Source organism: Solanum lycopersicum, chromosome 7, assembly GCF_036512215.1.
Source record: "Solanum lycopersicum chromosome 7, SLM_r2.1".
Taxonomy (NCBI): domain Eukaryota; kingdom Viridiplantae; phylum Streptophyta; class Magnoliopsida; order Solanales; family Solanaceae; genus Solanum; species Solanum lycopersicum.
Window position 1 is genome coordinate 3,236,051 of NC_090806.1, and position 101,202 is coordinate 3,337,252.

Below are 101,202 nucleotides of genomic sequence, written 5' to 3' on the forward strand. Positions count from 1 at the left end.
CCAGAAAACAGCCAGCCCAATTTACTAATATGTGGGTTGCGGGTTATTCGGTGTATTTTTATAAGGGAAAATTATGATTTTGAATGTTTTGCTTAAATCACGGGATTATGTAAATTTATTGTTAGCATCTTTTATGCTACTGTTACCATTTATTGAAAAATAATTTTTTTTTGTATAAATTTAATTAAAAACAACGTTTTATACAAATTTAGAGTCACCTAACAAACTAAACTATATCCATGGAATGTAATTATGTAAACTATACCCATGGAATGTAATTTCATAACATCTGTTTGCCATATCTGAAATTTTCCCTTTTTATAATCAAATTATAATTTAAAAATATTAACATAAATATGGACTAGGCATTATCATATTCTACCGTTTATATGCAATATATCAATTAGTTAAACATTAAAAATAATTAAATTTAAGGACTACGTATAGTATTTATGTTTACAAAAAAGATATACATCAATTTGAGAAAAATCATACCAGCAGTATCGACTAGCCACAAGTGTTTGAATATTTTCATAATAGATTCAACTTCTATACTTGTCGAGAACACGTACATCATGTTGAATAATGATTTGATATGGTAATAATATGAATATTAAGTAGATCATACTTTCTTTGAGTTCGAACTTTTGTTATTTTTAACGCTTTATTTTATTTTTAATTTTTTATTTATCCCACGGGCCGATCCAGCACATATTGCTTAAGGCCTATAGACCAACATTGCTTATTAGGATCGAGCTAAAAAATCATATTTTTTGGGCAAATGACAAAAACCACATACTTTTAAGGCAAAATTATCATTTGTCCCTTATAAGTCTATAATTACAGAAATTCCTCAAACCGATACAATCATATAAGCGTTGATACATAATTTGATGCGCAAGATACATTAATCGTTAAGTAAGATATATTACATTCTATACATGATACACTAATCTGATGTACATTTTATGCATGATACACTAATATGATGCGCGAGATACATTAATCTAATGCGCGAGATACATTAATCCGATGCGCGAGATACATTAATCTGATGCGCTGATACATTAGTCTGATGCGCAAAAATAAGGAATTTTAAAAATTTGTAAAACTATTAGGGGATAATGGTTATAAGAGAACTTAAACATGGAATTTCTGTCATTTAAAAAAAATGAACTCCAAATTTTTTAACCCTGGTTCATGTATATTATGGCAAAAGTGGATCATGTGGATCACAAGATTGAAGCAAGCAAGTTAGATAGTTCAAAAGATATTGAAGGCGTAAAAATATATTGAGGAGATAGATATAACGAAAATTGAGTTGTTATAGATACTGAGATACACATGATTCTCGATCAAAGTGATGTACTCGAAATTGATACGTGTTCATTTTATTGAGATAGTCATCTTATACAATTCAATCATAAAATGGGAAAATTGTATATAATGACAAACTAATAAATCAAATTAAATGCTATAACCATCATTTGACTTAATTGTGCCCCGTAGCGAACTGTTTGCCAGTCACCTCTCTCCCTCAAACTCTCGCTCGCCACTCTCCTCTCTTGCTCCATCTCCTGCTCGCTTCCTCTCACTTTTATACAAAATACAAGTGTATAAAATCTGTTTTTATTTATATAAAGCGAGAAAAATTGTATATATATAAATATTTTCGTTCCCCTCTCCCAGATATCGCTCGCCACCCTCGCCTTTATCGCTTATACAAACAGAAACGAATTGTATAAATTGTGTTTCTGTTTGTATAAAGCAAGAGAAAATTGTATATACACTTGCAAATACATATATCTTCGTCCTATACACTTATAACTATACGATAAAAAGACTCCCCCTTCCAATTTCTTTTGTTTTTCTCTCTTTCTCATTTTATACAATTCGATTCAATTGTATATTCCCTGCCCAAGTCTCTTTTGCCTTTCTCTCTTTCTCATTTTATACAAATTCAAATTGTACATAATCGTTTTATACACTTATAATTATACAATTCGTTTTATACACTTTGTTTTATACAATTCTGTGCCCAAGTCTCTTTCTCTTTCTCGTTTTATACAATTCGCTTCAATTGTACATGTATAGTGAATAATACACACACACACACACACATATATATATATATGTATGTATATATGTATATGTATGTATGTTTGCTATGGAACGCAATTATGTAAACTTTGCTATAACATACAAATATAAATTGTATTTGCTATATGTGAAAGTTGCCCTTATAAAATTAGGAAATATTTTTCTTTCTTTTTTACGATAAATAAATTTTACCTAATCAAATGATACTTTATTGAGTAAAATATTTAATATTTAATGTGATTTTTACATAAAGAGAAAAAGTGAAAAAATCATAGAAATAAAAATAAATATATTTCTTTTTATATCGACCCGTATATGAATCGGGTTAACGAAAGAACCCGTTTTGGCAAAACTCTGTTCTGCGCCCAAACCAAAAATTTCTTTAGAGCGAACAGAGATGGGAAGAGAAGGGAACGCAGTGAATCTGTATAAATAGATTGATTTACACCCAAAATCTCTTCTCAAATTCTTGTAAAGAACACTCTGTCGATGTTTCTGTTATCTTAACACCTTTTTTTTTTGTTGCTAAATTTCGAAAAAGAAACAAAGAAAAAGAGGAACTTTTCAGCTTTCTACGAATTGAAGTGTATGTTTTCTCATCTTTTTGTAGGTTTGATCATCTATTTTTTTCTAATTAAACAACCCCTTTTCGTTTTTTGGTGAAATTAATTATACCCCTTTTCGTTTCTTGGAATGAATTGGAGTATAACGATTTGAAACTATAGTTTGGTTTGTGTTTTTTGATGAGGGGAGGGAGTAAAGGAGATTCTTTTCTGAATTAGAATCGTTGGGTGTTTTTGGTTGGTTCATTACTAGTGTAAGAATAATAATCAAGTGTTTTTGTTGCAGAGTTGCTGACCTAAAAATGGGTTATGAACCTGGTGGCTCATCCCGGGATGAGCGTGATGAAGGTAATAGTTTTTCTTTTTTTTTTTTTTGGCTTTCTTTGATAGTTAGGAGTTAGTGGTAAGGCAGCATACACACCACCATTCCCAGAGACAACTTGTGGGATTACATTGGGTTAGGTTATTATTGAACTATCTGCTGGATGAAGAAAAGTCAGTAATTTTGTGAAGAATACTGAACTGTTGTTAAACAATTTAGTGAGGTGAAGCCTAGAGCGAAGCTCAAAGCTTATTTGAAGTAAAACTTAGTATTTAGAGGGTTAAAATTTACAAATTACAATGAAAATTAGTAATTTCAGTATCCTGTGGAAGATAATACGAAAATTGGAGTTCCAAAATTTTTTCTTTTTTTTTGATTCGATAATGCCTAGACTAATCTAGCTGTTTCAAAAGCTTTTCGCGAGGATGCAATTGTTTGAAGTATACTTTCCTAAAGTCTGTAGCTTGACCCACTGCCTAAAAAATCGATTCTAATTCTATTTGTTCTTTCTGATTTTGATGCCTTTATCTCAGCGAAAAGACTTCTCGCTTCAAGTTTCTTTCTGATATCCAACTTGCACCCCAATTTTTCTACCAAGTACTTGCATTTTCCTAACAAGGCTTTGGCAAATTGAAAGACATCACCTAGTTTTTTTTTTCCAAATTCAGACCCTGGAATCCCATAGTCTTAACTGTACCTACATCATTTAGATTACACCCTTGAGTGCTTTGGGAGGTGTTTTTTTTTGTGATTGTGTATCTAAAATGCTTATTTTTCTTAGTAAGAGGTATATATTATAAATCTTATGTTCCTATGTCTAGTTAAATTGGGCAGAAACCTTGTATCTGAAACAAGTGGGTTTTCTAGATTAATACTTGTTGATGAGTTTTCAAGTTAAATATGTAACATGGAGGTTTAGTAGTAGGCTTCCTTGTTGCTTCGGTTTTTTTTTTGAAACTGGTAACTTAAAGTTGCTTCGGTTTTTGTAACATTCTCTATAGAATTTTTCTATTACTTGGATCACCTGGTTGTATAACCTCAGTGACCTCATCACAAGAAGAACTACATCAAAATCTTGCATCTTTGAAACAATTACTAAGATTGTTGGAGGAGCTTCTGTATGATTGATGTCTCATTTCAACCTGAATGCTGAAGTCTGAACATATGTGGTGTCGTACTTCGTTACAGATGCTTGCTCCTGGATTGCCTACCAATAATTATAGTTGGTTTTGATATGAATTATGAGGACTTTTAGTTCTCCTTTATTCTGTAACTGTTAGGAAAGACAATTCTTGTATTCGCAAAGAGCTTTTGATATTATTGTTTATTTATTTATTTATCATTGTGATTAGTATTATCATCATCCTCATCAATATCATCTTTTTGCTGTTGATAGTTCTATATACTTCTTCTCTGCATATGACTGTGTTCTTCCCCCTTTAGTTGAGTGATAAGGGAAGCTTGGAATCCTGTCAGGATGTCACCTTTTCTTTAATTATTTCTTCATTTTTTTATTTCATGTGGTGTGGGTGGGATTTGAAGAATCCAAGCTTGAAATGCTATTGAAATAGTGGTTGGTTGGTTGGTCTGTCTAATTGATGTATTCCGTTTCATTTGAAGACTTGCTTTGCAATATTTGCTGTAAATAAATAATCTTATCATAAAAATATTTAAGAAGTTTGGTTGCTCGGTTAGTGCAATATGGTCCAAGGTTGATTTTCTGAAGTCCTAATATTGATGATATATTCAAAAGAGAACGAAGAAAGGTGGGCCAGAGAAATCTTGATCACGCATTGTTCTTCACTAGGTATGAAAACTTAAGTGGCTCATTCGACTAGTTTAGATATGAAATAGGAAATTGTGTATGTGTGTTGGGGTGTGCCGGGGGGGGGGGGGAGGGTAGTGTGAGGCATTGATCGTTTTATTGACAGAAATAAGAGTGGTTTTAGTGCCTACAAGTTGGAGAAAGAGAGCTGTGATCTGGTGGCTTAGAAGTTACTGCTTATCTTTCCAGAATAAGTGTAGTGTGTAAAATCATTTACCTGTCAAACAATAAATATGAAGTGTGGACAGAAGTAAAGGAAATTGTCAGAGTCTTGTGCTTGTATGTTTAGTTTTTATATCTTGACTTTCTTGGCCCGCATATGGTTGCAATGGATCTCATAATCAACAAGTTATATGGAATTTCAGTCTTGTGTTTTTGCGCATCCATGATTTTTTTTCAGAAAGGTAATATTCGTATTTATTGACAAAACCAGTACAAAACCATAATTACAACTTATCAACAAAACAAGATATCTGAATCTAAAATCTAAATAGAGTCAATGATCTCAATAATTGACTCAGTATCCTCTAGTTATATCTGTTTGCACCAGGAACAAAAAAGCTTGATTGATCTTCTGAAGATCACAACTTTTGCTCTCAAAATATCTAGCGTTTCTCTCTCTCCAGACTGTCCACCAGTTATAGGTTGGGACAATCCTCCATCTATCTCTGTCTGAAGGTCCCCCACCTACCTCTTTGCAACTGTAGAGGAGGTGGGTCATTCTGTTAGGCATAGTCTAAACAACACCCCAGTGGCTGATAAAAATCCTCCAAAGTTAGGTTGTCATCCTGCACTATAAAAACAGATGGCTAACTGTCTCAACCTCTTCTCTACACAAATAGCACCTCGAGCTCATAGAAAATATCCTCCTCTTGAAATTTTCTTGTGTCAGGACTGCCTCTCTTGCCAGTAACCAAGTAAAAGATGCCACCTTGAAGGGGTTTTTGTTTCCAGATCTGCTTCCATGGCCATTTTGATGGCTGTTGGCCACCTTTGTTCAAAAACTTGATGCTGAAGTCACCTTAAACATGCCTTTGCTATATTTGTTCCACCATAGTCTATCAACCTCTTTCTTTGTCCCTTTGAACTCTGCCAGAGCTCTGAAAAATTCTGTCACAGTTTCAATTTGCCAGTCATTAAAATTCCTTCTAAATTGGACTTTCCATCCTTGTTGTGTCCAGTTGTCAGCTACACTCATTTGTTGATGTACTGCCAAAATATACATCTCAGGGAAAAGATTTTTTTAACTAGCATGTTCCAACCATTTGTCCTCCCAAAAGTAGTATTGCAAAAAAACCTCTAAGGTCCATGGGGGCTTTAAGCGCAAAGAGAGAAAAGAATAAAATGTATGTTTTTAGTCCAAGGCTAATAATTATAAACATGAATAACAAATAAATGACCAAAGAAATTGTAAAAAATTTATGATAAAGTGAAATATCAATTGTTTAGTGTCGCTTCTTCATAAGAGGCTCATTGGCAAGGAAAACTTTGTCTTCGAACCTTGATGACGACACTGAAGCGCATAAAGCGAGAGAAAGCGTTCAGCACGTTTTGAGCCTCGCTTTAGGGCTTAAGCGCGCTTAAAGCGCGCCTTTGATAACTCTGCCCAAAAGGATGTCTTACTTCCATTTCCTACCCTCACAGTTGTGTTATTTCTCAAAAAACGCCAAAAGATTCTAATAGACCTCCATGGACTTACACCATAGGGTGTAGAACCTCATTTGTCATCCATTTGTTCTCCTCTCCATATTTAGCTTTAATTACTTTGCCCAGTGAACTTTTGAGACTCTTGTGAGTATGTCCAAAACCACTTCAGTCTAAGGGCCTTGCTTTGTATTTTGAAATTTCTTACTGCTAACTCCCTTGCTTCTTTCCCCAAAGAACCTCGTCCCGTTTGACCAAGTGTCGAATAGTAGAGACATTTTCCTCACTCCTTTTCCAAAGAAAATCTCTCCTAATATTGTCTAAACTTTTTATCATTCCATCAGGAATGGAAATATAGACATCATATAGGTTGGGAGCAGTGTCCTGAAAGCCGATGAGGCAAGGCGAGGCTCGTCGCCTTTTACTATTGACGTGGTGAGTTCAGAAAGGCGACAAAAGACGATAAAAAGGCGAATGGCGACGGCTTGGCAAGGCGTCGCCTTTTTATTCTTTTTTAGAAAGATCTGATTTAATAATTAAAAGGCAATATGAGGGTTTATTTGATGTTTTTGCAAATATGGGACTTCTTTTCTCCATTGCGACCCTCTTTTCTCCGGTTGTCCTCCCTCACACTACTTTGCGACTCTCTTCTCCTGTTCTCTTCCCTCACTACTTCGCGACTTGCTTCTTCTTTTCTTCTCCAGTTCTCCTCACTACTGACGAAGAGACCTCATCTGCTCAGCACCCAGCAAGTACGGTTTAAGATTTGTTTTTTCTTCTTCTTCTTCTGCTCTTCTTATGTCCTTCTCGTCTTCTTTCATATGCAGAAGAAGAAGTGCAGACTCTCTTTCTTATTTTGAAGCTACTGTTAACTGACAACATTGTTTTTTTTTTTTTAAATTCAATCCTTCTATATTTATTTCTACCCCACTCAATTTAGTTCCATGCTAATTAATATAGTATTTGCTAATAATATATGTTATTGCTATTGAGATTTTGGATATTTATATAAGCAATTAAATATTTTACGTTTTTGGTATTAATTGGCGCCTCATTCAAAAAGGTGAGCGCCTCGCCAGACCCTTGTCGCCTTTCGCCGTCTAACACTAGACTTAGGAGAGCATCCAAAACAGAATTGATGAGAGTGACTCTGCCGCCTAAGGAGATATATTGAGATTTCCATCTAGTTAACTTCTTCTCACACTTTTCAATCACTTAGTTCCAAATGCTCATGGCCTTTGACTTGGCACCTAGAGACATACGTAGGTACATAGTAGGCAGGGAACCTACTTCCCCTTCCAGAATTTCAGTCAAACCCAGGGACCTCATTGATTGGGAACAACTGGTTTTTCCTCCGGTTTATATGAAGTGCTGAAACTCCTTCAAAAAGCACTAAAATGAACCCTTTCTGTGGAAATCCACTATGACCAAAAGTTGTAATATAACCCCCAAGGCTCGGATCCAAGTGGTTTTAGATTTCAGATTCAAATTTTTGCATCCTTTTACTGGGTATTACCAATGTAAATAGATTTTGGTTTCGCCCCATCTCCATTCCTTCTGGATAATTTGTTCAGCCATGTTCCGGTTTGGAAACTCGAACAAAAACGAGTTGTTTGCCATCTCATATATGCTTATTCCAAATATTGCTTTATCAAATAAAATTGCACTCCATCTCCTGATGCCTGATAAAGAAGAGAGTTCTGTTTCGCCCTCTTTAAATGAAGCCACTATGCATCTCTTGAAAAGACCGGTGTCTCTCGCTCCATGGGGTTCTGTAATGTGGAGATCACCTTCATTGTAGGAGAGTGTCGTTTCACAATGAGTCTTTCCTAAATAGTCTGGATTGTTCGGCAAACTGTGGTTGGTGAGAACATTGAATGAACCTTTTACCTTCTTTCTATATTAAAAGCTATGTCATTCTTCCAATATGTATAGATGATTTTTTTTTTGTGGGAGCATATTTTTGGTAGCTTATCTACTTTTAAAAAGTTTTGTTCTTAGTGCTTCTATCCTTGGTCTTCCAGCTGAGTTCCTTTACATCGACATATGGTCTTTTTGAAGCCTTGTAGATCCACCAAATAGGCCTCATTATTCTTACTATTTTTTTTGAAATGGGCAAGTATTATTGATGTCCAAAACCAGCAGTAATGTGCCTGTGATTTCAAACAAGAATCCAGAACAGAGCACTGGTAAAGAGAAAAAGGAGCAAAGGAAACAATCCTGGCTATACTATACAAGAAACTCCATTAACTGTAATTGGGTTCATTATACACTATCCATTCCTTTTTACAGCGAAAGTGTATCAGCAAAGAACGATCTGATTTGGCCTACAGGACTGAGTTCTTCAGTCCATCATAGCGTCCCATTATTTCTACTTGTTTCTGCAAGTGAGGAAGCTGGCAATCTCAGTGTGATTTAACTGACAGTTATGTCTGATTTTTGCAGATGATGAGGAAGAATATGAGGAAGCTGGCGGTGGTAACCGACTTTTGGGATTTATGTTTGGAAATGTTGACTACTCTGGTGATCTCGATGTTGACTACCTTGACGAGGTGATTTGCTCCTTTCTCCCCATGTAATTTGACTGTCATACAATATGCTGTGAGCCCCAAATTAATATGTTAGCAAGTACTGAAGTGTCTCCAAGTAGCAGTGGAACTTAACCGGATAATCATTTGCTGGTATTTCAGCATAAGCAACTCCATTATACGAGTCCGGAGCCAAAAGGGTAACAAAAATTTACTTTGCAAAAGCAACTTTTAAGCTCTATATGGGAAAGCAATTTACTTAAAAAAATAAACTTAAAACAATATGCAAACACAATTTTAAAACTCTATATGGAAAAATAATTTACTTTAAAGAAGCCGCAAAACCAATGTGCCCTTGTAAGGCGCATGTCAGCCGGGCCTTACAAGGCTCAAGGCTGCTGCGTCTTACAAGGCGCATTGGTTCCGCGTTTTGCGGCGGATGACCTAATTTAAACGGTGTCTAAATTTGTTACCCTTTTGGTTTGATAACTAATTTTGTTGCCCTTCTGGAAATTTTGAAATTTTTTGTTGCCCTTTTGGCTTCGGACTCTCCATTATACCTTCACATGGGCCATCTTTTCTATTTTAATGTGGAAAGTGGTCAGCCTAGGTTGGGCATTGATTGAGGGTCATGAAGTGTTCAAGCTCCCTTTCACTTATTTTAGTTGTCGCTAGGAGCAAAACCTAAGGAGTACTCGCTTGGAATCCAGTACAAAATTTTGGGAGGACCATGAAGGTTAACAGTTTTTCCCAAGGGAAAATCTGATTCTAATTAAAAGCACACACTCCTGCTTCAAATATTTTGTGCCCATGCTGCCTACCCCAAAATTAAGTTGCAAATTTTACTGGGTCAAATGTTTTTGTGAAGCAAAACAGAGTGTGAATTAAGTTGCAAATTATAGGGTCAAATGCCCCAATGGCTATGTGTGAGAGGTTGACTATGGTGAGGCTGATGAGAGGTAGAGGTAGGCTGAGGAAGTATTGGGGGTAGGTGATTTGACTGGACATGACACACCTGCAGCTTACCGAGGATACTGACCCTAGTTAGGAGGTTATGGAGGTCGAGGACTAAGGTAGAAGATTAGCATGTAGTTGGGTGTTGTTTAGCTTCTTTATCAGTGTTATAATTATAACTGTTATGATTATTATTACGCTTATACTGTATTATCCTTTTTTATTGGTACATGTTATTTCATTTGCTTCAGTTATTGTAATACTAATGTTGGTACTGTTCTTCTCTCCATTATTTCCTTTTCGAACCCGCTTTGTTATGCTATGATGTGATTTACTTGAGTCGAGGGTCTGTTGGAAACAACCTGTCTACCTTTACAAGATAGGGGTAAGGTCTGTATACACACCACCCTTTTTCAGACCCCACTAGTGGGATTGCTCTGGGTATGTTGTAAAAGAATGCAATCAAACATGTTATTACTTATGCAGGAAGTTATATATGAATAATTACCTCCTAACCAGCTACCAAACGACTCCCAAGTGTAGTATTTCTTTCGATAAGTACAGTTGCAACAAGAGCCAGGTGTTTCCTGTAGTTAATATCTTAACAATCTCATCCAAGGGAGGATGCTAGCAGGGTTAACCACCTATTTGTGGAAGTATCACTCATTGCATTTTCATGCTCAGATCTCGCATGTTCCGTTGTTTGAGCTGTTCCTGGTGTCTTCTTTGCTTATGAAGAGGACAAAATCTTATAGAAATTATGTTTTTCAGGACGCCAAGGAGCATCTTGCTGCTTTAGCTGACAAGCTTGGTCCTTCTCTGACAGAGATAGATGTATGTAACAGAACTCTTTCGTCATTTGGAATTATATCTTCTGAGAAGTGTAGACCCAATCTTTTATCACTATGATTTTATTTGGAATTGTATTTCGGATGAGGTAGTACAAATATGAATGATTGTTACCCAAATTTCATCTGATTAGATTTGGTGCTAATATTTTCTCCATGTTTGTTCTTCTCGAATGTTCAGTTGTCGGTGAAGTCCCCACAAGAATCTGCAGATGCTGCTGAACAAGGTACATGTTTCTCCATGAATGCCGCCTGATGCAGTTTCTTTGATACTTCCATTGACAATTCTTTTGTCCTTCTCTTTCATCCTATAAAAGTTCTCTTTTACACTGATATTTAAAATAGTTCTACCAAATGGATCTCTAGTTACTTCATCAAAAAGTTCTACCAAATGGATCTCTTTAGCAATACTAACCTGCAGCTGAGATTCTTTTATTTAACAGACTTTTCTATGTCTTTTGCGTGCCAGACTGCCAGAAACTCTTATGTTTCTGCATTTTCGGTTTGTTTGGAAACCACCTGGTAATTGGAATTGGTGTAATTACTAGGTTAGTAATTACCAGCCTAGTAATTACACTGACCTGTTTGTTTGCTACAATTTAATCACAGTGCAATTAAAAATGTACTGTTTGGATGCACAATTGCAATGATAAGATTATATTATATTTTAAAAATAAAAGTTAATTTTTAAAAATTTATATCAAACAAATAAGTAGATTTATAATTATGTTAATTAAATATTTAAGACATATTGTCTTTTGAAAATATATCATGTAATTAATAAATATGTTCTTAACTAATATTATGGAAAAATAATTGATTTATATTTTTCAAATTAGTATATTTCAATTGAATTAAATATAAAAACTAAAAGTACAAGATTTCTATGAACATCATGAAATGCATGTTTGACAAAAAAATTAATATTATTAATAAAATGTCATTAATTGTTAAAATATTAGACAAAATGATAATCTATCAAGTCTAACTAAAAAATAAATGAATTGCATTGTGAAGTCTCAAGTCAATACTACTAAAGCAAATGTAACATAAGTTCTAAATTCAAAACAAAAAATTTAACATAATATTATTATGTCAAATTTCAACATAACATACATAAATATTATTTAAGAGAAAAATAAACTATAACCTTACTTAGCAATGAATTCTCTAGTTTAAAAGTTAGAATACTAACAAAATTATGCTAATGAAAAAAAAAACATTGTATAAGAAAATAGATAATATGTAAAATTGTATGGAATCACATGAAATAAAGGTTGAAAATGCGAAGGAAATGAAATATAAATAAAATAGAAAATAAATTATTAGGAGTTTTTAGAATAATAAAAATAAATTTTTTTTAAAGTATAAATTAAAGAAAATAAAACTAATAATAAAATAAAGAAATTAAAAAGTAATCAGCTTGTGGCTTGTAATTGCACCATGTAATTACCAACAATTCACAGTCCCTCCCTGGGAATTGGAGAGTATAATTACTCCTGCCAATTACACCCAATTACCTGCAAACCAAGTAATTACATGACCAACCAAACACATCAATAGTTGCACCAATTACACCAAATTCAATTACCAGGTGGCTTTCCAAATAGGCCCTTCTTTGTGTTATTATATCTGGACCTTGGTGTGTTCAAGCTCCAATGGGCTTCTAGGTCTTTATTCTGTTTTCTATTTTTTTTTTTTTGAAATTGGTAAATTGTATTCCTTCAGCATTAAGGCTATGCTGGCCACCTCCAAGTACTTTACAAAAAGAGAAGAGAGATACTCACAAAAAAGCCTATAAATTCCACTAATTGGATTTCCTCTTCTATACTCTGTTCTTTACACCAAAAACCTAGTAAAGTAATTACTTTCCACTTAATCTTCAAAATAGAGGATTCTTTTCCTTCAAAGATCCTCTGGTTCCTCTCCTTCCAAATGGTCCACCAGATGCAGGCTGGGACTGTCCTCCACCATATTTTTTGGCTTTTGCTTCCTCCTCTTCTGATAACAGCTAAGCAAGTCTGCAGTATGTTCAGGCATGATCCAATTGATCCCAGCAATGGCAGTGAACATAGCCCAAATTTGTGTTGTTACTTTGCAATGCATGAAAGGTGTTTGTTGGTTTCTAGTGTCTCCTTGCAGAGGAGGCATCTAGATGCTATGATGAACCCCCTTTTTTGCAATGCCTCATGTGTCAAGCATGCTTTCCTAGCTACTAGCCAAGTGAAGCATTTCACTTTATTAGGAGCCACACTTTCCCATATAGTATTCCAAGGTCCAGTTGACCTGCCTCCAGCAACACACAGTTCCCTTTTGTATACTCTGTTAACAGTGAGAATTCCATCATTGTGGTGTCTCCCAATGAGTTTGTCTGAATCTGTATTAATGCCCGGGAAGTTTCCTATTAGTTTTGGAAAATCTACTACCCATGGTATTTTCCAATCATTTAGGGGTCTTCTGAAAGTGAGGTTCCAGCCTTGAGGGGACCACATTTTCTGTATACTGCATCCAGTATTCAAGCTTATTGAGAATAGTCTAGGAAAAAGGGATTGAAGTGTGCCATGACCGCTCCAGTCCTCTTTCCAAAAAAGTATCTTGTCTCCCCTACCAACTCTAACTTTGGTGTTTAGCTTGAGAGTCGTCCATAGATTCCTGATAGATTTCCAAACCCCAACCCATATGTATTAGTCACTTTATTAGTGCACCATTGCCCCTCCGCACCATACTTATGAAGGATAATCTCCCTCCACAAGGCCTGATTTCTTGAGTAAATCTCCATAGCCATTTGGTAAGTGAACTCTTATTATGAAGCTTTAAGTTCCTCACTGCCAGACCTCCAAAACTCTTGCTTTGCTGAACTGCGCTCCATTTTACCAGGTTGAAACTTTTCTCAATCTTGCTTCCTTGCCATAAGAAATCCCTTCTCAACTTGTTTAAGATTTTCCTCACCACACCAGGGATGGGGGATAAAACATTACATATGTTGGCAGAGAATCTAGGACTACATGATCAAAACAACTCTACCTCCCAAGGAAAGGTATTTTGATTTCCAAAGAGCTAGTCTTTTTTTTGTTTTCTCTATTATTCCATCCCAAATATTCACAGCTTTGTGATTAGCACCCAATGGCATCCCCAGATAAATTGTGGGCAACTCCTCTATCCCGGACCTCAAAATACCTGCCAGAGATTGAATTTGTTGCACCTCTTTCACTGGAAAAATATTGCTATTCCCCCAGTTAATCTTCAACCCAGAGCAAGCTTCAAAGATCACCAGTATCACCCTTAGGTAGCAAATTTGTTCTTGTTTAGCTTCGCAGAAAATCAGTGTCATCAGCATATAATAAGTGTGTCACCTCCAAGATTTCATTGTTCCTGTTCTTAATGCTAAAGCCTTTTATCCAGTTGTTTGTTGCAGCCCTTCTCATCAGACTGCCTAGCCCTTCCATAGCTATGATAAACAAGAAAGGTGACGGGGGTCCCCTTGTCTCAGACCCCTTTCAGCTGGGAAAAAACCCAGGATGGAGAACCTGGTAGTTTTGATACAGAATTCTATCCACTTATTCCACCTTCTCCCGAATCCCATTTGCCTGAGAATGTTCAACAAGAAACTCCAGTTCAGGTGATCAAAGGCCTTTTCAATATCTAGCTTGCACATAACTCCAGGCACATCTCCTCTAATCCTGCTGTCAATGCATTCACTAGCAATAAGAGCAGCATCCATTATTTGTCTCCCTTTAATGAAAGCCATCTGGTGGTTTTTTACAACTCTGCTTATTACCTTCTTTAGTCTCTCAGCCAGCACCTTTGCTATGATTTTGTAAACCCCGGAGATTAAACTAATTGGGTCTGAAATCTCTTACACTGGGTTTTCATCATCATTCTGAAGCACACGGTTCAGTGTTTCATAGAGCTTACACTGGGTTTTCATCATCATTTTGAAGCCATTAGGCTTAATTCGACCCATCTTTTCTTTCAGAAGTCATTTCTCATTACTTTTCTTCCCTCTGTTTTATTAAAACAGATTATGATGAGAAGGCTGAAGATGCTGTAGATTATGAGGACATTGATGAGCAATATGAAGGACCTGAGGTACAAACTGTTACCGAAGAGGACCTATTGTTGCCGAAGAGGGATTACTTTTCAACAGAAATCTCTCTAACTACTTTGGAGAATCGTGATTCTGTTTTTGATGATGAAAACTATGATGAGGATGATAATGAAGAGAAGGAACAGGAGGTGGTAGAGAAAGCTGCTGAAGTTCAATCTACTCCTGTAAAAGGTTAGTTTAAAAGCATTTTTTTCTTGGGTACTGGTGTTTCGTAAATGCTTTTATGTTGTTACAAGTATTGATGACTGTGCAATATTTTGGAGTGTAAGTTTACCTTTTGATATTTTAATCTCTTCACTGATTTCCACTACTAGATTTAAAGGGCAGTTCCTCATGTTAGTTTGTTACAAACCTCAGTTCTATTACAGAAAGTGCTGCTCACCTATAAAATGAAATTGAAAGCCGACATAACCCAGAGTCCCATCTATAAGGGGGCATCAGAAAATAAAAGTAGAATTGTGAAAGCAAGATATTATCCTAGAAACAGGATAAAAAAAAGTTGATCCTTGAGATAAATCTTTGTGGTAGGTTTTTTTCGAACTCTTTTTCTGTTGCAGCTTTCTGTGCTAAATTTCATTTTTCTTCTAGCTTTTTGGTGAAATAAAATTGTTTGCAGCAGCTGTGAACAAGTCTATGAGACAATACTTTTTTTTTGGTGAGAGGGGGTCTTATGAGGGAAAGATCATGGGGGCGTTAGATGCCTTGACGCTACGGCAGGGCTCTGAATGAGCAGATAGATTTTGCAGTGGGAAGAGGTAGGGAGCTGCGGATAGGATGGACAGTATGTGAATTACAAGAGACATATTGCGTACTTTTATTCTATTTTGCTTCAGCTTTTATATTTAGGGAAAAGGGCCAAACTGCTCTTCAAGCTGATATCACATGGAACTAGTCGAGGCGAGCACAAGCTGGTCTGGACACCATGTTTTTTTTTTTAACAATCGCTCTCTGTTTGAATTTGGTCCCGAATTTGCCCTCATCGTTGAAGTACTTCCTCAGATTTTTGAGAAGAAATACTTGCTCAGATTTGCCTCTTAGAAAAAACGAAATTCACTCTTTCTTTTTCAATCATCTTTTTTTATTTTAGGGCCGAATATGTATTTAACTTCTGTCGCTGAAAAACAGACCCAAAAAAATATAAGAAAAAAAAGGAGATGTAACTTTTTTTCTTCCGAAATATACATCAAAACTAGGCACTTTGTGTTATGTATTGGATTAGTATCTGTTATCTTTGTTTTCCATCTCAAATATTCTGGACAACACTATCAAAGAACATTACTCCTGACCGTACCCTTCTATTCAATAAAAAAAAAGATCTTAAGATATGAAAATTTGATTGCTTTCCAAGATCTGTTGAGATATGAGGAATTAATTAACGACAGGGAGATTACTGTTGGAGGAAAAGGAATAAATCTTGGAGTTGCATTATTTCAGTTAAATATTTCTCTTTGCATCTTCACGTTAGACCTATTTGTCATGTTCTGTTTGTAGGAGAATACAACAATGAAGCTGAAGTCATTTCTCTTGGGAATAAGGTTCCAGAAGAAGTTATATCCATGGATGCTCCCGAATCTAGTGAAGATCTTCAAGAGGTTTGCCCTTTACAAATTAATAAGAAGAACTACTTATCATTTTGTGATCCTTTTATTCTGACTTGTAGCATGATGTGCATGTCATCTCTTTCTTTCTCACTTCTTGTCCTTTCCTTCTTGTGAAATAGGTCATCAAACAATTGATATCTTTGCGTCACTTTCTATTTATGATCAAGGTTTTCAATGGCTTCTTGAGATTTTCCTGAAATAGCTATTTGAGTAGTTCATAATCTTCCATGACGATAATTTCTTTTAATGCTCGAAGATTGATGATGCTAGTTAATGCATTTTATAAATACCTTGGATTATTGTATTTATAGTGGCTGAAGTACTCAGGGCATATGCATTTTTATGCAAGTTAAAATCCTATAATTTCTGGTGGACCTCTCAGTATACAAAACTTAGTTTTACTTCTGTTTTCTTTTCTTCACAGTTTATCACTATTGGGAAGTTGACAAGTATTAAAGCACTCTCCTTTTCCTTTTCTGCCTGTCTATTCCGCTGTAGATCAGCGTTTATTTGATAGGAGTTCTATTAATTGTTCGAAATATTGTTCTCCTCTATTATGTACTTCTACTCTATGCTTGGCATAAGCTAACAACTGCAGATACGTTCCCTTTATGGAGACTATAGTTGTCTAATTCAGTTGTCTGCTTTAGAATAACTCTTGTTTTCTAAACAGTGCTGCTTTTTATGGTGGTTCTCAGGAAGAACCTCTTGCTTTGGAAGAGCCAGTTGATAGTCAAAGCTCTCTGCCTCTACCTGTTCTTTGTGTCGAAGATGGGGAGGCAATTCTGAAGTTCTCTGAAATTTTCGCCCTTCATAAACCTCGGAAGAAAGCAGAGAAGAGGGAGCGACGTTGCTCTGTTCCCAAAGGTACCTTTTGCTAATAAGAAAATCTCTTTCTTCAGTTCTGTTTGGTAATATTAGTACAGTTGATGAGACTTTCCGAAGCACATTCTTGTATCAACAGACAAATACAAGGCCATGCACACACTGGATATTGTTGAAGAAGATGAAGTTAAATTACTGAGAGGGTCCTATGAAGAGTTTCCTTGGTTGAGGATGACCCATGTACATCATGATAGTGCTTTAACGTTGCTGGATAATGAACCAGGAACAGTTCAAGGGACTGATGACTTAAAGCCAAAAATCGAGAAAAAGGATCCCTGTTGTAGTGCTGAACCAATGAAAGAAAATCTATCAATGGATCTTTCTGCTGATTGGAGCTCACCCATTTGTCCTGAGTTCTATCCTTTTGACCAGCAAGACTGGGAGGATAGAATTATTTGGGATAATTCTCCTCCATTGAGTGATAATACTGCTGAGAGTTGTGAGATTTCTGAACCTGATTATGAAGCATTGACTGATAAACAACTGGATGTGGAGGCCGAGTCTCAAAGTTTACAGTCAGAAAAAGAAATTGAACCCCATGAAAAAGGTCACAGCTCCTTTTTTTCTTGCAGTGTTTCTGTGGAGCCTTTTGGTTCAAAACAACCTTCAGGACACCTGGGTATTTCATTATCAGAAGGAAGATATCACCCTCAGCTTTTGAGACTAGAGTCTCGCTTGAATTCAGACAAGCAAAAGAGTACAGATACTCCGATGGATGGAGACACTGATGAAATTCTTAGCAGTGATGCCTTAAAGCGTTTTACTAAGCTTACATTACAAAATAGAGATATACTGGAGGAATCTTGGGTGGACAACATTATTTGGGAACCAGATCAGCCCTTTCCAAAGCCAAAGCTCATATATGATCTTCAAGATGAACAAATGCTTTTTGAAGTTTTGGATAACAGGGACGGCCAACAGCTTATGCTTCATGCTGGAGCAATGATCACAACTGGTTTAGTGAAGCCCAGTAGTGGTGATTCTGCCGAGTTATATGGTCTCAGTGGTTTATCTGGGCGTTTCAATATTGCCAATGATAAATATTATTTGAACAGAAAGTCAACTCAGCAACTAAAGTCACATTCAAAGAAACGCACGGCACATGGTCTCAAAGTTCTGCACTCAATACCAGCTCTTAAGCTGCAGACAATGAAGGCTAAACTAAGCAAGTAAGTCTTGTGTACTTCTTTTGACCCTTTCTTATACAAATGGTTATTTCTTCTCTATTTTTTTTTGATATAGTAATAATTTCATTGATGTAAATGGTTTCGGATCTTTTGAGTTGCTGGATTAGGAGGGGAGGAAGTAAAAGTCAAAAGAGATGGTGGAGATTAATACCATCATGTATATGGTGGTCAATATGGAAGGAAAATAATGGGAGATGCTTTAAAGATAGGTCCAATTCCATAAATAAAGTAAAATGGAATTATATTGAAGCTTTACTTCTTTGGTGTAAACTGCTTCGAATAGAAGATGTAGACCAGATTGTAGATTTGAAAGGAAGCTTGTAACTGATCTCTTTTGGAGGTGGCTAGCATACCCTTAATGCTGATGAATACAATTTACCTATTTCAAAAAAAGAAAAAAGACCAAAGTTAACCCATTAAACAACCTAAACTTAACCCATCACTTTTCAGGCTTATTTGCGTGTTTTGTAGCCAGAAGTGACTTTGCTTTTGCAGTTCAATGAACAACTTTGGACTGTATTTTACTTATCAGTTGACTTAAGCTACCCAGGGGAAAAAACAGTTTTTTCTTGCATCAGTCTCTATGGACATAGGGATTAGCATCATAAGTGCCATACTGCTATTAGTGTTTTGTTAGACTATCTAATGACCTCTATTAACAAGATTTGGAGGTGTGTTTTCTTGGATATATCATATGTATTGGTTGATTGCTTCGTTTTTAATGTTTGTTGATGTGATTTGTTCCTCTTTGCAGTAAAGATATAGCAAATTTTCATCGGCCAAGAGCTTTATGGCATCCCCATGACAATGAGGTGGTACTTAAGGAACAGAGAAAGTTGCCTACACAAGGGCCAATGAAAATCATATTGAAAAGCTTGGGTGGCAAAGGAAGTAAACTTCATGTGGCAGCAGAGGAGACCATTTCTTCCCTCAAGTCAAAGGCATCCAAGAAGCTTGGTTTGTAATTTTTCCTAGGCCTTTAGTTCCTTAACTTCGCTTATATTAAATCTATTTAGTACCTTCATATCCCAGCTATTAGCCTATTACTAACTTTCACCATGTTATTTGTCTATAGATTTCAAACTGTCTGAGCCAGTGAAGATAATTTACTGTGGGAAGGAGCTTGAAGATGATAAATCTCTTTCTGCCCAAAATGTGCCACCAAACTCTGTGCTGCATCTTGTTCGTACCAGGATACATTTGTTGCCTAGGGCACAAAAGCTTCCTGGTGAGAACAAGTCCCTGCGTCCTCCTGGTGCATTTAAAAAAAAATCTGATCTTTCCGCAAAAGATGGCCATGTTTTCTTAATGGAGTAAGTAAACTCAAAGATTTATTGTGTATTTTCTATAGATATTCTGATGGCTGTTCTTCTTTGATTAGTTCACGCTCAAAGATGGTCATGTTTTCTCTTCTGGTGGATGCTCCATCTTTTTGTGGGTTGTGTAGCCTTGTGGCATTCACTTGACCATTGGGTTGTAGATACCTGGGGCACACTCATCTTGAAACATATTTGTGACAAGGATAGTGACACAATGGCAGGTGTTCACACAACCATCTGTATGTCAAAAATGTTGAAATTGCTACCCCTAGGATAATCTGTTTGTGCTGATTGTTGGTTGCTTAGGGACTAGGTAAAAATGCTTCGCACTTATGACTCTTTACCCGCTTATTTATAGATGTATATATGCTTCTCCAGCTTATTCACAGACTTAGGTTTGCTTTGGTGAAACCTGAATCTTAATGTGAGAATGATTGTTTAAGTTTATCGTTGAAGACATAAGAAGTAGAGTTTCAAGAAAAGAGTAGCTCATAGAGAGAAAGTTGAGGCTGGTGAGATAGACCAGTTGCATGGCTTGTGAATGCTACCCATATTCTCTTCCATTTCCTTTCAATAAGCTATACTTTTTGCTTTATTTTCAGTGTACAGATGTTAAGAGATGTGGTACCTCATTGTCCATCATTACTCTCTTTCCCTAAAATTGGATAGCTGTCAGTCATGTGAAAACATGCCATGAAATTTTAATAGTTGTAACAGGGCTGACCCGTTTATACAAAGAAACATTAAAACCAAAGAGTAGCAGTCCTATTTTGAAGCTTTCAAAGCAGATAAATATGGAGAAAAAGGAGCCTCCACGGCTCTGTACAACACTCACACATCTCGTATTGTTATATATGGTCCGGGTATCTTGAAGAAGATGTTCTGAGCAGGTGCCTAATAGGAAGTTTTGATGATGCCAAAGAGTTTCCTATTCTCTCAGACATTCGTACGTGGACCAGCAATAACTGGAACACGATACTAGGGATGCAAATGTATGAGATGCCTCTTTGATTTTTCTTCCAGGTAAATGGCAGAACACATCAAGATGGGAGAATGGAGGTAGAGAAGTAACTTGCTGAGTCTTCAATGGTAATCGCTGGAAGCTGGGTGTCTTCCTGCAACTGTGAAACTGGGTTGGGTTTGGGTAAGAATATTGGGAATAGCTTTAGTTATATAGTCTCAAAAAATTTCCAAAGCTATTGATGATAAATATGGTGGCTGGTTTGAAACAGATGAGGAGACAACCTCCTTCTAAAAAAAAAAAAACAGATGAGGAGACAACCTTGAAAAATCATCTAAAATGGGCTCTGATCAAAGTGAAGGGACCTTCTGATCAAATTTCGAAAACAGAAGTGGAGTAAAATGGAGTAATTTTCACCCTCCCTATACCACACTTGTGGGACCTCACTGGGTATGTAGTTGTTGTAGTGTGGAAATCAATAAGATGTTAGTGATCAGTTCTTATCAACAATACTTGCATCAAGTTTGGTGATGGAGCAAAGAACTCTTTCTGTAGTTATGATAGTATTGGCAATGGATCCCTTAAACAGATGTTTCCATTTATTTTTAATTTGGTGCTACAACCTCAAGCATCTGTAGCTGAGGTTTGCAGTCTACAAGGTTGAAATTTTGAACTTCAGAAGAATCTTAATGATTGGGAGGTTGTTAAAATGATTGACTTCTACAGACTCTTGGATGGTTTTAAAGGAAATGTGAAGGAAGTTGGAAAATTGACTTGGAAAGGGGGCAGCAGAGGTATCTTCACTGTGAAATCAGCATATGGTATACTAAAGAAGTCTGAACAACAACATTTTTGGGACATGGAACTGGAAGCACATTTTGAAGGTGAACATACCACTCATAATGGCATGTTTCTGTTGGCTGGCTTGTAAGGAGGCTGTGCTAACAACATGATATGCTAATAAGGGAGGGATGCAGTTGTGTTTTAGATGTTTTCTATGTGGGAAGAAATGAAACCACTAGCCATCTATTTATCCATTGCAGAGTTACCAGTACTTTGTGACAGGGTATGAAATGACTTAGATGGATAATGCCTAGGAAATCTGCTGAGTTGTTAGCATGATCGAAATGACACCGGCAATTTTGAGTGGCAGAAGAGATGATGGAGAGTTTTTTCTGCAGCCATCTGGTGGACAATATGGAGAGAATAGAATGCAAGTTGTTTTGAAGATGTAGGCATGTAGCTAACACAGAACAGAAAATTAAAAAATTGTATGTTTTTACTTTCATTTTTGGTGTAAAAAGGCCCTAATAGAAAATGTAGATTTTGTAGTTGACATTATTGGGTCATTATAACTAGTTCAGGAATTGGTCTTTTTTCTTTGAGGTTCCTGCTACTATGTTTCTCTTAACAGTCTGAGGGATACTCTTTTGATAATATAACATATGTTACCTTCATAAAAAGAAGAAGAGAATAGGGGTGGGAGCTGCAGATAGAGATAGATGGAGGATTGTCCCAGCCTGTATTTGGTGGACCGTTTGGAAAGAAAGAAATGCTAGATGTTTTGAGAGCAAGAATTGTGATCTCCAAAAGATCAAACTAAATTGTATCAGACTTTTTTGTTTCTGGTGCAAGCAAATGTATTTAGAGGACACCGACTCCATTTTAGATATCCTAGGTTCCTGTTAGGTTTGAGATTCAGTTTTCTTACTTTTTGACAAGCTGTTTATATGGTTTAGTGCAACCCAAGCACTGGTTTCAATGAATATACACAATTTTACCGTCTCGAAAAAAAGAAGAAAAAAAAGAAGAGAATAATGGTCCTTAATAAGTTTGTTGTGACAAATTAATATTATACAGGTGCCATTGCTACGGCAGGAGTTCTAATAGAGGCACTATCTTTGTAGTGGCATTGTAGATCAATGTAATTAACAATTATGCTGGTATTTGATTAGAGAGGATGGTCATATTGTGGATATTGAATGCAAGATTGATTGATTTTTATGGGGCTATAGTTTCATTCTTGTGGTAAAAGTGCAACACATAATGTGTTGAGTAGGCGCATGTCACTAAGTTCGAACCCTGTCGTAGAAAAGGTTTGTTATTTAAGTTAAGTGTGGAGGGACTGACCCATCATCTGCCAAGTTTAAAATTGTGCACTACCTGGTCCGTGGGGATTTCTCATTTATTAAATAGAAGTAACTGGTTGTCTGATTATCATCACTATCTAACTGTAGGAATTTTAATTTTTACCATGATAAGGATGATCTGATGAGACGCTAATTTTTGTCCTGATATACATCCAGCACTCTCTAGGTGCTGTGATAGATGAATAATATGCCTTTCTTTATAATAAGAAAGGTGATCTATGTCAAAGTTGACTAGTCTGTTGCATTGGTTAAGTGGAGATTTGTTTCGCACATAAGTAGTTTATTGGTATGAATTTTTGGAAGTACTTTTTCTTGTTTCTTGTTGTAATGGAAATTCAAAATATCCAAGTAGGATGCTGAAGAATTTTACTTTCTGAGATGTAACTGAAGCCAATTGTTTTCCCTGTGAATTGTGCAAATAACATCTTAAATGCTATCTGTCTAGAGGTGGATATATGAAGCATTAAAAGATCCTTTTTCTTTCATCTATATTTTTGGTGCAATGTGTACGGCCCCCTTTTGTATAGCAGCTGGATGTATTTGACAGAGGACTACTCTATAAAAATATCTATACATATTTTGTGACCACCTTTGTGTTATTGATGAATAAAGATTTTTTTGTTTCAATCTAAATTTTAGGTGTGAGGAATAGACCCCTTTTTGTATAACAATTGGATAGATTTTAAAACGTAGCACTATATTCAATCACATGGTACATATTTTCATCACCACCTTGTTGTGTTTCTGGTGAAACCTTTTGATTTAAAATATTGAAAGAGAATTTTATCACTTCTTTTCATGTATATAAAACTTTAAGATGTTTTTCCTTAGTCTGCTCAACATTTTTGTCTGCTCTTCTACTTGCAGATACTGTGAGGAGAGACCTTTGCTCCTTGGAAATGTTGGAATGGGTGCAAGATTGTGTACTTACTACCAAAAATTATCTCCAAATGATCAGCAAGGCACCTTGTTGCGCAATGGAAATACTGGATTGGGGAGTGTACTCACACTTGATCCTTCTGATAAATCCCCCTTCCTTGGGGATATAAAACCTGGTTGCAGCCAGTCATCTCTTGAAACAAATATGTATAGGGCACCGATTTTTCAGCAGAAGGTCTCATCAACTGATTATTTGTTGGTTCGCTCAACAAAGGGTAAGCTGTCCATAAGGCGGATAGACAGGATTGATGTTGTAGGGCAACAGGTTGTCTACTATCCTTAACTTGTCTCATTGGAGTAATTTCTTGATCACGCTATGCAAATTTTATGTTATCATTTTCTGATGAACTTTTTGCTAAAATATTGATTGTTTTAGTAGAATTTATCGAACCACGGCATCAAGAAAATTTCTGGGTTCATGTTATTATGCTTTTGCCAGTAATGAACCTAAAGCAATGAGCTGTTGCATAATAAGGTTGAATTTTGAAATTCAGAAGGCATATGAATTGGTCCTCCTGTGATGGGGTTGCCTTTGATTTTCTCATATTTTTGCATTGTCCACATGCATTCTTCTTGAAGCATTCAACTTGTTTTGCTAGATCTGGTTAGAACTTCTCTTGATGTTACATTGCCTTGCCTGATCTGTTCATTTGTGCGATGGAAAACTACCTTTGATGACCAGTTGCATATTCAAAATACACACCTTTACTATATCTTTTGATGATGATGTGAGGTGCGGGGCCTGAGTGTCAGGTCATGCCAATGAGTTGATACTATTCCAGGCCCTGGATGGTGGAGTATCTGATTGTAGTTTGACAGATCTGAAATAAATAATCTAAAATTGGATGATCCGGAATTCGTGAAGGAAATGGATTCGAAGCTACATAATTTATTCAATTCATATGCTTTTTTTTCATTTTTTATTCCTGGAGGAAGTAGAGTTTGCTTTGCATTAGTTGTGGTTAACTACATTATCTTTGGATTTTTCTACTTATTGGTCATGGAGGTATATTGGTGTGCATTCTCGCTATAAACCCAATTAACTTTCAACTATTGTTGCAAAATTTGCAATAGTGGACAATTCACTTTGTCCTCTAGATTTTGCTATCCTATTAAATATTGGATTTTTCTTTGTGCAGTATGCTAACACATGCTTCTGTAATGTGCAACATGCTATAGCTATGTCGATGCTTATACCTGAAGAGGATAACCAAGTTTCTTTAATGTGCAAGCATGCTATAGCTATTAGCATCTTATGCTTGAAGAGGATGATCTATCATGAATAATTTATGACTAATATCTGTTTGTTGTTGCTTCTGTATGAATATGTGATGGATCTATTTCCTTGTTTAATCTGCCTTTCCCTGTATTCTTGAAGGAGCCTCACATGGAGGTAATCTCTCCTGGATCAAAAGGTGTTCAGACCTACATAATGAACAGACTATTGGTGTATATGTATCGTGAATTTCGTGCTATTGAAAAGCGCGGTTCCCGTCCTTCCATCCGTGCGGATGAGCTGTCTGCACAGTTCCCTAGCTTGTCAGAGGCCTTTCTTAGGAAAAGACTCAAACATTGTGCTGATTTGCAGGTACTTTTGTGAACATCATTCAATTCCTGGGTAAATTCTTAGTACAGGCATTAGAGGGAAATAATTTATTCGAACTCGTCTTTGTCGCATTCTGTGTGCTCCTTCCCCTTATGTGTCTGTCGTAAGTTACTTGGGTGCTGACATGATGCAGAGAAGATCAAATGGACAGTTCCAATGGGTTATGAGGTTCAATTTTCGGATACCATCCGAGGAGGAATTGAGGAGACTAGTTTCGCCGGAAAGTGTGAGTTCTTTCAAAAGATCCTTGTTTTAAATTTCTCTTTCATCTCCTCCATCCCCCTGAAAAGATCTCCCTCCCTCCAATTTAAAAATATTCTTTAATTGATGAATTAAGAGATATTATGCGCTTGTCAAAATAACTTGGGATACAAATAACACTTTCTTAAAGCTTCATCTTTCGATTATGATGGAGTTTTCCACTTTAGCACATTTGGTATTGGGAGGAGGCTTAATCTTCAGATGTGCATTCAAATTTAGACGTCTTCATCTATAATATATAGTATATCTTTTGATGAAGTAATGTTTCAAAGGATGCAAAGTCACTGGAGGCTAGTTACCAAAGAATAAAAGAGTAGGAGAACACTGTTTGCCCCATATACAATGTCTCAATAAAGAACTAAAGTGCTAATAAAATCCAAAAGCTATGCTGAATTAGTTACTGGGAACAACGTTGTCCAACAAAAGAGATCTAAACATTTAGCTGAAGAGAATGGCTTGGAGTTGAGATGCCATCAAAAAATTTTCTGTTATTCTCTGTCCAAAGGCTCCAAAAATTAGCAGCAGACATCATCAACCAGGTCTTCTTGATGGTCTTATCAATTTTCCGAGGACTCCAACTCACATATGCCTCTCTCGGATTCTGAGGCATTACCCATATTAATCCAAAATGCTGAAAAACAAGCTCCAAAGGCCAAAAGCTTCTGGACAATGCAGGAAAAGTTGGTTGACTGTTTCCTTCTGACAATTGCAAAGATGGCATCGGTTTACCAGTAGTGATATCCTTCCCTTTTTAGGTGATCTATAGTACAGCTGGCGTTAATGGGGGCTAACCAACTGAAGCACATGATCTTAGTAGGTAGTGTCCTCCAAATCAATTTCCTGGGCCACGAGTCAATAACCTGATCTTGGTTTCCAAGTGTCTATAGCATTCTTTAACAGAATTATATTAAAAGCATGAAGGAACTTAGAAATGTTGATTGAACTTTTTGCCCTTCATTAAAAGACTCTACTATAGATAAAATTGTCATTACTATTTTCCTCAAATAATATTCGTTTAATTAAAATCCTAATGTTTAGGACTTCAAAATTAATTAAATTTATAGCTATTAAATGTTAACATATTTGTAATCAGTAAGAACTCCTAATATTTGGTACTTAAAAATTGACTAAAATTCTGGTTCTTAAATCTTTCCTTATTTGAACTATATTAAAAATTATTATTTAAATGTTACTTTAACAATAGTCACTAAGCTACACGGCAAAACAACGTACACTAAACTAGATTTAATATAATACATAAGACCTAAATCATGCTGCTCCCCGCTCAATTCATAGTCACAAGGGGCCAGAAGGACTTCTAGTCTATAAGAATGCTATATCTTTAGTTTATTTCATATATAACTAGGACTAGGTAATATCTAATATTACATATACATGTCTTTCTTCCATAACAAAAACCAAGCATTCATTAAAGACCTAGAAGATAATTCATCAAGAATGGTGTAAGTTGTTTTTCTTTTTGAGTAGTTCAAATTGCTGGACTCTGTTGCAATAAGAAATTTAAAATTTATCCCCTTTCATTTTCAAATCCATCAAAGTGGGTAGAGATTGTGACTTCTGAAAGTTTTTGACCTTGGTGCATACTGGGATTAATGTTATTTTCCGAGAATGTAGTAATGTTTTTCGCTATACTGATATTGCCCCAATATGGTCTCTTCTTCTCTACCGTTTCACGTTGACTATGTTATTTGGGTTTCAACCATTTATCAGAAATTCTTTGTTTCGTGCTTGTCATTTGATTCAGGTATGTGCATATGAAAGCATGCAAGCTGGCCTGTATAGGCTTAAGCGCCTAGGTATTACGCGACTTACTCATCCTACAGGTCTATCAGCTGCAATGAACCAGCTCCCAGATGAAGCAATTGCTTTAGCTGCTGCATCACATATTGAAAGGGAACTTCAAATCACACCTTGGAACTTGAGTAGCAACTTTGTTGCCTGTACAAACCAGGTAGATCATAGTTAAATATTATCTTTGTAATCTAGTTTCAACAAAATGTTCGTCTCTTTTTGTATTGTGTATTCCAGGAATGGGTGGTATTAGAAAGCACATTCCAATAAAATTCGGAATTCTGTAATATTTCTCAGAAACTAAGTTTGGTCATTCTTGTTCTTGTATGGCCACTTCTGTTACCTTCTTAACCTTTTATCTGGTCATCAGAGATGCATTGACATGGCAGCCTTGATGTCTTTAAGTAATTCAGAACTTTCTGTTGCCTTGATAGAGTACAAGGAACCTTCCTTTTATCATTAAAAAGTATAATAAGTATTCCTATTGTAACATCTACTGTTTCATCGAGTTAGTGCTGTGAGATAGGCATACATATTGTTTTCTGCAATTCATAACATTCTTGCTAGTCCTGAAACTTGATCTTTCTTGATACTTTTCTGTAGGACAGAGAAAATATTGAGCGTCTGGAAATTACTGGTGTCGGTGATCCATCTGGTCGGGGATTAGGGTTCAGTTATGTTCGCACCACTCCTAAGGCACCAATACCAAATGCTATCTCCAAGAAAAAAACAGTTGTTGCCAAGGGGTCAACAGTAACAGGCACTGATGCAGACCTACGAAGACTGAGCATGGAAGCTGCACGCGAGGTGAGTAGATCGGGATAGTATTAGGATTGGATTTTAAAAACTTCCAGCTTCTTGACTTACTTGGCATCAAAATGCGGTTAGTTAAAAGCTAAATTGGCTTTTATATCATACATATGTTTCCATTGCCATATATGTCAACTAAGTGTTATCAATCTGGACCGACTGTTTCTTCTTTTCTACTATTCTATGTTGTGGCAAGTTGCAAGGAAAAGAAATTCCCCTGATTTACATCTTGTAACCTGAATGAATATACCCCTTATGAAAGCTGATTCAGAACAAAATTGTTCTGTGGGAAATGTTTTTATTTAGTTTGCGCTTTACAGCCTAGTTGATGGGTGTGTGAGTAGTTGATTGTTTGTCCTATGCTCTGATGTGCTCATGTCCAGATTGAACCCCATTTCTCCTTCTCATTTTTTTATCTTGTGCCTAGTCGAATGTGGTTTATGGATGAGTAGCCCAATGGGTTTTATCCTATCAATTCACAAGTATGTGTTGCTCATTCAAAAGTGTATTTCCCTACATTTTAGGTTCTTCTCAAGTTTAATGTTCCAGAGGAGCAGATTGCTAAACTAACAAGGTGGCACCGAATTGCTATGATTCGCAAGCTTTCTAGCGAGCAAGCTGCATCCGGTGTGAAAGTTGATCCAACAACTATAAGCAAATATGCTCGTGGCCAGCGTATGTCCTTTTTGCAGCTGCAGCAGCAAACAAGAGAAAAATGTCAGGAAATCTGGGACCGACAAGTCCAAAATCTTAGTGCAGTTGATGGTGAAGAAAATGAGAGTGACTCTGAAGTGAACAGTGACCTGGACTCATTTGCCGGTGACTTGGAAAATCTTCTTGACGCAGAGGACTTCGAGGATGGTGAGGAGGGTAGTCATGAGCCCAAACATGATAATGCTGATGGAGTCAAAGGACTCAAGATGAGAAGACGCCCCTTTCAGGCTCAGGTGGAAGAGGAGATCGAGGATGAGGCAGCTGAAGCTGCAGAATTATGCCGCATGCTCATGGATGGTATAGAATATGTATATATGTATATATTTATTATATGTTGTTTCTAGTCCATCCTTGTTGTCTTGATGCTATAATTTGCAAGATTGAAAAAATTCAGAATTTGGTGCCACCTCAAGGTTACTTTCTATTTCTCCTGGAAAATGGAGATTTAGTTGGAGGAATTTTTGAGGAGAATAAAATATATTAGGGGAGTCCTTATGCTGCTACTGGTTGAGTAGGGTAAAGATGGTGGAGTATGATGTATCTCTTCATGCCTATGAGATGGAATTTGTATTGTCAAGAATTGGGTTCTTTGTTGATATGTCTCAGTATGGTCAATACTAAAATCCTTTTTCACGTGAAGTTCACAAATGAAGCAACAATGTTACTCCTGGCTTAGAGTTGAGTACTGTTTAAAATTTTGTAGAAGTCTTGACAAGTTAAGTTGCATCTTGTCCTTGAAACTCTCACCAACTCGGGATTAGCTTTGGTTAAGAAGATCGTAGGAAATATTACCAAATAGAGGTTGATATATAAATTGATCCAAAGTGCACATAAGAAAACTGCCTACTCCCTTTTATAGGTATAAGACAGCAAATTTTCTTTAAGGTGGATTGTAACTCTCTTTTTCAATAGAATAATCTTACACAACATCTTTCTTCATGGTAGAAACCATGTTATGTGTTGCCTGCCAGCAAGTGCAGCTTATTTTAAAATATGTTTTTATTTGATATTGTTTATATTCAACTACTATCTTGCAGATGATGAAGCTGATCGGAAGAAGAAAAAAAAGGACAAAGCCATGGGCGAACAAATTGGTTTCATGCCAGATATAAGATACAGGTTTAGTACTGAAAGCACTGATAGGGGCAAAAAACCTCAGATATTTGCCAAGCCAAGCATAAAGTCTGATGGGCTAAATGTGTTGGATTTCATTGGAGATCAGAAGGAGGTTGTTTCCCTTTCTTCCTCAGTAATTGTATTGTGCTTTATCAATAAAAATAGGACATTGTAGGCATGTAATTAATATGCTGACCAGGTGACACAGTTCTCTGATTTTCTTTTTAGCTGCAGGCTGAAGGGTTTGCTACTAAAAGAACCCCATCTAGCAAGGTGAAACCCAAGAAAAAGTTTGATATTCTGGACTCTGGATTGTTTAATAAGAAAGTTAAAATACTAGGGGAGGGAATAAAGGTAAATGTCCCTACATAGTTATCTACAGCATTTAGCTGCATATTTTGAATTAGAATCTATCCTTTCCCAGTGTTTCTTGGTTCTTATAAGATGCGTGACTGATGTGATACTCCTCCTTGGACACAGCCCATGAAAGAGAAGAAGTCAGCAAGAGACAGTTTTGTCTGTGGAGCCTGTGGTCAGGTTTGTGGTTATATTTGAAAAATCATCTTTTCTTTGCAAAAAAGTTATGAAGGTTAATCAATTGACTGGTCTTATCATACAGCTTGGTCACATGAGAACTAACAAGAATTGTCCCAAGTATGGGGAAGATGTGGAGGCACGAGCAGAAAGCACTGATCTGGAAAAGACTACAGGAAAATCTATGGGTTCTATTGATCTCTTGGATCAGTCCCAGATCTTCTCAAAGAAAGTCATCCAAAAAAGTGGAACCAAGAATCTGATGGTCGACGTTCATGAGGATGATAATTCCAGTTCAAAGGCCAAAGTTCTGAAGGTCAAATGTGCTTCAACCGACAAACTTCCTGATAAACCTACTCCTGCGACCTCACTTAATTCTGACATACCAGTGACTTCGGATGCTGAAATTGGAACTTTACCACCCCCCATAAAATTTAATAAAATTAAGTTTTCAAATAAGATGAGAGCCGAGGATGATTCCAATGAAGCTTACAAGCCTTCCATTCTGGTAAGGCCACCAATGGAGACTGCAGAGTCACATCGCAGCAAGAAAATTGTAATTAAGCAACTCAAGGACTCAACAAGTGTGGATGAAGGCTTCCTGGATGGAAGCAGTGGCATGGAGTACAGGAAGACAAAGAAAATCAACGAATTGTCGTACATGGGGCAGCAAGAGAGGGAATACTTATATGAAGAGACTTTAGGAAGGAAAAAAATGGATGATAAACGATTATGGGAAGAAGAGGAGAGGAGGAGAATTGCTGTCAGACAGAGAGAAGAAAGAGCCAAGATATATGAGCGACAGAAGGCATTAGAAGAACAAGAGAAATTAGCGGCGATTGAAAGCTATCAAGACGCCATAAGAAGAGAAAGGGAGGAAGAAGAACGTCTTAAAGAAAAAAAGAAGAAAAAGAAGAAGACTGAAATAAGAGATGATTACTTGGATGATTTTCTTCCCAGAAGAAACGACAGAAGGATACCAGATCGAGACAGATCGGTGAAGCGGAGACAAACTTTCGAGTCCGGAAGGCATGCTAAAGAGCATGCACCACCAACAAAGCGCCGAAGAGGGGGAGAGGTAACTAAATCTATTATGCTTGTTTTTGTCTCATCTTCTGCAGGTAATAATAGTGATAGTCAATTACTATGTCCACAGATGCCACAGATCTAGATCATCCGTTACTATAGCCACAGATGCCACAGATCTAGATCATATTATCCTTCTTGCATTTTGTGTTATGTCCAAATGGTCTAACTGACCTTTCTCTCATGTTCTTGTTGGCTAATTTGGTTGCATGGCGGTGTTCATAGAATTTTCCAATAAGAAGTGAATAGTACTGGGTAACAGAATACTCGTCTAGCTACCGTCATGGTGGGTGGAAGTTTCTAATTAGTTTTCTTTTTCGAAAAACTGAGACTCATGCCTCCTTGTATGTGAAATAGAAAGGTAATAAGATAAAGGTCTACTTACTCTATAGGAATATAGATCGCTACTCTAGTAAGTGTTGTTTGAACAATCATTTAGTCAAACAATAACATACTGGCTGGTCTGGTTTTTCTTATACGGCTGATTGTCACATCTTAAGCAATATACATTTTCTGTATGCATAATTCTGTCATTATTGGTCAATTAGCTGCAGTTAGAAGTAGAACTGCAAGTCTTAAGCAATATACATTTTCTGTATGCATAATTCTGTCATTATTGGTCAATTAGCTGCAGTTAGAAGTACAACTGCAAGATTTTAGCAAGAGAACCTCTGATCTTATTTGATCTGTTCATTCTAAGAGTTGCCTACTTCTTTTATAATACCAAGGGACAGTAGTACAGTAGTTTTTTCATTTAACTGAGATGTGGTTGAATTTGTTTGAAGGTTGGTTTGTCAAATATTTTAGAAGAAATTGTTGATACACTGAAGAACAATGTGAACGTATCATACCTCTTCTTGAAGCCAGTGACCCGAAAGGAAGCTCCAGATTATCACAAGTATGTAAAACGCCCTATGGACCTATCTACCATCAAAGAGAAAGCCAGAAAACTGGAATATAAAAACCGTGGGCAATTCAGGCATGATGTGGCACAGATCACTATCAATGCACATTTGTACAATGATGGGCGCAACCCAGGTATTCCTCCCCTTGCGGATCAGCTTCTAGAGATTTGTGACTACTTGCTGGAAGAGAATGAGTCCATCTTAGCTGAAGCTGAATCTGGTATTGAGTGATGATACTTCATATTTGAACCTTGTTTCTGTTCGATTTTAAGTTCAATTAAGCAAGCTTTCATTGGTTACTCACAATCTAGTGTCTATTGTTCAGCGATCTAAAGGATAGATCTTCTAGATGTGTCAGTTGCAGCCACCCCAACATATGTATCAGATAAACAAGACGCGACTGAAGGGATTATTGTATCCTAACTGTATAATGAGATTTAGTAGCTGATGATTCTGTGTACCGACCATGTTGTTTTAATCCATGGTCAAGGAAGGCAACGCGATGATGGGTGTGGAGGAGAGAATGATTAGTGTATCTTATTTGTAGAGTGGCAGCTCAATTATGTGAAATATATGTGCAGTTTATGCGAAATATTCTAGTTGTGTAGATCATAGCAATTATCGGTTATTTCTCTTAGTCCTCTGGGTTCTAGGTTGCCCCTTTCAGCTATGTGAATAGAATGGAATTTCAGCCAAGTAATTGGATTTTTTTTTCATAGTACATCTTGCTCTTTAATAGTCTGTTGTTCCTTGAATCAAGCCCCTTCTAATTCCCTTGATTTTCTTCTAGTTGAGGACTTCTCATTATTTCATCATGTACGCAAACCTTATCTCTCTACCTTTGTGGAGGTAGAGAAATTATTTTAAAAGATCATCGGCTCTTGTATTATGTGTTACTAATCATGTATCGATGATATTTATCTCGATGAGATTCTGATTTGTTTTACTTATTTCTCAACATGGAGTCGATGAAAACCAATAGAAGAAAATGAAAGCCTTATTTTTTTAATGCATATGGTTTCCAAAAAGTCATTTTATTTGAAGTTTTTTTAATTGTTGAAGTGATGGTTGTTAGAGAACTATTTCAAATAGTTACTTGTAATTACTGGAAACTTATGATATATCACTCTTAATATTGTTTTTCAAAGTGTCAAATCTTTAATTCTTACCTAACATAAGTACCTTTCACAAAGAAGCAACTGTTGTTATAATTTTAATTTATCTTTATAAACGAAAACTAACAATTTCATTCCAAAAAATTAAGTAATAAGGTTTGTTCTATCTATTCTGTAACCTGAAAAATAAGTTTGTTTTTTGGGATCTAGTTTGTAAGTTCGATTAAATTGTACAAGTCGTGTTTAGTTGGAGGAGGACGTTCCAATTTCATTAGATTTAATACCATACTTATTCCAAAAGTAGAGAATCATTCTACTTTAAATGTAAAACACGCTCTCTATTAAATGCGATATTATTTTCAAAGTTCGAATACGAAAAACCTTATTAGGAAAAAGTATAACTTATTATTCCACTATAATCTCTCATAGTATTCCTAAATTTGTTTTGAATTATCAATTTTTTTCCTAAATTATTGATAACCTTAAAAACACTTCTGAATTATAACTCAACTAATTAAACTTAAATACATCCTGAACTATTATTTATTTGAAGATTAAACTGATAATTTACGATCGAAAAAAAAACAAAAGTAAAAATTCTTTGACTATAAAATTTTAGAAAAGGACAAAAGATGACACCACCTAAAATTATGGTGATGTAAGATCAGGCAAAATGAATGGCCTAGATCTTGTGTACACTCATTCAATCTAATTGGTCTTCTTACCATTCTATCCAAAGCTAAGGCAGCCACCCAACATCATCAAAGCCATAAAGCAAACACCAAAAACATATCAAACTCTTCTTTTTCTCTCTAAAATAGTCTTGTAAGTGGGACCCTTTTATTACAAACCCCCACCCCCACTCCCACCCCACCACCCACAGATATTTCACCCACCCACCCATAGTAACCTATCCCACCATCAGCAGCACCTCAAAAGAGGCAAAAAGAAACAAACTGTTAAAACTAATAAAGACAGTGTTCAGTTCTTGAGAGAGAAAGAGAAATCTCTTAGGTTCAACTAAAGTTTCAAGAATTACCAATCAGGTGAATTTTACTGAAAACCCCACTTGTAAAGTTGTGATCTTTATGGATATTATGTGGATATTTTTTTTGTGTGTAAATAAATTAGGGTTTTGATGTGGGGATCTTGAATTTTGTGTATTTGGGTGTTGTGGGAAATTTTCTTGAATGAACTTAAAGATCTGTTGGATTGTTTTGTTGATTGTTGTTTGTTTTGTTATTTGTGGTGAATTTAGGGAAAAAAGAAGGTATTTGTCTAAATGCAGACTAGGTATATGGAGAGGACAAAATCTATGAAGAGGAGCTTGGAGGGTGATGATGAACAGCCTCCTGAGCGTAAAAGACCTGCTTTAGCTAGGTAAAGCTTTGTAACTTAATTTTTCTTGAATTTGAGTGATTTTTTTTGTTAATTTTGGTACATGAAGTTGGTCACTTGTGGGATTTCACTTAGGTATGTTGTTGTTGTTACATGAAGGGTTATTTGCTAGTTATTTAACTTGAATCTGTGCTAAGTCTATCACTTTGGATGTTTTATGCAGAAAATGAAATTTATCATTGTAATTGTTGAAAGGTTAATCCTGTTGAAGTAAAAGTTAGAATGTTTAATCCTGTTGAAGTAAAAATTTATCACAGTTTGACCAATGTGTATGGGTTAGTATATAGGAAACAATATACTAACAAGCAACATGTATTTTAACGATTCTCTTTCTGCTGTGTTTTCTTGTTATTTTGGGTTTCTTCTTCTTTTAATGGGGAAGGCTTTTAATGGGCGATGCTCTGTCAGTTAAAGCGATGGGCTCTGGAGACAACTAAGTACATACTTTTGTGGCGTTACTTACTTGTGGTTTTCCCTCACATTGCTAAAATAGTCAACTACAGAAGTTTACCTGTATGTTTTTTTTCTCTTCTTAAAAGAAATTTGAGATTATCAAATGATATTTTATGCAGTGTTATTGTGGAAGCTCTCAAGGTGGATAGTCTTCAAAAGCTCTGCTCATCTTTGGAACCGATTCTTCGGAGAGTTGTAAGATATATAACATTAGGATTTATTTATTTTCCTGTCATTCCTTTCATAATCTTCAATTGGTTGATAGTGTCATCCTGCTAGGAAATATGTTTCCACATTAAGTTTATCATCTATGTAAAAGAAAGTCTGTTTTGGAGGTCAGGTCTCCATGCTTTTTTGTTGCATCATAATTTTTTGCTCTTTTTGTTTTTATGTGGAATTTGAACTTGGGAATTCATCTTGACCAGTTGCCGATATTTTCTCTGATAAGGGTTATTTTTAGTGGGAAATCTATTTGTTCTTTCTTTTATGTTTAATATTGTACCTGTTGTATTATTCTATTATATGTTATATCACACTTTCCCTATTATTTGCTATTACTTGGTTGCTATGTCTTGTTTAATGTTGTCTTATCCTTTTCAAATTGCTTTGTTATGTGTTACTGAGCTGAGGGTCTTTCAGAAACAACCTCTCTATCTCTACGAGATAGGATAAGGTCTGTGTATACTCTACCCTCCCAGACCCCACTGTGGGAATACAGCGGATATGATGTTGTTGTTATTGTATAGTTGATTATGCTAGTAGGGTGAAAAGATGAATGGCCCTTCACATGTAACTACATATAGTGTGTACATGTATTTGTATAAAATCCAATATTCTAACATGTGGTGAGAATTATCTTTTGTGGTTTCAGTTACTTGATGTCTAGGCTTCTTATTGGATATTCACCATTTGATCTGAACAGGTTAGTGAAGAGGTGGAACGAGCATTGGCTAAGTTAGGCCCTGCCAGAATTGCTGGAAGGTTAGGCTATGAACTATGTTGTTTTGTATCCAAGTCTTGTTTTTTTCTTATGGACACCATTTGGAATTTTTTTTGCTTTTTTATGCTTCTAGGTGGAGAGAATTTCTTCCTATTTTATTGAAAAAGACAGAATAGCTAATTAGACACCCTTAAGTTGCACTAGATTGTGTTCCCGCCCCCCAGCTTTACAGGATTTCATTTAGGCAAGTATGTGTTCAATATTAGTGTTTTTAACCCTTTTGACCACCCTGTGTGGTCCTTGATCACTATCCACATGAGATAATATGCCAGACCATCATCTATATTTACAAAAGCAATTATCCATCCCCATTTTTTCGTTCCTTATCTTCCCCATCCCTCTAAGTCATTCCCATATCTCTTCCCCATCCACCATCACCTCACACCACTACCCACCTCTAGCAACTTCTTGAAATCAAAATACTTTTAGATCTTTGAATTTGATTCACTGTTGATAACAATGCATTGTGGGTCATAAAAAAGATTATTTGATGGATTAGAAATCAACAAGGTATGAGGAAATTTTGACTTGAATCCTTCTCTAGCTGAGAGAGATGAAGTCATGTAGATCATTTGGACCTTGTGGTTATATTGCATAGTATCTGTGCATTCATGTTATTGATTTATCAAAAAAGATTAAAGACAGATTCTTGTAGAATTTTCAAGGATCCTAAATAAGTTGGTTCAATCTTTGGTCTTAGCTTAGTACCTTTTTTCTACAAATACACAGTTCAGCTGCAGTGTGCATTATGTTGTGGTCCTTTTTCTGAACATGGAGTGATGCTTATTATCCAATTTAAAGAAGAGTATTCCAACTATGTGCTACAATAATCTATACAAAGTTGTGTGTTCTTTCCTAGTTGTGCACGTTGAATGGAATTTGGAGGATATTAAGCTTATAACTACATTAAAAAAAAAGATTTTGGAGGACATGTGTTCCTTTTGTCTACCTTGACTATTCCACTGGGCACTTGTATCCTCTTGGAAACTCTGTCCAGCGTGTTTAAGCACAATTGGAAGAAATTACCCTGTATATATGCCTCTGCTGGAACTGGAAGACATAGACATTGCGGTTCCAGTTTCATTGACCACCTGGAACCTGGCCATAAGTCAACCTCGGTGCTTACATGTGTTAAAATACCTTATTCTGATTTCACCATAATGGATGGATGTGATTCAACCACGTCACAAAAACTGTACCTGTTTGAAAACACCGAGTAAAGAAAATGTTAAAACTTGTATTTGGTTCTTTAGTATCTCATACCCTTTTTTAGTTTTACCCGGAGTGATTTTATTTTGAGTGCTTTTATGATGTTGGGTAAGGAACTGTTGGAGCCTCCATGCAAAAAGAAAACATAAATCCCTGCTTTCAAGCATGAACGCATCTACAAAGGGAAAAAGAAATGGAAAATAGAACATAGTCTGTATTTAGTTTTGTTTATGTTATCTCTTGGAAGGTCTATTAAACCTTGTTTAAGTTATATCTGTAAACATTTCATGAGTAAATGGCTTCCATTCTTGTCGAAACATAAGTTGGTAGGGCTGCTCAAAACATAAAACTAAAAAATAAACAATATTGGACAAGATGTATGTACTATGTGATTAAACTGGATATGTTGTTGGACAATATGTATAAAAAATATGTACATTATTTGAGTATTGCATATCAGCTAGTTGAGGAGATTGGGGTTCAAAATCCTAACTGAGACAGAAAATATCTGGTGATTTCTTTCATCTTCCTAGGCATTGGACAGGGTTACTCGGTATTTATGGTGGTGGAAGGTAGTGGGTACCTGGTGGAATAGTTGAGGTGGATGCAAGCTGGTATTTACATTATATAATATAAAAAGAGCACGTCTAATGAGGCAGTTTCAAATATGTGATTTCTGCATTGCATTGTCTTGTTTTTGTTCATTCTTCTTTTATGCTTACAAAAAGCAAACGAGGGAGTATGCTAAGCTTCTTTCTTTTGCGTGCATATTCACTTTCCAAGCAAATCCATGATATGAGAAACACAAATAGTTTATGCACCTCCGGGCTCTGGACATATATTTTTGTGCTACTACTATCTGAAGTTTCTTGGTAAATCTTAAGCATATCAAGGTTGGATCAAGAAGATGTAAGAATTTCTGGTCATATGCAATCAAAATAGGATGTACTGTATGATAATTTTAACCTTGTCAAAAAAGTATGTATACTACTAAATTTATTGATGTTTCACTGAATATGCAATGTAGTTTTTAGAAGATTCCAAAAAAGTATGTTTATTGCTAAATTTATTGATGTTTCACTGAATATGCAATGTAGTTTTTAGAAGATTCCAAAAAAGTATGTTTATTGCTAAATTTATTGATGTTTCACTGAATATGCAATGTAGTTTTCAGAAGATGCCATCCTAAAATCTTCAGGTTTCAGGTCATCTCCTAAGAGAATTGAAGGGCCCGATGGAAGTAACTTGCAGCTTCAGTTTAGGTCTAGGCTATCTTTGCCTCTGTTCACTGGAGGCAAAGTAGAAGGAGAGCATGGTGCTGCTATCCATGTTGTCTTAATTGACACAACTACTGGCCATCTTGTGACTGCTGGTCCTGAATCATGTATAAAACTGGACGTTGTTGTGCTAGAAGGTGATTTCAACAATGAAGAAGATGAAGGATGGACACAAGAAGAATTTGACGGTCATGTTGTTAAAGAGCGTGAAGGAAAGAGACCTCTTTTAACTGGTGACTTGCAAATTACACTCAAGGAAGGCGTTGGAACTTTGGGGGATCTCACATTTACAGACAATTCAAGTTGGATAAGGAGCAGGAAGTTCAGACTTGGCATGAAAGTTGCTTCTGGATATTGTGAAGGAGTACGCATACGAGAAGCCAAGACTGAGGCTTTCACTGTTAAAGATCACCGTGGAGAATGTAGGCTGCTTAGTCTAAACTTTTTGCTGTTACTCTTCTCTATTCTACTGTTATTGACTCTGTCTGAACTTCTTACTCCTGCAGTGTACAAGAAACATTATCCACCAGCTCTAAATGATGATGTCTGGAGATTGGAGAAGATTGGCAAGGATGGTTCTTTCCACAAGAGGCTAAACAAGGCCGGGATATTTACTGTTGAAGACTTCCTTAGGCTTGTGGTCCGAGACCCACAGAAACTAAGAAGTGTGAGTGTATAGTGAGATATAACAAGGAAAATGAAAAAATAGATATATTTTAACTTAACATTTCATTGCACTTTGTCTTCAATCTGACTTGTATTTCGGCAGATCCTTGGAAGCGGTATGTCAAATAAGATGTGGGAGGCTCTAATAGAGCATGCAAAGACCTGTGTCTTGAGTGGGAAGCTTTATGTCTATTATTCTGATGATTCGAGGAACGTTGGTGTTGTTTTCAACAATATTTATGAGCTGAATGGCCTTATAGCTGGTGAACAATACTATTCGGCAGATTCACTTTCAGACAGCCAGAAGGTTGTTTATTTTCTTTTATATACTGTTCCTTTGATTTTGAGTTCTCTTTGGGGTTGATATTATTGGATTTCTAACATACTGTGTTAACTCTCTAAGCTATCAGCCTGGTCATTCAACTGACTTTTTCAAAATCTAGAATTGCAATGGAATTTGAAGTGTATTTCATTTAATTGTGGTTCTTACCTTTTGATAAAGAATGTGCCAGCTCTTATATGGTCTTTAAATGTTCTTGTAGGTATACGTAGATTCTTTGGTCAAGAAGGCATATGATAATTGGAATCAAGTCGTTGAATATGATGGCAAGTCATTTCTGAACATCAAGCAAAATCAAAATCCAAGCTCTTCTAGGAACGAGCTTCCTGTTGGGCCAGTGGATTACCCCAACACCTTGGTTAATCAGCTTCCGCAGTCACGCCATCCTGTTCCAGTTCAATCCGAGCAATCTTCTATGGATCCCAACTTGCTAATTGGAGGTAACCTGTTAATTTCAAAATTTTTATACTTCTATTGGTGGTAATCAGGGAGTGGTTATCTTCTTTCTTGCGAATAGTTCTGTTTGTTTCATTGCTTTGCCTGGTCTATGAGTCATTGCTGGTATCCTTAGCTGTAATTTGGCTGCTACACATACCATCAATGACTCTTGTACTTTGGCCACTCCCCTCATTTTCATTTGTTTTTGCTTTACAAGCTACATTCGCCGATAGCATTTGTGGAAACGATGTTTCTTAATCGAGAATGTGCAGTGATTTGGAAGGTTGCAGAGTTGTGACAATGGATTGTAGACTAAAAGGAACTTGTCTAATGGATTGTTAAAATGTAATGAGGAAATATTGTTGTGATGTACCGAGACCTTACCCCGTGCCTTTTTGAGGTTGACAGACTGTTTTTAAGAGATCCTTGACTCAAAAGGAAAGTATACTCCACAAGAATAAAAGAAAAGAGACATCAAAGTAGCAAGATACAAACAAATGCTACGACCGCCAGTAATATGAATACTACAAAGAGGACAAGAGGAGACCAGCTCACTCCCTCTCACACAGAAAATGACAACACTCATCTACTTACTAATCTTCTACCCTAATCCTCAACCTCCACACTTTCCTATCTAAAGTCATGTCCTCAGTCAAATGAATTGTGTCATGTCCTATTTGATCGTGTCTGTAGTTTGGTTTCTTACACTCTTGGAGACCTTTTGTGGTTAAGCTCTCTCTTTCTCCCTTTCCAAACTTATCCTCTGCACTATAAATATCATAATACTGTCATCTTTTAATATTGGTGCAACAGGTTCAGGTTACAATGACAACATGGTTGCTAGGATGCCTACCCAAAGTCCTATGATGAATTCTAATTCCCGCTCACAGTTTGAGAGCACTCCATTTGCGCCTCAGCACCAAATAACCAGCAGTCATCAGCTCCAGAGTACGAGATATGACAACAATGTTGGCCTGGCTCTTGGTCCTCCACAATCATCTTCATTCCAGACAATTACCTCATCTCTCCCACAAACCAATCTTAATCCTTTTGATGATTGGTCGCACAACAGGGACAAGGGAGTTGACGAATTCTTGTCTGAGGAGGAAATTCGAATGAGAAGCAATGAAATTCTTGAGAATGATGATATGCAACATTTGCTAAGACTTTTCAGCATGGGAGGCCATGGTTCTGTAAATGTGCCTGAAGATGGATATGGTTTCCCATCTTTCATGCCTTCGCCATCTCCTAGTTTCAGTTATGATGAAGACCGCACACGGCCAGGAAAAGCTGTTGTTGGTTGGCTGAAAATTAAGGCTGCAATGAGGTGGGGGTTCTTTGTGCGGAAGAAGGCAGCTGAGAGGCGTGCACAGCTCGTGGAACTGGATGATGAATAAAATCTGGTGTGGAAACATTAGGGCATTTAGACTTAACCATCGACCATTTGAATAACTATTCACAAGGCCGTGGTCATGCAGGCCCGAGTAATTAGCTTTCGACTCTAGACGGTATATTTTCCGAGGGATTAGTCAATTCGATTGTTTTTCTTTTTTCATGTACAGAAGCCTGTACAGTAAATTCTCTTTTAACACTCTCATTGTTAACTCCATCGTGCTTACTCTCTTTATCTGTTTCAAGATGTAATGTAATGTATAAGTCCTGCAGACCCAAGGGAAATATGCTTTCAAGAACACCTGTGTGTTGAATTCTATATGAACTTTTATGGTAAAAATGATGCTGTTTGGCTTTGCATTTGAGTATTTAGTTAACTTACATTATGGTTTTTTGCTTTCTCCATTGCCATTTTAAGTGCCAAAAATGATTGTAGGTTACAAGATGATGATTTTCTAACCATTGATTCCTTAATCGACTTTGTTCTGATTCAACCTTGATGGGTCCATTTGAAATGACTTGAAGACCATATTCATAGTTTTGCTATGGTTGATGTCTTTTTTTTGGTGTTATACATGTCAATAAAAAAATGACGCTCGTCTTTGAGAAATAAAGAGTATCATTTATTAGGTTGTTATTGATGGATTTTATAAAATCGATATAACATTTTATAAATTTAGTGGACTAATATAAACAAAAAATTGAGATAATCTTGAATTCCTTTTTCTTGACTTCAAATAGAATTCATCACGCAAATCCAGAAAAATCAATGGACTAATCCTTTTTCCAAAACATAATTACTGTTGGTCCATAAACTTTTGGAAATTTTTCTGATTTTTTCATGGGTAATAGAATTCATGAACTTTTGAACATATTACTAATTGACTCTGTTTGGCACATCAAACCAACTACGGATTAGGTAAATTTTCTATTTTATCGATTTTCATGTGCTATAGTTTATAAATTTTTGGTGAATCAGAATTTCGACGTCTTTACTGTCAAAATTTTTTGTGGACATTCGTTAAGACGTTAGTTATGGATTTAGTTGAACCTGACGGCCAACACGATCAATTTTCAAGGTCAAACGAGCCCCGCAGCAAGTAAATCCCCCATTTTGTCGATTTTCATGTGCTATAGTTACACCATCTTTTTTAATGATACGAAATTCCAACATTATTTTTGTCAAAATTTTTTGTGGACGTCCGTTAAGACGTTATCTATGGAGTCAGTTGGTCGTGACGGCCAAGACAGCCCATTTTCAAGGTCAAACGAGCCTTGGAGCAAACAAACCCCTCATTTTGCCGATTTTTGTGTACTGTAGTCCATGGATTTTTGGTGATCCAAAATTTCGACGTCAATTTTGCTCAATTTTTTTGCAGACATCCTTTCAGGCGCTAGCTATGGAGCCAGTTAGCACTGACGGCTAAAACAATTCATTTTTTAAGGTCAAACAAGCCAAGAGAAGGTAAATATTTGTGTGCTATACTTCATGATTTTTTTGTGATTCAGAATTCCGACATCTTTTTTGCCAAAATTTTTCGTGGACATCGTTTAAGACGTTAGCTATGGAGCCAATAGGCCCTGACAGCCAAAACGATCCATTTTCAAGGTCAAACGAGATCCGGAGCAAGTAAACCCCCCATTTTATCGATTTTCATGTGTTATAGTTAACCTTCTTATGTAATGATGCAAAATTTCGACGTTATTTTTGCCAAAATTTTTGTGGACATCCGTTGAGACGTTAGATCTGGAGTCAGTTGGTCATGACTGTCAAAACAATCCATTTTCAAAGTCAAACGAGCCTCGGATCAGGTAAACCCTCATTTTGCCAATTTTCGTGTACTATAGTCTATGAATTTTTGGTGATCCAAAATTGCGACGTCAATTTTGTTAAATTTTTTTAGGGATATCCATTGAGACGTTAGCTATGGAGCCAGTTGGCTCTAACGGTCAAAACGATCCATTTACAAAGTCAAACAAGCCTCAGAGCAGGTAAATCCCCCATTTTGCAATTTTTGTGTACTATATAATACCATGGATTTTTGGTGACCCGAAATCCCACCGTCTTTTTTTACGAAAATATTTGTGGACGTCCATTAAGACGTTAGTTATGGAGCCAGTTGACCCCGACAACTAAAACGACCCATTTTCAAGGTCAAATGAGCCCCGGAGCTGGTAAATCCCCAAATTTTGTCAATTTTTGTGTGCTATAGAGCATGCATTTTTGGTGATCCAAAATTTCGACGTCTTTTTTGCTAAAATTTTCATTGATGTCCGTTAAAATGTTGGCTATCGAGCATGTAAACCTCTTATTTTTGGCAAAATTTTCCACGGACGTTCGTTAAGACCTTAGCTATGGAGTTAATTGTCCATGACACCCAAAACTGCCAATTTTAAAGGTCAAACAAGTCCAGGAGCAATTTAGTTATAGTTCTCAAATTTTTGGTGATCCTTGATTCCGACATCATTTTTGTCCAAATTTTTTGTGGATATCAATTAGGACGACAGTTATGGAGCCAGTTGGCCCTAGCGATATAACGACCCATTTTCAAGGTCAAACAAGCTTCAGAGCAAGTGGACCCCTCAATTTGCTATTTTCGTGTGCTATAGTCCATGAATTTTTTTGTGATTTAGAATTTCAATGTCATTTTAGCCAAAAAATTTTGTGGACATCCTTTATGATGTTAGCTATGGAGCTAGTTGGCCCTGACACACAAAACGATTCATTTTCAAGGTAAAACAAGATCCAAAGCAAGTAAACCCCCCAATCCCCCCCCCCCCCCCCCCCATTTTGCTGATATTGGTGTGCTATAGTTACCATCTATTTTGGTGATTCGAATATCGACATTATTTTGCTAAAAAATTTCGTGGACGTTCGTTAAGACATTAGCTACGAATTTTGTTGTCTCTGATGGCAAAATGACCCATTTACAAGGTTAAACAACCCAGGACCAAGTAAACTCTCATTTTGCCGAATTTCGTGTACTATAGTCCATGCATTTTTAGTGATCTAGTATTTTGAATTCATTTTTGTCAAAAAAATTTGTGGACATCCGTTAATACAGTTAGTTATGGAGCTAGTTGGCCCTTACGACTTAAACGACCCATTTTCAAAGTCAAAGGAGCGCAGAACAGGTAAATCCCCCATTTTGCCGATTTCATGTGCTATAGTCCATGTATTTTTGATAATCCAGAATTCTGACGTCGTTTTTGCCAAAAATTTTCTTGGACGTCCATTAAGACGTTAGCAAAGGATTTTATTGGCCCTGATAGTCAAAACAACTCATTTTCAAGGTCAAATGAGCCCAGAGCAGGTAAATCCCTCATTTTATCGATTTTCGTGTGCTATAGTACATCATTTTTTTGGTTATCCAAGTTCTGTCGTTATTTTTGCCAAAAATTTTCATGGACGTCCGTTAAGACATTAGTTATGAAGTCAGTTGACCCTGACAGCCAAAACGACACATTTTAAAGGTCAAACGAGCCTCAAAACAAGTAAACCCCCTATTTTATCAATTTTCATGTACTATAATCCATGAATTTTTTATGATCCGAAATTCTGATGTAATTTTTGCCCAATTTTTTTTGGACGTCCATTAAGATGTTAACTATGGTGTCAGTTAGCCCTGACGTCTAAAACAATCCATTTTCAAGGTCAAACAAGCCCCGAAGCATATAAACCTCCTCATTTTACCGATTTTCTTGTGCTATAGACCATAAATTTTTGGTGATCCAGAATTCCAACGTCTTTTTTGTGAAACTTTTCCGTAGACTTCCATTAAGACATTAGTTATGGAGCCAGGTGGCTCTGACGGTCAAAACGATCCATTTTCAAGATCAAACAAACCTCGGAGCAGGTGAATCCCCTATTTTGTCGATTTTCAAGTGTTATAGTTCACCATCTTTTTTGGTGATCCGAAATTTTGATGTTATTTTTGCCAAAAATTTTCGTGGATGTCTGTCAAGACTTTTGTTATGGAGTCAGTTGACCCTTACGACCGGAACGACCCATTTTAAAGGTCAAACGAGCCCCGAAGCAGGTAAACCTCCTATTTTGCCAATTTCATATACTATATTCTATGAATGTTTGGTGATCCGGAATTTCAACGTTATTTTTGCTCAAATTTTTGCGGACATCTGTTAAGATGTTAGTCATTGAGCTAGTTGGCGCTGACGGCTAAAACGACTCATTTAAAAGGTCAAACGAGCCCCTAAGCATGTAAATCTCTCATTTTGCTGATTTTCGTGTGTTATAGTCCATGAATTTTTTATGATCCAAAATTTCAATATTATTTTTGCTAAAATATTTCGTGAACGTCTGTTAAGACGTTAGCTATAGAGTCAGGTTGCCCTAACGACCAAAACAACCCATTTTCAAGGTCAAACAAGTTTTGGAGTAGGTAAATCCTCCAATTTCGTCAATTTTTGTGTTCTATAGTTCACCATCATTTTTTATGATTCGAAATTCCAACGTTATTTGTCAAAAAATTTCGTGGACGTTCGTTAAAACGTTAGTTATGGAGCCTGTTGGCCCTGATAGCCAAAAGACCCATTTTCAAGGTCAAACGAGCCCCAGAGCAAGTAAAACCCCCCATTTGCCGATTTTCGTGTACTATAGTCCTCAGATTTTCGGTGATCCAGAATTTCATCGTCATTTTTGCCGAAAAATTTCTCAAGTGATCGTTTAGACGTTAGCTATAGAGCCAGTTGACCCTGATGGCTAATACGACCGGTTTTCAAGGCCAAACGAGCTCCGGAGTAGGTAAACCCCTCATTTTGTCGATTTTTGTGTGCTATAGTCCATGAATTTTTTGTGATCCAGAATTTCGGCATCATTTTTTCCCACATTTTCGTGGACGTCCGTTAAGATGTTAGATATTGAGCCAATTCACCCTGACTTCTAAAACGACCCATTTTCAAAGTCAAACGAGCCCAGAACAGGTAAATCTCTCATTTTATCGATTTTTATATGCTATATATAGTTGACCATCTTTTTTAGTTTTTCGGAATTCTAACGTTATTTTTCGCAAAAAAAAAAATCGTGAACATCCGTTAAAATTTTAGCTATGATTCTCAATTTTTTCGTGTGCATAATGAACCATACTCGTATTAAAGTGTTTTTTCCCTTGGATCATATAATTTAATGCAACACTAAAAGTTTCGAATTGAAAAGGAATCTTATATCATTGGTACACATGTGAGTGATTATATTGCTTATTACCTTATTGGCATCTCAAAATATATTTAAATATAAAATTAGAAAAAGTAAAGTGTGAAATGACATTTTCAAAATATTGTGTTAGGAAAACATGTCGAAAAATAAGGCAAAAATACATAGCACCTGTCAATTTTAAAACAAATATTATATTCAAATAAACAACATAACAACCATTTTAACAAAAAAGTAAGAATTATAGTTGACGTTAATCTCACACCTTATCATTAGATAACAAAGTTTTTTTCCCAAATATTATTTTGATAAAGTCTCACATCATTAAATTTAAAAGATATATCTTAAAAAGTTATAAACAATATTTATACGTAAGATTGTAATAGAACGAGTTTTATTTAAATTATTAATCCACAAATATATAGTTTTTTAAATTAATTATCCAATCATATAAACTTATATTTCAGATTATATTTCATCCAATCAAAGTAGTTAAAAGTATCTTAGTAGGATTAGTAGTTATCTAAACTTAATACAACTCATATTAGTCAAATCCTTTTACCATATAATTCCTAAAACATTATTTTGATCATATAAAAACTCCTCTTCGTGTTAATTAGATTTATAATTGCTATTAACATCTTCCATCTAATTAGCCAAATTAAGTTTAATTAGGGTTTTTTTTAAGTTGCAGAGTCCATGGAAAACCATAACACATCTCTTACAAACAATGAGTCCAAAGATAATTTAATTAGTGCTAATCATATAAATGAGCTCCCAATTAGTGCTGTGTTTAGTAACAAGGATAGTAATGGTGATCAAATTATGTCACCTGAAGATGTTGAAGCTTTGATGAACAAATTTCCTCCAGGTTTTCGATTTCATCCTACGGATTATGAGCTAATTAAACATTATTTGGAGAGGAAGCTTGCTAATTTGCCTTTGCATCCCAATAAGATCTATGAGTTGAATATTTACAAGTATGAGCCCGACACGATTGCTGGTACGTATAAATTTTGAATCCGTCTCTTTGATTATATTCATGAGTTTTGTTTAGTAAGTTAACTAGGGTTTATGTGTGTGTTTTTTTCGATACAATCTTGTTTAGGGTTTGTGGTTACGATTTATGTGTTTTCTTCCATACAATCTTGAGTTAGGGTTTGTGTTTTCTTCCATACAATCTTGTTTAGGGTTTGTGTTAGGGTTTATGTGATTTTTTTTCTTCACGTGTTTTTTCGATACAATCTTGTTTAGGGTTTGTGTTTTTTTTTCTTCATGTGTTTTTTCGGTACAATCTTGTTTAGGGTTTGTGTTATGGTTTATGTGTTTTTTTTTCTTCATATGTTTTTCGATACAATCTTATTTAGGGTTTATGTGTTTTCTTTTTCTTCATGTATTTTTTCGATACAATCTTGTTTAGGTTATGTGTTAGGGTTTTATAAGTTTATTTATCCAAAAGATTTCAGGTTAATCTAAACATTGTTTAAGTTATTAATTTGAACCAATATTTTTTTTCCTTTAATAAGTCTTTGTTCAACAAATACTATATGTTTTCGTGTATTATTTTTCATAAATACGTTCAATCTTTGATCTAATTGTATAACGTATATAATTTTACACTAAAGTTTATATTACTGATGTCATGAGCTAGGTGTACCGTTTATAATAATATAACATGTTAAAATACATCGATAGTTATTACAATTTAAATTTTTTTTCGCAGCATATACTTATCTTGAGTCGACAACGATGTCGGTACGTATAATGTTGCATCGGCCTCTTGATTTTTGTTGAAGATAACTAACTAGGGTTTATGTATTTTATTTATTTTTTTTCTTCATGGAATTTTTCGATTCAATCTTGTTTAGGGTTTGTATTAGCGTTTCCAAGTAATTTAGTTTATTATCTAATCATGTTTAAGATAATAATTTTAACCTACATTTGTTTTCGTCTATTTCAACAAATTACTATATATCTGTCATGCTTATAACGTTCATAATACTATAACATGTTAAAATACATTAATATTTTTTTTTTCTTCGTGATTTTTCGATTCAATCTTTGTTTGGGGTTTGTATTAGCGTTTCCAAGTAATTTAGTTTATCATCAAATCATGTTTAAGATAATAACTTTTACCTACATTTTCAACATGTGTTTCATGCATGTAACGTTTATAATACTATAACATGTTAAAATACATTAATTTTTTTTCTTCATGATTTTTCGATTTAATCTTGTTTAGGGTTTGTATTAGTGTTTCCAATTAATTTAGTTTATTATCTAATCATGTTTAAGATAATGCTTCATGCATGTAACGTTTATAATACTATAACATGTTAAAATACATTGATAATATTTTTTTGGTCGCAGCACAACTTAAGCCTACGACAACGGAGAACATATGGTATGTTTTTACTCCAAGAGATCGCAAATACCCAAATGGAGAAAGGCCAGATAGATGTACTTGGAATGGGTACTGGAAAGCAACTGGAATAGATAAAATTATAGTTGATGATGATAACATTAGTAAAATTGGATCAAGAAGAGCTTTAGTTTACTATATTGGAAAGCCACCAAATGGGAAAAAAACTGATTGGATTATGCATGAATATATGATTCCTAAAATCACAATTCCAAATAGTTCGACACCAAGAAATCCAAAGGTAGGTTAGATTCACTTAAATATCGTATTACACTATTATTTATAGTTCGTTTTCTAATTTACTTTATTTCTTCTTGAAGTTGGATGAATGGGTTTTGTGTAAGTTTTACAATAGAAATGATGTGATTACTAGTGGTTCCACAAGAAGGAAGAGAAAGAGGGGAGATCATGATCCAATTATCGATGAAGTTCATCAAGACTCTGTCAGAAACAGCTTCACAAACTTCAATAACAACGACAATCATGCAGTTATGTTATCAGAGGGTACAAGTCTTGGAAACGACCCCACAAGCTACTTCAATTACAACTACAATCATGCAACGATGTTTTTTCAGGGTACAGATCAGGATTCTATGGGAAACGATCCCACAAACTATGATAACAACTACAATCATGCAATGACATTGCACCCTCAAGTTCACATGGAGGTTCCTACCTTACCTCAATGCCCTAACATGCCATTCTTGTCTAACTATCAAAATTATGTATCTGATCACTTCAATGATTATAGTATTGTCGATCCCCCTTTGCCTTTGAGGATTGAACCTACACCTACCAACAACTCAATCGAACATGATTACACCATGAACAATGAAGGTGTTGGAGGTGATTATGGTGAGTATTCTGAAGTACATGACCAATATTATGTATCTGATCAGTACATCGTGGATAATTATGAGTCACAATATGACACGAACAACTTTGTCAATGGTGAGACTACTACCTCAAACAACTTTGTCAATGGTGAGACTACTACTACCTCGAACAACTTTGTCAATGGTGAGACTACTACCTCAAACAACTTTGTCAATGGTGAGACTACTACTACCTCGAACAACTTTGTCAATGGTGAGACTACTAACTCAAACAACTTCGCCAATGGTGAGACTACTAACTCTGACAATTATGAGACTAATACCTCGAACAACTTTGTCAATGGTGAGACTAGTACGTCGAAGGAAGATAGCTAACATATGTGGTATTTTTATTACAATTGATTAGCTTTAAAGTTTTAGATCTTAGTTTTCACAATTATGATTTGATTTTCTTTGATGTAGTATGAAAGGATGATTTTCCTGAGGTAGCAAAGTAGTCTACCTCAGGAAAATCAATCCTATTTAGAATTAGCTATACATTTGTTATCTATATAATTGAGATAATGTGTTATATTATTGATTTATTTGTTGACTATGTAACACATTGTGATAATTAGCACTTAAATCATGATGCAAAACTCCGTCTAAATAGATAAAGATGAAGAACAAAGAAGGCTAATTTCATTAACAACCAAAGGAACTAATGATAACGTTGAGTTCTCACAGCATTTAGAATTACAAACCAAAATAGAGAAATCAACATATTTTTTAGTTGATGTTTTTTTTTTAATTAGTTTAATTAATATTTTATGATAGCTAATAGGATAGTAACACGTCATTAACAAATTTAGGTTATTAAAGATGAGGGAAAAATAGAGTTCAAAGATTGACGTCAAGGGCATGCATTTTAAGCCCGGAAGGTAGAAAAAGGATATTTTGTACCAATTCGTATAGTTGAATGATATTTTAAGCTCTTTTCTGTTGTATTAAACATGAATGCATACAAAACTTTGCATTAATTAATTATTATTTTTAAGTTGTACTCTGACTAATTATAGTATTATTTAGTTTAAATTGACTTTTGATAACCAAAATATAACAATAACTTTTTCAATTAACAAGTATATTAGATAGCAACCTTATGTTCTTTTTTCACCAAATTAAGGAAAAAACATTTAACATTTTTGGAATTATTTTTTTTCATGTGGGAACTAATATGAATTAAAGTCAAACATGATTAGAAAAATATTATTTATCTTATTAAAAAGTAAGAGGATGAGTCCCCACTAACCTACAACAACAAAAAATAAATAAATTAAAAATTAAGTGAAAGTAGTATTTTTTTTAATTTTGATTTCTCAATAGTTGATAATTTTTATCTTGTTTTGAATATATATGACTCAAAATATTTAATTTTAATTAATCAAAATAGTGCATTAGGTCTATGTAATAATTTTTTAATTTTTTCTAATTCTAAATAGAATTTTTTTATGGGGTGGCAAGTACTACACATAAATAAATTGATGATTAAATAAGCTTAGTCATATACTATAAAAGAGTGGAAACTAAAATTTATCAATAACGAAAAAGCAAAAAAATTGTTATTAACTCAATAATGAAAGAAAAATAAATAGAATTCTCCCTTCATTGTACATACAAAAAAATAATTAATGATTAAATTAGCTTAATCAAATATTACAAAAACGAAAATTAATATTTTATCAATAACCAAAAAAGCAAAATTTGTTATTATTAACTCAACAAATACATTTTTTTTTAAAAAGAGTTCTTGTCATGATGTAGACAACAAATAGCATATTCCATGTTGTAAAGAAAAGAATATTAAAATAATAATACTAATTAATTATTAAAAGTACAAAAAAAATATATGTAATATTATATTTAAATATGAACATTTGACCACAAAAAAAATTAGGTGATGATGATTGAAGCCAGCAAGAAAGAAGGAATGGACATAGTTGTTTACCAATATGTTCCCACTACCAAAGATGAAAAAAAATAATACAATAATATAGTAATTAATCAATGAACAAAAAAAATCCAATATTTTTTATAGATTATATTATGAGTAATACAAAAACAAGAATGCAAGAGTTTTCAAAGATCAAATTAGTAAAATGGCATTATTTTCATCAAGAAATTCATCAAGATCTAGGTCCTCTCTTCCATATTTGGTGTTTCTCTTAATTGCTGCCTTTTTTGTCTTCAAGGTACTCTTCTATTTCTTTAATTAATTAATTAATTATTCATCATCTCAAAAATTGAATATATATTTGTTGATTAATGTTCAATATTGAAAAGACATCAAGTTTTAATGAATAAATTTTGTAAGTAGTAATTGAAAATTGACTTGTCGGAAATATTTCTGTGAGTTATAATTGATGGTGTATTTCGATAGGAACTTTTGGAATACCCCTTAAATAGTGGTTAAACATGCAATGTTTAATGTTGAAAAAATATTAAGTTCTGATGAATAACTTTTGATAGAACAAATTGAAAATTTGACTTGTCGAAAATGTTTCTGATAGCTATTTGATGGTATTTCGATAAGAACTTTTGAACCCCTTTATAAATAGTGGTTGAAGAAGTATTGGCATGAATTTAAATTTTGTTATTCAATGCTTAATACTGAAAAAGAAAACCATTAAGTTTAATTTTAACGAATAACTTTCGATAGAACTAATCGAAAATTGACTTGTCAAAAATATTTCTTTCAAGCTATTTGATGGAATTTTGCTAGAAACTTTCCACTCCCCTTATAAATAGTGGTTAAACCTACATTGACATGAATTTGGATTTTGTTATTCAATGTTCAATATTGAAAAAATCATCAAAATTCAACGGATAACTTTTGATAGAACTAAAAAAAAATTGACTTGTCGAAAATATTTCTGCTAGCTATTTGACGGAATTTCGATAAGAACCTTCAGACCCCTTGAATAGTGGTTAAGCATACATTGACATGAATTTGAATTTTATCATATCATACAATGTTCAATATTGAAAAAACATCAAATTTTCAACGAATAACTTTCGATAGAATTATCCAATTAAAAAATTGACTAGTTTCGAAATATTTTTAATGATTTTTTTCGTTTTTTTTCGATTACATGAGCAGGTAGATATACTCATATCTCAGTCTTTTAGTTCAGCCCGTCGCAACCTGGAAAAAACTCCTAATCGTATCGTTGTGAACCCCCAAAAATCATCGGAAGAACGTGTTGTTGACAGGTACAAAAATATTTTTTTATTTTTCTTATAAAATGAATAAATAATATTTGTACAATTATAATTCATCTTATTAGGAGTAAAAAAATAAAATTTCAAGTTAGATTATATTTACGTATAAAAATAATATCATTTTTCACGACATAATATCAATAATAGTGACTAACAAATATAACATGAGAGAACTACTCACTTATGTGACATATATAATGAGCTTTGAAAGAGGGAAGTATTTGAAATATAAATTTGGCTTAAATTATTAATATCATTCTCGAATTATTAATAGTCTTAAAAACATCTTTTTACTTGATTAATTAAACTTAGATATACACCCGATCTTGCAGTAATATGAGTGAAATACATTCTTAAATTCTCGTCAAGTTTAGAGCTGCTTTCAGTACTTTTCTCGGCTTTTCATTAAGAGCCGACATGCTCCTACAAGAGTTTGAAACCACTTGATATGTCATGTTGTATATCGGGAGTATATCTAAGTTTAATTAGTCAAGTAGAACGGTATATATAAGACTGTCAATAGTTTGAAACGAAATTAATAATTTACATCAAACTCGAAGGTGTTTTCAATATTCATCTCACTTTAAAATAAAATAAATAAGAGAATTTAATTTATATATATCGATAAAGTTCAAAATATGAATTTTCTTCCTTTTTTTTTTAATGGCAAACAACTAATTTTTTTTTATTTTGAAAATTTGCTGCAGCCTCCCTGTAGTTTTAGTAAATGGTACATTTGACCAGCATATTATGATATCATGGGGAGATGACAGAGGAAAAATACTTGAAAATGGAGAGCTTTTAACACTCTCCTTAGACAAGAAGTCTGGATCAGGCTTTCAGTCTAAAAAAGAGTACCTCTTTGCTAAAATTGATATGCAAATTAAGCTCGTCCCTGGAAACTCTGCTGGCACTGTTACTACGTTTTACGTAAGCCTTCTTTACTAATCTTTGCATGAAAAAAAAATCGATTTTTCTTATGATATACTCTTGGTCCTTCAATTATTGATATATTATTTGACATGTGTCCTATCGGTCCATTTATATGAAAAATATGACATATTTAGAAAAAAAAAACAAATCATGTTATCATCAATTATAGAGTATCAGTATAAACTTAACATAACAGATGCTTAATAACATAGTGGAGCATTCAACAATTATGTTATACTTTTGGTCCTTCAATTATTGATGTATTATGATTTTGGTCCTTGTATTATCTGGTTAAGCATCTTTGACCTTCGATCAATGGAAATGTTTCTTATCGATCCATTTATGAGAGAATTATGATCTATTGAGAAAAATTTTCGAATAATGTTATCATCAATTATAGAGTATCAGTACAAACTTAACATAACATATCCTTAATTATATAGTGGAGCATTTAACAATTATTGATATATATGACTTTGGTCTTTGTGTTAGCTTATTAAGTACATTTGACCTTCAATCCACGGAAATGTGTCTTATCGATCAATTTATGTGAGAAGTATGACATATTTGAATAATTTTTCGAATTATACAATCATCAACTATATGAAGTAACAATACAAACTTTTTTTTTTCTTTTGTTTGTAGCTATCATCACAAGGGAACAAGCATGATGAAATAGATTTTGAATTCTTGGGGAATTCAACAGGGAACCCTTATACTCTTCATACAAATGTTTTTAGTCTAGGCAAAGGCAATAGGGAACAACAATTCTTCTTGTGGTTTGATCCAACTGCAGATTATCACACATATTCAATCCTATGGAATTCTAAATGTATTATGTAAGTACTTTTATTATACTTTGTCTCTGTTCATTTTTACTTATTCACTATACTAAACTTTCTTGCTTTACATTTCTCTTAGTATAACTCTCTTCGCCGGTCTCTACTTGTCACTAATTGTTCAACAATATTTGTTCAGTTTGAAAAATCAAAAGATAATTTATTGTTTTGTTTCTATTTTACCTTGTTGTTAAATGCTAGTCAATATCTAATTCGTGTCTTAAATTTAATATATTTAAAAGATAATATAGTAATATTACTTGTGTTACTTACTGTTTCTTGAGGTGCGTATCAAGTCAATATTAGATAATATTGTTGGACAGAGGGAGTATGTTTACTTTGCTTTAGAAAATTCAATTTCAAGTTTTTTTTCACTTAGAAGTTTACCTAAGCTAGTTAATTACATAATCCATTTTCATATCAATAAGTGAGATGACAATTTATCTCTTTATATAATCTTTATCAATAGTTATCTCATGAAATAGTTTTTGGGTTGAGTTATGCTCAGCATTCATTATTTTTCATGATTTCATAATCAGACCAATATAATTCTTGTTTTACCTAATGTTAGACCTTCATATCTTCTTGTTCACATTCTAGTTGTGAGACCTCGACGTCTTAATAGAGGGGAAGGGTGTAAGTAGTCCTACATTAATAAGTAGAATGTCAATTCATCTCCTTATATGATCTTCGATCCTTACCCGTTTGAGCTAGCTATTGAAATATTGATTGCAATATCAAAAGTATTACATTTTCTTATGAGATATTTCCTCATTTTTGTTAATGTAGATTCTATGTTGATGATATACCAATTAGAGAATACAAAAATCCAGAGAGACTTGGTCTTTCATATTTAAAATACCAACCAATGAGACTATACTCAAGTCTATGGAACGCAGATGATTGGGCTACACAAGGTGGTCGTATCAAAACCAATTGGGAACTAGCACCTTTTGTAGCGTCCTACAAAAATTTCACATATGAAGCTTGTATTTATTCAAGATTAACTAGCTCATCTTCATGTGATATCGACTCTCCAACTCCTATCAACAACGCTTGGTTAACATATGAGTTAGATCGAACAAGTCGTGTTAGAATGAAAGCTTTGCAGAAAAAACATATGATTTATGATTATTGCAACGATAAATGGAGATTTCCTAAAGGTCCTGCTCCTGAATGCAAGCTTCTTCAATAACATTATAGTTTTTTTTGTTTATTATGTATAATGTTTTATATATTTTGTATTTTTGAATTTTAGGTTTAAATTCCTAGGAGAAAAGAAAAAAAAAAGGAACATTTTAGTTCCTTTTTAGAAATTAAAAGTTACTTTTAGTTTGAGCCATTGGGCCTAGCTAGAACTTTGAGTATTTTTCAAAAAAATAGTTATATTTGCGAAATATAATTTATAAGTTATATTTATTCAGATACGCATTTATTTTAAAAAAAACATTTAAAAGTTATATCATTTATTTTGTGAAACATTTTGTTATTTTCATTGACCATTAATATTTTGTGAGATGAACATTGCATAAACTTTTAAATATCAATTTATTTGTTATTGATTTTCTAGCTGTCTCCATTGATTGACCCATTAAAAGATCTTTATAGTAAAAAATATAAAGTATATAATATATGGTTTTTCAACTAGCTAGAAAGTAACATATGAAAAGAAAATAGGAAATGTACTAGAAAATAAGGAAATATTACTCATTGGTTCTTAGAAATTTCTACATGAGCCAATAGAATATCCTAGAGTTTTCCCCTTCCCACTTGCCTATGTATTTCCGATATATTATTTTTTTTATCTGTTCTTCGATATTTATATTGAAATTTGATTTTTTAAATTTTAAATTTTTTATGTATAAATATTTTCCAAATAAATATTGGCATTATGAATTACTTTTTGTTTCTTAGATGAACTAATTATGTGAATATTTGTCTATATTATTGGTGTATACATATATATATTGCATAATATTAAAATTTTGCCACATCCAAAAGAAAAGTAGGTGAAGAGTTATATTAGCCATTAGATTAAGTCCTTTTATCTTGTTAGATAATAAGTACTTAATTAGTTTTACCAACCTATCTATTTAAAACCTCAAAAGTTAATGTTTTTAAGGGTCCCTACTATTCTACTTTTACGACTTAAATTTAAGATTTTTAATTAAAAATGAATTATATTATACAATTTTTGTAAAATGTATTGTTAAATTATAAAGACTTGCAATAATAATAACATATTCAGTGAAATTTTATAAAGTGAAAACCGTTATAACTCATTTTCAAAATCTATCAACTACCTCAAGGCAATATAAAAATGGTGAAGGTGTTTATCTTCTCCAAGAAAACTAAAAAGTCCAAAAAAAATCATGTCAACTTTATGAATAAGAAGAATTTGTAGTTTTGTTTACATGATGATGTGTAATGATGACTAAACTATTTTATAAACTTTGCTAAACCATCAAATTAAGCCACATCAGATATATTAGGGCCCACTCACTATTATAGTGGATGCCACCTGTCCTACTCAATTACCAAAATAGCCCCTCCAATTTCTATGAACTTTCTTTAGGTCCTAACAATTTTCACCCCTATATATAGTATATGGGATATACAAAGTTACATATATACAAACTTTTGACTTATTTTTGAAAAAACAAATCAAGAAATTTCACTAAAATTGAACCAATTATTTTCAATGGCTTCCTTAGTTCTTTGTTTGGTCATTTTGGCATTTTGCTCTTTACATTATAGTTTGGCTTCTAATAATTTCAATCAAGATTTTGATGTTACATGGGGAGATGGTAGGGCAAAAGTTTTAAACAATGGCAAACTTCTTACTCTTTCCCTTGACAAAGTTTCTGGCTCCGGTGTTAAATCCAAGAAAGAATATTTGTTTGGAAGGATTGATATGCAACTTAAGCTCGTACGTGGAAATTCAGCTGGTACAGTTACTACATATTATGTAAGTATTATCGTACTAGTGATGCATATCATTTGAACTATACTAAGAATTGAAGTCATATGACAATTTACTATTTTGAATATCATATGAATTTACTAAGAAATTGTTTTATATCAATTTTGTATGTACTATATAGTTATCATCACAAGGGTCAACACATGATGAGATAGATTTTGAATTCTTGGGAAACCTTAGTGGAGATCCTTATATTGTTCATACAAATGTGTATACTCAAGGCAAAGGTGATAAGGAACAACAATTCTACTTATGGTTTGATCCCACTGCTGATTTTCATACCTACTCCATTCTTTGGAATCCACAAACAATTATGTAAGTAAATAAAAATCGATCTCCGCTTACTTTTACTTATCCACTTTAAAAATTTTATATATCTGTTAAAAAAATTAGTATGTGATTGATATAAATATTTTATTATAATATTCATATTTATAGTCCCTCCCCTAGAATTCACATCTTTACTTCATTGGTGACTCGAACTTATAACATTTCTCTTTGATCTTTTGTTGATTCAAGCTTACAACCTTATGGTTGAAAGTGATCATGATGCTTACCATCCGAGCAATCCCATCGTGTCAGTAATGAATTAAAATCTTGATAATAAAACATGAAAAAGTACTTATGTTTTCTTGATACGTTGAAAGTGACAAAGTAAAAATAAACAGAGAAATAATATATATCCTTAGTAATAATTAATAGAATCAAAAGCTCAAAATATACAAAGTCAATATAAAGATCTCTCTCTTGTTTTTTCCACCATAAAGTTCTACAAATTTAATTTTATCTTAATATTGACTTAATTATTCTTTTTTTTTTGTAGATTTTATGTGGATGGCACACCAATAAGAGTGTTCAAAAACATGGAGTCAAGTGGAGTACCTTACCCAAATAAACAACCTATGAGAGTCTATGCAAGTTTATGGAATGCAGATGATTGGGCCACAAGGGGTGGCCTTGTTAAAACAAATTGGTCCAATGCTCCATTCATAGCTTATTTTAGAAATTTCAAAGACAATAATGCTTGTATTTGGGAATTTGGAAAATCATCATGCACAAATTCAACAAAGTCATGGTTCTATCATGAACTTGATTCTACAAGCCAAGCTAGGTTACAATGGGTGCAAAAGAACTATATGGTTTATAATTATTGTAATGATATTAATAGGTTCCCTCGAGGCCTTCCTCTAGAGTGCGCTTTCAACTCTACGACTAATTAAATCTAGGTTTTCAGACTCTTTTAAAATGTTATCATATGCATGTCAATCTGATGTACACATGCAATCGACATTTTCTGAGAGGAGGGCACTTTCAATTCTACGACTAATTAAATCTAGGTTTTCAGACTCTTTTAAAATATTATCATATGCGTGTCAATCTGATGTACATATGCAATCGATATTTTCTGAGAGGAGGGCACTTTCAACTCTACGACTAATTAAATCTAGGTTTTCAGACTCTTTTAAAATGTTATCATATGCGTGTTAATCTGATGTACATATGCGATCGACATTTTTTGAAAATACGAGAAACGTTGATTTTCTTAGTTTTAGATATGTAATTGATTATTATATTCCTCTTGTAATTTACTAAACTTTATTCTTTATATACTCCTTCATATATCGAAGTGAAAAGAAAAAACAAATCAGAATCAATTATTTTTTTACTAAAAAAATATCGTGAATGAAAAAAATCAATTCACATTGAGGATAATTACCATGAGTGAACATTTGGGATTGTTAGTCCCAAAAATTTAGACAAAAATCTCATCATAATACATTGTTCATTTCATCACTAACATTAGTAAAAAAAAAAAAATCATACGAAATTGTCTCAATTTTGAATGGTTTCGTTATATATGGATTATGATCGAAGTGTGTGTATGAAAAATGCTTCATAAGTTCAATTCACCAAATATTTAATAGCTTTAGTTTCAATTTCGTGTAGTTGAAGTTTTTTTTTCGATTCAAGAAATTACTTTTACATTTTTTTCAAAATTATAGAGATATTTTTATAAATAAATATTTTTATAATAAATATCAATCGAATAATGCATAAGCAAATATTTATATACAAACATTATTAATATATTTTAAGCTAATGTATAAATATGACCTTTAATTTGATGTTAATGAGCGATTATGACTTTTAGCTTTGAGGGTGCACAAGCAGACAGTTAAACTTGAATAAAAATCGAGCAAATGAACAAATTCATCCTAAATATATCTTATATGATAATTTTAATCCTATGTGTATTGTGCTATGTAGATTACTTGTTTTTACTTATTTAATTTTATATAAATTTAAATATCTGCTCACATACATTTAAAATTAAAAAACATAATTATCCACTAAAATTAAGTTAAGAGTCATATTTATATATTATATTTTTTATTTAATATTATTTTTATACGCTCGATTCACTCTAAAGGTAAGGTCCAATCAAGAAAATCTTAGAGGCTATATATATATATATATATATATATATATATATATATATATAGGCATAATATATATATTGAACCATAAATTTAACTTCAAATTTTAACTTTGACCTTCTACTTTCATAATACACAAACAAACACTTTAATAATCCAACATTTTAATAAATAAACACATGAGTCCTATATGACATAATACACGTAGAACATCATGTTGGATAAAAAATGACATGTGGGACATGAGTGTCTATTTGCTCAACTTTATACAAATTTAAGTATCTACTTATGCACACCTAAATTAAAGGATATAAATATAATTCAAAATCAAGTTAAATGGCACATTTATATATATATATATATTATATATATATATATATATATATATATATATATATATATATATATATATATATATATATATAAAGTTAGGTCCAATGAAATAAGCCAACAAAAGAAATGATAACTCATGTTTTCTTTTTATAATTTTATAGAATTCACATGATGATCTAGGTAGGCAAGAAGGTCACAAGAGGATGACACGTAGCTAAATGTTGTTGATGAGTCATAAAATGGTGAAATATAAGTCAGAGTAATCAAGTGATCACTCGGCACTAGCATCGAATCGTTTGATATTTATATTAAAATTTAGTTAAATTTAAAATTTTATAAAAAAGAACTTATATAAAAATAAAATATTTTTTAATAAAATAATTTTATATTTAAAATGTTGTATATTCATTCTTAATTCAGAATGAAGAAATATTTATCATATCGTTTTTCTTACTTCATCAACAAGTTTAATATTACTCACTTTTGTTTTGTGCGTATAATACGTATCTAAATTTTATTTCTATCTTATAAAATAAAGAGAATACTTTTCTAAAACGTAAAAAATGAATAATAAAAGCAAAATTGAAAGCAATACATATGAAATGTTGAAAAATAAAAGTATTCTAAATGAAAAATATATTTTTTTAAATTTAATTTGGTATTTGGTAATGAATATAAAAAAAAAGTGCACGTAATCTTACAGAATCAAAGTCCAAATGTTGTAACATGCCATTTTTTAATTAATTGTATTACCTTCCAAGTCCTTTTATTTTTCAAACATAAAATGGATTAATATTATTTTACCATTAAAAAATAAAAATTTAAGTATAAATTTTTTTCAAAAAATTACTCATAACTAATAATTGATTTATAATATATCACCAATTTATTACTAAATAAAATTAATACCTAATTCTATTATTTAGCTTCAAAATTTATCCATCATTAATTCTTATTTTTATAGTAGTGCTCATTCATTCAAAAATATATTAGTTTTAAAAAAATTGACAATTTTTTTAATTTCATAAACTTACCTTATCTCCTCATCTACATTTTACTAATTAATAAATACTAAATAGCAAGCTGTTGCCAACTCTTTATTTTTCAGATGGCATTCATTGAACCACCTTTTGTGGACACAAATTTGTCTTTTTTTTCATCTAAAATTCACTATAAAAAGGCAAATTATATTCATTCCACTTTCAATATATTCTCAAATTTTTTATAAATCCACTAAAAATAACAATGCCTTTTCTATTTTCCTTTAATATTAGACTTATTTTAGTTTTAGTATTTATAAGTTGTATGGTTGTTAAATATTGTGCTAGTAATGATCTTAATCAAGATTTTGATATTACATGGGGAAATGAAAGGGGAAAAATACTAAATAATGGTGAAATACTTACTCTTACACTTGATAATATTTCAGGTTCTGGATTTCAATCAAAGAAGGAATATTTATTTGGGAAAATTGATATGCAAATAAAATTAGTTCAAGGGAACTCTGCTGGCACTGTCACCGCATACTATGTAATATTTTATTTTTACAAAAAAAAATCAAGAAAATTGGCTATTTTTGTTAATTGTTATGTTTTTTTTAATGTGGGTATTTTATTTTTTTTTTAATTTAGTTGTCATCACAAGGATCAAGTCATGATGAGATAGATTTTGAGTTTCTTGGTAATTTAAGTGGAGAGCCATATACACTACATACAAATGTGTATACACAAGGCAAAGGTGATAGAGAGCAACAATTTCACTTGTGGTTTGATCCTGCTAATGATTTTCATACTTATTCTATCCTTTGGAATCCACAAACTATTGTGTAAGTACTCTAAAACAATATTTTATTTTATTTTATAAAAAAATTTGATAATATTTCATTCATCTGTCCATTTTTACTCGTCTGTTTTTATTTTATAACAAGTTAATAATATTTCATTCATCTGTCCATTTTTACTTGTCAGTTACATAATATTTCATTCATCTGTCCATTTTTACTTGTCTTTTATACGAAAACAGTTTGTTATTGTTTGGAATATCCTTATTAATTAGATACTATATACTTTGGTCCTTGTTATATCCTTGTCAATTAGATACTATATACTATGTATTTAATATCTAATATATTTTCTAAAATATTAAATTTAATGTATTTAAGAAAAAGGTGAGATAATGACATTGTTTAAACTACTTATCATTTTTCTTTTAATCTATCAAGTCAATAGTGATAATTATGATTTGAACAACTAAAAATTAATAGTGGATAAATATGATTGGACAGAGAACGTATCAAGTTTTTCTTTCCGAAATGTGTTTTGCTTACTATGAAAATAGTTCCTAGGTCATCTGATAAGAGTTCTCAAGTTCTGATAGTCAATGTTTCACTTGTTTCACTCTTAACGAAAGTTCTCAGGTTGGTAATTGAGTTTCGTGAATTTTTAATGAAAAAGTATATTTAAAAATAGAAGTTATATTTTTACATGATATATCAGATAATATATAGTATAAATAACTTTAGTTATCTTCTAGATTGATCTGACAGTTGAAAAGTTTATTGTAATTTTTTTTCAGATTTTCAGTGGACAATGTACCAATAAGGGAGTTTAAAAATATGGAAAACATTGGAGTTGCATTTCCAAAATCTCAATCAATGAAACTTTATTCAAGTTTATGGAATGCTGATGAATGGGCCACAAGAGGTGGGCTTATCAAGACTGATTGGGCCCAAGCCCCATTTACAGCCTCTTATAGAAATTTCAATGCCAATATTTGCAATAATAATAATAATAATAATGATTCTTGCAAATATTTGGTAGAAAATTTGGATCCTGTGAATGAAGAAAAATTGAGAAGGGTGCAACAAAAATACATGATATATAATTATTGTACTGATAATAAGAGATTTCCTCAAGGTTTTCCTCTAGAGTGTAGTGTTAGTTAATTAATTAATTAAATTTAATTAATGTAGGTAGAAAAGTTGGTATAATAATATTAATAGCCTCCTCTAGTTTTGTCTCTTTCAAGTTTATTATATATTGTGGCCTAAGTGATAAGGGAGGACTACTATTGTAATATTTATATGTTTATGTTTTTAATAATGGAAGTTGAAAGTGTTTATGTACTTAAAAGTATTGTCATGTGTTTGGTGATAATCGAATCATACTGAATATGCTATTGTTATTATTATTTTATTAATATTAATAGCTAGCGTAAATTGAAGTGTTAGCTTTGTGTAGATGTTTTTTTAATGTTGTTTCATACATTTTTCTCGTATGAGGTTAGATCTCGTTTTATTAAAAAGCTTTGTGTAGATGATTTTTTAATGTTGTTTTATACATTTTTCTCGTACGAGGTCAGATCTCGTTTTATTGAAATAAGGTAACAAAGTAACGTGTTGAATTTGTCAGTAAATTTTATTCAGGTATTTTAATTATGACATGTTGGTTTTAATTTAAATTAGAAGTGTTCAATAAAAATATTTTATCATATTTGATTGAAATTCTCACTAATGTTTGTTGACATATTCAGCCTTAGCTTAAATGCTTTTGTAACAGAGCAAAACATAATTCTTCAAGTACACATTACTTTTAAGAGAAAATTATCAAATCATTAAGAAATTATTATCTAATTATATCTTCTCTTATCCTTTCAACACTGATAAAATAACCATATCATATAATATATTTTCCAGAAATTTTGTTTTTAGCCAAAATTTGGTGCTTTTGTACAAGTTACTTCAAATAATAATGAACAAGGAATCTTGGATAACTTACACTATTTACTTGAATACTCTTTTTAATGTCAACAGATAAATGCGTATCAAACTTTTCGTTAACATTATATTTTTAAAAAATCTGACACGATGCGATACTTTTCGTGAATATTAAATAGATAGTTAGGAAATGTAACACTCTAAATTAAGCTACAAAAGGGAGTAATTAAATACTATAGGTGTTAATTGGTATGTTAAATTCTAGTCACCCTACCATGTGCAAATATCATATTATTTGCATTGAGAAATAGGCTGGGCCAAATAATTGGGGGAAAATCCAAATTCCAATTTTTCCATTCTTTTGCTTCTTGTTGAGTCAACAAAAGGGAATAATTTGGGACCAAGTATGAGAAAAAAGCCAATACTTCTACCACATTTTTCAATCACTTCAAATTACTTTAATTTATGGGTCCATAGTTGTCATATATAGAGAGAGTAGCATTAATAAAGTGCGTAGCTCAGTGATTAATGAAATGAATTTAATATTTTGGAAAAATTGATTAAACTTAAAAGGACAGCTCAATTCACTAAAGCTTTAGCTGTGGACAGGGTTTTGGGAAGACCCAACTATAAGGCACTAAAGCTCTCGTTATGTTTAGGGTTCGGCAAAGGATCGACTATAAGGGTCGACTACATGTAACATTATCTTACATTTTTATCAGAGGCTTTTTTCAAGACTTGAACATCATGTGACCTCCTAATCACATGACAATAATTTTACCAGGTAAAAAAGTTACATACTATTCGATAATATATTTTGCACTAAAAGGACCGTTCGGTGATATTGTATATTATTAAGCTTAAAAGGATAGCTCGGTGCACTAAAAGCTCATGTTATGCGCAGGGGTAGAAGAAGAGTTCGACTATAAAGGTCTATTATATGCGTTCTTACCTTATATCTCTATCAGAGGTCGTTTATAAAGCCTGAACTATCATGACCTTCTGATCATGATAGTCGATTATATGCATCCTTACCTTATATTTCTATCAGAGGCAGTTTACAAAGCCTGATCTATCATGACCTTCTGATCACATGACAACTTTATCAGCAATTTTGATAGATAAATTTACGTACTATTTGATACATATATAACTATGGAAGATAATAAATGTTTAAATAGAACCATCGGTCGAGATGCAAATAAATTGTTCCGAACACGATGAGAAAATATTGTAATTGGTCATTTAGAAATGTGCATGGACCATTTAATTTTAAATGGACTACTTGTCACATTAGATACCATATTGATAACGTGTACCATTTACAAACCAGAACTTTATCATCCCCACCTAGCTACAACTAACATAATTAATTGAAACATTAATGATTTTGTAAAGATTATATTATATATAAATGTATGGTGCCTAAATAGATCAACATCATTTTAATTTTTATTTTTAAAATAACATAAAGATCATATGGATATTGTGAGAGTAGAGTTTTTGTTGAGGCTTTTGGCAATTTTGTTGTTGGTTTTGACTGCTTGTCTTGTTGGATTTGATTCTCAAACTAAAGTTGTTTTTTTAACTGTTCAAATAAAAGCAAACTTCAAATATTTGGGTGCATTGAGGTGAGTTAATTCTATTACTAATTAAATCAGGTTTAAAATTTGGATTAGAAATTGTTATTTTATTTGATGTGGTTTTATCTCTATTGTTTGATCTGAGGGTGGAAATCGTCTTATCGTTGGATGATATTAAGTATAAAAAATAGATTCCGAATTTATTGTATCATGGTAATATAATCTTGAACGTGTGTGATTTCAAAAAAAATTTAAAATTTGAATCTGTCTCTCGATATGTTTTCAAATTTTTTTTCATGTTTCTTTGTTCAAAGGGCTCTTTGTAACATGTCTCTTTGATATATTATAATCTCAACCTGCTATGCATCAAATGTATATTGATAAGTAATATTCCTTCCGGTCATTTTTAGTTGTCATGTCGCATTTTTTAAAAGTTAATTTGACTAATTTTTAAAGTTACATTAGATTATATTGTTTTGATATTTTAAACAAAAGATATGGTGGGTCGTTTGAAGGATGAATGGCGGAGGGCAACTTTTTAGAGTGGGCGCTCTGTGCGGTACTCTTTATTTTTATGATTAAGATATTTAAAAACTATATAAAAAGTATTATAAATTGCAATTTTTGCATATGAATATGATGAAAAAATGCATCGTAAAATGTTAGTCAAAACTCTTATCGTTTGACTGTAAAAAAGAAAACCATGACCACTAAAAATAAACGTAGGAAATATGAAAGTCAATTATTTAGTCAAACCACGCGAATAATAAAAACAGTCTCTCTACCTTCAGAAGACGAAATTAAGGGTGTCACATATGCATCACCCTCTTCAGATCTTATCCGCGGGATTATATATATTAGATATATTATTGTTGTTATTTATATTTATTGGCATATTATTGCATAATTTTTTTCTTAAATCTAATTGTTTGTTTTTATTAATTTGGCATATAAGTGTTTTGGTATGGATTGATGCTGCTGCTGCCATTTATAATGTACTTCAACTGCTGAGATGTTTTTTAATTGCTACTTCAAAGGTGGATATTAAACAAATTTCTCACAAGAATTATTGGTTCTTTTTCTTATTAGACCAGGTAATTAATTAATTAATTTTAATTAACTCTCTCTCTTTGATTTTTAATTGTATATTTTTTCTATGATTTTTCCTTTATCTTACTATATTTATTCCCTTTGTCCACTTTTATTTGTCATGTTACATTTTTCGAAAGTCAATTTAATTAATTTTCAAAGTTAAATTAAGTTACATTAATTAGATATTTTAAACAAAAAATTTTGATATTCAAAAACTATATGAAAAGTCAAATTGCATTTTTTGATATGATAAAAAAAATTATATCTTAAAATATTAGTCAAAGTTTTTATAGTTTGTCTCTAAAAATAAAAATCATGACAAATAATAGTGAACGAAGCTCACGGAGGAGTATTATATTGTTGATCACAACATAAGGTAAGAAGTTTATATTAATACCTAGTTTCTCACGTGGTGTCTGGTATTCATTTTGTAATCCGATTTTGAATGAAGTACACTAACGTCTAGATTCATGTTCTCAAAATTTTGAGATATATATATATATATATATATATATATAAAAGGCCTTCAATTAAAACGATTTCATACATAAAATACCTCTAGTTAAAAACGAAGGATTACTTGTCACTCCTAATACCTTCACCAAAATAATAGCTGAAAAGATGGATTATTGTTGAGATATTAATGCTATTTAATGTGGTAATTAACCTAACGTATTATTGAATTCATTGGTTTCGTTTAATTTTTGTGGGAAAATGCACAAGTACCCTCCTTAATCTATGTCCGAAATTTCAGAGACACGCTTATAATATACTAAGGTCTTATTACCTCCTTGAACTTATTTTATAAGTAATTTTCTACCCCTTTTAGGCCTACGTGAAACTAGTTTGAAAGAAAAAATCAATCAGTGTTGGGCCCACAAGATAGTGCCACGTAAATCGAAAAGGGCTAGAATATTATTAATAAAATAAATTCAGTGGGGTAATAGGACCGTTGTATAGTATAAGTGTGTCTCTGAGATTTTGGACATAGATTGAGGGGTACTTGTTTATCCCAATTTTTGTCTTGTGCTTTAATTTGTGTTTATTTATTGACTTTTTATAGATTATGATTGTTATTAATAAATGAAAATGCAAGACTTCAATTACAGTAATCTTGTGATACTTACCTTTTCTTTCCTTTTAGGGTAGAAAATCACATCTAACTACTTTTTTTATTTGTTTTCATTGATATTCCCAAATAAAAATGATATAATTATAATTTAAGTGTATGCAGACGTTATCTTATTCATATTTTGGAAATAGAGATATTCCATATAGACCCTCCTAACTAAAGAAATAAATACACAAGTCCATACAATAATATAGAGAAAGAAATAACAGAAATAAAAACGTGGAATAATATTTATCCCTTTTATTTCAATTTATGTGACACATTTCGAATTCTGAGGTTCAAACAAGTGTATCTTTGATCGTAAATTTTTTTATATATCTTTTAATTTTGTTTTTGGTAAGTAATCACTTTGAGACAGCTTTTTGAATCTTTTAAATATTTTGAATCATTAATTATTCTGACTTACCGTATTTTTTACGTGGTTTACAAATATAAAAATTTTATTTTTAAAAAAATCAAAGATTTCACGAATAACTTCTCAAACGACAAACTTAAACCATATGACTATCGGAAATCAAAACGCATGTATCACGTGAGACAGAAAAAGTATTATAGACAACCTTTCAAATCATCGTATGTGACAAAATTATATAATAATTATTATTTTTGCAGGTAGTTGTGTACATTGTATTTGCAGCAAATTCAGCAGCAATTGAAGCATCAGCAATTGCATTAATTGGAATTAAAAGCTTACAATGGATGAAAATATGCAATAGATTTACTAGATTTTGTATCCAAATTGGAGCTGCTTTAATATTGGGCTATATTGCTGTTCTTATATTATTTCTAGTTTCATCAATTTCTGCTTTTCAATTATTTAGGTTATATTCACCTAAACATTTTCTTAAACTTAAAACAAAATTAATTGATGATTCTTATGTTGTTCATCAAAACGTGTTGCAGAACGATCTACAAAATAATTGATATCGATGTAGTTTGCTTCCTTAGTACATAAGTACTTTGTTATGTAAAAATAAATTTATGATGAATTAATTCGACTATGCTTTTATTTTTATATGCTTGTATTATAACTTAATTATGATTTATAATTGATAATTGATATATAATCCCTCGTCCAGTATTGTTTGTCATGTTTTCTATTTTTAGAGTCAAACTGTAAAAACTTTTCGACTAACATTTTAAGATGCATTTTTTCATCATATTCATATGCAGAAAATTGTAATTTATAGTACTCTTCATATAGTTTTAGAATATCTAATTTTTTTATTTAAAATATCGAATTAATATGATTTAATTTACCTTTAAAAATTAGTCAAATTGATTTTCGATAAGCAAAACATGACAAACATTTTCGAACGAAGGAAGTAGTTACTAGAGAAGAGAGATGGAATGTGGCGTTTTGATATAATTTGATTGAGATTTTTGATAAACAAAAGGAATATATGAAATTAAGCTACGTTGAGAAAAGAGTATTCGAAGGTTGAATTTGTATATAGACATTAATATAATTGAAGTTTTATGAGTGAAAACTTCTAAAATCTATTTTTTCAGACTTTAGATTTTATATGTTTGTTTAATAAATAAATATTTATTGGAAAAAAAATCTATAAATATTTATTATGAATATTTCATATCTTATATGTGGACAAATAGTACTTGGTTCACGTATAGTATTCTATTCTTACTGTCTCAATTTATGAGATGTTTTTCAATTAGATGCGTAAATTTAAGAATTTAAGACTTTTGAAATGTGTGGTTGAAAGACAAATCATAAACAATTGTGAGAATACAAATTATCTCACTAATAATAAAATAAAAAGTTTAAAATTATTGAAATTCTAAATATACATATACATATTATATTTTGGAGAACTAATCACAAAAATTTTTAATAACATGCCTCAAACTAAAGAATATCCTCCATATTTCGCTAGTAGAGGTTAAATAATCTTATAACAAAATTCTATATTTATTCAGTTGATGTTTGATATCTACTTTGAGGTTCGACTATTCTAAATTCACGTCTAGAAATTCAATTTTGAGGGGTAAATACTTCCTACTAAAGGCGATTGACGAACTTGAAACTTCTAATTAAGAATGAATGAAAACTTAGTTACGTACCAGTACTCTACCGTAAATTTTGGTTATACAACAAAAACCATTTAATAACATAATTAAGTTTTGAATTCAAATCCCTCTCATTTAATTTTGGTGTAATCATTTATAAATTGCGTCCTATCATTTTCTCAATATCTTATGAAGTACGTAACAATTATCTTGATGCTTCCACTTGGTCATGGAAGCCCAATTACTAGTGGGCTTTGATGTATATATTGTTGTGGAAAATTATGCAACAAAGCAAACATATACTATTTAATTACTCATCATAGTTATAATTTACTATATTTATCACTCGTAACTAACATATACATTAATTACGTAAGTTGACTTTGAGTTTGTATAATTAATAACGTTGGTAATATGCATAATTTGTCAGGATATACAAATACATATGTATAATATACAATTATTTAATCTCTATATATATACAACTAACCTCTCTCTCACTCTCTGCCCTCTTTCGCTCGCCTTTCTCCTCTTTCTCTCAATCTCGCTCGCCTCTCTCCTCCCTATCCCAATCTTGCTAGCCATATATACAAATGCATATGTATAATATACAATTATATACATATATAATTCACCTCTCTCCCCACTCTCTGTCCTCTCTTGCTCGCCTCTCTCCTTCCTCTCTCGATCTCACTCACCTCTCTCCCCCCCCCCTCAATCTCTCTTGCCATATATACAAATACATATGTATAATATACAATTATCTAACCAATATACATATACAATTCACTTTTCTCCAACTCTTTTCCCCCGCTCTCTCTCGCCTCTCCTCTTTCTCTCCCAGTCTCGCTCGCCTCTCTTCTCCATATAACATGTAGCTACAAATTGTAATTATCAAACTTAAGCTATGGAGAGTAATTAATTATTTTTAAGTAGCTATATGTGAAAGTTTCTCAAATTCTTTTCTTGTAAATTTTCTAATAAATTTGAAAAAGACAATAAAAAATTATGATGGAATGATAAGATTTTTTCATCGTTAGTAAAAGAATTTTAGGTTCTAACTCTATAAATATAATTGTTTTTGGGTATGAAGCGTTTTACTTTTAAAGTGGAATGACTTTTCAATTCGAATTTAAATTAGCGGGATCTAAACGCGAATAACAACACTACATGAGAAATCAAGAAAAAATATATTTAAATGATATTGTTATTGTGCCGTAAGTCCCTACATTTTATCATTAGTAGTAAGAGTAATAAATTAATTTGTGAAAAATAATGTGTTGGAGGCTGAAAGGTGGATGAGTTTGGTTCATTTGAGATTATTGGATCGATTAAAATATTTTTTAAAAAAAATTATTTTAGAATTTAAACTTAATTATCTATTAATTGAATAAGACTTGAGATTAGATAGAAGAGGTTAGGTTTACGAATTGTTGTTGAATATGTATATTGTCATCCATTATTATTAGGGCAACTTTCACATATAGTGAATAAGAAAATTCATATTTGTATGCTATAGTAAAGTTTGTATAATTGCGCTCCACATAAAAACTGTATAATTCGCTATACATATACAGTTGAAGCGAATTGTATAAAACGAAGTGTATAAGGGCCCGTTTGGATGGGCTTAATAAAAACAGCTTTAAAAAAGTACTTTTGAAAGTGCTGAAACTTATTTTTAAAATAAGCAGTTATGCGTTTGGATAAAAGTGCTAAAGTTATTATGCCAAACGTGAAAAGGGAAAAATAGAAGAAAGAGATGTTAGAGTTATATGGGTAATTTGAAGATTATATAAAAATATTAAGGGAAAAAACATAAAAATGTGGTCAACTTAAAACAGCTTATAAGCTAAAAAAAAAAAACACCCCTACCCCAGCTTTTAACTTTTGGCTTAAAATAAGTTTTTTTTTAACTTAAAATAAGCTATTTTGAGTATTGTCAAACAGTTAAATAAGTCAAAAACCAGCTTTTAAGTCAGTTTGACCAGCTTTTAAGCTGAGCCAAACAGGCTCTAAAACAAGAAAGAGAAACACACTTGGGCAGAGAACTGTATAAAAATGAAGTTTATAAAACGAATTGTATTATTGTAATTGTATAGAACGATTAAATACAATTTGATTTTGTATAAAATGAGAAAGAGAGAAAGACAAAAGAGACTTGACAAGGAATATACAATTGAATCGAATTGTATAAAACGAGAAAGAGAGAAATTAGATACAATTTGAAAATTGTGTAAAACGAGAAAGAGAGAAAGACAAAAGAAACTGGGCAAGGGAATATTTTTATTGTATAATTATAAGTGTATAGGACGAAAATATATGTACTTGCATATGTATATACAATTTTCTCACGCTTTATACATACAGAAACACAATTTATACATTTGGCTTTTGTTTGTATAAGTGAGAAAGGCGAGGGCGGCGAGCGAGATTTGAGAGAGTGGCGAGCGAGTATGTATTTTTACAATTTTCTCTGCTTTATACAATTAGAAACAATTTTTATACACTTGTGTTAGTATAAAAAGTGAGGAAGCGAGCGAGAGATTGGAGGAGAGTGGTGAGCGAGATATTTGGGAGAGAGGCGCCTGACAATCTTTTGCAAACGTTTGCTATTAAGCACAATTAAATCAAACACTAACTACTCCATTTATTTTAAATTATTAGTTTGCTATTATATACAATTTTCCCTTGTTATTATTATGTTTTCCTATGCCGTTATCTATAAATATGATTTCTGAGTTATTGCATAATATATATAGGAATTTTTAATAAGATGATGAATGGAATTTGTATTTATTACTCTATTATTATTATTATTTGCGATAATCGACAACGAGGACACATTTTGAAATTTGGTGAAATAAGTTGTACCAAAGGAATAAGAAAATCAAAATTTTATAAGAGTTGGAGGGATAGAATTATGACCCTTATTAGGTATATCAATTCAATTCAAGTAATTTTATTATTAACACGCTATAAATAATAGGATTAATTAGGAAAATTCACCTTTCAATTTACTTATAATCATTATCTCCTAGCTTTATACCAAAATTTCTCATTTTCGCGCATTACATTAATGTATCTTGCGCATCAAATTAGTGTATCTCGCACATCACATTAGTGCATCTCACGCATCAGATTGATGTATCATGTATAAAATGTACCTTGCACATCATATTAGTCCATCTCGTGCATCAGATTACTGTATCATGTATAAAATGTAATGTATCTTACTTAACGATTAATGTATCTCACTCATTAAATTAATATATCAGCGCTTATATTGTTGTATCTGTTTTTAGAAATTTTTATAATTATAAACTTTTAAGGGATAGATTATAATTTTATCTTTAAAATATGTGATTTATGTAATTTGCCAAATATTATAACCTCAACTTATTTTGATCTGTCCACTACAAAAACAATAATTTTAAAAAAAAAAAAACAATGTAGGTCCATTTAGGAGCGCACTTCTACTAGTGTTTTATGTTACCTTTCTAGATAGTGGAAAAATAAAGTCATCTAAGGATATAACAATTCCATATAATGATTAATTTCGAAACTAAAATCTATATCAAATATGTAACGAAATAATATCATAATTTTATTTCGAGATCATAATCTTATCCTGCTAACTAAACGATCCTAATAGTTCATAGAAAAACATGATGAATATGACCGACGGTTGATGCGTAATTGAAGTTTTAATTGGAATTGAAATGCTAATTATAGGTGTTTTTTAGTTCAAGTTGTTTAATCTGTCTTTTAACTTAAACCACTTGCGTAACGCTAATAATTACAAAATGTTTCATCTAAAATAGCATATTGATTGTGATACAAACATTCCATTTTCCAAAAATAATATATTACAAATAATTTACCCTATTATTCTTTAGAATTTGATATATTACCCTACTAACTTTATGAAGGTGACATAATAGACCTCAATTTTCACTTCTTTTTTTTTTTATAACCTTAGTGGTCTATAATTTAATTTTCTAGGCATATATGAATTTCGTACTGTTCAGAATATAATTAAATAATAAAAGTGTTTTTTTTTAGTAATTTAAAATTTTACATGAGATAGTTACATACTTCAATATGGTATTAAAGCGGCAGAGATCCTGAGATAAAATCTCACTGTCATTTATATTAAAAAGAATTTCACATATTGGTTCAATGAAAAAGATTTAGGCCTGTATATAATGGGCGTGTTGAAAATTAAAAAAATAAATTATACCTATAGTGGTCTATAATTTAATTTTCTAGGCATATATGATTTCGTATTGTTGAGAATATAATTAAATAATAAAAATGTATTTTTCTAATAGCTTAACGCTTTTACATTAGATGGTTACGCGTTTCAATATGATATCAGAGCGAACAGAAATCCTAAGAAAATCTCACCGTCATTTATATTAAAAAGAATTTCACATATTGAATCAATAAAAAAGATTTAGGCCCGTATATAAAGGGCGTGTTGAAAATTAAAAAGAATTATACCTTTAGTGGTCTATAATTTAATTTTCTAGGCGTATATAAATTTCGTATGGTTGAGAATGAAATTAAATAATAAAAATGTGTTTTCTCTAACAGTTTTAATCTTTTACATGAAATGGATACGCGCTTCAATATGATATCAAAGCGAACAGAAATCCTGAGATAAAATTTCACTGTCATTTATATTTAAAAAAATAATTTCATATATTGGATCAATGGAAAAAATTTAAATCCACACGTAAAAGAGCGTGTCGAAAATAAATACATAAAAGAAATCAAGTATTCAACTTCATATTCGAACGTGAAGGGGAGCATTGAAAATATACAAAGTAATTTATTTAATTTACGGATGACCATAACTAGGTGCTGATATTATATTTTGACAAATTATACAAAATGAAGCTAATATTGGAGAGTCATCTCATGTGAGTTTAATTAGTACTTAGATACAATTATATGACTAAATGACAGACTTATTTTGTACAAATGAATATAATTATGTGGATGCCAGTGTGTAAATATATAACGACTTCCTGTCTCAATTTACGTGATATTTTTTAAATATTAAAATTCTATCAAATTTATTTTTAATCATAAATTTTTAATATATATTTTAAATATTTCATAAACAGATTTCTGATTAAACATAGACTACTTGATTTTAAAAAAATAAAAAATATCACGTAAATTAAAATAGATCGATGAGTATATAAAGAGTCACGCAATAAAGAAAAGATGGGGAAATTAATATTGTCAGAATTAGGTACTAATGTACAAAAATAAAAACATATAGTACAATAATTATAATTTTTAAATAAAAATTAGAAAATGTTAATTTGACAAGATGGATCAAAATTTCATACTTTTTACCATATGGAATATAAGATTTATTTAAACGGATTTACTAAAAATGCAACAAATAATATATAGATATGAATTTATAAAAATAAAATTACAATAATTCAAAAATTAAATCTGTAAATTTTATATTTTGGATTCACCTTTTATAAAATAACTATCAGCGATCAATATTATAAATAGAGAAACATTTTTTTATGAATGACTATTAGCTATCGATCAATAATATTATAAATAGAGAAACATCAACTTATCAGATGATCAATTATATTTTGCGTTTATTCCTATTAGTACTTCAATTATTTGACACACACAAAAAAAAAAAAAGACTTCAATTATTTATCTACTATCTACGTACACCTTTTTTTTTAAAGGTTGTTTGAATTTATTTATAGTTTATCGAGACATGAAATTAAAAAATATAATATTTTCTAACTATAAAATAAATTCTAAAACTTGTAAACTTGTTAAATTTTTTTTATTTTTTCCCTTTTCTATTTCTCATTTTTTAAAAAATTGCTTGGCCAATTTCTTGTCCCTTAATAGATGGTGCAATTAAAAGATTATACTTGTGAAGACATTTCTTTTATATGCATGCATGGATAGTGACCAGCTGTTAGAATTTGGAAACTATTTAGGGTTTGGCCCCTCACTTGTACCTTTTTTTTGTTCTCGATGTTCGATATTTACATCAGAATTTCGATTAAATTTAAATCACACATTGTAAAATTCATTTGAAGGTAACACTTTTAACAAGATTTTCTTCATATTTAAAGATCGAGTCTGACAATATGGTTAAGGATGAAGTAGTTCCATTTTTACACCATAACCTATTTTGATCAGTGTTAATGCCTTATTATTGGAGAGAGTAGATATTATTGAATAATAATATTATTTCATTTTTAGAAATTCACATTCAAATTTTTAAAATAATAATAAAAAATATTCTAATCATTCCAATACGACTCATATTATCGAGGTGATATAAATTTGATTAGGACATTTCGACTCTTCAAAAGTGGGGGTCCTTTTCACTTTCGTGTAGTTTTTTTCAATTAAAAGGAATGGCTTTTCAAGAGTAATATATAGTTTAATATAATATACATATATGTTTCTCCTCAAAATAATATTCCACCTATTTTTGAAATGATTTTTTTTTTAATTTGATATATTATATAAAATCATAATAAATGAAACAAACATATTTTCTTAGATAATCAAATAAATTAAAAGAAAATAACAAATTATTGAACCAAAATTCATGACACGTACGTTAACCTTATATATCTCATATAAATTTGTCTCTAGTCAAAAATATTTGTTAGTGTCAATCGATCGAGCTACATTATTATTTACATTTTCTATGATATTGTTCGTAAAGTATAGTGTTATGGAATTAAAAATATTGATGTGTTTAATTTGGCTTGGAATCTCAATGGGTATATATTCCAAACAGGTTCTATATATATATATATATATATATATATATATATATATATATATATATATATATATATATATATATATATATATATTAATTAATTAATTATAAGATTATGTTGTGTTTGCTGCAGACAAGACAAAATTAATATTATTATGATTATTAATTAATTATAAGTCACAAACAATTACTAAGAAATAATTAATACTCCAGGAGAGCCCATCCCTATCTTTTTTTAAAAAAAAAGATGTTACATAAATCAAAATTAAAATAGTGGGATTATATTTATTATTTCCCTATTTTTCAACAGTTTTAAGGCACATCCCCATGTGCTTTGTGCTAAGTTTATCTTCATGATCATGCCCATTTTGACTCATGACTATTAATTTATATATCTAATATTTATATTAAAATTTGATAAAATTTATTTCGGGCAAGAAAATTTCATATTAAAAGGTGAAATACTTTCTAACGAGTAAGAAAAGAGTACTTACCAATGGAGTAGCCCCATGGAGGCAACGGTGTCCTATTAGACACTCTTCGTCAGGAAAAAAAATTGCAAAATGATTCACGAGATGATTGAATAAATTTTGGAGATGCTGAACATAACAAGCTGCTATTTCTGAATATTCTGAATGAAATTTCTGACTCCTCCACTGGTATTTAATTACCACTCTATCACAACTCTCGCTACTTATGTGATTCGAATTGACTTTCCACTATTTACCTAGCTAGATGCATAGACAATATTAAAATTACTTTTTTACTTGACTAATTAAACTTAATATGATTCCGATTTACCACATCATAAAGCAAATAGTTTCAAACTCTTATAAGAGCATGATCAGACTCTTAATAAAATATTCAGAAAAATATTAAAAAACACTCTTAAATTTAATTAAAATTTAAATTATATTTCACTCATATTTCTAAATAAAAAATGTATTTAAATTTTATTAATTAAATTAAAAAGATAAAACTGTAATAATTTATGAATAAAATTAATAATTCACATCAAATTTAAATACGTTTTCGGGGTTTGGTCCGCACCGACGTTCTGAAGCAAAGATAGAGAGTTTTCGGTAATACATATTTTTTCGTATGGATTTTAATTCTCAAAATATAATAGTAGAATATTAGTTCTCTGATCTGAAATTTTGTAATATTTAATGGATCCTGTTGATTCTTGTAAATCGTAAAGTAATAAATATTTTTCAGTATCAATTATAAGTTAGGTACGATACTTAGAATTGTGATAAGATGAATATGTTTTTATTAAAAAATTATTTTTAATAAAATAATTATAATTATTTCTTCTCAAGTAAGTCTCACGTAATTTGAATCTAAATTCATTTAATAGGAACACTTGAGTGGTGTATATACAAGATATATATTTTTGTTGTTTTTATTTACTTGTCAAATATTTCTAAATTTTAATTATTTTTTTTACTGTTATATGTGATAAATCAAGAAAGAATGATACTTTTATTTTTATTATACTCTTTATCTATTAATATTGAGTTTAGATGTTTGAAAATGCAGCAAGTAAATATATTTAAGAGTTAATCAATTAATAGACATAAAATAATAAACTCGATATATCTATTTTTATTTTCTTAACAGAACAAGTCAAAATTAAATAAGTAAAAAAAACCGAACAGTATATAATAGAAGGACCCACGATATAAACTACTCCCTCAATTCGGAATGGTTTGTCATGTTGCGCTAATCGAAAGTCAATTTGATTAATTTTCAAAGGTAAATTAGATCACATTAATTCAATATTTTCAAAAAAAAATATAGATATTATAAAAGTATATGCAAAGTGTTATAAATTTCAATTTCTTTCATGTTAATATGATGAAAAATACATCTTAAAATGTTAGTTAAAATTTTTATAATTTAACTCTAAAAATAGAAATCATGACAAATAATCCGAACGAAAGGGGTATAGAGTAATGGAATTTAGTACTATATATATATAAGCCACATCTACATTTCCCAGAAATGAACTAAAGTTTGAAACTTACCCTTTTTTGGCTCTGAATTCAAGCTACTTCATAAATGGCATTAAAATGAATGATAAAATTATTTGTTACACTGCCAAGAAAATTGATGATCCCTAAGTGATTCTGTCACTGTTGGAGGTGTTGTTAAAATTATAATTTTATATATTACTTCCTTCGTTTTTATTTAGTTATTCATTTTAAAAATGATAAATATATTAAGACAGCAATAACTAACATATTGAAGTTACAGTTTTATTCTTATAAATTATGATTTCTTTGAGATGAATTAAGACTTCGAAATTTTCAAGAAGTTTAAATGATGAACAAGTAAAGGAATAACTAAAAGAGGAAATATGGACAAGTAACAAAGACGGATGGAGTATGAATCACGGTTATAGTTTAATAAAACTTGTTAAGAAGAATCGAAGATATTTGTATACAAATGTTTGGGTTTATATATTTTATCTATTATCATCAATTAATTATTTAAAAAATATAAAAAAAAATTGAAAATTTTTCTTTCACTTCATAATTAATAGGGATAAAATAGTAAATTCACATATCTTTAACAGGTGCATCAATTAAAAAATGAACAAATAATTGGAGATAGAGGAAGTACGTAATAAATAGGGATAATGTGATAAAATAATCATATTAACTAAAAATTTGTTAACGAATATATCAAATTTTAAACATGACAAATGAATATGAACAGACACAATAATAATTAATCACAACTAATAATTAATACTCGTAGTTGAGTATGAAACATCCTTAAAGAAAGTGCAAGCAACATGCATTAAAGAATATGACTCAGTAATTAACGAAATAATGATTGAGAAATTCTAAGATTTGAGATAACTTTTCGAGCTCCCTACGTTATTCCTAATTTCATATTATTAATGATTCAATGTCTATATATATGTCTTTGTTGTGAATTGTGATTTGTGATCTACAATTAGCAGACAAAATCTTGATTTATAAAAGTTGTTAAAGTTTAAGGTTTTTATTAGGAATTATATCTAACATCCATTTAATATAGTAAGACTCCAATCCATTGAACTAAATTATTTTAATTTCATAAAGTAGGAAAATGAACATGACTTGTTTAGTTAAAGTTAAAAGCACATGTTCCTAGTCAAATTATAACTAAAAAATGGAAATAATTAATTAAAATAATAACTATTAAACATGACATATATATATATTATATTATGGTACTATAAATTAGGGGCAAGGTGCACATAGAAAATGAAACATGTTTAGGACTACATGGTACAACATGAGTTCATTACACCTGTATACCATACATAAAAATTATGTGTAATTAATTATTTTGTTGCAGAATTTGTCTAGTCAAGGTAGTTTATCTTAATCACTAATTAGTTTCTTTAATGGGAAAATCAATTGCAAGATATTAGAAGCTTATTTGTCTTATATGTGATAATTACAGGGACCTAATTAGCTACAACCAAAGTTTTGATTAGACTCATGATTTGATGGCCTATTCGGATAATTTCATACTTAAAAGGAAAAAACAAAAGAAACGTTATGATAGAATAATAAGTATTCATTCATCTTTAGTTAGAGGTTTTAGATTCAATTTTCTCCAAGCATGAAGTCATATTTATTAGGTGCGATATTTTTTAGTGTAAATTCGAATTTAGTCGAATTTCAATATAAGTATCGAACATTAAATGAAAAATCTGAATAAATAGGTCAAATTTAGTCGACTTTTTAGTTTGGTGAAGAAGGCTAAAAAGGAAAAAAGATGTGTTGTAAGGTGAAAAATATTGTTCTTCATTTTTACGAAGAGATTCAGGTTTTGAATTTCCTTGAATAAAAATATATTTTTATTATTTTTAGGAAGCGATTTGCCACCAAATATAAAAATTTTAAAAACAAATTCAAATTTAATCGAATCGAAATTTTATTTTTTTTAGCCAACACTTAGTTAGACCGACAAGAGAGTGTAATGCTGCCTTTAGTGGAGGTGACAACCCTTTGATTCCTTTACTGATTTTTGCAGTTTTTTTGTCTCTCTATTATTTAAAATATTATGAAAAAAATCCATCAATTTTCTTCACCTATTCAATATTTCTAAAACTTTTAATTTTTTAATTAGAAAAAAAAAAGATTTACATTTTTATATGGTCAAGGTTAATAATTTTATCTACTATCATTAATTAATACATCTTAATATATTGTTAATATGAAGTTTTTTCCTATTAATTACAAAATGGTTGAATTAAACAAATTTAAAGTTAAAAGCGACAGTGTTTATACTTACCTCTGATTAATTTACGCGGGAGAAAAAAAAGTGTAACAAACAAAAATTGTTAAAATAAAAGTATCATAAAATTAATAGTTAAATTAATCATGAAAAATCTACAATATTATAAGTTTCTTCCTCTGGATCGAATACGTAATATTCTTTATTATAAGATCCATAATAATAATTTTATACAATGAGTATATAATTAGTAAATTTTTAGCTCTTCTTATAATTCACGACATGCCCTTCTTAATTTTGTTTCTCTCTCTCTATTATACACACAAATACACTTAATATTTTCCCTATATATACATTTGGCCCCCCTATACTTCCCACAAACCTAATTTCAACTCACCAATTTCACAACAACAAAAAAAAACCCTACCTTTTTCTTGTTCTTGTTCTTGTTCTTCTTGATAATCGTCGTCTTATCCTTCTTCGAAATTGAAATTTTTAGTCATGAGTTATGAACCAAACACGGCCTTAAACCTAAGTCTATCAAGAAATGATCTTTTATTTGACCAATCATCATCATCATCATCATCAACCCCTTTAAGCCCGGTTGAGCCACGTGTTTTTTCTTGCAATTATTGTAGAAGAAAGTTTTATAGTTCACAAGCTCTAGGAGGACACCAGAATGCTCATAAACTCGAAAGAACCCTAGCCAAGAAGAGTAGGGAGTTGAGTTCAACCCTACGCGGGCCTCATTCTAGTTGGTCAAATCATAGTAATAGTAATAATAATAGTAATAGTAATAATCATTGCTCGTTGAGCCCTAGTGGTCCGAGCCATACTAGTCATGGTCATGGTCATGGTGCTAGGTTTGTTACAAATAATGATTTAATAAGCTATGGAAGAAGAGAGATGATGATGAGTTATGAATCAATGAAAAATGGTCATGAGAGTGTTCAAGAGGATTTTGGACATCTTGATTTGTCATTAAGGCTTTAATCATCATCACTTTTTTTTTTAAAAAAAAAAATAATTTTGGTTATTTGTTTTTTACTTCAAGATATTGTTGTAATTTTAACCTATTTTGATGTGGTTAATTAATTAAAGATTCTACTCAAGGGCGATTATGTTCTTATTAAATTAAATATGAATCATATTTAGTTGTTTTTTTTTTTGTATAGATATATAAGAGAATTCTTCTGAAATTGTGATAAAAAAAAAATCTAGTATATATTGACTTTTTGGTATGTTGAATAAAATTGTTTTTTTTTTTTTACTTTAAAAATGTATATACAGTTAGTTAATATCTCGATAAGAAAATATAATTTTATGTATCGAGGTCCTTGATTTTGTTATTCTTTCTATCATTTTTCTATAATATGGTTGATATTTAATACTATATGTTATAGTTGTATGATAAATTTGTTTTAATTAATATGTATTGTTCTCTTCTTGCCATCCTATTTCTATTTGTTATGATACATTTTATCATTTCACTCGTGGAATTCTTCTGAGTAATCATAATGTAGTTTTAAAGTATAAAAATTAAAGATTTGTGATTTCAAGGAGCAAAATTATAGACTAAGAGTACTTGTAATATTATGTACTTTTTCTAATTTTCTATTCAGATTTTGATACTTATATTAGAGTATAAATAAATTTAAATTTGCTCAAAAACATCTCATATTAAGTAATAATAAATCGACTCGTATAACAAATGAGGCTCGAACCTAAAAAGTTAAGTAGTCCTCTTCACCACCCAAGCAATAGTAACATAGGCCAAAAAACATCACAAAAACAATCAAATGAAAGAGTATTTTATGCCAAAATATCACAAGTTGATATTTATCTATAGTTTTGATCATCAATTCTAAGTTGTTCAATTAAAAATTAAATGGATACCGATTGTCTGACATTTTCGTTTTTTAAGAGTCAAACAGTTTAAGTTTGACTAAAATTTTGTGCATAGATTCTTCAATTTTTTTTTTGGAAATAAAATTTATATATTTGTAAAGTACGTAAAAAAAAAATACTATAAATCACAATAATTAAAAGATACATAAAAATTTACGGTCAAAGATAAAGTTATTTCAATCTCAAAATTCAAAAAATATCACGTAAATCGAGAGACTTTTTTCTTAATCTCCGAATATATCAAAGTGAGGAGTCGGTAACATGATCTTATTTTATATCTCTAGTTCTGTTTTGACTACTTAGTGAGTAACAAAATGTTATTTTTGCTTGCATGATTGTTATTAAGTAGGAATTACCATAAAATAGTGCATTTGGTTAAAGGTTGAGTTGTTTTTTACGAGCGAGGATTAGGTGTCAATTCGATTTAATAAATTTCTCTCTTTTCTCGCACTCATATTCTAGAAATCTTGAATTCACCTTTATTAAGATTGACCACTATTCAATTAACCAATTATTCATATTTTATTGATTTGATTGTCAATTGAACACGTTTATAAATAAAAATCAACCGATAATCAATAAACCAAATCAACAACATATAAAAATGAATCAATGTGTTTGATCCCTCACTACATTGGAACCTTTTGTCAAAAAAAGAAGATAAAAAGAAATTATTGGGCTGTCCTTTTTTACTTGGGCTCTAGTTCATCAAAGGACCAGTTATGTAGAACTTGGGCCTTGTTCACTAAAAATAATTAAGCCCATCTGTTTTTAGTGGCAATTGAGTATTCTGCGGTGGCAGAGTTAAAATTTCGTATGAAGTATAGAAACTCCAATAATTTGGGTTGCTAATTATGTTCTATTCCAAAAGTTTTCTATATTACAAAATTTTTTAAATTTTCAGAATTTGTGGATACATTGCTCCTTTGCCCGTTAGATAGCAAACAATACATAGGTTATGTATCAAATATATAAGTCGTGTATTAGAGCTATAAACCAGATTCACGTTGATTTAGGTTTGAAATAACTGATGTTATGTAGCAGCGATACCATTTGTACCAGATTTATGTTAACTTTTCCTAAGGTTTGTATCCACTTAAAAGTATTCAAAATGTAAAATGATATACAAAAGAAGCCAAGGATAGGATTCAATAACATCTCTACCATATAAACATGAAAGACAATATAATCTTACGTATATCGTGTAATTTTTTGACAAAAAAACAATTATGATGAACCCTTTGCGGTACCCTAACACCACTCTCGATATTATGTAATAATATGTAATCAATATTCCATGTTTTGTTCAAGTTTAACTTGATGGCCTAGCTAGCCAAGTTAGATTTCAACCACTACAAATGTGAATTTTAAATACAACTAAATTACAAATATTGAAAAACTATTAATTTTTTATTTTTTTTTATCATTATTACTTTTTATTAGGAAGAAATTTAACTAATAAATGGTCTCATTTCAAGATATTTATTCAATCAAGAGCGAAGCTAGAGTATCGTTTATGGGTTCATCAAATTCAGTAGCATTTTTTTGTAATGACATAAGCTTGTTATTGAGTATATCAGATATGATTACAACAAGATTCGAGAAAATATTCTACTTTGAATAAGCACAATCACACCATTAATATTATGTAAGATATGATATGATATTATCCGAAAATCATGTGTGTACCTTTACATATAAATAATGAATAGTTTATCAAATATAAACACAGAAATACAAAATAATTTTCAAACTCGTTTCGATCTCTAATTTATCAATTCTTATCACTTGTTTTCACCCCAAAGATAGAGACATTTTTCTAGTTTTTTTTTCTTCATCTTTTTAGCAAAAAATATAATCATGTCCTCAATTTTGAGGAAAAAAAATTTAAATAAATGTTTTGGGATAATCTAAGATGAGAAATATGAAGTAATTGGTGACGTTTGTTAGTTCTTTGAATTATAATAAAGTTATCTTTGACTTTTAAAGTGAGAATTTGTACGAATATTATTAATAATAATTAATATACAATAGGTTTGGGAAACTTCCTTTGTCACCACATGCAACTTTATCATATTATATTATAAATATATTATTCATATTAAGAAAATAATAATAAATAGTGTTAATATAATTGTCCTCTATTCTATATTTTCCAAGTGGATTGGTCCAACACGTTTCAAATCTTTGTCGTGTGAACAAAAGTTAAAAAAAGTAAAGGAAACAACCACTCACTTGCTATCTAGATTCATAAAATTTAAATTTTATAAGTTTAAATTTCACATTTTATCAATGATTTAGTAAATTTTGTGACACCTATATAAAATTAGAGTTAAAATTACTGAATTTGAATTAATCAATAATTAATATATTAGATCACCTAAATAATTAATTTGAATTTCATTGTGCAAAAAAAAAGTTATCATTGTTAAGGAGCGCTTCACCTGTTAATGTGGAGTTTCTTGGCGTGCAATTTAATCTGATTTTAATGTGCATCGAACAATTGACGAAAAATAAAAAAAGAGAAGGAAAAAGGACATGAACGCTATAATGATAATATTTTTAATGAGGGGTTTCTTGGCGTGCAATTTAATCTGATTTTAATGTGCACCGAACAATTGATGAAAAACAAAAAAAAAGGGAAGGAAAAAGGACGTGAACACTATAATGAAAATATTTTTTAACAATAATGAATATATTCAGTGACAAAGAGTGTTAAATATGTATTGATATTAGTTAATTTTCATTAAATTTAATATTAGTAACAACTTATTATTGTAAAGTATGACATGGTTGAAATTTATTTTAAAGAGAAGAAGACATTATTTTAAAACAAAACACAAAACACTTGGACAACAAATCACTTATTACAAATTAAATAATATAATTTTGTTAATATTGTTTGGCTAATTAAGCTCCATTTGTATGGAGTAAGTAAAGTCTGAATTTGGATAGTATTTTATAACGTATGAGCTAACGTCACTTAGCTTTTTAAACATTATTATTTCTAGACATAATAATGAATTATCTTTTCTTTTCACATTATAAATTGAAGTAGTTGGATATGGTCTACCTACCTTAGGTTATAATTTTAAAAAAAGAAATTAAGTAACAATCGAAACACACCAAATTGATTGTTTCATAAAATAAGAGTTTTCATTGTTACAATGAAATTTAACGATACAATACAATATATTTTAAGTAACAATCAAAAAACTTAATAACGATACAATACAATATAATAAATAACAATGATCCAAACACAGTATTAGTGTATAATACACCATTAAATACGATAACAAGGGTTTACCTCGAAGAGAGTTTTTGCATCTTCCTAGATTTTTAGGCTTTAAAAACGAGGAGATTTATCTAATACATCAGAATTTTCGACAATCAATAATTCTAATCGTTATTATAACTACATATAATCTACTTTCACGATGAAAAAACTCACAATTTTTTTAATATTTAAAATTCGATTACTAAACTTTTTGATTAAGAATAGAGCCGTTCCGACCCCTCGTACCACAATCATTAAAGTGGTAAGCTAATCATATTTGTCAATGCGTGTGGTAGAAAAACGTGTACTCAATAATATGATAACGACATCCAAAAAAAAAAGTTATATATATATAATCATATTCATTCACAAAAACACCAAATTCATCTCAAAAAAATCATCAATCTTGAGAAAAAAAATGACATTTATAGACTTATTACTCTTTTCACTTATTCCTTTTTTCTTAATTTTCTTCCTCAAATTCCAAAAAACAAGAAAAAACCCCATTTCATCAAATACAAAAATACCAAAATCCTATCCTATTATTGGTTCTTATTTTTCCTTATTAGCAAATCAAGAACAAAGAATCCAATGGTTATCTGATATTATCCTTAGCACCCCTAAACTTACTTTTACTCTAATTCGACCCCTCAATTTCCACACAATTATCACTGCTAATCCATCTAACGTTCAGCACATTCTCAAAACCAATTTCTCTGTTTATCAAAAAGGCCAGAACTCAAACAACACTCTTGCTGATTTCCTCAGTAATGGCATTTTCAACGTCGATGGCGATATATGGAAGTATCAACGACAAGTTGCTAGCCACGAATTCAATACTAGATCACTACGAAAATTCGTTGAATCTGTAGTTGATGTCGAGGTATCTGAACGTCTAGTTCCCATACTCGCGAATGCTGCTGCTGAGAAAAATGTTGTCGATCTACAAGACGTGTTGCAAAGGTTCGCATTTGATAACATTTGTAAAATTGCATTTGGTTATGATCCAAAGTATTTGTTACCTAACTTACCTGAAGCAGAATTCGCTGTAGCATTTGAAGATTGTGTTCGATTGAGCAGTGAGAGATTTGCTGTCCCTTTTCCGTTGATTTGGAAAATGAAACGCGCTTTTGGTATTGGTTCTGAGAAGAAATTACGAATTGCAGTTGGAGAAGTGCGTGAGTTTGCGAAGAGAATAGTGAGGGAGAAGTTGAATGAGAGATCGTCGTTGGATTCAGCTGATTTGTTGTCGAGATTTTTGAGTACAGGGCACTCTGATGAAGATTTCGTTGTTGATATAGTGATAAGTTTTATTTTAGCAGGACGCGATACGACTTCAGCTGCGTTGACATGGTTTTTCTGGTTGATTTCGAAGAATGCAGATGCGGAATCTGAAATATTGAGAGAAATTGGGGGAAAAGAAGAGGATGTTTCAATGCGATACGATGAGGTGAAGAACATGATGTATACTCACGCCTCGCTCTGTGAGAGCATGAGATTTTATCCTCCGGTACCAATGGATTCGAAAGAAGTCATGAAAGATGATGTATTGCCCGATGGGACATTTGTGAAGAAGGGGATGAGGGTTACTTATCATCCTTACGCAATGGGAAGATCGGAGGAGATTTGGGGAAAAGACTGGGCGGAGTTCAAGCCAGAGAGATGGTTGAATAAGGATGAAATGACGGGGAATTGGATGTTTGTGGGAAAAGATCCATTCGCTTATCCTGTTTTTCAAGCAGGACCGCGAGTTTGCTTAGGGAAAGAAATGGCGTTTTTGCAAATGAAGAGGGTGGTGGCTGGTGTTTTGCAGCGGTTTAAGGTGGTTCCGGTGGTGGAGAAAGGGGTGGAGCCGATGTTTATATCGTATTTGACGGCCAAGATGAAAGGAGGTTTCCCAGTTACTATCGAAGAAAGGATGTAGTTGTTGGGTATGTAGCAAGAATTGATGGGAAATAGAAGGAAAGAGAGTAATTTGAAAAGTTGAGAACTTCAAAATCAAACTTACAGATACTAGAGTGGAATAATTTCCTTAAGAGGACACTGTGAGTTGAGTGGACTTGATCTTCTTCCAAACTAAAAGATTGTATCAGTTTCTGGTACGTTTGTTTTAAATATTTTCTAAAATAAATTTCTGTTCATCTTGCTTACTGATTCGACAAATTTCAATTACTTCGTGTTTCTGAATAATTTATTACAATCAGTAATTTTGGTTTTAATTACACAATTTGGTAAACAGTAGTAGTATTATCATGGACACAAGTTGAAAAAACAAGTTTATTGTATGTGTTCTTAGGTTATTTGCTTTTTTTATAATATTGATTTGTATTAATTATATATGTAGTCTCTGATCTATAATTGTTTGATCAACAAGGTTTTCTTAGTAATATTTGTTAGTGTTTGCCCTATTTTTTTTTGAAGTATTTATGTTTCAAAGTTATATGTATTGACTTGATGTAGCATTATAGGAATGAAAATAGGGCGGGTTGGGGTGGGGGTTACGGCATGACAAGCCTCAACCTGCTAAGATTTGAGCTCGCTCAACTCCGCTCCATTTAAATTTTTTTCAATGTTATAGCCCGCTCCGCCCTGCCCTGTCTTCTCACGTTTAATTTTAATTTGCTCTTTTTTGTATGTTATATTAATTCTTTATACATGTTCTTTATGGCAAAAGAGAACAATAATCAATTGCCAAAAAAAATAATTATCAAAAAAAATCTACTATTTAAATTATCCAAAGCACACTTATATATTTTCATTAAGTTCAGTTTGAAGTATATTTAATAAAATATTAAAATGAAAGAGGAGAACAAAAAGTATATTTAATAAAATATGAAAATGAAAAAGGAAAACAAAAAATAAATGTGACCAATTAACAAAAAATAAATTATGTCTCAACTGAATTATTGTTAACCCATAAAGCATTCACAATTGTTGTTTAATATTTGCTACAACATGGCTCTAATCAAAAGATGTATACATTATATCCATTCACTTAATTGCAATGTATCAACTAATACAATATTGATATATGTATACATTACATTGGATCCTATTGTTACAAAAAAGGTTTTACTACTTTAAAGATTTGTGTAGCTCTATTCAAAGCTCTAAAATATTAGTCTTAGAAAGAAGAACAACTTTTTTTCTTAAAAAAATTACATAAATTAATATATTTTTAAAAAATAATTATTAATTTTAGCAATACTTTTAGTTTATTACCATTTATAGCAATATTGTGATAAATCTGTAATATGTATTAAAAGTAAATTATGTATGCAATATATTTGAATTACAATTGTTTTTTAAATATATTATGTTTGTTTGGTAAAAAATTGTTACATTGTATTATAAGTGTATTAAAATGTTTGATAAATATATTATCCATCAGTAAAACTTGTATTATGTGTGAATAATAAATTGTTCTCTGTAATATGTATTAAACTTGTATTATAAAAGAATTAAAAGTAGTCGAGTGAAAAAAAATAGTATTACTATAAATAATAAATATTTTTTTTTTAAGTTTTCCTTTTCTTCTTTCCTTCTTTTTATAAATTGGGCCTCAAAATTTTGAGGGGCTAAAGGCAAAAGCCCAACCTCCCCTTGTGCATGATATTTCAATTTTTCTTGATTTTGTTTATAACATTCAAAAGGTTAAAATGTGACACCACATATATTTTTCTTTAATCATCGTGTAAGTCAATGAAACACTCGTGAGTTATTAAATTGATAAAAACAAATATATACACCACACATGCTTATTGAATAAAAGTATTAATATACTAATGTAAAAAAGTTCATTATAGCAATAAAAAATTAAATAGATATTAATTTATACATCAAAGTTAAACATATTATTTTATTTGTCTATTTTTATTTGTCATATTATATTTTTCGAAAGATAATTTAATTAAATTTTAAAGCTAAATTATATTATATTAATTTGATATTTTAAAACAAAAAAAAGTTAAATATTCAAAAACTATTCAAGAAGTACTAAATAGCAATATTTGTATATTAATATGATAAAAAAAAAATACATTATATAATGTTAATCAATATAGTTTGGAAACCATGACAATTAAAAGTGAACGAAGGAATAGTATTTTTTCGAATTGAAAAATAAAAAAGAGGTCATGTATTGTACTAATTATGACCCTCACAACAACAAAACAATTTTTAGCGGCAATAAATTTGCACATTAACAAAAAATGCTAAAATTTGTACCAATATTACTTAATTGTCTTTAGATTCAATAATGCTATAAATTTTAAAACATTTACAAAGAGTACTACTTACTATTAAAAATATATATTTAATAACCCTTTGCAATTAATTAATTGCGACTAAAAATCGCATTTTAATAATAGTGGAGCTCACAAATTCCTCTAGTGGTATTATAGCCATATTCATTATTACTTACTAGTAAATGGTAAAGCATATTTTTATTTATTTATATATTAACCAGAGACAGACTTACCCCTCTATGTGGGGTGCCTATGTACACATAATTTTTTAAAAAATAATGTACAAAATTAACATAAATTAAAATATAATTGATTGTACATTCATGAAAAGCATAGAAATTTCCGTGTACTATCGATACATGTTAGATGATTATAAATAGATGCATATATAAAATATAGAAAGAAAAAGGATTTGATATACCCCAACTTTGTCATTTAGAGCTGATATACTCATTGTTATGAAAGTGACTCATATATATCCCTACTTGTAAATAAATGGCTCACATATACGCTTTTCCTCTAACAGAAATGAAAAAAAAATTAATTTAAATTTTTATTATTCTTTTCTAAAAAATAGAATCCCATATGATTAAATTTAATCCTCGTCAAACACATTTTTGACTTTTTTTGTTTCAATGGCTAATTTATAATTATTATTTTAATAATCAAATTTATTTATGTTTCACTAATATTCTTGTAAAACTTATTGTAGATGACTAAATTTTTTCTTCAAATACGAAATTAAATTACAATACACACAAAAAAAAATTTAAAATTTTTTTTCCCTTTAAACTAAGGAATGAAAGAAAAAATAAAATAAGAATAATAAAATCAAATTTACAGTTTGTATAACGGTAAGGACATATATGAGTCACTTTTATAACGAATGATAAAATTGAACGGTATATGAGACCCTTTTTCCCGTCGACATGAAATTAGGCCACTTAGATGCACAACTAAGTGAATAGAATACTAAACAAATAAAAATTGTGATTAAGAAAAGAAGCAATATCAATAATATCTAAAGAATAAGTATCGATTAATTCTACCAATAATCTTGATAATATAGATAATACAAACATTATCCATAATGATTGTTCATAAATCACAGGTACTAAAATCTATATTTACTCTTTTAAGGAAAAACTATATAATTACTTTTTGTTGTTTTTATAAACTTTTAATATTACTAATTTACATAATATAACCACATATTTGTTCTGTCCCACAAATCGTCTCTTATACGTCACATCTTCAGACAAGAAATATTAGTATTAAATAGAGTATCATAAATTAAAATAATATATTATATAGTTGCACCTTATATAATTAATTAATTAATTTTGAATTACAGCAATTGTCTCCTAATTTAAAAAAATTAGATTTTGCATGTGCATGAACGTGTGCTGTGGCGACGAGTTAGGAGTTGATTAATTAAACCATTTGTTTAATTATATCTTAATACATAATTTTTTTTTATAAATCCTAGATCTAAACAAATAAATTATAATAAGATTCTTTATATTTATATAAATCAAGTGGTATTATCCTCTGGCTTTTCATATGATCTTACACATAACTTACAGCTGAATTATTGGATATTGTCTCCTTTTCATTTTTAAAAAGTTGGTAAATTGTCTTTTAGGCCACAATATAAGATCATTTTAATTTAGCTGATTAAAAATAGTCGATAAGTATATGTTAAAATTAATTTTATAAAATAAACAAGAGAACTTTTTTTTTTTTTCAAATAGAAGTGGTGAAATGGATAATGATTATTCGTTTTTGGTCATTTAAAAAAATTAGATAATAATCAATTAGTACTTCTTATTTTTGAATAAAAATGCTTAAATTGATAATTATTCATTAATATTGATAATAAATCATTAATTTATAGTGAGATAATTAGGATTTATGTTTTAACAAGAGCATTTTGACAATTACATGGTAAAAAGTCATAATTTTGGATAATCAACTTATTACTTTTAATAAAGCGTTTATCACTTAGTTTGACTTGCTAACAAACTTAAGTACTCTTGATATATACACTTAATATAATTTCATATAATTAATTAAATGTTTAGTTCTAATAACTTATTATAATTAAGTATTAGGATATAGTGTTAATATTTTACATTAATTGATTATTGTTAAACAGTACTTTCTTCGTTTCTATTTATATGTTACTACTTTAGATTTCACGTCTTTTAAGAAATTAGGTAAGTTTACCGTTATACCCTTATTTAGCATTTTTTTGAATATAAATCATCAATAAATAAATATTTATTAATTTATTTTGATTAATTATACTGGTCAATGAACATGAATTAATCATTAAATTCACTTATATTGGTCAAATTCATACTTTTAATGCTAATAACTCTCAATAATAAAATATTATTTCTATAGTAATTTTATAAAATAATAAATATTAACAAATATCTTATCTTTAATAAAAACGACATATAAATAAAAATAACTAATAAATCAAAACTTCTTTTCCCTTTTACATCCAATACATGAAGAGGAAGATTAACCGAATATCATTTAATTAATTTTTCCATTTAATTACTATACCTCCCCACCTCCTTTTACCAATAAACTACTTTCTTCTATCTATTTTTATTTGTCCGTTATATTTATTAAAAGTAATTTTTTAATTTTATTTATCCAATTTAAAATTTTAAGAAATAATTTATGACTTAATTTTTAATTTACTTTTATTATTAATTATAGATATTTTTTTTATAAACTTTTAAAAAATAATATTTATTATGTTTAAATATTAATATAACAAAATTAATATTCTATATATTGTCTAAAGATATATGTCAAGCCCAATATTAAACAAGTAAAAGTGAACAAAATAAGTGTTTTCTTCTTCTAAATGCTTAAGTCCATATTAAGGGAATGTTGAAAAATATTTAAGAAAAAATATTATAGAATCTTTTCCATTATTATTATTTTTATTATTTCTAAAGTAATCTTTTAGAAAAAATGGTGTAGTGAAGAACCTTATTAAAAGAAAGAATAAATATAAAAAAAATTAAATTAGATTATTCCTAGAGTAATCTTTTAGAAAATATGGTGTAGTTAAGAACCTTATTAAAAGAAAGAGAAAATGTATAAATATGTCAATTTTAGAGATAACTTAAATAAATTAAGGTTCTATTATTTTCGAGCTCATTTTTTTTGTAATTTTGTGCACCTTTTTACTTACGTGACATTTAAATATCTCTCACGTACTTTAACTGTGTGGATTCACGGAGCGTGCCACGTAAGACAAAAGGTGTACAAAATTAAAAAAAAAAAGAATAAGTTCAAGGATAATAGAATTTTTATTTAATTAAGATATGTCTTGAGATTTCGATCATAGTCTAGGGAATACTTGTGCCTAATCGCTAAAAGAAATGATAAATATGAGGGGGGGGAAAAAACACCTCCACAAATTTTTTGAACATCAAATTCATTTGTTTTTAACTATAAATATTTTTTTCAATAATTAACCTTAAAAAATATTTATGTCATAATTTGAATTTTAATATTATATATTGACATAAGACAAAAATATGCTCTTTAACTTCGCTTCAACTCATATATATTTCTTTCAACTTTGAGTATAAATAAGTAAACATTATATTTGTATAAAGTCGAATAAATAAATACACACGTCTAATTTATGTCCTATGCGTATTGTAACAGATAGAACGTATGTGTCTGCATACACGTAATTGAAAATTGAATAGCGTAAATTTAAAATAGTCAAACGGCACATTTACGTAACAAAAGAAAAGTTACTCTTAACATTAATGTTTTTTATTCAAATAATATACCATCTTTATTAAGATTTTTGTTCGATTTTTGAAATTCAAAATATATATTATGACAGATATAACGTGTGTGTCTGTTTATACATAATAAATAAACATAATAAAAGTTGAATAGCGTAAATTTAAAATAGTCAAAAGAGCACATTTATGTAACTAAAAGAAAAATTTACTTTTAACATTTATATTTTTATTCAAAATAATTTCGATTCTCGAAATTCGAAATATATGTAATATATAAAATGGAAAGAAGTAGTAATACATTTCATCATCTTTGTTAGTTAGTTTCACTTTCATTCAAATTCTCTCTGTTCTTCCTCTGTTTTTGCTTTTTACTCAAAAAAACAGCCATGATTAATGGCAAAGACATATATGATGTTCTTGCTGCAATTATACCATTATATGTTGCGATGATATTAGCTTATGGTTCTGTTCGATGGTGGAAGATCTTCACCCCCGATCAATGTTCTGGAATCAATCGATTCGTGGCAGTTTTCGCTGTTCCTCTGCTCGGTTTCCATTTCATATCCACGAACGATCCTTACGCGATGAATTACCATTTCATCGCTGCTGATTCCCTTCAAAAAGTTGTTATACTTTTCGCGCTTTTCATCTGGCATCTTTTCAGCAAAAGAGGAAATTTAGAATGGGTGATTACTCTGTTTTCTCTTTCGACTTTGCCCAATACTCTAGTTATGGGGATCCCTCTGCTTAAAGCAATGTACGGAGATTTTTCTGGGAATCTAATGGTACAAATTGTCGTTATGCAAAGTGTGATTTGGTATACACTTATGCTTTTTCTGTTCGAATACAGAGGAGCTAAGTTACTGATCGGTGAGCAATTCCCCGAAACTGCAGCTTCGATTACTTCGTTCAGAGTTGAATCTGATGTTGTTTCACTCAATGGACGTGAACCATTACAGGCCGATGCTGAAATTGGAGACGATGGAAAATTACATGTTATAGTTCGAAGATCCTCTGCTTCTTCAATTATTTCATCTTATAATAAAGGGATACTGCAATCGAATAACATGACTCCGCGAGCTTCGAACTTGACTGGTGTTGAGATTTATTCTGTGCAATCGTCTCGAGAGCCAACGCCAAGAGCGTCTAGTTTTAATCAGACAGATTTTTACGCCATGTTTGCTAGTAAAACAGCTAGCCCCAAGCATGGGTATACGAATAGCTATGGTGGAGATGTGTTTTCTCTGCAGTCGTCTAAAGGGCCAACACCGCGAACTTCTAATTTTGAAGAGGAGATGTCGAAGATTGGAAGTAATAAGAAGAATCGAGGAGGTATCTATATAGTAGTAATATAATGGAATACATATTGAACTTATATCATCGTGTCTTTCTGATTATATAATATGTCTCGACAGGTAGGAGTATGAGCGGAGAGCTATACAATAGTAGTAGCACTGCTTCTACTAATGGATTGGTGTATCCACCTCCGAATCCAATGTTTGTAGGGCAAAGGAAAAAGGAAGTTGGAAGCGGAAGTGGTGTACCAACGCCAGTGCCAGTGCCAGTGCCAGTACCAGTATCAATGTCGAATAGTAATAGTAATAGCAATAGTAAAGAGCTTCATATGTTTGTTTGGAGTTCAAGTGCTTCTCCTACATCCGAAGGTAATCATAAGCACGCGATTAGCAAAGGTGGTTCAAGTGAACTTGGAGTTCTTGATGCATCCAAAGCCGTTCTTCAACAAGAGATAGCTGCAGCAAGAGGTAATGAAACTTAAACTGTTTGACTCTCGAGAAATGAAAAGTGTCATGAGACCGAACGAGCAGTGAAGTCCTTTTTTTGCTTTTGTCATGTCTTTTGTCTCTAGCGCATGCAAAAGATTGAAATAAGGTGTCCTTTTCACCTTTTTTGGCTTCTTGTTATAAGTATATTGTACTTGTTTACTTTACTTTAGTTGACATTCTTCAACCCATCAAGTACTTTTAGATTGATAAAGAATAAATTTTGCATACACACAAGTTTTTCAAAACATTGATCTCACTTTTATTGAATCAACTACCAACTTAATTGCATCATAGTCTTATTTTAAAAGTAAAACGCTCTCTGTTTGAATATGAGACTTCTTGTTGTTGACTTGTGTTCGTTCGTGTATTGACTCAATTGATATATAGAGAATGCAAGTTCGGTTAGTAAAGGAAATGTAGACAAAGAAATAGAGATCGAGGATGGATCGAAGAATATAGAAGATGGAGAGAAGAAATCACAAATGCCTCCGGCTAGTGTTATGACAAGGCTAATCCTTATAATGGTATGGAGGAAGTTGATAAGAAATCCAAACACCTATGCAAGTTTGATCGGACTCATTTGGTCTCTCGTCTCGTACAGGTATTTCAAACACCTACGTGAACTTTTACCTTATTGGTGAGCGTTCACCTTGATGGAATGTAATTGTTGTCAATCTTTTTGCAGATGGAATATTCAAATGCCTTCAATTGTGAAAGGCTCGATCTCAATTCTATCAGATGCTGGTCTCGGAATGGCTATGTTCAGTCTAGGTATATTGACATTGACATTAAAGTCTTTACCAGCATTAGCTAAGTGTCATTAGAACCAATGTCGCTAAAATTTTTAGAAACATGTACAAAGAGTGTTACTTGCCGCTAAAGATGCATATTTAGCATATATATACATAGATATACACTCTTACAAACACAATTATACTACTTATGTGTAGGTTTATTCATGGCTTTACAACCAAAGATCATAGCTTGTGGAAAATCTGTTGCTACATTCTCCATGGCAGTTAGGTTTTTAACAGGACCAGCTGTTATTGCTGCTACTTCTATCGCGATTGGTCTTCGCGGTGTATTACTACATGTTGCTATCGTTCAGGTATATATATATATATACATTAACGATAACAAAATTACGAGTTTACCTTATATATACTGATGTTAATGGACTTATATATAACTTGTAGGCTGCTTTGCCCCAAGGCATTGTTCCGTTTGTGTTTGCAAAAGAATACAATCTCCATCCTGATATCCTTAGTACCGCGTAAGTACTTTCATCGTTTACCATGAATTTAAAATTTTGAATCTGCTTCTGGTTCGTAATGTTGATTATTTTAAATTGTTTTTATTTGGCAGGGTTATATTTGGAATGCTAGTTGCTTTACCAATTACAATATTATATTATGTGCTTCTTGGTGTGTAGACTTGGGGCATGGGGAATAGAGAGAGATAAGTTCAATGGATTCAACAATATGGAAATTACCATGTGCTCCCTACCATGTGACTATTTAATTAATATTATTATACAAAAAAAAATGCATTAATTTATTTTCATTCTTTTTCTTTAATTTTTAGTTTTTTTTTTTTTTATAATTTTAATTATAGTTAGCTAGCTAGGAAGAATTGGTGATCAATAGTACTAGAATTATTAATTTTATGTTGAATTATTACTTTCATTTTTACTAAGTAATATTAAAGTTGTAGCTAGCTATTTCAGATCTAATTAAACATTTAAGATATTGTTTCAGTCTAACGACATTATTTATTTAACTAATTTATAAAATCCACCTCGTACTCAGAGGCGGAATCATGATTATGAGTTTGAGAAGATTATTTAATTTTGATGAAAATGAAATTCTCGAAACTCAGTGCTAATACATTTAACACAGTTACTTCTTTATGTTAAGCCTCAATTAGCAATTATAAGATCGATATATCTTTATCTTGAAAAAAAAATAGATGCAAATTTATTTAAAAAATAGCTTAAATTAATAGTCGAATTATGAATTGTTATCGATCACTTGAATTTAAAAAAGTATTTTACTCTTTTCGCTTTATAAAAATAGAAGTCAAACGAGGTGGATTTGATCCTTTTTTCATTTTTGAGGAAATATTTTATTTTTTATTCATATGATGTAACGTTGCCTATATTTGACTATTTGATGAGTTGTTATAAATATTTCTGCATGCACGTGAAAGCTTAAATTAAATAAAATCATAATGGGAAAAAGAGAAAATTTAGCCTCAGTGCATTGTTCCAAGATTTACTATTCTTATTATTTTTAAATTATGTATATCATGTGATATGCCCTTAAGTAGGAAAATGGCAATTGAACACTTTTAAATCTTTACTCAATATTATATTTCGGAAATAGCAAATATAATAGACATGATAAAAGTTTATAATCATAGTTTTAATGACATTTTATAGCTATAATTTTATTTGTTATAGAGATAACAGTTTGTATATTTCTATCCGTCTCAAATAAATATGTTAAGTCAAAATTTAAGCGATAAAAAAATTATACTATTCACTCGGTCCATCACCATGGCACAAACATTGCAATGATAATTGGTAATAAGGTCCTTCCGTTTTATTTTGTTTAGTTAGTTTGATTTATTATGAAATTTTTAAAAATTAAATTTGTTATTTAAGTTTAGAATATGTATTGCCTTCGTTTCAAAGTAAGCGAATCGTTAAATCTTTTTCATATGATTTTAAGAGAGTTAATAATTGCTCATATTTATAATTTCACTTTAAATTATTTATATTTTCAAGAATAGTTTGAGAATAACTAAGAGGATAAAAGTGGAAAGTGGTATTCAATTTATGTCATAAGCTTTTTTTTAATCGATGTGTTATTTCAACAATTCACTTATTTTGAAAAGAAGATAACAAATTGACTAATAACAATCATTATTTTCTTGATAAATATCTCCTCTATTTCATTTTGTTTTAAAAATACGAATCTTGTAATTTGGATTAAAACTAAGTATAATATATCAAAATATAATTTAATCTTTATGATCTTAGAACTCTTACTAATTTTACATTTGCTTAATGAGTTTTTATCAGTAGCAGATATATTAGCGGATTATGAAAGGAACACTATAGATATATCCAAATATACATATGAACAAGTTGTTTGTTTTTAATGCAACTGAAACTATATCTTTTAGATCAGTTTCTTTTTGTATGAATAAACCTACTTAATAAATAAAATTCTTCTAATTTCAAAGTAAAAAAAAGTGTTTTTATGGATTATAAGTTTTTTTTTTAAAAAAACCAAATTATTTTTTCATTATTAGTTGTGTAGAAGCAATATAATGCATGTGATAATGTTCCTATAAGTGTGAACATAATGGATCTTACCAGCTCTACAAGTTTACAACATCACATGACCCAATTTTGATTTGTACATAAATTATTACTTACCATATCAAAGTTAATTTAAAGTACATATATTTTAAGAGCCGTTAGAAAGAAATAGATGCATTGTCTTAACTCATCATTAACTTCTATTTAAAAATGTGATAATTAATATGAGACCTATAAAAATTAATATTATTTTTACACCATTGTTTTAATTTAGTTGCTTCTAGTGATTATTATCCAGGATGATGCACAAGTCAGGTACTCTAAATTATGATTGAAATTTTAGAGATATACTTTAACTAAATTAATACTAATGACAGCTAAAAGCGACGGTCTGTGTTGCTTTTTTGGTGAATATAAGGTCCTCTTTGTTAGGATCGGAAATAAACAGGTGTAAACGCGGAAGCTAACAATGCAAACATCGAAAACCATGAGTAAGAAGACAACGAGAAATATACCAAAAGACACAAAGATTTAACGTGGTTCGGTCAATCGACCTACGTCCACAAAGGAGATGAGCAATCCACTATCAATATGAGAGTACAAAATACAGAGGGAAACAACCTCAACTAATTCACTCGGAATACATGGGAGGTTCACACAAGTGATAACGTATCAAGCTTGTGACCCATAAATTCTCCCCCTTAACCAAAACTCTCAAAGCCCTTAAGACTACATTGTGAATGCTGATTAAGTTAGAAGGAACATTCTTCTATTTATAGAGTCCTAAACCTTTTCCTACCAGAAAAAGGATTAGTCAATGCAAAACCTTTTCCTAAAAGGAAAACCTATTTATGGTAAGAAATCAGGGCAAATAAAAACCAACACTCTTATCTCGAATGCATCCGTTTGATTTTATATTTGTAAGTTTGTACACCTGTTTTTGCGTACATGATATCTAAACATTTTCTACGCGCCTCATTTATATGGAGTTA

General features: G+C 31.4%; 10 protein-coding genes across 13 annotated transcripts; all 10 read left to right on the forward strand.

Annotated features, from left to right (window-relative positions):
- Nucleotides 1–2,403: 2,403 nt before the first annotated feature.
- Nucleotides 2,404–33,514, forward strand: LOC101245072 (transcription initiation factor TFIID subunit 1). Of its 4 annotated transcripts, none has more exons than XM_004242637.5 (23): nt 2,404–2,686; nt 2,950–3,011; nt 8,900–9,006; nt 10,708–10,770; nt 10,966–11,011; nt 14,806–15,063; nt 16,384–16,484; nt 17,192–17,360; nt 17,458–18,547; nt 19,320–19,522; nt 19,641–19,878; nt 23,863–24,199; nt 25,313–25,522; nt 25,674–25,766; nt 27,567–27,773; nt 28,217–28,420; nt 28,948–29,434; nt 30,175–30,365; nt 30,482–30,607; nt 30,734–30,790; nt 30,873–31,865; nt 32,659–32,998; nt 33,104–33,514. In XM_004242637.5, exons 2-23 carry the CDS (start codon nt 2,966–2,968, stop codon nt 33,109–33,111), a joined length of 5,574 nt encoding a protein of 1,857 aa, XP_004242685.2. In that variant the 5' UTR covers nt 2,404–2,686; nt 2,950–2,965; the 3' UTR covers nt 33,112–33,514. The 4 variants fall into 4 exon arrangements, with proteins under 4 accessions (XP_004242685.2, XP_069155953.1, XP_010323244.2 ...); XM_069299852.1 differs by having other exon boundaries at nt 30,488–30,607; XM_010324942.4 differs by having other exon boundaries at nt 32,659–33,141.
- Nucleotides 33,515–34,643: 1,129 nt separating this feature from the next.
- On the forward strand, nt 34,644–42,424 carry LOC101245373 (calmodulin-binding protein 60 D). Its single transcript, XM_010324946.4, has 9 exons — nt 34,644–34,939; nt 35,152–35,273; nt 35,864–35,939; nt 36,667–36,725; nt 39,159–39,652; nt 39,737–39,897; nt 40,000–40,203; nt 40,439–40,676; nt 41,488–42,424. The coding sequence occupies exons 2-9, from the start codon at nt 35,176–35,178 to the stop codon at nt 42,069–42,071; spliced, it is 1,914 nt and encodes a 637-aa protein (XP_010323248.3). The 5' UTR covers nt 34,644–34,939; nt 35,152–35,175; the 3' UTR covers nt 42,072–42,424.
- Nucleotides 42,425–47,825: 5,401 nt separating this feature from the next.
- LOC104648245 (NAC transcription factor 56-like) lies at nt 47,826–51,074 on the forward strand. Its single transcript, XM_010325169.3, has 3 exons — nt 47,826–48,239; nt 49,607–49,899; nt 49,979–51,074. The coding sequence occupies exons 1-3, from the start codon at nt 47,936–47,938 to the stop codon at nt 50,867–50,869; spliced, it is 1,488 nt and encodes a 495-aa protein (XP_010323471.2). The 5' UTR covers nt 47,826–47,935; the 3' UTR covers nt 50,870–51,074.
- Nucleotides 51,075–52,428: 1,354 nt separating this feature from the next.
- Nucleotides 52,429–57,006, forward strand: LOC101254707 (xyloglucan endotransglucosylase protein 7-like). The gene is made up of 5 exons (XM_004242967.5): nt 52,429–52,725; nt 53,634–53,746; nt 54,463–54,685; nt 55,334–55,527; nt 56,317–57,006. Exons 1-5 carry the CDS (start codon nt 52,633–52,635, stop codon nt 56,720–56,722), a joined length of 1,029 nt encoding a protein of 342 aa, XP_004243015.1. The 5' UTR covers nt 52,429–52,632; the 3' UTR covers nt 56,723–57,006.
- Nucleotides 57,007–58,152: 1,146 nt separating this feature from the next.
- On the forward strand, nt 58,153–59,867 carry LOC101245668 (xyloglucan endotransglucosylase/hydrolase protein 24-like). The gene is made up of 3 exons (XM_004242638.5): nt 58,153–58,495; nt 58,632–58,825; nt 59,334–59,867. Exons 1-3 carry the CDS (start codon nt 58,229–58,231, stop codon nt 59,728–59,730), a joined length of 858 nt encoding a protein of 285 aa, XP_004242686.1. The 5' UTR covers nt 58,153–58,228; the 3' UTR covers nt 59,731–59,867.
- Nucleotides 59,868–62,380: 2,513 nt separating this feature from the next.
- On the forward strand, nt 62,381–64,412 carry LOC101245962 (probable xyloglucan endotransglucosylase/hydrolase protein 25). Its single transcript, XM_004242639.5, has 3 exons — nt 62,381–62,811; nt 62,913–63,106; nt 63,856–64,412. Exons 1-3 carry the CDS (start codon nt 62,527–62,529, stop codon nt 64,223–64,225), a joined length of 849 nt encoding a protein of 282 aa, XP_004242687.1. The 5' UTR covers nt 62,381–62,526; the 3' UTR covers nt 64,226–64,412.
- A 2,015-nt stretch (nt 64,413–66,427) lies between these two features.
- Nucleotides 66,428–69,818, forward strand: LOC101246262 (CASP-like protein 2C1). The gene is made up of 3 exons (XM_004242640.5): nt 66,428–66,627; nt 67,535–67,673; nt 69,416–69,818. Exons 1-3 carry the CDS (start codon nt 66,476–66,478, stop codon nt 69,725–69,727), a joined length of 603 nt encoding a protein of 200 aa, XP_004242688.2. The 5' UTR covers nt 66,428–66,475; the 3' UTR covers nt 69,728–69,818.
- A 12,481-nt stretch (nt 69,819–82,299) lies between these two features.
- On the forward strand, nt 82,300–82,929 carry ZFP2 (zinc finger transcription factor SlZFP2). The gene is given in 1 exon segment (NM_001328428.1): nt 82,300–82,929. A coding segment is annotated over 1 exon segment (492 nt). The 5' UTR covers nt 82,300–82,373; the 3' UTR covers nt 82,866–82,929.
- A 681-nt stretch (nt 82,930–83,610) lies between these two features.
- On the forward strand, nt 83,611–89,468 carry LOC101246836 (cytochrome P450 94A1-like). Its single transcript, XM_069299854.1, has one exon. It carries the CDS (start codon nt 87,344–87,346, stop codon nt 88,982–88,984), a length of 1,641 nt encoding a protein of 546 aa, XP_069155955.1. The 5' UTR covers nt 83,611–87,343; the 3' UTR covers nt 88,985–89,468.
- A 5,950-nt stretch (nt 89,469–95,418) lies between these two features.
- On the forward strand, nt 95,419–98,400 carry PIN2 (auxin efflux carrier component 2). The gene is given in 7 exon segments (NM_001247241.2): nt 95,419–96,430; nt 96,514–96,861; nt 97,270–97,483; nt 97,568–97,653; nt 97,833–97,990; nt 98,079–98,155; nt 98,248–98,400. Coding segments are annotated over 7 exon segments (1,896 nt in total). The 5' UTR covers nt 95,419–95,484; the 3' UTR covers nt 98,315–98,400.
- Nucleotides 98,401–101,202: the final 2,802 nt, after the last annotated feature.

What these genes read in the sequence shown, in the direction of transcription:
- LOC101246262 (XM_004242640.5), top strand. Translation starts at nt 66,476, where the DNA reads ATGGATATTGTGAGAGTAGAGTTTTTGTTGAGGCTTTTGGCAATTTTG. An exon ending in AAATATTTGGGTGCATTGAG is followed by an intron (nt 66,628 to 67,534) that starts GTGAGTTAATTC and finishes TTGGCATATAAG; the next exon opens with TGTTTTGGTATGGATTGATG. An exon ending in TCTTTTTCTTATTAGACCAG is followed by an intron (nt 67,674 to 69,415) that starts GTAATTAATTAA and finishes TTATTTTTGCAG; the next exon opens with GTAGTTGTGTACATTGTATT.
- LOC101245373 (XM_010324946.4), top strand. Translation starts at nt 35,176, where the DNA reads ATGCAGACTAGGTATATGGAGAGGACAAAATCTATGAAGAGGAGCTTG. An exon ending in AAAAGACCTGCTTTAGCTAG is followed by an intron (nt 35,274 to 35,863) that starts GTAAAGCTTTGT and finishes TATTTTATGCAG; the next exon opens with TGTTATTGTGGAAGCTCTCA. An exon ending in TCCCAACTTGCTAATTGGAG is followed by an intron (nt 40,677 to 41,487) that starts GTAACCTGTTAA and finishes TTGGTGCAACAG; the next exon opens with GTTCAGGTTACAATGACAAC.
- LOC104648245 (XM_010325169.3), top strand. Translation starts at nt 47,936, where the DNA reads ATGGAAAACCATAACACATCTCTTACAAACAATGAGTCCAAAGATAAT. An exon ending in TGAGCCCGACACGATTGCTG is followed by an intron (nt 48,240 to 49,606) that starts GTACGTATAAAT and finishes TTTTGGTCGCAG; the next exon opens with CACAACTTAAGCCTACGACA. An exon ending in CGACACCAAGAAATCCAAAG is followed by an intron (nt 49,900 to 49,978) that starts GTAGGTTAGATT and finishes TTCTTCTTGAAG; the next exon opens with TTGGATGAATGGGTTTTGTG.
- LOC101245962 (XM_004242639.5), top strand. Translation starts at nt 62,527, where the DNA reads ATGCCTTTTCTATTTTCCTTTAATATTAGACTTATTTTAGTTTTAGTA. An exon ending in GCACTGTCACCGCATACTAT is followed by an intron (nt 62,812 to 62,912) that starts GTAATATTTTAT and finishes TTTTTAATTTAG; the next exon opens with TTGTCATCACAAGGATCAAG. An exon ending in TGGAATCCACAAACTATTGT is followed by an intron (nt 63,107 to 63,855) that starts GTAAGTACTCTA and finishes ATTTTTTTTCAG; the next exon opens with ATTTTCAGTGGACAATGTAC.
- LOC101246836 (XM_069299854.1), top strand. Translation starts at nt 87,344, where the DNA reads ATGCGTGTGGTAGAAAAACGTGTACTCAATAATATGATAACGACATCC.
- LOC101254707 (XM_004242967.5), top strand. Translation starts at nt 52,633, where the DNA reads ATGGCATTATTTTCATCAAGAAATTCATCAAGATCTAGGTCCTCTCTT. An exon ending in CTGCCTTTTTTGTCTTCAAG is followed by an intron (nt 52,726 to 53,633) that starts GTACTCTTCTAT and finishes TTACATGAGCAG; the next exon opens with GTAGATATACTCATATCTCA. An exon ending in TGGAATTCTAAATGTATTAT is followed by an intron (nt 55,528 to 56,316) that starts GTAAGTACTTTT and finishes TTGTTAATGTAG; the next exon opens with ATTCTATGTTGATGATATAC.
- LOC101245072 (XM_010324942.4), top strand. Translation starts at nt 2,966, where the DNA reads ATGGGTTATGAACCTGGTGGCTCATCCCGGGATGAGCGTGATGAAG. An exon ending in CTAGTGAAGATCTTCAAGAG is followed by an intron (nt 16,485 to 17,191) that starts GTTTGCCCTTTA and finishes GGTGGTTCTCAG; the next exon opens with GAAGAACCTCTTGCTTTGGA. An exon ending in AACATTGTGCTGATTTGCAG is followed by an intron (nt 25,523 to 25,673) that starts GTACTTTTGTGA and finishes GACATGATGCAG; the next exon opens with AGAAGATCAAATGGACAGTT.
- LOC101245668 (XM_004242638.5), top strand. Translation starts at nt 58,229, where the DNA reads ATGGCTTCCTTAGTTCTTTGTTTGGTCATTTTGGCATTTTGCTCTTTA. An exon ending in GTACAGTTACTACATATTAT is followed by an intron (nt 58,496 to 58,631) that starts GTAAGTATTATC and finishes TGTACTATATAG; the next exon opens with TTATCATCACAAGGGTCAAC. An exon ending in TGGAATCCACAAACAATTAT is followed by an intron (nt 58,826 to 59,333) that starts GTAAGTAAATAA and finishes TTTTTTTTGTAG; the next exon opens with ATTTTATGTGGATGGCACAC.